At 53.3% G+C, this 141,357-nt stretch overlaps 1 protein-coding gene across 12 annotated transcripts; it reads left to right on the top strand.

Moving 5' to 3' along the window:
- Positions 1-30,335: 30,335 nt before the first annotated feature.
- On the top strand, positions 30,336-79,197 carry TLE3 (TLE family member 3, transcriptional corepressor). 12 transcript variants are annotated; one of them, XM_028100105.2, is made up of 20 exons: positions 30,336-31,410; positions 31,983-32,083; positions 32,579-32,642; positions 33,699-33,743; positions 51,572-51,634; positions 53,193-53,267; positions 61,226-61,430; positions 62,935-62,951; positions 66,498-66,617; positions 67,425-67,475; positions 68,123-68,275; positions 68,670-68,802; positions 69,363-69,547; positions 70,322-70,398; positions 72,486-72,735; positions 73,069-73,316; positions 74,072-74,219; positions 75,021-75,171; positions 76,083-76,159; positions 77,145-79,197. In XM_028100105.2, the coding sequence occupies exons 1-20, from the start codon at positions 31,387-31,389 to the stop codon at positions 77,250-77,252; spliced, it is 2,295 nt and encodes a 764-aa protein (XP_027955906.1). In that variant the 5' UTR covers positions 30,336-31,386; the 3' UTR covers positions 77,253-79,197. The 12 variants fall into 12 exon arrangements, with proteins under 12 accessions (XP_027955906.1, XP_027955904.1, XP_027955905.1 ...); XM_028100103.2 differs by having other exon boundaries at positions 69,363-69,562; XM_028100104.2 differs by having other exon boundaries at positions 68,670-68,811.
- Positions 79,198-141,357: the final 62,160 nt, after the last annotated feature.

The raw sequence follows: 141,357 nt of genomic DNA, 5'->3' as shown, positions 1-141,357 counted from the left end.
CTCCTCTGATGTTAGGCCCTGGCCACACCGGGACACAGGTATCTGTGAAGCTCATCTCAGAAAACACCTGTTGAAATGGAAATGACCAATGGCAGGGAGACCCTCTCAGGGCTGGGAGGGGTGTCCACCTGGACCACTTCCTTAAGCTAAAGGGAAAGACTACCCAGATGTAATAAGAGGGGATACCAGCTATGGGAACTGGCGTTTGGGAGCAAGTACTACAGACCTGAGCGACGAGCCTATGCTGGGGGCCAGACTTTTGCCCTCTTGTCCAATAGCCCTTCTCAGAAGGTCACTGAATATTCCAGCTCTGGCGGCAGAGTCGGGCCTGGTGTGGAGAGGGGAAGATGAAACTTTTAAAATATCCATTTCTGTACTCTCCCCTCCACCGAACAGCATTTTGCATTATTAAACAGAACACCACACCAGAGCAGATCTTGCAGGCAGATGAAGTAGCGGGGAACCTCGGCCCCGCCACGCCAGGATCCCTCGGGTGGCAGAAATAGCGAGAGCCTCCGTAGGTAGCATTTTCTCCAGTGTTTGTTTTCAGATCATTAAATACTTAACAGAGGGAGAGATGAAAAGCTGAAGAGTTCCAAGCCACTGCTGATTAAGTATCAATCAGAAATTAAGACAGAACAAGTCTGAAATTGTAATGATCTTTTTTAAGAACAGGTCCGTGTCCGCTTGATTTTTTTTTTCTCTTTTTATTTGCCTGGCAGGAAGCTGGATGACTAAAATATGTGGTTAAACACAGGACACCTAGCATCCTTGCCTTTCCGGATGGGTACCGCTCTCCTCGGGTTACAGGCAAGGAGCCCGGGGCTTTCAGAGAATGCGTGGGTACCCCAAAGTCACACAGCTCAGGAGTGTGCACACATGGGGGGCCAGGATTCCATCCAGTGAAACTGACTCCATGTAGTAAGCACCACGCTCCCCCCCTACCAGTGCACCTCATGGGCAGGCAAAGGAATCTGGGGAGACCTGACCTGCAATCACACTTGACCTCATGTTCAAATCCCATTCCCCTGTGTAGCTGGCAAAGACCCGTGCTCTGGGGCAAGGCCAATGTCACTCATACTTAACTGAGCTTCTGCTGAGTTCTGGGTCTATGCTGTTCTGACCGTCAGCACCACCGAGTCAAGTAGATACTACTATGAACCCCGTGACTGATGAGAAAAAAACTGAGGCCTAGAGAGGGTGAGTAATCTGCCCAAGACATGTGGATGGTAAGGGCTGGGCCCAATTCACAAACCTAGGCAGTGTGATTCCAGAATCCCCATGCTTAGCCTTTGCCCCCACGACCCCAGCTACTGGGGAGGACAGCCAGCCCCTCCTGGCTGCAGACTGGGTGACCAGCCTTCCCTTTGGGTTCCCAGATAACACTCTGAAGATGAGGAGATGACCCTGGGCACCAGCCCTCTCTAACTGGCTTCTAGGGGAATCAGTGTTCCCTGTGGCTCAGGAATCAAAGGGTTAACTTGAACTCAGTTCCCTTTCAAAGGAAATCTAGCAGAGGCCCTATTTGGGGGCAGGTCCTATGCCCAAGTCACTTTGGCACTTAATTGCTTATTATTTAATTGCTGTATTGGGGAGCACAAAGTGATCTACTGCAAAGTTATTAGCAAATTCCAGTTTTAAGGAAATAATTACTGAATTCTCCCTCCCTGGGTTGAGTAATTCCTTCCAAGATGCTCAACGACATTAAGCATTTTCACCAGGGCTGCTAGCAGCTCTGTAATATGCAAATAAAGTGACTCTGTAATTACCAATAAAATGCTTACTGAAGTGACAAATTTTTACTCAGCAGCGAGTTAGGGGAAAAATGGTATCATTTGTTTTTTAAGGATCCTTTAACCTTGTTAGTTGGCATTCATTTCCATGCTGTTTCATGGTCATTTAAAAAGACAATGGAGCCAACAGGCCTTCCTGGACAGGGAGAAGGCCCTCCTGGGAGTCCCCTCTTCCAACTGGCCTCCCTCATTCTGTGGACACGTGGACGGTCTGCTCCGGGTACTGGGAGATCACAGGCACTCCGCAGACTTGCCCTGGGCCCCTCTTTATGTATGCTGGGAGTCTGGCTTTCGGTGGGGCTCCTGGCTGATCTTTCCACGTGGGCACATAGAGAGCTGCCAGAATGATCCTCCTGAAGTCCAGGTGTGACTGTGTTACTCCTCTGTTTTCAAGCCCTTTCTTATACTCCAGACATAACTGCATAAAATTCAGTGGTTTGCTTGGACCTCAAGGCCTTTCACCATCGGCCAGGCAGGCAAGGCCCTGGGCGCAATGATTTCTCCAACTACCTCTCTCCAGGCCCATCCACGCCTCTGGTGCAGCCTTGATTTCTTTATCTGTCAAATGGCGTCATGGTCAGCATGGGCTAGGTTATGCGGCAGTAACAAGCAAGTCCACGATCTCAGTGGCTTAAAACCATCCAAATTTATTTATGCTCCCTGTCCATCATGGGTCAGCCTGAGTATCTGCTCATTGTGTTCACTCAAGAAAGACCAGGCTGATAAAGCGGTCACCTTCTCCAACACTGTTGGCCTGTCACCATATTGGAGGGAAAATGAAACATTCAATGAAACCCCAAACATGGAGTGACGTGCTACTTCCTCTCACAGGTGACTGGCCGGAACTGTTCATGTGGCCCCACGCAACCACAAAAGGCTCAGCAAGTGAAATTCTGCTTTGCACTCAATAACAGAAATATGTGACAATGATTCTAATGACTACCACCAATGCAGATCTTACAAACCTGTAGGGCTGATGTGAGTGCTAAGAGTGATCATGCTTGTAGAGAGCTCTGCACCGTACCCAGCACATGGCAAGTACTACGTGGGGTACTAATAGGTGCTCAGTGTGTGCTTGCTGGATGAACATTCCAGCATAACCCCCAGGAGTCACTGAGAAAACCAGTCCCCTCACCCTCACTGCCCCTCCCTGCCCCACCGATGGGATCCTTACAAATTATGGTGATCAGAGAAAGCCTTCAGAGGAAAAGAAACAATCAGACCCAGCTTGGGGGATGCTGCAATGTCAGGGGCCGAGATTCTGGGAGGAGGAAAGGCATGAGCAAAGGCTGTGAGTCTGGAAAGTAAGCTTGTGTACATGGAGAACACGGAGATGAACTTCACTGGGGTAGAGTTTTTCGGGGAGGGTCCTACACTTGGTAGAGGTGTCACGTCAAAGAATAAGAAAAGGGACTTCATTCTGAAGCCTCAGTTCACAGAAGCAATTCACAAATCAGAAAAATTCCTTTGCCATGCCCTGCATCTAATTCTTGGCTTAGAAGTTGTCACTGGCAAATGAAGTTGGGGTTAAATGGTCAGAAACCTTGATCTGAAACCCAGATCCCAACAGGGAGCCGAGGCCCCCTGGCCCCAAGTCCAGCAGCCTCTCCACAGCCCCATGTAGTGGCTGACCTGGTTTCTTCTCCTTCTACTTATTGCCAAAGGCTCCATCTCTGGGTGACCACGTTTGCCCCCAGGGAGAAGGTTTTCTCTTATATTTGCATTGGTAACTGCTCAAAGTCCCACTAAGGCCTTGGAAATGTGCCACCCACATCCCTGCACACTGGCCCAATTGTGTGGCAAATGCCTCCTTTTTGAACTCTGGACCTTCTGGAGGAAACAGTTTCAATAGGAATAACTCGGAATTCTCCCAGGCCTTGCCATCTGGGCGTCTGGAATGAAGCTTCCAGGATATATGGCCCTTTGAAGGAAACAAATTCAATCGGCAATTGTGCTCCCATTTAATATGCCGAAGGAGTGGTCTTGGACTCTTGCCAGGGCTTTTGGTTTTTCACTCAACAACACTTACTGATCTTTTACTGTGCCTCTGGCACTGTGCTGGGTGCAGGGGCAGGAAGGTGGGGAGAGTGGACACTTTCAAAAAATGACTTTGGCCAAATATAATAAGGACCCTAATCAAGACAAGCATGAGGGATTATAGGGTACAGTAAAGGGATGGGTGATTGCTCCTGGGCAAGTCCAGAAGGCTTGGAAGGGGGAACCAGGGCCACTAACCACTGAGGAAAAGGGGCCTGCAGAAACTTAGGGGGAGCCCTATGCTTACTCCACAGTATTTCTGGACAAGTCTAGAATGCATGCAGCAAAACATGATCCCACCCAACAGACATTTTAATGTGGACCTGCAGCTTGCTGGGCACAGAGCTAAGTGACTGAAGGACCCAAGAGGGATGAGGCATAGTCCCTTCCCTCACATTGCTTGTTGTCTAGTAGCAGAGACAGGCTTGGCACAGGTGGATCTACTACATGGCACAACAGGAGGATGCACACTGCCTTAGAAAGCCCTGCTAACAGTCCTCCAACTGGAAAGATCAAAATAGTCCCAAGAACTGGCAGATGCCTGGGCAGGCTTCCTACAAGAGGTGGCAGGACTGGGGTTTTAGAGAGACGGAGTGGTGGGGGGCAGGAAGGTGGGGCCTGAGGCACAAATGGGTGGGGTGGCCACAGAGCCAGGTCAAAGGCACAACCAGACCTAAGTGTCCCAACTAGAGCCAGGGTCTATCCGAAACAGTGGGGGCAAATTCGGGGTGGTGGACTAAGGTGAGACTTGACCTTGCAGGCCTGAGGTCACCAACACTGTCCCCACCAAATACTTTGTGTCCAGTTGCCTCTAAGGATTCCATCTTTCAGCAGCCTTCCTCTCTTGCATACACTCCATCTACTAAACCATAATCCATGTGTGTTTCCCACAGTATAGCCAGTGTTGGCTCATCTGAGATTATTCTAACCAAATGGAAAAAGAGTCACTCTGGTGCTCCAGACTCCAGTGGTTCCCCATTGTCCTCAGGATAAAGTCCAGCATTCCACGTTATTGGCCTCTGGGCCCCTCCCCGCCCTACTGGCCTCGCCAAACTCCTTGTGATTGTTTAGACCCCCGTATTTCCCTCTTTAGACCTCTGAGCACACTGCTCCCGTGCATGCAAGCCTCTCACTCTCCCCACCTGCTTATCACCTGGCTTCTTGGGCTGGAACCTTCATTGTCTGACCCCAGAACTTGGCCTGGTGCTGAGCTCTGATCACACCAGGTGGGCAGGCTCCGTCGGCTCGTCTGCATCCCCCAGGAGGCTGTGAACACCTGGGGCAGGGACTCCGCATCTAATCCCCCAGTGGCCCGCAACGGAGGTCGAGGAATGAACGAGCCAGTGAGTGAGTGAATGTGAGGTGTCATCTCAGGGTGACCCCTGGAACCCCATCACAGCAAAATGAATCATTTGTGCCCACTTTTTTGAAGGAATGGAAAGAACCTACAGCTTGCCAAGCAACCATCTTCACAGCTACCAGACCAGGGACTCCCGGCATAGACATTAGGGAGCCGGTAAGGATTTGGACCCAGGGTGGGGCATGCTTTTCCGCACCCTCCCCTCTGTCCAGAGTGCTGAGCCAATGCTGGAAGCCTCAGGTGGTACCAACTTCTCCCGTGAATGTCTTTTCTGGTCTTTTCTCTTTCAGCATGTCTTGACCTTCCGACCCCAGACAGGAAGCAAGATTAGTGCTTGTGATTCCTCCTGAGATGATGTCCCCCACATTTCAAACCCCATCCCTTACACTGTCAACAACAGCAGGTTCCTGCTTCGGACAGGCTTGAAAAAAGGGCACAAAGAATAACACTGTCTGTCATTAAGTTGCAGTTGCTTCCGTAGGAGCCCTAAGTAAGGTGAACGATGGGTTTGAAGGGGTCCCTGGGGCTGAGATGTTACGGAATGGTCTTTAAAGACTGCATACAGGGGTTCCCGGGTGGTGCAGTCGGTTGAGTGGCCAACTCTCAGTTTCGGCTCAGGTCTGATCTCAGGGTCATGAGATTGAGTCCCAGGTGGGTTGATCTTCAGGTTCTCTCTCCCTCTGCTCCTCTTGCTCATGCTCTCTCGCTCGCTCTCTCTCTCAAATACATAAAATACATACATACAAATACATACTCACACTCAGCCCAGAGGAGCTCACTAAATCATCCTAAGAGGTGAGGGGGCTTTCCCCACTTTAGCTCTCAAGCTTGTCCAGCTGAGTAGAGCAGCCATTTGAGCCCAGGCTGGGAGAGCCTGAGTGGGGGCTGTGGCACTGGTCATCTGGTTTGGCCCTCTCAGTGGCACAGAGGCCAAGCAGATGGGAGTGTCCACACCCAGGAACTCCAACATGCTGCTTTCCATTGCTGAAAGTTAGACTTGCCCCTGAATGTCAATGGCTCACAAAGGTAAACAACATCAACTCCCTCTATGGCCAGCCACGCAACGCCATGGATAGTGGTTGGCCTCTGGGCAGAGCCCCCAGCCACGGGGGTAAGGTTAGAAGGGGTAATGAAAGAAAAGGAGGCCCTCCCTCCCGCCGAGGGCTCCAACTTGCTCCTCTGTACCTCTAATCCTCCCCCACCCCAACCTACGGGTATCCACACTCATTCGTTCACTCCTAGTGAGCACTGCTCTGTGCCAGGTACCTAAGTCTGACAACTTGAGAAAGGCTTTATTATTATTCCCATTTTACAGAGAAGAAAACCGAAGCAGAGGGGCCCCGAATGATCCAAGCTTGTGCTATTGGTGGTGCTGTGTGCCTCTGAAGCCTCTTGGAACCTCATCCCTACAGGGCGGCTCTGACCCCTCCAGCCCTCAGTTATGCTGCTGCCCTAACAGGGGAGGAGGCGCTCAAGAGCTTGGAGTCCGTTAGAAGATTCCAGAATTCAGGGCTCCCCCTGTTCCTCCTCAAACTTTCGCTCAGCCCCACACCCCTCAGAGGCGTCCCCCAGCCTCCGTGGAGTTCCCCTCCCAGGCCCAAAAACACTTACCTCCAGCCCGGGGTGGAACAAGGGCAGGCATGAGGACTAATTAACAGTCTGCTGAGGGCTTTGAAGATGAAAAGCAGCCTGCAAGTGACAGCCTATTATCTGAAAGCTTCACACACAGAATAATGAAATTCCGGGTTCCAAATGGAGAGTAAAAATCCTTTAACAAGGTGATAAAGGGAGGCAGGCGGGGAGCAGGGCGGAGGGCAAGGGCGTCCACTCTCACCTCCAAGTGCACAGCCCTCCGCGGACCCCAGCAGTCTGAGGCGAAAAGCGTGTGGCCAGGGTCACCCTCAGGCCCGGAAGGCTCTTCCCTTGCCAACTGCTGCCCCTGCCAGCTACTCAAGACTCTGGAAAAAGAGGGAGCCAGGCCTCCCCTGAGGGGCCTCAGGCCTGGGGGAGCCAGGATCCCCGGACCCTGAGGCCAATGGTAGCGTTGAAAGGGGCCAGGTCGGGAGTGAGAAGCCCAGGTTTCTGGTCCTGGCTTTACACACTCGGACTCAGTTCCTGACCGTAGGTGGGTCTTGCCCTCTCTGCACTGTGTGCCTTAGCAGGTGACCTGCATGGTCCCCACCCTGCCCCCACACCAGGATGCCCCTTGAGTTGGGGCCCCGTGTGCCCAGCATTGTGGAGCCCTGAGCAGGCACGGGGTTAATAATCAACAGCTGCTGTTTAACTGAATAGTTCATTCGAGGGGCCCTTCTCATGCTGATTTTGTGGGGTTCTCGGACTTTAGTCAGTCCAGGTTCCCACAGCTAGGAAGGAACAACCCCCCGACCCCCCATGCCTTCCTGAAGTTCCATGACTGGCAATGCCCTGGGCACCTCTGGAGACTGGAAGGAAGCCCCCACCCCAACCCCACCCCCACCCCCACCCCCACCCCCACCCCAACCTCAGAAGCACATGCCTAGCTATCTCCTTCACAGGCAGTTGGTTCCCTGAAGACAGCGATCAGTCCCACTCAACTCTGGACACCCCATGTCTGCCACAGGGGCAGAGTCACCTGCAAACATAAACTCTTGCTATGAGCAATCCAATCACCCACCAGTCATGCAATTGAACTGGCAAGGTTATTAGATTGAAGGGGTTTGGCGAAAGCCTCGACAAAAATTGAAACTTGATTGCAAGTGCATTATCTGGCGTATTACTTAACCTCTCTGAACCTCGGTTTTCCTTACCTATAAAATAGGGATGGTGATAGGACCTGCCTCATGAGGTTGTTCTAAGGTTACTGGAGTTAATTCCTGAGAATTAGAGTGTTTTGTTATTATTACTCTTATTATTAATCCTTGGTTATCATCAGTTAGATAATTATGAATCTTTGCCTCTTTACTGCTACCTGGAATTCCTTTAACCCCTTCACTACACAAGGGAGGGGACAGGGGGAGAGTAGATGCCATTTGGACAGCCATTGTAACTTAAGCCCTAGTGCCCCAACAAGCTTAAAATCCAGAAAGATAGGTACTGTTCTCCCTGTCTACAGATGAGAACACTAAGGCCCAAAAAGCAAAGGGGGTGTCTATGGTGACGCAGTTGGGCAGGGCAGAGCCCAGATCTGAGCTTGGGTTAGAAATCATTTGTGCAGTTGAGAAATTTGCATTGAGCACCAATGGGCCAGGCCCAAGGGGTGGGAGAGTGAAGAAGACAGACACATCCCTTGTCCTCCTAGAGCTAATGTTCTGGTAGACAGACGACAAGCCAGAAAAAGGTGCGGCAGAAATGAGTGTCACAGCCTATGAGCAGGGCTCTAAAGAAAATAAAATCTTATGATCAAAACGAAAGAGGAGGTTATTCAGAAAAGACTTCTCTGAGGAGGTCTGGACTGAGCCCCGGGAGACGAAAGGGGAAAGTAAGCTAGTGCTCCTGACTGCCTCACCGCCAATTCTCGCTAAGGTGTGAATGATTAACCGCAGGTCCAAGCCAGGAAGCAAGATTTGTAAGCAGAAGGGCAGAGGGAATCTGAGGGCAGTGTGGAGGCCCAGACAGAGGACAGGAAGGATGAAAGCAGAGAGGGCTTGGAGCCTTGCAGAGGTAAGGACGTGAGTTGTAACTTTCAAGGGCTTTGCTAAAAACAGAAAGCTGGGCTTGGGGGGCTCGGGGAGAAACCCACTGGTAAGAAGAAAGGATGTGTGCCTGAGTCCTCTCTGTCCAAGAGACAGGTGGCAATTTGAGGCTATCAAGGCAGAAAAGTGAACATCATCTGTTCCTGTGAGGGGGGATGCAGGAAGACATCATTCCTAACCACAGCAGACGGAAGGAGCACTACACATAAGTCCCCCAAGAAGGATGACAGCACGCCTTCGCTTCTCACAGCTGTCACAAGGGAGCTGGCCCCATGCACCTCCCCACATCCTTAAAGACACCCGACTAGGTGCCCCACACTCTTCTCAGCTCTGAGGAGAGACAAGAGAAATAAGCCTGTAACAGCAGATGTGGCCAGGCCCCAGGGAAGCAGAGAAGGCCTCGCTGAGGAAGCCCCATTTGCACTGAGATCTGAGGTATTAAAAGGGAGGGAAGGATGTTCCTGGCAAAAGGAACAGTATGCGTGCTGGTGTGCCGCTAAATTTCTAATAACTGGCGATGGTGGGGGGAGGGGGCAGCCCTTTGCCAGTGTTTGCCCATCTCCGTGGTATAAATAGTCTTGCCATGCATGATGTCGCTGAACATGGGCAATCAAGAGAGAGGGAGCTGGCTCTAGCCCATCACTGGTGTGTGAGGCCTGAGACAAGTGGGCAGCCACTTGGCTGGTTGAAGGAACAGGAGCCAGCCAGGGGCACCCGAGCAGGTTGCTGGCCTTGGAGGGGGTGTGGGCTTTAGCTAGCAAGTGGCCTGTGTAGACTGTGACCACAGGTTTCTGTTCCATCTTCCTGCCCCCCTCAAACCTCTGTCAGGTTACATGGTAGGCCCAGAGTTCCTGGTGTTAAGTAACGAGGAAAGAATGAATTAATGAGACCTTCAAAGAAATAGTTTTGGGCTTTTTAACTGGTCAAAGGGAAACAAGTGCAGGGTACTGAAGGGGCTTAGTCGGTAAGGCACCTGACTCTTGATTTCAGCACGGGTCCCAATCTCAGGGATCTGGGATCGAGCCCCATGTCAGGCTCCACGCTCAGCATGGAGTTGGCTTGGGATTCTCTCTCCACCCCTCCATCTGCTCTCTTCCTCTCTCTCTCTCAAAATAAATAAAATCTTTTAAAAAAGAAAAGAAAAGGAGGAGCAGGTACTCTGTGACCATGGATGGGATGCCCCCCGGAAGCACCTGTCTCCCTTTCGATGGCAAGCCTGAGATCACATACAAGCTGTTGGTTCACTAGCCGGGCAGCCAAGCTAGGAGTGTGTGTGTGTGTGTGCGTGTGTGTGCATGCGTGTGCGTGTGCGTGTCGGGAAGCAGGGGTAGTTGAAAGGTAAGGTACAGGGCGCCTGGGTGGCTCAGTTGGTTGGGTGACTGCCTTCAGCTCAGGTCATGATCCTGGAGTCCCGGGATCGAGTCCCGCATGGTGCTCCCTGCTCAGTGGAGGTCTGCTTCTCCCTCTGACCCTCTTCCCTCTCGTGCTGTCTCTCGTTCTCTCTCTCTCAAGTAAATAAATAAAATCTTAAAAAAAAAAAAAGAAAGAAAGGTAAGGTACAGACGCCACCTGTGCTCCTCCGAAGTCTTGGTCCCAAGGGCTCTTGAACTATGGGGCCTCTCTCCATCCCATTTAAGAGCAAGCTAGAGCAAGACAGAGGAGGACCAGGGGATAACAGGTAGGTAGAGAGCCACTCCAGCCCCAGCACCCTGGAGGATCAACCACTCACGGGAAGGAGGAGGGGGAGGCTTGGAAAGGGCAGAAATGAGCAGAGGGGCCTTGAGCAGGAGAGAGGACGGGGGGGGGAACCTCACTTCCCGCCCCACCCCTCATTCCACACCTGACACCCTCATCTAGGCCACCCTAATCTTCTCAGTCTGAACCTAGCCTAAAATTCCTCTGTGCTCTGCCTATTCATCCCTTCCTCCCCCTGGCAAGCGCTGATCTTGTTACTGTCTCCATAGTTCTGCCTTTTCCAGAATGTCTTATAGTTAGAATCATACAGTATGTAGCCTTTTCAGATTGGCTTCTTCACTTACTAATATGCATTTAAGGTTTTTCCATGTCTTTTCCTGTCTTGATAGCTCATTTCTTTTTAGCACTGAAAAATATTCCATTGTCTGGATGTACCACAGCTTCTTTAGCCATTTACCTACTAAAGGATATCTTGCCAAGTTTTGGCAATTATGAATAAAGCTGCTATAAACATCCGTGTGCAGGTTTTGTGTGGACATAAGTTTCCAGCTACTTTGGGTAAATACCAAGGAGTACAATTGCTAAATTATATGGTGAGAGTATGTTTAGTTTTCCAAACTAAACTGTTTTCCAAAGTGACTGTATCATTTTGCATTCCCCACCGGCAACGAATGAAGTTTCCCCTGGCCCCACATCCTTGCCAGCATCTGTTATTGTCAGTGTTCTGGATTTTGGCCACTCTAGGTGTGTGGTGCTATCTCGTCGTTTTAATTTGCATCGCCTTGATGACATAGGATGTAGAACAACTCTTTATATGCTTACTTGCCATCTGTAAGTGGTGAGATGTCTGTTCAAATCTTTTGCCCGTTTTAATGGGGTTGTTTGTTTTCTTATTGTTGTATACTCTTTGTATATTTTGGATAGCAATCCTTTATCAGACAGGTCTTTGGCAAATATGTTTTTCCAGTCGCTGGCTTGTCTTCTCATTCTCTTGAGGAGTTAATTTCTTCACTGTTAGAGCAATGACTTACTGTATATCCGGGGTATTGCTAATGAAGATCAAAACGGGAGACCACGATTCTTAATTCTAGTCCTTTAAGGAGGGTAGCAGCCATTCCCACCTTTGGAACACTTGCTGTGTTCTGGGTGCTCGGCAATGGTTTCAGGTCACCGGACCACAGAACTGTGAGAGGTAGATACCATTGTCCCCAGTTTGCAGATGCTAACGGGGAGGCTCAGAGAAGCAAAGTGGCTAGGCGTAGATGGCACACTCTCAAGTCGTGGGGCCAGTATTCAAGCGGAGCGCATTCAGCCCCACAGTTCTTGTTCCAAAACCGGCACTCGTAGACTGTGCTGGTTTTGTCTTCAGCCTCCCCACGTTGGAGGTTTAAATATGGTCCACGTCTCTCCTCTTAATTTTTAGCACCTTTTTTTTTTTTTTTCAACTTCGGGATCTCTCTGGGTATCAGGCATCCTTACAGAAGAACAAACTGAGACTCTGAGCAGTTAAGTGACTTGCCCAAAGTCACACAGCCAACTAATGTGTCTACAGCCACTTTCCAAGGATCCACCTTCTAGGCCCCCAGACCACACAGCCAACTAATTTGTCTACAGCCACTTTCCAAGGATCCACCTTCTAGGCTCCCAGACCTCACAGTCAAACTGTTTTTGTTACCTCGACCAGCCCCAGAAAAATCAGCCCAGCTGGATTGTTTTTCTCTCAGGGCTGTGGCTATACTGCCAATCCATTCATAGCCCTCCCCAATGACAGTCACTCTGTGGCTTCCATCTGTCCTTGGGAGGACCCCTGAACTCCCTGGCATGGACCCCCAGGCCGCCAGCATTCTACCTCTTCTGCTTCTGTAGCATCACCTCTCCCCCCCACCCCACCCCACGCCCTTCTCAGCCTAGTCAAACCACCTGCATCTGCTCCTTTTGGAGCCTCCTGGACTCCGCCTTTCTCCACCTCCTTCACCCACGACTCCACCTGAGGCTGAGGCCGGAAGAGGTAGAGAGACGACTCCTCTCCTCCAGCAGCAGGAGGAAGAGCTGACCTTTACCCAACACTGACTCTCAGCAAGAGCGGTGCCAAGGGCTTTGTTCAACTTTTACGTAAATCTCGTAACAATTCTGTGGTGGGCATCACTAGCCACATTTTATGCAGTCCCATTTTACAGAGGTGTAAGCTGAGGCTTAAGAGAGCTTAAATACTTGGCTAAGGCCACGTGGTGGGTAAATGGCAGAGGCAGGATTTGAAACACTATCGAACCTCACATGCAAGGTCTTGACTCCATCACTGACTCCCACCCTCCCAAACCCTCCCCACCCCTACCCAAAATTGCTCTCATAGCACCCATGCATTTCTCCATGATCGTACATCATGGTGCTCTTTTGAAAAATAGACTTTTTTTTTTTTCAGCACTTTTAGGTTTGCAGAAAAGTTGAGCGGAAATACCCCCTCATCCCCGCCCCACGCAGTTTCTCCTATTGTTAATATCTTGCCTTAGCGTGATACATTTGTTACAACTGATGAGCCAATACTGAGACTTTATTAACTAAAGTCTGTAAATTGACATTAGGCTCACTCTTGGTGACATACATTCTGCAGGTTTGGACAAATGTATAATGACATGTATCCCCCCATTATAGTATCATTCAGAAGAGTGTCACTGCCCAGGGGCGCCTGGGTGGCTCAGTCAGTTAAGTGTCTGCCTTCGGCTCAAGTCATGATCCCAGGGTCCTGGGATCGAGCCCCGCATCGGGCTCCCTGCTCTGCAGGGAGTCGGCTTCTCCCTCTCCCTCTGCCTGCCACTCTGCTTACTTGTGCTCTCTCTCTCTCTCTCTCTCTGTCAAATAAATAAATAAAATCTTAAATAAAAAAAAAGTGTCACTGCCCTAAAAATCCCCTGTGCTCCAGCAATTCATCCTTCCCTGCCCCCTAACTTCTGGCAAGCGCTGATCTTGTTACAGTCTCCATAGTTTTGCCTTTTCCAGAATGTCATATAGTTGGAATCATACAATATGTATGTAGCCTTTTCAGCCTTCCTTTCACTAGGTAATAGGCATTTAAGCTTCCTCCATGTCTTTTCATGGCTTCATAGCTCATGTCTTTTTATCCCTGAATACTATTCCATTGTATGGCTATATCACAGTTTGTTTATCCACTCACCCACTGAAGGACAGCTTAGTTCCAAGTTTTGGCAATTATGAATAATGCTGTGATAAACATCCGGGCACAGGTTTTTGTGCGGATGTAGGTTTTCAGCTCATTTGGATCCTTGCCAGGGAGAATGGCTGCTAGATCCTCATGGTGCTCTTTTGCATGAGGTCCCTGACCCTCTTGCAACCCCCGACTGAAGAACTTAGGGGAAGCAAAGAATGTACCTGGTATTTCTCTGTCTCGCATCATAGGTCCTCAATAAATATCCGTTGAAACAAAAAACACAAGTAGACAATCATGTATCTCAGATTTTCCAGGACACTTTAAGTCCCATATCATTTTATTCTTTGTAACCAAGATAAAGTATTATAAACACAACCAAATGGAGATTGGAAAGGCCTGCTTAAGGCTTTCCACGCTAAAACATTTCACAAGTCAGTCTTTTTAAAAGTCCTTTGCCAGACGCTGACTCCAGCTTCGGGACTCCTGTCGGCAGCTGCCAGAGGTATGGTGGGAGGGACACCCACTGGGCACCGGATGTGTCCTCTCTGACCTTGGCCTCGCCTCTTTCCCACACGGGCCTTGGTGTTCCCTTATGAAACAGACCCAGGGCAGGAACTACCTGACCTCTGGGTTGCTTCAAGCTGGGCTGTTCTAGGATTCCCCATCATATAAGCCACCCACCCCCACCCTCTGGGCGGGACTGAAGCTGAGAAGGCAGTTGTGGGGGTGAAGGCCACGTCTCTGTCACCCATCCACAGAAAGGATCCTCAGGCCCCAGCAACAGATATAGGAGGAGGGTAGGAGCACCTTCCTCTCTTTCACTGGGTATGTCTCTTTGTACCTTTTATCATTCTAAACCATTTTAACATATCAAACACAAGAGCTTCACTGAACACTTACCACCTGCCAGGCAGTAGGCTAGTGTTCTCACCGGATTGATTTAAATCTGACATAGCCCAATGATAGAAGGATTGTTATCCACATTTCTAGATTCAGTCCAATCCACAAATATTTACTGAGTGCATTCCACAGGCAGACACGCAAGGCACTGCTTCGGGGCTATGGTGGTAAGCGAGGGAACCAGAGTCCCTGGCCTCATGGAGTTGACCCTCTAGAGCAGGAGACAGACAGTAAGCAGCAGCACAAGTGAGCTTTACGATTTGTTAGAAGGTGACGGAGCCACGTAGAAAAAGCAGAACAGGGAACGGGGTCAGGAGCGGTAGGGCACAGAGCGGGAAGGACTATGCTCTTAGATAGGAAAGTCAGGGTGGGCCCCGTTGAGAAGGTGGGGTTCTTAGCAACAATTTGACGGAGGAGAGAGGGGTAGCCCAGTGGATTTCTGGGAACAGCAGGAGGGAGTGTGTCTGGCAGAGGAGTGGGTGAGTAGAGTGAGCGGGGCAGAGAGGCAAGGGGACTGACTGCTCATGGAAGGTCTGGGGGGTTGGGGGCGGGTGGCCTGTAAGGACTCGGGCCTTTCACAGGGAGAAATGAGCAGCAGAGTGACACGAAGAGTTCATTATGGAAAGGGGAAAGACAGAGGTCCACTGCTGGGGCTGCTACAGGCATCCAGCAGAGACATGAATAGAGGCTGGGACCTGCTGATGACAGCAGAGGGGGTGACAAGAGGTGGGATTTGGGATCTATTTGCAAGGGGGAGCCATCATGAATCCCTGAGCAAACCATGGTTCCCATGAAAGATCGGGGGTGAAAGCCCTTCCCCGGCCCCATGCTCAGGGACAGCCCTGAGGGTGGCCCACGAGCAGTGGGAGATTCCAGGTCTGCTCCTTCCCCAGGTAGGATGGTGATACTGGGGCCACCCCAGAAGCGGAAAGTACCCCCTACACCTCCCCTTCCCCTGCCTGCTTGGGCGCCAATCCAAGTTCCGCTCCCTATTACCACGGATGGCACAACGATGGCACTTCCTACTGCCCGCCCCAGAAGCTGACCTCCCAGTCACCTTGGCCCAGCATTCCAGTTAAAGAGGAAGTGGGCAGAACTGGAGCTCTTACCCTCTCAACCTCATACTCTACCAGGAGCCGACGCAGGCATCGGGGTGGGGACAGAGAGCCGCAGAAACGGGGTCCTCTCAGCCTCACTGAAAGCCATTAGACATCTCCGCATTTGTGCAAAATCTCTGCTTCGCTGCAATTAGTCCAGCATTTAATGAGCTCCTCCTGTGTGCCCATCCACTGAGCTAGATGTTGTTCGCATATAGGATTATGAGGCCAGCCTCTGGTGGGAAAAGCCCTGGCGTGAAGAGCCCTGGCGTTTGACTAGGAAGATCAGGGTAGCTGAGTCCTGTTCCGCACTTCTTAGCTACCTGACCACTGGCACCCCAGGAAACATTCCAGGCCTCCCCGCATCAACTCTAAAATGGGGTCAGTGGAAGGTACCCAAGAGAGCTGTAAGGGAGCACGAACGCAAAAAGGCCTTGATAAACACCGCACAAAGGTCAGGGCTGAGAGGGATAGACCCACACATGCCCAGCTAATCATAGGGCAGGACACTCTGGGGTGAGGGCATCAGACACCATAAGGATGTGACGGGAGCAGGGGTGGGGGCGGGGGGCTGCTGAGTCATTCTGACCTAGCTGGGGGACAGTGAGGGCTTCCCAGAAGAAAGGGCCTTGGAAAGTGGGTGGGATTCCATTAGCTCAAACGGAGAAGAAAGGGCATGCCAGGTAATGCGACCGCGTGGGCAAAGGCCAGGGGTGCGGAAGTGGGCTGCAAGGAGCTATGGCAGGGTATTGAGCAGGGCAGTGGCAGAACCTGATTTGTCTTCGAGGTCACCCTGACTGGAGTAAAATTGCCATGGCCAGCTGAGCAATACCGAGACTTGAGCCAGCTGCACTCTCCAGAAGAGAGGGGAAGACGCTGGTCCCCCCACTCCCCCCCCACCCCCGCCCCCGCAGTCCAGTTTGGATCTGGCGGGAAAGGCAGATGCAGTGGGATGTGTGTGGGGGGGTGCCGCGGGGAGCCTGCGCCAGGCCGAGCCAGCTGGCTGCCCTTGCCCCTCCCCCCAGCCCTGCTCCTCCGCAGCCCACCCCACCCCCACCCCCACCCCCTGGGAGCCCAGAGACCTGTTTGTTTTCCTTGTAAAGAGGGGAGCCCTGCCCTTTGTGAGATTTCTGCTGGGGAAGGAGCGAAATGTCTGCTTGTACTGCTGCCTGGATTTCCAGCTATTGACATAGACTCTGACAATGAAAGCAAAGGCCAAGAGAGGCCTAGACAAGGTGGCTGATGAAAATGTTCTTCCCGGGGTGGCTCAGCCCTGCCCGGCGAAGGCTGGCTGGAAAACCCGGGAAGGAGTCCTCTCTGCCACCGGAGCTGCAGGCCCAGATAGAGGAAGTGCTTTGAAAAAGGTTGGGGAGTTCTGCACCCCTTCCCCCTCCAGGTCATCCCCCACCTAAACCCACTGCTGCTGTTGTTCAATCCTCCCTTAATAACCAGGGCCACTTATGTGACTGTGACTTCTTGGAGGCTCAGTTTTACTTCTAAAACAGGACAATGGTAGTACTCCCTTCATGGGGTCAGACTCCCCGAAGAAGAGACTCTGAGATGGAGCCTGGTTACAAGATAAGATACAGGACACCCAGTTAAATTTGAATTTTAGATAAACATTCAAGGTTTGTTTTTTTTTTTTTTTTTTTTTTTTTAGTAAAAGTATGTCCCATATAATATTTGGGACATACTCCTACTGAAAAAATTATTTATTGTTTAACCAAAATTCAAATTTAAATGGGTATTCTACATGTTTACTTGCTAAATCCGACAAGTCTAAAGGGGAGAATGTTTCAGGGCCAGGGTGATGCTGTCACACAAAGGTCTCAGCTGACCGGGGGGGGGGGGGTGGGGGGAGCGGGGGGCACTCTGGAGCTGGCCTGGCCTTTCAGAGCGGCCCCAAACTGAGGCCAGGTAGGGCTGTGGGCCTTTATACTCCCAGTTCCCACCTGTCACTGGATTCCGGCTTTCCTGGAGGGGCTGTGACTCTTTGCGGGCCAGGTGGCTCTGCTCTGCTGAGGGCAGTTCCAGAGGGGGACTCAGCTCAGTGCAGGACATCCCAATACGCCCTGCAGTGGGAGCCCCTGAGCTCTAGTCCTGAGGGGGCATCCGGGCAACAGCCCACAACAGCAACCATGACCTGGTTGTTACCCAGTTCCACGAGACAATGGTGTAAACAGCTTAGCCTGAGCCTGACACCCGGTAGTCAGTGACTTCCGCATCCTCTGAATGGAGGCCAGGTCCCCGAGCTTGGCCTTCAAGCCCATTAACCAGCCATTCCTGTCCAAATTCTCTGCGCCATCCATCTCCTTCCGCTCCTTTTAGGGAGCATCTTCCCAAATCAGGTCTATTGATTTAGCATCAGGGTGGGAGTGGGGGGCACGTTCGTAGTTCCCCTCGTGTGTCACGGCCAAATCCACTCCTGCCCTGAATTCTGCAGATGCCAACCCATGGCATTAGCCTCCAATCTCCCTTTCCAAGGATTCCAAGGGCTGTAATCAGACCGCTGACCTCCAGCATTCAGGCCCCTGGGGCTCCAGCCACCCTTCTTTCCGTGCCTCCCACTGATGTGAGACATATTTCAGTTCCAGGAGCAGAGAATCTGGCTCTAGGAAGAAAAGCGTCTAAGCTTAGATGTCGATAAAGAGGTTGGGGGGTCTGAACACATGGAGACAGAGCAGTGCACGTACCCTCATTCATAGAGAATCACTAGCAGTCCGGGAAAGCGTGCTGCCAACCCGTGTGATCCCGCTTGATTTCCACAACCACCGTGCAGGGAGGCACGACTCATAGCCCCATTTTACAGATGAGGAAACGGAAGCTTAACAAAGACAAGCGTCTGGCCCAAGATCCCACAGCAAAAAAAACACAAAAGACAAAAAAAAAAAAAAAAAAACACCACCAAAAAAACCCAGGAGAATCAGGATACGAACCCAGCTCTGTCTACCACCAACAGCACTTGAGTTCTGAATAGTAGTTCGAGTATGCTCTAGAGAGTAGGTTGCACAGATTCACCCGTCTGTGGTCAGGCTGGATGGCCACAAGTCATTGGATTTTCAGTCCCCATTCTCATGCGACAGGTCAACAGCAAGGGAAGGCAAAACAATCCCAAAAGCCCAAGCCAGTCTGAGATTGGCACCGCTGGGGAAGTTTGCAGGAAGAAGCAGGAGCCCCTCAAGCTCTGTGACACAGACAACATTCATTGGAAGGAATTAGCATGAGAGACACGGTTGGAAGGGCCACGGGAGAGGGGTGGGGGCTGACCCATAGGAACCATGCCTACAAGTCCCCAGAACTCACTTGCCAGAAGGGCTGCCTCTATTTTTATTTTTTATTTGTGGTAAAAATCATATAACGTAAAATTTACTGTCAACCATTTTTAAGTGTACAGTTCGGTAGCATTAACTCTATCCACATTGTTGCGCAACAGGCCTCTAGAACTTTTTCATCTTACAAAACCGAAACTCTATACCCATTGAACAACTCCTCATTCCCTCCCCACCCCCCCCCCTCCAGCCTCTGGCAACCACCACTCTACTTTCTGTTTCTATGATTTTGACTACTTCACATAACTCACATAAGTGGAATCATACGGTATTGTCTTTTTGTGACGGACTTATTTCACTTCGCATAATGTCCTCCAGTTTCCTCCATATCGTATAGCGTGTGACAGGATTTCCTTCTTAAACCTGAGTAGTATTCCATTGTATGTATAGTCCCCCTTTTCTTTTTTTTTTTAAGATTTATTTATTTATTTTAGAGAGAGGGCTCATGTGTGTGTGTGGTGGGGAGGAGCAGAGGGAGAGGGAGAGAGAAACTCAAGCCGACTCCATGCCCAGCATGGAGCCCGACCTGGGGCTCGATCCCACAATCCCGAGATCGTGGCCTGAACCGAAACCAAGATTTGGATGCCTAACCGACTGAGCCACCGAGGTTTCCCAAGACCACATTTTCTTTATCCATTTATCCACAAATAGATATTTGGGTTGCCTCTACCTCTTGGCTATTGTGAATAATGCTGCCGTGAACATGGGTGTGCGAATATCCCTTTGAGATCCTGCTTTCAATGTTTTTTGGCATATATCCAGAAATGGAATTGCTGGATCATATGGTATTCTATTTTTAATTTCTGTTTTTAATTTTTCGAGCAACCGCTATACCGTTTTTCAGAGTGGCTTCACCATTTTGCACTCTCACCAACAGTGCATAAGGGTTCAACTTTTTCCACATCATCACCAACGCTTCCTTCCTTCCTTTTTTTTTTTTTTATAGTGGCCATCCTAATGGGGTTGAGGTGATATTTTATTATGGTTTTGATTTCCATTTCTTTAATGATTAATGATATTGAGCATCTTTTTATATGCTTGTTAGCCATTTGTATATCTTCTTTCGAGAAGTTATCTATTCAAGTCCTTTGCCCACTTTTTAATCCAGTTATTTGGTTTTTTTTGTTGTTGAGTTGCAGTAGTTCTTTATATAGCCTGGATATTATCCATTTATCAAATGTGTGGTTTTTTAAAAAGATTTTATTTATTTATGAGAGAGAGAGAGAGAGAGAGAGAGAGAGCAGGGGGAAGAAGAGAGGGAGAGGGACAAGCAGACTCTGTGCTGAGCGCCGAACCGGACATGGGGCTTGATCCCAGGAGCCTGAGACCATGACCTGAGCCAAAACCAAGAGTTAGACGCTTAACCGACTGCACCACCCAGGTGCCCCCAGACTCAGGATTTGCAAATTTTTCTACCATTCCATAGGTTGCCTTTTTCACTCTGTTGATTGTTTCCTTTGAAGCACAGGAGATTTTAGGTTTGATATGATCCCATTTGTCTATTTTTGTTTTTATTGCCCGTACTTTTGGTGTCGTATCCAATAAATCATCGCCAGATCCAATGTCATGAAGCTTTTTCCCCTCCGTTTTCTTCTAGGAGTCTTGGGGAGAGGGCTGCCTCTCTGGCACAGTTAGGAAGATGGGCAGATGACTAATATCAAGAATACCTGCTGTCATCAAGATTCAGAGCTTAGAAAGTGCACCACCTCCCCTCCCTGCCCCGACCACCACAATTTACCCTTGACATTTATGAAGCTAGTGACTAGACATTGGAACTTGGGTGCAGAGAAACCCACCATCTCTGTAGACATGTCACCAGTGAGAAATAACTGGGGTAGCCGGAGACGGTCTCTGCCATACGTCTGCTCACCAGCCTTGCTTGGAAGCCTCTAATCATGGAACCCTATTTTTGTTCAGGGTCCCAGCAGCAAAGGAGTCTAAAAGGGTGATGTTGAGCTGTCGGCCTCTGCACTGAAGACAGATGCCCAGTAAGGAGATTGGAATGGATGATGAGGGCTGGGGGTGGGGAGGAGAAGGGGGGCAAGGTAATAAATTAGATGATGTATCAGGAAGAGCCAGGCTCCCGCTTAGCAGAGAGCAGAGATTTATCATATACCGCGACCTCCCAGGCATGAAGACATGGTGGGCTGATGAAGCAGGCTGGTGTTGGGTAGGGTGGTGGCATGCTGTGAGTGCCGACTCTGCAGCTGGACAGGCTGGTGTGGAATCCCATTTCTACCACGCATGAGCTGTGTGACTTGAGCAGGTCACTGCATTTTTCTGGATCTCCTTTTTTTTTTCTTTCCCCCTCCTCTGTAAAAGAAGTGGGAGGGAGGTGGCCCAGAATAATCTGCAGCTCTCTCCTGGGCTGCTGGGCCATTTCTCACTCAGGTTAGCAAGACCTGAGTTTAAGTCTTCCTCCTCCGCTCCGCCCCCCCACCCCCCCAACCCCGGGCAACATTTCACAAGAGCCAATGGGATGCTGGCTCAAAGCTGCAGGGCTCCCTGAGTGTGAAGATGGCACAAGGCCTTCTGCTCTCCGGCATCATCAGGCCCCTCCAGGTCTCCCCTCTGAGCAGGAAAACATTTTGTAATCATAGCTGGGAATGGATGGATGGATGTTATGTAGTTCAGTAATTCTGAGGCTTCTTTTTTGGCTCAAGAAACTCCCCCTGTTGTTCCCCCAAACAAAATGTTTTGTAGAACCTAACCCATAAAACAGATAAAAAAATTGGAGCCGCTCTGAGTAAAGTTTCAGAGGGGATTCCTGTGGCCCTATGGAAACAGCGAATTCCAATGCCAAAAGGCCTAATTCTGTCCCAAACTCAGCATTATCAGCTTGCTAGTGGTGGTGGGCAAAAGCACTTAACTCTCTCTGGTCCTCAGTTCTTTCATCTATCGAATGGGGATAGTTTCCCTGCTCTCTATACTGTCTCTTGCCTATGAATCCACAGACAGGAAGATACTTCAAGCTGAAAACACAGAAGTAAGGGTGTGTTGGTTTTGTTTATAACTTACTTCGTTCTTTGAATTTTTTGCAGTGGGGGCTAGTAGTGACAGAGTTAAGTTGGACACTCAGGCTTTCAAAATGAGTCTTTCTTGTAATCTTACTCCAACCTCAAAATCTGAAATGGTCTATCTTCTTGATTTCATCCTCTCTTACTACGGAAGCCGCCTCCCTCTTCCCCTACCCACCCCCTACCCCATCTGTCTATGTTCCCAGAATTCCAGGGTCTACCTGCAGCCTGGACCTCCAGAGTTTCCAATTCCCCCTTCTCCCAGCCCCCTCTTCCCTGCCCCAGACCACACTCCTCTCTTTGCCTCAGTCTCCCTCCGGCAGAACCCCCTTCCAGAAAGGGCACTCCCAAAGAAGCCAAAACATAAGCCATTTCTGAGCCACTGCTCCCCGCCCCCCATAACCTAATGCAGCTTCTCCTTCCACCTTGATGTCTTGCAGAGCTGGGACTGTTTTCTTTCTTTCTTTCTCTTGGTAAAGATTTTATTTATTTATCTGTCAGAGAGAGAGAGAGCACAAGCAGGGGGAGTGGCAGGCAGAGGGAGAAGCCGGCTCCCCGCTGAGCAGGGAGCCTGAGGCGGGACTCGATCCCAGGACCCCGGGATCATGACCTGAGCTGAAGGCAGACGCTTGACCGACTGAGCCACTCAGGCATCCCAGGGACTGTTTTCCAGCGTAACACAGACACTCAGCGGGCCCAGGCTTGTTGTCCTCGCTTGTAGAAGCTACCAGGGGATGCCAGGACCTTGTCTAGAGCCAGCCCCTCATAGAGAAACTCTATTTGAGTGACCACATAATTACAAATGCGTAGGGCTACCTTTAAAATGGCTTAAACCCGACACACAGTAGGATCCCAGAGCTGCTTGGTTTCAATGACTTTCATGTAGAGAGAGCACTGAGAACAGAGAAAAGAGGAGAGAGTCTGAAGACCCTGCTAAAAGGGTTGGAAAGGGAGGGGCCGAGCTCCACAGCCTCCCCCTCCCTTCCTGCACACTTGAGATTTTCCTTCTTGCATCTTAGTTTGTTCATTTGCAAATGGGGACATAGGGACCCATCGTACTTGTTCAGATTACAGGATGTAGACAGTGTTGTCCGCGATCCTCAGCCTCAGCACCAGGGACATCTGGGACCAGATAATTCTTTGCTGTAAGAGCTGTTGTGTGTATACTGAAGGATGTTTAGGGGCGTCCCTGGCCTATACCCACTAGATGTCAGGAGCACCCTTACCCTGAGTTGTGACAGCCAAAAAATGTCTCCAGATAGTATCCAATGTCCCCTTGGGGGCAAAAATGCTCCCAGTTGAGAACCACTGGTATGAGTGAACACAACAGATAAACAAACTCTTCACGATTACCGCACGTATGTGACCAACACACATTTATAAATTCATCCACTGAAAGGACGTAAAGCTGAGAGCAGATTTGGAAGTGAAAATCAAGGCTGTCAGGCAAAATGCCTCTCTCCTCTCCACTCCCCCCCTCCCCCCACCCCCACCCCCACCAGCAAAGACCAGGTGTGCTTGGTGAGAGTCCTACCTTAATCATCCTGGCTGACCCTGAGCACTCCCCTCCACTGGCCTGGGTCATTCTTGCAGCGTGGGCCTCACCCCTGTGAAGTCGGAGGCATTAATACCAGCAAAATATTTCTTAATCTCCTAAGCCTCAGCTTTGAATCCTTAAAAAGGAAAGAAAGAAACAGCACAAATCTCTTAATTAGGACGCCCAATCACTTTGATAAATATTTACCCCATTCCAGCACGAGGTTGGAAACCCCGTGCCGTTAGTCAATAGAGGTCAGCAAAGTGCACCCTGGGAGCTGCGTGATGCAGTCCAGCCTGGCTTTGGATGGAGGCTTGGAGGATGCCTCTTTTAGCGACAGGTGAACAAGCACGTTCCCTGCCTACTCTGCACACCTGCCCCGACAAAGTCCCGGGTTGAGATGGAGGGCTCATCATAAATAACTGCCTGGCTTCCTCAGCTTTCTGGAGAGAGGTGGCGGTCTCCTCTGCCAGTTGGGCCACCAAGCCAACCAAAGCATCCCCCACATTCTCTAGAGCGTCAGCTAAGCACCTTTGCCCCTATCTGGAACTCTCTCCTTTCTCCACTTAGCCACACTAGGGGCCCATACTCTACAGGTAGCTTCCCTGATTGTCAACTCTGTCCTTGTGCCCAATACTGCTTCCCTACGTAGACTCTATTTAGCTCTTAGGGCCTACACACAGCCTTGAAGTAAGTAGAAGCTGTCTGGCCTTGAGTAGGTCCCAAAGGTGAGGGCTCCCCTTAGATTTTGGTACCTCCGAAGGGGTCTTGCATAGAGTAGGCTTTCTGTCAATTCTTGCCAGGTAAGCAATCAGATGCCACTATTCCATTCCCATTTTACAGATGTGGAAACTGAGACCCCGAGCGTTTCAGGGTCTTGCCCAGGATCATGCAGATCCTCAAGGCCTCCTGATACACAGGCTAGAGCCTTTAGGGACAGATGCCATTGGAGCCTGAGATGGAAATAGGGACGAGGGCAAAGGTGTTCGGGAAGCAAGCTCTTAGCTCCCTTCGCAGGGAGCAAAGACACCTTGTCAGATGGCAAAATACAGAAAGGATCCATGGAAGCAGAAAGCACCCTGGTGCAGGCTGAGGCGGAGGGGAGGGTTTCTTTTAGGACTCTTTCCTCATCCTGTTCCCTTCTACCCACTGGAACTTCTGTCCATCCTTCTGGACTGAGTTCAAGCTCCACCCTTCCCGGGAGTCCTCTGAGAACTCCCCCCCGCCCCACAACAACTCCTGTTCTCCCACGGAACCACACTGCACAGTTCTACGCGGACACTTCATTGCCGTGGCTTGTCTTCTCAGAAATGCTAAGGACTCCACTGCTGTTGTGGTCAGATCTCTCTGCCTGCATTCCCACCACTCCACACACATCCGCCCTCAAGGCGTGGCTTTGAATCACTCCCCTGTCCTCTCCCCCCACAGACACACCCCTCAGGGGGCCTTGGACAGTAGGGATCTCCAAAGTCAACTGAGGGCCAAGAGAAAGAGTGAGAGTTCCAGAGAGGGAGCGGACCCCCTGATGATGTCAGGAGGGCACTGGGGGAGCTCAGGAGAAGGGAGGTGGGTGTTCTCACTTGGGCGTGGTTACTGCTTGGTTTACTCTCCCCAAGAGCCCTGACACTAGACCCTCCTATCTCTGCAGGCACCCAGAAAATGCACAAGGACTCGAATCCGTCCGTGGTTCTACATCATCATCGCCGCCACCATAGCTGTTATTGATCACTTCATGCGCCAGGTTCTGTACTAAGTACATCGCATGCATTATCTCCATCGATTCTCAAAACCATCCTCTGCGGTAGACAGGATTGTAATCTCCACTTTACAGATGAGGAAATGGAGGCTTAGCAAGACTAAATAAGTCCCCACAGTCACATAACTTGGACCAGCCAGAGAATTGGAAGAGGGGTTGGGAGACCCTGGGAAGTCTCCCGACCTCTCAGAGCTCAGTCTCCTTCCCTGAAATGAAGTGGCTCCCAGATGTGCTCTATAGGGGCTCCCTCTGGGACTTCCTGGGGCCCTCTAGTTTCCTGTGGTGTGTCCTGAAGCCTGATCTGCATTCCCAGGAAAGCTAAGCTCCTAGAGCCAGTGGCGGGTGGTGGGTGAAGACTCTGGAGCTGAATTGCCTAGGTTCAAGTCTGGCAGCCTCTGAAGTGACCTTGGGCAAGTCACTGTACCACAGTATGTCAATTGCCCCCCCTGTAAGATAGGAGTAACCCTGATAGCACCCACTTCATTCACTAGGAAAGGATTAAGTGTGTTAATATTTGTCAAGTGCTTAGAACAGTGTCTGGCACCGAGTAAGCACTATGTAAGAGTTTGTTAAATAAATAAAAATTCTCTTTCCTCTTGCTCTACGGCCAGGTGCTTGCTTGCGGGAGAAGGCCTGGGATGACTAGTTGGGGGGCTCTCAGGGCGGAGGACCTAAGTGGGGGACGGGCAGGATTGCCTTAGCAAAAGGCCAACAATCAGAGGAGCCTTACAGAATCAACCAAAGGGAGACGGGTGACGGAGATTTCCCTCCGGGCAGTCCAAAGGAGAGGTCTTAAAAAAAAAAAAAAATCAAAGTCAGTGGAGGCAGCAGAAGGGATGGCAGGGAGAGGTTCAAAACTCCACCCAAGGCACTGGGATCAGTTCCTCAAATAGGAGGCCACAGCCTGGTGGCTGACCTGAGCCAGACCCTTTAATTTCTGAGAAAGGGAGAAAACATATATTAAAACCGTCTCTGAAGCATTTGACAATTTTTTGAAAGAACCAGAGCAGAAGCTCCTGGGGCTGGTAAACAGCTGCCCACCAACCACCCTGCACCCCAAATGAGGGGCTGGGGAGACTCGGTTCGGCAAATCCACGCCGGACTTTCTGTCTCACCCGGGTGATTTTTTTTTTTTTTTTTTTTTAATGTGCCAGGAATTCCTCTCCCACGTGGGGTGGACTCCGAGGTACTCAATTAAGCAGCCAATGAAAAGTCAGCTCTCCGGTAGCAAATGACCCTGACACTTCTTGTAACATAAACAGTTGAAACGTTTCCAATTAGAACTGGAGACAGAGACGTTTGAACTCTTTCTCTCCACTCCCCTCCTTCTTGAAAAATAATTGTGAAGCGCTTTGGACATGGTGTTGTATACATGTTTTTTTGTTTTCTTTTCCCTTTCTTCAGCATAAAAGAAATGTATATTTCTCCTTGTGGCTTTTTTTTCCTAATTTGTGGGGTGTCGTGCGGGTGGGGGTAGAGCGGTGGCAAGCCTAAGGGGGTGCTGGCCTGGTTACTTACCTCCCGCCCCTCTTCCTGTTCTGGGCTCCGGAGAGCTGGGGGTGATGCTGGGTGCGCAGCGAGTAGGATTCCAGAGGCGGGCGAGCTGGGCCTGTGACCCTACAGCCTGACCCTCAGAAAGGGCTGCTAATCAATGAAAGAATGAATGAATAGGAATGAATCAAGGCCTTTCCTTCAGCAAATGCTTGCACGGATCCTCCTCCCGCAACCAAAGGAGGCGCTGAGGTTGGCTCTTGAGCTGGCTGCCCTGGATTCGAATCTTGAGACTTTTGCCCAGCTTGGGGCAAATTCGGAGGTTTCTCAGCCTCTCCTTTTTACTCTATAAAATGGGGGGCCACCATGCAGGCCGCTTCCCTAGGGCGTGAGGTGAGGACGAAGAGAGTGCTCGCTTGGGTAACAGCGTCCTGCCTCGTGCATAGTAAGCGCTCTAGTGCGCTAATCGTTCTTCACTGCGTGGCGGGCCCTCCAGCTGCGCCCAGCAGAGGAGGCGGCGCTCGGCAAAACCAAGTCCATCTCTGCAGCGCCTCACTTCTCCAAGGTGCCGCGCCCCGCGCACGCGCTGGGGCTCACAGGTGAACTGGACCGGAGTCCGCCCTGTGGGAGTGTCCAGGCTCGTGCGGTCCCCCGGATCGCGGGGGGCAAGAGCCATGCCTGAATCGGGGACAGAGCTGCTGGGCTCTTCTGTCCGCAATCCGAGTAGACCTGACCTGGGGGCCAGGACTAGTCGGCCGACTGCGGGCGGACGCCGTCGGAGCCAGTTCGGAATGAGATCGAGAAAGGGAGGCCGGACGAGGCGCATCTTGAAGGCATTGTGTTTAATAAATCCAGGCGAGACGCACACCCGCTACTCCCCCACCCCGGCTCCCAAATCGAGACCTGCTGTGGGATCCCCAGTTTACGGGGTCTTAAAACCCCCTCCACTTTGATTAGCAGCTTCAAAGGGCTCCCTTTAAAGTTTGCCCCCTCCCTGCCCCCACCTTCCCTTTTACAGGCCACCCCTCCCCCATCTCTCCTTCTAGACTTCTGGACGGCAACAACAAAACGCGACGCAAGTTTGGGGAGGGAAGGGGTGGGGAGGGAGAAATCTTCAGGTTTCCTACTAAACGTGGGCCGTAGAAATTACCTGTTTCAGGCGTGCGCAGGAGTCAGAGAACCGTGGAGTTTAGGGGTTTTTTTCTTTCTTTTTCCTTTTTTTCTTTCTTTTTTTTTTCTTTTTTGGTTTGTGTGTGTGTTTTTTACCTTTTATTATTTAAATTGATACGTTTCATTACTAGGGAGAAAAATAAAATATTCCTTTGATACACAAAATCAAATTGATATTTAGCCTCTGCTTACTTTTTTATGCATGGCTCCTTTATACCACATGGTAGTGACAGATTGTTTGAGCTGGAAGGAAAAGCCATTCAAAGCTAATTAAGCAGCCATTCCAAGCACTATTTGCAAGCGGGAGGCTCAGAAGCCTCGGCATTTGTCAGCGCTCCCCCACCCCTCGTGGTTTTGACTGACAGCTCTGGCTGCGGACTGACAGCTCCCTGCAGTTTCACCAATCAGAAACGGAGAGCCCCCTCAGCGGTCTCTGATTGGTCTTCCGGGCCTTGCTCGGGGGCGGGGTCGACGGCTCCCACGTGGGGGGCAGGAGCGAGAAAGGGGCGGGGCGGGTAGGAAGCGGGTGCGCCCACCCGTGACGTAAGGGGGAGGGCAGAGAAGGGGGAGGGGAAAAGGAAGCTCCAGAGAGGAGCCATTTTGTGTGTAATGAATGCTGCGGCCAGATGCTCGCATCTGTCGAGCTGGGCTTCTCCCTACCCCCCCCTTCGGTGCGCGCCGCACACGATTTATGTTTTTATTTAGGAAAATAAATAAATGAAGAGAGGAGCGCGGTTCAGGGCTGGCGGCCCGAGCGGGCGCTGGGAGGTTCAACTCCGAGGCGGGCGCTCACGTGTAACTCCCTGCGCACCGGCCTCCGAGCGCCCGCTCGCTCTCAGCTCCTCATTAAGATGCAAGAACGAACTCCAGATCCTAATGAGGGGAAAATATAGAACCGGGGGCGCGCGGCCCGCTCGCTCGCGCCCGCCACCGGCCCTCGGGTGCGTGCGCTCTCTCGGAGATGCCGGGGAGGGACTCGCGCCCCCCGGCCCCCGCCGTGCGACCAGTCCACCCCGCGGTGCCCGCGGGGGTCCGGGGCATGGCTGCTTCCCCACACCTCCCCCCACCCAGGCCCGTCTGCCCTGACGTAAGCCCGAGCGGCAGATCGAGGCTACCGGTTTGCGAACAAACTGGCCCGCTGAGTCGAGTGGCCCGTGCGATCGCGCGGGGAGTCCCGGGGGCGCGGCGGTGGGGGTGCAGGGGGCGCAGGGGGGCGCGCGAATGTCTGCGCCTCCCGGGGCGTCGAGGCTGGCGGCCGAGACACCCACGGGCCGGCACGCGCGCCCCTCCGCAGGCTTCCGCCGACGCGGTGTCACTGCCGCGAGCAGGCCCGGTAAACCTGGTGGGAACCGGGAGCTCCCGGGCCGGGGCAGGGCAGGGCCGCCTCCCCATCCCCTCCTCCGCTCCCCTGACCCGGGTGCGCGGTGGGGAGCCGCGGGAAGGAGCCCCGAGTGGGGAAAGCGCGAACTGGGCCGGTTGTCCGCTGGCAGCCGGTCCTTCCATCTGCGCTGCCCAAGCAAGAGTTCCTCAGACTTCTCGCAGGCAGCCGCCGCACATCAAAGACGCTGTTTATTTGGCTTTCTGAAAAGAAGGACGAATGAACAAAGAAGAAAAGCTGGGGGCCAGTGGGGGGCGGGGGGGCGTGGGCAGGAGAAGGGGAAAGAAAGGGGCACCCTCAGTTTCCAGCAAATTTTTTCAGGTGGGAGGCAACTTCGGGATCCACCATTTTATCAGTCTTAAATCTTGCGAAGTGAAAACATTAAAGTGACAAAGTGATTCTGTTTGTTTTATAGTATCTAATTGGGCTGCTTTGCAGACCTAATGAGATTCGAGGGAGGAATCGTTCGCCGCCACTGCAGAATAAACTGATACGTTACTACCAGCCACAGGTTTTGAGGACCGTACAGCTTGTCTTTTTTTCTTTTGTTGTTATTCCTGTTCCCTCTCTTTCCCCCTCCCGCCAAATAATTATTTGCTAGTTGATCGTGGCGGGGGGGTGGGGAGGAAAGAAAGAGGCGGGGGGAAAAAAAGTCTAGCAGCTCAGGACTATAATATATATCTATTTATTATATGTCTTTCGGTTAATTCCTGATCTGAGGAGCGCTGTTTTTCACTCCCATGCGAAAGTCACCAGCGGGTAGGGCCTGATTGCTACTTTTCATGCATAGTTTTAGACACAAGAGGGCATTGTGACGTCGCGCCCGGCGGCGCCCAGTCGCAGGCCGAGTCCGGTAGCCCCACGTGGGGGCCGCGCGCTCCCATTGGCCAGCGCCGGGCGAAGCTGCCACATTATTTTGTTACTTTTCAGTCCCTATTTGGAACTGCTCTCGCGGCAGTTCAGACCTCGTGCTCGTCCCCCTCGCCTGTCTGTGTGTGGTATCCGCAGGTCCGGGGCACTTTTTTGGGTGTGTGTGTGTGTTTGGGGTGTGTGTTTGGGGGGTTTGTCGGGGCGCGGAGAGGAGAGCCGGGCCGAGGGGAAGGAAGAGAGCTCCCCGGTCTCGGGCTGCGCTCTCCAGCCTGTGCGCTCCGAGGCGGCGGCGGCGGCGGCGGCGGCGCCGAGCGCTCCTCGCTGAGGACGCGGCGCTGGAGCTGGGAACAGCGAGGACCCCTTTGCGGAGGCTTCCTGTGCCCGCTGGAGTTAAGATGCCAAGGCGGCTGATTTGCACCTACTGAGCCTGGAGTTTCCTCCTCTGCTCTGGGAAGGGCTTGCGGCGGCGGCGGCGGCGGCGGCGGCAGTAGCAGACGGAACAGCAGGCTCTCCTCTCCGAGGGGGGGCGTCGAAGCGCCCGCGCCCGGCTCCCGCCCTCACCCTCCGGCGCTCTTGCGGCCCCCAGCCGCCACCTCGGTGCTTGGCTCCTTCCTCTTCTCCCGGAGCGCCGCCCTTGGGATCGGACTCGCGCGCTCCGGATGCTGGGGCTGCCTCGACGCGCCCCCCTCCCGGCGCGAGGCGCTGAGTGATCCGGAGGGGGCCCGCAGTCGCCCCAGGAGGGGACCCCGGCCTCGGGACCCCGCGCCGGAGCCACCGGGGAGACGACGATGTCCGCGCAGCCCCGGGCTCTGACGCGCTCCCCGCAGTGGGGGGAAGGCGGCCGGCCGCAGCCCGCCGAGCCCTAGGCGCACAAAGCCCGCGCCCGCCGCCCGGCCTCGGCGCCGGCCGACGACTTTGCCGCCTGCTCCGCAGCTCTTTGTCTCCACTTGGGGCGGGCGCCCGACTCTGGGATTTCGCTGCGAGAGCGGGCTGGGGGGGCCGGGGGCGAGCTCTCGGTTTCCCGGCCGCCCCCCGCTGGGGCTTGGCTCCCCCCTCCCCCGCACCTCCCCGGCCCGAGCTCTCCGCGCTTCCACGCTCTCGGAATCACGACCCCTCCCTGCCATGTATCCGCAAGGCAGACATCCGGTGAGTAATTGCAACTCGGTTTATTTAAGCATCTATCATGGCAGGGTAAACGAGGCAGTTTATCTGGCACCTCCATTTTGCTTGTTGCTACCTTTATGGTGAGTGTGTGTGCGTGTGCGTGTGTGTGTGTGTGTGTGTGTGTGTGTGCGCGCGCGCGCGTTCACACAAAGGGGATGGGGATGGGGGGGCGCCGTTGAGAGAGGAGGTTAATTCCGCCCGAGTGGCGTGGGGGGCTGCCAGTGTTCCAGCCGAACTGTTTGTTTTCACGCTGCCCCCCTCCCTCTCTCCCAAATCTCCCCAACTCACCCGGCTGTCTCCCAGTTCCTGTCTTACTTGGGAATGGGAGCCCACTCGTGCAAGGGATGCAAGCCCCGGCCGCCTGTAGGGAGGGATTTGGGGCGCCCCCCCCCCGACGGGCAGCTGAGAAACTTGCTGGGAACGTTCTGGGCTGTGAGGGTGGCCTCCCGGGTTGGGGAGGGGGGAGCCGGCCGAAGCCGCCGGGGGACTGGAGCAGCCTGGAGCCCCGTCTGACGCCCCCGCCCCCTCCCCTGTCTCGTCTTCGCCGGCTCTAGGCTCCCCATCAACCCGGGCAGCCGGGATTTAAATTCACGGTGGCTGAGTCTTGTGACAGGATCAAAGACGAATTCCAGTTCCTGCAAGCTCAATATCACAGGTAAGGCCGGTGGGGGCTGCCCCGGGGCCGGCGGGGAGCGGCGTCCCCGCCGCTGCTCCTGCCACCCCCCGCGGGGACGGTGGGGGCTCCCGACCCGGGGCGGCGGGGCAGCCGGGGCCTCCGCCTTTTGTTTCCCCTTTCCGAGCGCGGCGCCTTAACCCTTTGCTGCCCGCAGCCTCCCGGCTCCGCGTGCCGTACGCGGGGTGAGGGTCGGGGTCGCGGCGGGCTCGCTCCGGGTTCCGGGGGTCGCGAGCCGTCCCCCCCACCCTCCGCGGCCCCGAGAAGTCCACGCGCTCGGCCGCGGGAAGTTTCAAGTTGTTTCACTCCCCTCCCCGCGGCGGGGACCCGAGCCCCCTCCGCGCCGAGGCTGCGGGATGACCGGGGTACCCCCGGGGGAGGTCAGGAAGTGAAGTGGCTCGCGGAGGCCCTGACGCTGGAGCCTCGGAGGAGGCTGCGCGGGCTCCAGGCCTGAGCCGGCTCCTCCTGCCCTCGCAGCCTCAAAGTGGAGTACGACAAGCTGGCGAACGAGAAGACGGAGATGCAGCGCCATTACGTGATGGTGAGAGGCGGCCCCGGGCCGGGGCGGGGGCGGCCCGGGGGCGGGGGTCCGAGGACCCTGCAGCCGGGTTCCCAGCGCGTCGCGGCCAGCCAGCCGCAGGGCAGCCCTGGGAGCCGGTGTCATCCGAGTGTGCCCCGACCCTCCACCGGCACCCCCCCCCCCCCCCGCCCTTAGCCCGGGCCACTTGCGTGAGGGTGGGCGAGAGAAGGGGAAAAAGAGAAACAGAGAAACCTAAGTCCAGGCGGGGCGCTTTGGCGCTACCTCTGTGCCCCTTTCATTTGTGTTTTCAAGGTTTCCCAGAGGGCTGGGTGCCCTGTCTTGGCCAGTAAGATAGGATTGGATCAGCACACGTCAGGGTTGGATAAAATCTCTCTTAGAGACCTCCTGGGAGTGTTTGGAAACTTTGCGGCTTTGCAGCCCTGGGATCTAGCCCGAGTGGGACAGAAGCCCTCTCTGCCTCCCCCATTGGTTACCCCTGGGTTTTGTGAGCATGGAGGAGCCTTTTAAAGCCCTCTGCCTCCATTCCCCTCCCTCCTCAGGGATACCCCAACTGAAGAATCTTGTCAGCCTTGGGGCAGTAGGTAGACTCTCACCCCTTTCCCAGCGGCTGGCTGTTCAGTGAGTTTCAATCTTCTGTTTGTGAGAGGACAGGGAAGGCACTTAAGCGCCCTCCCTGCACTGCTTTCCACATAAGAGGCCTTCGACACATTGCTAAATAACTCTCAGAGGACAAGAGGGTCCCAGTGTACACACGATTCCCTGTTGAACCCGAACCTTGTATAAACAGGATATATGGCACATGGGATGCTTGTGGGAGGGAGGGCTTGGCTCCTCGTACTATTGCATATATAATGTTAGAGATGAGACGAGGACAGCACTCGCCCCTTGTCAGCTCTTAAACCCCTCTCTGTAGCTGGCTTCGGGGTTTGGGTTGAACTTTTTTAGCGGATTTATCATAAGAGTATGACTTGGCCAGAAACCTGCCCCAAAAGCCTGATTTTGGAAAGTGGACAGATCAATGTATTGCCCGTTAATGGCGATTCTTTTTACTTTTAGTACTATGAGATGTCCTATGGCCTGAACATTGAAATGCACAAGCAGGTAAGTGCTTTTTTTTTTTCTAAAAAATCTGATGGTTAAAAACATGTAACACATGAGTTTCTGATAGCCCCTCCTCTTTGAAAATGAGCCTAGCCCTTCTGTTCTCCTCCTTCTCCTTGAAGAGTGAATGGATCCAGTCTTTGAAATGCAGGGTCTGAGGTGTTGCTTATTTCTTGGACATGTTGAGTTTTTAGCAATAGAGCTTGTGGAATTAGTCCTGGTCTTGGATCTTGGTGGAAGATAAAGGAGCAAAGGGAAAGTTGTACCTTAAGGATCTGCTTTACAAACTCCTAAAACCCAGAGAGGGCTGGCTGGCTGCTTTTAAATGTTTTAATGTAAAATTCTCGAGAGGAAATGCAGGAGGTGTGTGTGTGTGTGTGTGTGTGTACACACACGTACGTATGCCGGCCCTCGCAAAAATTTGGTGTTCTGCCTTGATAAGATTAAACTCCAGGAGTCTTAAAAGCCAGGCCGAGCTGTCAGAATTTAAGGGAACAAGCGACTAACTGCTGAAAAATACGAATCCAGGATGAACTACAGCAGTATAATGCCTTGCAGTTCCAAGGCCGCTTTCTCCTCTCTATCTTAATTTGAAGGCAGCCGGGTTCCCATTTTACAGAGAAGGAAGCTGAAGCAGAGAGGTGAAGTAACTTGCCCAGCGGCAGCCTCGCCAGGACTTTTGAGATGGCTGGTAGTTGAGCTCAGCTTTGAAATCCTGAAGTCAAACCAGTTTAGCTAGTGTGCTGTTGTTTGATGGATATGTAAACTACCTCGTATTGTCGCTCTTCTAATAACAGTATACCTCAAACGGAGCAAATACAAACAGGCTTTATCTCGGTGCATATCAGTAACTAGTGCTAGGCTGGGCTGTGGGAGAGGCCTGTTTGTGTATTTGTGTTCCAAGGAGAGGCTGCCTGTAATTTGGCTTGGCCAGCGATTAGAAGTGACTTGGCACGAATAAATGGCGGAGACCGGTTGTTCTTTTTAACAATTGGTGTTCTTGAAATCTCAGAAGGCTGTTGACTCATTCTAGCCTTTGGTGACCGTGACTTGAATGGATTTTCTGCCTTAAATGAACAGTCGTTTACAAGGTCTAAATTTTGTTCTTTCAGGGGGCAGGGACCCGGGCAGGTGAGAGGGGCAGGTGAGAAGGGCAAGGGACCCAGGCATGCTTGTAGATTGCTGCCTGCTCCAGCGGCTTCCTCTAGAGCCTTTTGGATCTGTACTTTCCTTTCTTTATTGGAGGAGCCCCAGTGTTAGGTGGAGGGCAGCCCGAAAGGGGCCTGAGTTCATGGAGCAGTGTGGGAAGCCAGTCTTTGGCTTCCTGAGGGGTTATGAGCTCCTTAGGAAGGCACAGGAAAGCTACCAGCTTTTTACTTTTTGACCCACAGGAATCATAAGCAAACACGGCTGTGTACATAGAGACGTTTCTTTTCAGAAGAATGAACTGGAGACAGGTTCTGCCCAACTTTAGGTGGGACCGGCCGGGTCTGACTTATCCAGTCCGAATGCATGCCACGGACCTGGGGTCTCAGGTGTTCAAGGACCTTGGGGTGTTATGCAAGGTGCCCCTTCCTTCCTTTCTCAACCCCCTCTTTTTTTGTCCCCCCCCCTCGGTGCTTGGTTTCTGGGGTGTGTTTAAAGAGGGTAATTGCACCCAGGTTTAAAATTTATAGCAGCAGTTATTCTAAGAGCTTCGTAATTAAGGTGTAATACGTCGTTGCATGTTGAGGTCTGCATGGGTGGTGTTCCCCACGTCTGTGAGTGGATGGTTCTTTGGCACAAAGAATCCACCTTGGCTGGTGGAGCAAAGGTGTTCCCGGAGTCCTGGGGAGACTCTGAACTCTGGAAGAGTTAACTGTCCTAATGCCTTTGGTGGTGGTGTTTGCCTCAAGAGCAGCTGTGTGCATCTGGGACCTCTGGCTATTCCCCAGACGCGGGGCTCTTAAGGGGAGAATGCCTGAGGTTTGGCGACATGGTCTCATTGTAATCCTCCCAGCTGCTAGAGGCAGACAGATGGGATTCTTTGCACCCTTTGTATAGGCCCGGAAACTGAGGCTTCAGGGAAGCCAGTGGGCCAGAGCTGGGACTCCAGTCCAGGCCTCTGGATTCCCCCACTGGGCGCTCTGACCCCACTTGCCACTCACCTTTGCCTTCCAGCCAGTTCCCCTTGGCTTCCCAGCATGAATGAGTGTGCTCTGAGCGCCAGGGCCTTTGCAGGGTTCAGGGCACTGTCTTGAGTGGGGTGAAATCGCCCCATGGCTGTGGAGGAACAAAGAGGCAAGGAGGTGAAGAAACCGGGGCTAAGAAATGCAACCCTGACCTAATGGGGCCGGCCACTCCCTAGGCTTGCGAGGGTTCTGTAGAAGAAAACCCAGCCACTAATTGTAGTGTGGGTCTTGGGTGCATTTGGCGGATGGTGGTTAGGCCTGAGCAAACAAGTTTATCAGCTGACCTGTTTAGCGGTTGACTGGTGTTTTATCTGCACACACAATCAAGTGACTGGAGTGCTTGAATTATTCATGCAGTGTCCTGCCCTCTAGACTTGACTGTTCGTGTGATTACATCTGCCTGGAACAAACAGGCTGGATTCTTCATCTTTAAGCTCAGGGGTGGGGGTGGGGACTGGCTGTACCTTATATGTTAGGTGGGCTCCAGAGCCAGTACCTTGGGAAGTGTGGGGGTCTTCAGCCTGCTCACGTGCATCACACCCCAGCTTTTCCACCAACTGCCACATTTTTTTTTTTTTTTTAAGCTCTTCTTTGCTGTCTCTATGGGAAATGCTTATTAGTTGGGAACCTCAGGTTCTGCCAGATGGGCCCCGATTATTGACAGAGGGCAGCTGATGAGGTGCGTCCAGCCCATTTCTTCTTTTACCTAGAGGTTAAACTCACTGTGGCTGGCTCCTTTCCTGGCTGTTTCTGTCTCCTTCTCATTCTTTCTCCAAGCTGTCAAATCCCAGAGAAGTAATAAATGGGTTTTCCTCCTACTCCTCTGCCTACCTCCCTAATTATGGCAAAGCAAGATTACAGAATCACGGGCCAGGCCTCAGCCTTCCAGGGGTCACCCACCTCCTCCAAGCTCCTGCTTCCAGGCAGAATGTCAAGGGTGATTCGGTGAGGCCAGGGAGGCGATGGGGGCTGCCCAGCTCATCCTCATCGGTTCCCATCCTGTTCCTGCTGGGGCTCTCCAGTGTCGGCCACCAGTCACAAAGCCGGCTTAGAAAGGAGCGCCCCAAAGCACCTTTTGGGCATTGGGTTGGAGGCAGGAGAAGCTGGGTCAGGCCATCTTCACCCTCCCCTGGTCAGCGCTGAGGTTTCAAAAGAGGACTTGAGGCATTTGGTACTCTGGGGCAGCGCCGTGCCAACGCCAAATGGTCACACTTTTTCTGCAAACCCAGAGGAGCAATGCTTCCTCCAGGTTTCTTTTGGCATCCCGGAACTGGGAGAGCCCTTTGGCTTCTCATCCAAACCTTCCATGTTACAGAGGAGGAAACTGAGGCCCGGGAGGGGAGCTGAGCTAACCCAGTCACCCAGTCCCATGTTAGTGCTCGGGCTGCTCCTGGGGCCTTTCATCCTATCCCCAGGGCTCTGTTTAGCAAGATTCAAGAAGTGATGCATATTTGTTTACTAACCAGTCGCACTCTGTGGCTTTAAGTATTATTGCTTCTTTCTGTTTATTATCTCCAGAAGCTGAGGCTACAAACCTGGCTATGCCAAAGTACAAAGTACCCTATTTCGGGTTGTATAACCATATCAGCTGAACACTTTTTTGCCAACAGTCCCCTTCCGAATTGCCAGCTATTTGCACAACCAGTGATGTGATATGCGTAATAATAAACCGAATGCATAACTAGCAACCCCAGAGGTAAGGTTCACTGGCGAGGTAAAGTGGTAAAACCTGTGAACTTTTTACCCGAGGATACAGAAAGCCGTGAACACAGGGCTGAAGAAGGAGATGGCAAATCTCCGTCCCCTCCCCTCTCATCGCCTGAGTAATTAGGGGCTTGGCTGGAAGATCTCTAGGTACTAGTTGAAGTTCTGTGACGATCACTTTTGCAGGTGTGGGTGGCCAGAGGGAACCAGCAGGTGGCAAGGTTACGAAGACCCGGCCCGGGAGTGCCTGTTTGGGTGGCCTCTGGGTTGAGCTAAGAGGAGATCCGGAGTAGTGTTTTTTCCTGGCTTCCAAGCACCCCTCTTAGGCCCTGGTTTCCACCTAACCTTTCCTGGCTGGTCACTCTTGCCTAGGACAGTCTTTCTGCAGTCACACAGTTCCTCTCACTGCCCTGGGGGCCTGCCATGGTCAGCTTTGGGGTGTACCGAGCTCAAAGTCCCTTTCCCCCAGCCCCAGACTGCCTTCCACCCCAGCCTTCTCTGGGCCCTTATTCTTCACTGCCCAATGAGCTGTACAGAGCAGAGTTGGTGTGGTTCTCTGGCTCTTTCCCTTCTCGTACGTTTGGTCATTGGGATGACCTAGGAGATGGGCACAGAAATGGCTCCTGTCCTTACTCAAGGACACGGAGCCTGGGTGGGAAACCTGGCTTCTTAGTAAGACTCCTTCCATGAACTCTCCTGGACCAGGGGCCCCCAGAGGGCACAGAACTGAATCTCCCTTGGGATTCCTCCTCCTCCACTTAGTACAGGAAGGGTCTGGTCTATGTCAGAGGCCCTTCATTTCCATTTTGTCCTAGGAGTGAGTCGGTCAAGGAATGAGCTCCCTTTTCCCTCCTGCATGGGAGAGTGTTTTTTTATCCAGATCTGTTTGCACAAAATACAGGGACACGTGGGGCGAGAAGGTAGTCAAGGCGAAATCTCAGTGGGGTTTCCCCCTGTGATCTGGCGCGTGCGTGCTGTCCTTTCTCACACTTCAGCATCTCCTGTTTGTAGCCGAGGAAGCCCCTTGGCTCGGGTCTGTTACGTGCCCTTAGCACGAAATAGGTGCTCAGTAAACACGCCGGTTTTCCTTTACTCTGAATTACTTGGGTTGTCAGAGGGTGGGATTCCGATTCCCTGAGCTCTGGCGGTAGGAAGTGAGGGTTTTAATTGTGGGTTGGCCACCAGCTCTGCAGGCTTCCTCCTACTGTTCAGCATCCAGTTTCTTCATCAGGAAAATGAGGGGGTTGGATTCCTGCCAGAACGGTTATTAGGGGCCTGGGATGTGCTGGGTGTGGGCTGGGGCTGGTTACACAGCCGAGTAAGACACCATTCCCTCCGCTGGGGAGTTGGCATCTAAATAAGTCATGGCAGTGCAGTGAGGTAAGTGCTAATATGGCCCAGTGTCACTGGAGGAAGACCCAGGACAACAGCTTATTCTTCCCCGGAAAGGGGGGGAAAGGGGGGCAAAGGGGGGGGAAGGGGGGGAAGGGGAGGGAAAGGGGAGTTGAGTCAGAGAAGACTACACCGAAGGGCTGTTACCTGAGCCCTAAAGGGAGGGCAGGGGCTGCTGAGGCAGAAGCCAGCAGAGAGGAGGAGGCTTCTCTCTCTCTCTCTCTCTCTCTCTCTCTCTCTCTCTCTCTCTCTCTCTCTGTGGCAGCCGCTCTTGGAAATTGGAAAGGCCAGCGGAAGCACAGTCCACAAGTTGGAATGCCTGGGGTGGGGGGGGTGGGGCTCCACTTGGGGAGTGAGGCGAGGTGGTGACATTTTGCAGCAAGTGATCTCCAAGGCCTCTCTGCTCTCACACTCCCGACTCTGCGGCTCCCTCTGTCCCCGTATGGCTCTGCAGGGCTGGCCCTCGGCCATCTGCCCTAGGCCGCGCTTGGTGGGGGGGGGGGGGGGGGAGGGGAGGGGAACGCCCCGGGCTGGCCGAGGCCTCCCGCGCCTGCACACCGCAGCGTGCCACCTTGAACTTTCTTCCCCAAAGTGGCATTGCCTCCTTTCCCCTGTGGGTAATTCTGTAATGACTGGGTCTGGCCCGCCCCTCCCCCATATTTAATTCTCATCAGCCAGCTCTCTCCACTTTGCTATTAATGATAGCAGCCAGCAAAATAGCTTTCAACATGCCATTGACAGTCTGGTTTAAGAGAGCACTTGAAGTAGTGCTAGACAGCTGAAAGCTCCTATAATTGTGTACCAGAGTGAGAACTGCGTGCTCGAGGGCCTTGTTTTTATATGCTTAAAGGGACAATATCTTGTTTTCAACAAATGCTCCCTGAGACTCACGGCCAAGATGCTGGCTCCTCTCGCACGCCTCTCCTCTCCCCTGGCTTTTTCTTGCCTCTCTCCTGCCTTTCACAGGACATGTTCCCCTCTCAGGTCAGGGCTGAGGAGACTTGGGGAAGGGGGAGATTTCCTGCCTGCACCTAAGTAAGGACTGTGGGGTGGGCTGGTTTGCTGTGAGGCCTTGGCCACTGCTCACACCCCCTGGCCCCGTGTTCCTGGGGGAGGGACTGGGAGTGCTGTTCTCCCCTGCGTACTGATTTTGAGTTCTTTTGTTGGCTAAGGATGTCACAGCCTGGGGGGGGGGGGTGGGTGTGGCAGGCTTCCAGGGAGTCCTCTGAATGTTTCCGGGAAGGCCACCTCTGAGGGAGGCTACAGGGGAAGGCTGTACTTACTGGAGAGGCGATCAGGGACCTCGGAGCCCTTGGCCCCTTTCAAATCAGATTCTGGGAGGCCGTTCATTGTGCAGAGGCTCCTCTAGAAAGCACGAGGGTCCGTAGGGCAGGGACTTACTCTTAAGTGGAGGTTCATGCAGGGCTTATAGGCTTAACCAGGGGTCGCACCTACTCAGCCCTGGAGATTGAGCCTGAGAACAAAACCTCCCTCCCCTTCACCCCAGCCGACTTCATTACTCTGAAGATGCAACACAGCCCTTTGGGCAGAGGTTTCCTTCACCCTGCTGTCACCAAAGCTCCCCTTCACCAATGGCATCCTTTGAAGGGTGAAGAAAGAACTAGAAAGCAGGGCTGGGGCCTCGAGTCTGGCTGTGGCAAAGGCTAGGATGTGGATGGGCTCGGTTTGTGTGTCCAGAGGGGCCTCCTCCTTCCACCCACCATGTGAGTGACACCGACGGGGACCTGGGGGCCTGGGGTAGCTGCCACCACCACCACCACCAAATCATTCCAGCAGAAGGCCTTTATTGAGTGCAGAGAGTTTGAAAGTTTTCGTCTTCCAAATATTGTAATAATATCAACCTTTGATGATTCTGTAGCAATTGATTGTTTGCAAAGCAGAGTAGGCCTTTTCATCTTAAGAACCCCAAATGACAGGGCGCCTGGGTGGCTCGGTTGGTTGGGCGGCTGCCTTCGGCTCAGGTCATGATCCTGGAGTCCCGGGGTCAAGTCCTCAATCGGGCTCCCTGCTCATTGGGGAGCCTGCTTCTCCCTCTGACCCTCCCCCCACCTCATGTGCTCTCTCTCTCTTTCTCTCAAATAAATAAATAAATAAATAAATCTTTTAAAAAAAAAAAAAAAAGAACCCCAAATGACAGGCATTTGGGTGCAGGACAAACACAGCCTAGGAGGAAAGCATCAGAGCGTGGGGTGTGGGGATGACTTGGATATATCTGGGGCACTAGAGGGCTGTGTTCTTACACTGGGCGGGGCAGCGGGGGCTGGGGGGGGGTGTGGAATGCCAACTCTGTGAGTTCCTGAGGGACGGGACCATTTTATATTCACTGAGGCCCCTGAGCCCTGCATGGTGCTGGGCCCATACTGGGTGCACAGTGTACGTTTTGGGGGGGACTCGTGGAGGGCGACGTTCTAGTTTGGGGGTTCTCTCTGACCCTGTAGAGCCTTATGGACTTTCTGGGAAGGGTACAGGTTTTCTCCGGCTTCTGAGAGAGATCTGTTGGCCGCAGAGTTGTGATCGGAGAGAGAAAGGTAGAAGTGTCATGAGCTTTTATGTTGAAGCGTCTTTAACATAGTTTGAGGTTTTTGTTTTGTTTTTGTGTTTCGTCTTGGTCTGCGGACAGTTGAGATGTACAAAGGGAAGATAGGAGGGGTGAGGAAAGAGATAGCGGGGCGGAAGATGATAAAGCAGAGATGGGGCAGGAAGGAATGAGGAAGAGAAGACATGCTGAATTGGCATTCCGAGAAGAAACCAAGTAGCAGGAAGGCAAGACTCAGTGGCTTGGAGGTAAATCGGTAAACCGTGCTTGGCATGCCTTGGCCGTCTCTTTGGGCGTGGGGTTCCACGTGCTGTGGCCTTACCCTGCTGCCCTTTGAAATCCCTGGTGACCACTGTTCACACTACACTCTTCAACTGTTTTTTTGTTGTCATTTTTTAAACACGCAATGAAACCTAGTCTAGCCCAGTGGTAGAAGTTCCTTTTTTTTTGTTTGCCCCAAAAAGCGACATCTTCCCTCACAAGGAGACTCAAATGAGCAAGAGTCCTTCCCGCAGTCCTGCAGCACTAGGGAGACCAGGAGCACCTTGGGGACAGGGGAGGGGACTCTTCCTGGTTGGGTGTGAAGGCTTTGGTTCTGGACTCCTGACACCACCAGCCAGTCTGGGACCAGAATGTTTGGAGGAGGAGGCCTTCTACCCAGTTCCCAAATACTTGCCTAGGGAGGGCCCCCAACAGGTCCGTCCTGATCCTGAGTGAGAAACTGATTGTCCTGTCAAAGGCATGCTTTGTGAACCAGTGGTGAATTCTGCTGGGAAGAGCCAGGCCGTCTTGGGGAGACCAGTGGGTGAGGAATGGGAGTCAGTCCTTGGTCTTGGGAGACAGGAACTATCCGACTTCGTGTCTAGGAAGAGGCAGGGCAGACTCAGCGAGACCGGGAGCAGCCACACGTGATCCCAAATGGCCTAGAGCGAGGGGCTCAGTGGCCCGGTGGGAGCACAGTGAGCATGAGACCCAGCAGGTGGAGGCCGTGAGTCGGCCCCAGGACTGATGGGTCCAGACGAGCTTTAGCTTCTCCTTAAACCCTTCCCCATTGCTTTTCCTGGAAGGGGCCCCTTCCTCCAAGCCCCCTCACCACTGGAGAGGGCAGCAGTCCAGTTCTTACCTGGCTTTGCCTCAGGGCAGAAATCCTAAGGGAAAGACCGGAGCAGTTGAGGTTGGCTATTGGATATTGCCCTGTGTCCTGTGTCCCACCCTCCTCAAACCCTCAAGCCCTCCCGCTTCACCCTGAGGCCAGCCTGAGGTGGAGAGAGCAGCTACTGCCCCTGCCAGAGTCCTGTGGCTGCTGGCTTGATGCTGGCCTTCAAGTCGCCCGCCACTTGTACGGGGTATGCGGCCTGTAGAAGTTCTTAAAGGGGGCGGGTATGGGTGCTGTCTGGATACTTCTCTCACTTAGCCTGTTTGAGTTTCTCAGTTCTCTCGCCTGGGTCAGACCCCACTTCTGCAGGGACCTCTACCTGGCCCTCCCTCACTTTCCCCCTGCCCAGGCCCCCGGTGGGGAGCCAGGCCCGTCCCTGAGAAGAATTTTTCCTGGCACCTTTGTGCTGGTGGTGGATTCAGAGTTTCTCCGTCAAAAGTCACTGGTTTTCAGAGGGGCGTCCCGGCAGTCACGTGCCGAATACCAGGTGCCGGGAGGTGGTAAGTCCCGATGGCTACGCCACGGGCTTGGGAGTCGGACAGCCTTGGGTTTTGAGTCCTCCATCAGGACGTCCTGGCCGTGTGACGTGGGGCTGACCGGGGAACCTCTTGTGAAATTCAGTTTGTATGGGGTTGGGGCAGGGGAGAATCGGAACCCCTACCCACCAGAGCAGTGCCGTCCGAGACGTGGCTACTGTGACCGAGGAACTGAATTTGACATTGAGTTGTAATTTAACGTGCACTAGCCCCACGTGGCTCGTGGCCTCCTCCGTTGGACCCCCCGTGGTTACAGGCAGCGTTAGGAGGAGTGTGTAAGGTGATGGATGCACAGTGACTGTTTAGCACGATCCCCTGCGTGTAGGAAGAGGCCTCAGCAGTGTCTTCTCCCAGCGAGACGGAGTCCCACAAGTAGCCAAGGCATCAAAGAGTGAGGCCAAGATGCTTGGGGCTGTGGATGTTGTAGGGCTTTCCAGAGCCCTTCCCACGTGCTGCTGCTTGGCCCCGCATGCCAGCCATGAGCACTGCCTACTGGGAGCACTGACATCTGGAGAGGGTGAGTGACTGGCTCGTGGGCTCCGGTGGACCAGGGGCAGGTTCAGAAGGAGAAACTCTGTTTCACTCATGGGCCAACCACTTGTCCCCCAGGCCATATCAAGGCGTGGTCTCCCCACATGCCCGCCCCCAGGACCCACCTGTACTTCAGGACTTCCATTGCAGGGCTGGGAAGGCCCCACCCAGACAAGGCCTTTAAGAATTCAGGAGAATGTGTGGCCGCCCTGTGCAGATCAGGGCGTCTCAGTCTGGGCATTATTGACATTTGAGGCTGGATAATTCTTTGGGGTGAGGCTGTCCTGTGTTCCCCAAGATTTGCAGCATCCCTGGCCTCTACCCACTAGTTGTCAAGAGCACCGCTCCAGTTGTGACACCCCTGTCTTCTAGACATTGCCAAGGGTCCCCTGGGGAGCAAAAATGCCCCCCCCCCGGGGGGGGTGTGAACCCTTGGTGTAGGGGGACGAATTCTGGCTCGAGAGCTGGGAGAGTTGGTTGCCACTCTCTGGCTTTGGGAGGTAGGGCAGTTCCTTGCCTTCTCTGGGCCCTGTTTTCTTTATCTGTAAACAGGTGTTGAGTATGTTGGTGGTTTGGGAGGTGGTCCCCTCCCAGCCCATTAAACAAGTTTCTCTAAGTAACCGATCTTGATTTTTTATGGCCTATGAAATGCCGCTACTCCTGCCATCCTTGTCTGGGGAGACAGGACCCTCCACCCTTTCAGTCTAAGAGGGACAGACGTGCTTTTCGGTTGTGAACTCGGTGGTGGGCGGCTAGAATGTGTCTGCCCACGGTCAGCCTGTCCCCTCCCTGACACCTTGTTTTCCCTTCCTGCCACCCGGATTTCCCAGCGAGCCTCTGTTCTTAAAAAGTCATAGCCAGGGTTTCATTTGTAGTGCTGACCTATTAATAGGGAGACCCCCAAAATTTAACGAGCTGCCTCTGCAAGGGTAATGTGACTTTTACAGCCTGTTGAGGGGCAAAGGGAGATTTGCATAATGTTCCAAGGGGGATTAGGTGGCTGGGGGTTGCCATGGCAACCCCACAGGGATGAATTGAGAATTTTTCCTCCTGGCGGGAGTTGGCCAATGGAGTCTGGGAAGGTGGGGGAGGGAGGCAGAGGGTTATCTGAGGGGAGGGAGGGGAGGGAGGGGACGGAGGGCGTCAGGGGTTGGGGGGGTGCTGGTGGCGCCTGGGATGAATGGGCAGTGTTGGGGGAAGGTCTAATCTGCAAAGGCTTTCCCTGTTCTTTCTACACAAGCAGGCTCTTTGAGGGCCATCCCCTGGAGTGGGGGTGGGAGGCAGGCAGAGTTTAATGTGTTTGGGAACCAAGAAATTAAAGTGAACAAATATTTAAAGATTATTGGATCTTGTTAACAGGAAGCCCGGTGGATGGAAATTGAGAGTCTGAAAAATGAAAGTCGCAGAGTCTGAAAGCCAGGGAGGGACTTGGCTGCCTCCTAGGCCCAGGTCCCTCCCCTGGAGTGGTGTCTAACCCTGTGTCCTTGTTGGGTGGACATTGAACGCTCCTCAGGACGGGGTGCTCGCTCTCACACAGCACCTAATTCATTGTTGAGAGGTCCGGTGGTTATACTGCACTCGAATCTGCCTCCTTCACGCAGTGGGAGCTGAGGCCCGAGTGCAGGACTGACCTGGGACTTTGCCTTGCCAGCGCTCTCCCGGGTCGGGGTCGGGGTCGGTGGCCTAGATGCTCCCTCTCCCACCCCTACCCCCACAGGAGCTTCCCCCTTCCTTGGGAGCCTTCACCATTCCCAGTTCCCTTACTCCCTAGACTCTTGGGGAGAAAGTGCCTGAGATTTCTGGTAGGCAGAGGAAGGGAAGGTGGAATTCCTGCCAGGGTGGCATGCGGAGGGTCACGCCCCGAGCCCAGCACCCCAGACTCTCGGCTTCCATCTGTCTTAGCTGGGTGGGGAGCGAGCGTGTCGTATGTTCACCGCCATTCTTGCTTGCGTGAAGGGCATGGGGGCTAGCGCAGGATGCCCGGCCCAGGCTGGCCCCAGCCAGCGTCCCATTGCCTCCCTCCGGAGCCAGAACCTCAGGGTCACACCGGGCTGGGCCTTTTCTTGTATCCAGTCCTCGCGGCATAAAGAATTCAGCAGGCTTCCTCAGAAGGCATAAATATTTAATGGCATTGTAGTTATATATAATTTGATCAATATGTCAGTGCTAAAAGGGCCTTTATGGAGGCTCACCTATCATTGAGTGGTCTGTGATGTAAACCCTCCCAGCCCCTCCAGAAGCGGGGGCCATTATCTCCCTGGGCTGCTAAATGGATCATTTATTTGCCCCCTTCTTTAAGACACTGGGGCTCTTTTCCCGTAGAGCCCGTGGCAGGGCTGGAGCGGGGCTGGGGAACCCCATCCCGGCTTTTACTGGAGGTCTCACCCCCTTTGTCCCTGGACTTCCTTCCCGCCGCTGATAAAACACCCACCTGCTTTATTTCAGAGCTGTCCAAGCTCGGTCTGAGGAGAAACTGCCTGGCAAGGAATTTCATGGTATAGTCCAATAATTGAGGGCCTATCAATTTAGAATTGCCTGGGACATGCAGTGGGATATTTTAAGTTAAAATTACTCAGGCACATTGTTCCAGAATCTTCCAGCATTTGATTGCTTCGTGGTTATGGCACCCGGCTGCTGGAGCCGCTTCCTCCTGCGCAGCCCTCGGCTTCCCGCCCTCACTTGGAACACACCCCAAGACTTCAGTCAGAGAAACCAGGTAAAACCTGATGAAAATTCAAGAGCCCCAGAGCGGACCGAGTCCCCACCCCAAACACGCATGTTTCTCAAGGAGTAAGCTGTGGTTCCGGCGAGCAGGATGAGCCCTTCCTACTGTGGCTGCTCGGCACTGACAGATGGGATGTCCCTGCGCTCTCCAACCGTTTGTGCTATGAAGCCTGGTCCTGGGACCGAGCCCCAGCCAGCGGGGCTCGTCCTCTTCCTCATCACCCTTTAAACTCTTGCCATGCTCTCTTTCCCTGAGCTGTAGGGAGGAAGGACATGTAACAGCGCCATTCAGGAGTGGTTAGCAGGCTAAGGCGAAATGACAGCTCCCGGATCTTACAAGTTACCACTTGGCCACTCTGTGTTGCAGACAACAAAATTGGAACCCGGAGAAGGGAAGCAATTTGCCCAAAGCCACACAGCTAGATGGAGGCAGAGCTGGGGGTGGAAGCCAGGTTGGTTCTGCGTGGCTTTGGGTCTCCCTCTGGCAGGGTTCTCCCTCTCGTTGTTTTTATTGGGCTGGGGTTGAAATGAAGTGTGCGTTCCCGAAAGCCGGCAGGGACAGACAACGGGGCAGTTTAAAATAAGTAGCAGGGGGACTGTGGGGTGGAGGTGGCTGTGGACTGGGTTGAGCAGTCAGCTACATTTTCAAGAAGAAAAGGGAGGCCAAAGACTGGCTGACTGCTGAAGGCCAGGAGCAGATTGCGGCTCCCCTCCTTCGGCGTCCTGGGTCCGGGGCCCCCGGCTGGTGAGCCGGACGGTGCATGCTGGAGTGTGATGGGAGAAGCAGAGTTGGAAGATGCTCAAGGACCCTCGGTTTACAGCAAGATGGTCGCAGGTCCTGCTTTCCTGAGATGCTCATCGCGAGAACGGGAGCTCCAAAGGCACACTGAGCAGATTGCTTCTTGGGAAATTACACTTGCCCCCCACTATGTTGTTTTCCGTCATTTATTAGCCTAACAATCTCGCCGGAGACGTGGGGCAGATGTTACTCCCTGCACCCAGTTGGGAGCACAGATTCTGAATTGCACAGGGTCTCTGGGCACGTTTCTCTGAACTGCTTCTGTCTGCGTCTGCTAGATTAGCTCCTTCTGAGGAACAATGTTTTCCCACCAGCCAAGCTGCCTTCTTTGAACCACACTTGAAAAGAAACTTTCAAAGGCCGCACCCGCCTCCCCAAACACCTCTTTCCAAAGGCAGCCGTCTCCCCGTCGGGAGCACCTACCTTCTCCCAGGTCCACATCTGAAGATCTGGCTCAAAGGCAGTGGCTTTGCGTGACCCACTCGGAGGGAAGGACAGAGGCCAGGATGGAGGCCAGCCTCACTCGGACCACGACTGCCTTATTGATAACACGGTGCCCTGGATTGCCAGGAGGAGTTTGCCAGCATGTGATTCAGTTCCATTTTGTGATTTGTGACCTGTCCCAATTGTGGAAGTCACATATCTTGATTCCCGCCCCCCCCCCCCTTCTTGGAACTGAACATTTCGGGCTTGTTTGAGTTGGACCAAATGCTGTTTTAACAGCTGTTCTAATCGGAAATGCTGTCCATGATTAACCCTGATGGGAGTTTTTCTTTCAAAAATACTTCTCTAAGCTCTCTCAAAAATGTCGAAATTGGGCTTCTTGGTAGGAAGTTGTTTAGCGGGGTTGCTACATTGCTGGGCGAGCATCAGTTTCCCCATCTGAATCGTGGAGATGGTCATGGTAAGGGCCTTCCCGGAAGGTTACTGTGAGCTCACACATGGGAAATGCTTGGGAACAACTGGGGTGGTGCGTGGTAGCCATCATTATTATTATTGTTGTTGTTAAGAGTGGCTCTGTCCTGCCGGCTTGTATTTCCAGGAGCTTCCCCTCTGGGATCACCACCCTCCAAAGAATCAATGTTAAGGAACAGTCCTTGAGGGGGATAGTCTTCCTGTCCATTCTTTGACTCACCAGTGAGCGGAGCCCATTCCCGGGCGGGGGCGGGGGGCGGCCCACGGAGAGATGGGTAAGGCTCATTCCCTGCTTCTACTATTTGGAGAGACCAGCAGGGAGGGCAGTGCCACTCCACGGCAGGCAGGCAGGCAATCACCGTGCAGTGATAGCTGGGAGGGACATTGTGGGCATGCTCTCCACCCACCCACCCCAGACCCAGGGACAGGGAAGCCCTGATTTACTATAAGCGCTCACCAAGTGCGCAGCCCCCCTCCCTCCCCTCTGCCTCACCTCCCAACCCTGTGTCATTCTGTCTTAAGCACCCAGGCCGGCCTTGAGTTCGGGCCCAGAACGGGGCCTGAATGCCCATAGCCCCGGCCTCCAGAAGGTTCCCTGTCCGTGTGGAGTGGTTCTGATGGCCCTCGGTGGATGTTTGTGGTTTTGGGAGGTGGGCGAAGGAGGCAGGAACTGCTTCCAGTAGGGTGGAAGGGTGAGTCTGGGCACTTGCTCGGGGCCACCCGCAGGGCTTCTTTGGGGGGCCAGCGGTGGTCACCTGGTGGCCTGGATGCCAAGCCTGGAGCTGGGCACAGCTACGGGAAATCTTAGCAGGACCCTTTTCCTCATAGCCAGAGGATGCTGGGCTCCCGACCAAACCCTGCAGGAGGATCCCACCTGTGGGAAGCCTTTGGCCACATGTTTGCTAAACGGTATGGGGAAGGGGAAGGCCAGCTACTTTTCATTTTTTGCTTCGAACCATCAAGACCCTGACACTTGACCTCTTTGCTAGAGGAAGGAAGCAACAGATGGGAACCCTTTTATAACCACCCACCCCAGAGGTTATGAGAGCTGTAGTTGCTGCGTGGGAAGGTTCCAAGCCTGCCCGCCCCCTGCCTTCCTGGCTCAGGGGTGGGGGCAGCAGCCGGAGACCCAGCAAGACCCACCGAGACAGCTTGTGGCTGGTCTGGCTCCATGGCCCTGCCTCACCCTGTTGGCGAAAGGCCGCTGCCCGCCCCACCCCCCAGTTGTTGTGTCAACATTCCATCCACCGCGGCCCTTCCCACAGATGTCGCCCACCCTGGGCCAGGCCCAGATCTGCAGTCAGGGGGGCCTTGGAAAATCAATGCACAGAGGCCAGTGAGACTCTTGGCTAAATATTTATTGAGTACCTACTGTGTGCCAGGCACTGCTGTGCTGGTCATTGGTGGTAAGAGGCTTTGGACCAGTGAGCCTGGTTGGTTTAGTTTATGTCTGTTCTCTGTTTTTAATATATCCTTCTATTCTAATGTGGCACATGAACATCCGTCAGTTGAATGACCGTGTTGTCCTGTGCAGGTTTGGACTGAGATGCAGACTGGCGGAGTGTCCTAGAACTCCTGCCCTGTACACCGCTGATCCTATTTCCTTCTCCTTCCCCACTATCAATCGAGGGAAAGATGAACAGAAATGAGAAAGGATCCTCTTTGGGAGAAGAACTCTTCCCACTTACTTAGATTAATAATTTATACAGTAATTACTTAGTCATCTTCCTAGATTCCTCACAATATAAATGATGGGTATCTAGTGGGTCAAGTCCAGGGATGGTGCTAAAAACCCTACAAGGCACAGAACAGCTCCATTCCACAAAGAAGTGTCTGGCCTCAATGTCCGCAGCACTGAGGCTGAGAAGCCCTGGTGTCCATTGTCCTTACTGGAGCGTACCCAAATGGCAAATGGGGCAGTAAGGCCCAGAGGTCTCAGCTAGGGGAACACTCCCTCTCTCCCCTGGAATTTGGAAGTGGGACCCATTATTGGCATTCAGTGGGTCATTCGGTTCTTTGCAACGAAGAATTGTTCCACCCCGGATGCCCACAGGGGCAACTCTGGCCCTGTCCTGAGGATTGGAGTGTTCCAGGAGAGAGGAGCAATTCCTGGTCCCCACTCAGTATGCCCCCAGTAGACAGACTGTCCGTGTTGGAGCCTGCCACCATGGCCGGCAGCCCCTGGATGTAGGGCCACACAAGCCTGTCAGGTTCCCAGTTGATGGCCTGTCTTGTCTCTTCACCAACCAGAGGCGTCCTCATTAGTGGCTGGGGGTTAGAGGGAGGTGGGGTGCTAGCCCCAGGAATTCTCCCAAGGTCTGGGCTCTGTTTTCTAAGCCTTCAAACATCATTGTTTTTAAGTGCACCAGGATTTCTCATCAAGAGCCATTTGACAATGATCAGAGATTTTTAAAGGCTGTTGTCATGGTTTTGTCTCTGGAAGATTGCTGGGGGCTGATGAGCACTTTGAAGCCCGCACTGGGACCTCAGTCTTAGCGGCCTCGGGATTCAGCAGGAGATAAGGAAGGCAATCCTGAGCCCTGTCTGTCAGGGGGCCTACGCCTTCCTGTCTGGACACAGTTAACCATTTGGCACTATTTTTTTTTTCAGACTGCCCTTGATCCAAGATCGGAGGATTAACATAGGACAGGGGTGGCAGAAGTTGTTGATATTTATCTAAATGTGATCTTGGCTGGCATGTTGGGGATGGAGTGGAGAAGTGGTCAGCTCATGATCAACTTCTGGGAAGGATTGGGGTTCCAATGAGTTACCTCCTGAGCAGCTTCTTCAAGAAGGCACTGCTTTAACCCTAAAATGGGAAGCATTGGTGGTGGGATTTCAGGCTGGGTGGGGGAGGGATCCGTCTGGTGGGGCAGAGGCAAAGTGAAAAGTGGAGAGGGGTGAAGGAGGCCCTGGAAGGGGTCACCTGCTTTGAGAGCCAGAGAACCTGTCCTGCTGTTGCCATTGGGCAACACTTTGCTCAGATAATGGGTTTTACTGGGGTATGCAGTGGGGGGTGGGGGTGGGGTTGTTCTTGTTTCGTTTTGCTTTGTTTTTAATTAGGGCTTCCGTCCAGAGCGGGCGGACTCTCTATAGTCTGAACCACACATGTAGACCCCGCTTTGATAGGAAATTGGAGCTCCCCACAGCCAAGGCAGCCTGGCTAGGGGAGAGCCTCGGATTTAGCAAGGCCTCCTGGCAGGGGGCCAGCTGAGGTGGGGGGGGAAGCATGGAGCCCGCCTGGGGGGGTCTGTGGTTTTGGGGGAGTGCACTGACACCTGTGGGACATTTTGGCAACTTGATACATCTGCCTGTGCTTCACGCTGTCTCTCTTCTTCTGCAGACAGAGATTGCGAAGAGATTGAACACGATTCTAGCACAGATCATGCCTTTTCTGTCACAAGAGGTAAGACCTTCTTTAACTGTGTCCTCCATGTCTTTCCAGTGCAATGCAGCATGGTGCTGCCTGGGTTCCCCTGGAGTCCCAGCCCCTGTTCTTTCATAGGGACTGAAGTTAGCAACCTGAGGATTTAGAGAAAATGCTTTGGCACATCAGAGGGAGCATTTGCTCGTTCTTCTGGTAGAACTGGTTCTCTGCTACTTCCTGAGACCGAAGAGAGGAGGACCCTGGCCTGTGGTGGGGCTAGCGATGGGCGGTGGGAGCCCTCTTTGCCTCCACCCCCGTCCAGACGGCCGTTCCTAGCCTCTGTTCGTCTGTGCCCCATCTCCCGCACCTGGAAATGTCTAGGAGCAAGAAGCCTGGCCAGATAGTGCTAAGGGGCAGGCCTTATAAAGGGAATGAGTACCCAAGGGGGGCCCTAGTCCCTAGGACAGAGTGTCCTCCCTAGAGGCATGACCAATCATACTACCTTCTAAGCACACCTCCCAAGGGACCACCACCTGAGGCCTGGACTGGTCTAGTGGGGAAGACGAGGGAAGTGTCTCCAAGGAGGCCCCTTGGTGGTCAGACAGGTGACTGCCTGAGAGGGGCCTGTTTCTGTCCAGCAGAGCTCCCTCCAGCTGGGGTAGGCCCTGGCCTCCGTGCCCCCTGAGGGGCTGGGACCACCTCAGCTCCCTCCCGGACTCCTAGGTCTCTGAGTCAGAGTGGCGACCCGTAAACGATTTGAGTCCGTGTGAAAATACCATATAGTGACGTCCTCAAGCTTACAGCCCAGTAGGGGAGACAGCTACCTACAAAGCAGATGCTATCCCAAGGCCGAAGGGAATGAACGCACCAAAAACATACCTTTGTTAAAATGGACTTTATTTTTTTAGGGTGGTTTTAGGTTCACAGCAACCTATGAGTGGAAGGTGCAGAGATCTCCCCTGTTACTAACATCCCGCACCAGAGTGTTGGCATTTGTTACAGTTGATGAGCCTGCGTTGACACATCATTATCATATGCCAAGTCCCTGGTTTATATTAGGGTTCATCATGCCACTTTCTCTGTCTTTCCAGACATATTTTCGTTTTTCTCTTCACTTAGCTAGGGATTGAATACTTCTAGATTCACATACTTTTCTTCTGAACTCCTTGAATGTAAGTTGCAGATACCCTGACTCAGCACTCACTCCTAGCTGCGTCTCCTGAAAATGGGAACCCCCTTTCTGTGACGAATGCCATTACTGCATTTAGAAAATTAATAATGAGAACTGTCCTCTCCTCTCCAGCTCATATTCAAAGGCACAGAAGGACTTTTTTTTTTTATGTGTGGTAGAGGGAGGAGGGTCTTTGGGCTCATTGCTGTTTTAACTGAAAACAATGTGTGGGAAGTCGTGCTCGCAAAAGTAATACATGCACATGGAAAGCATTTAAAGCAGAAGATAGGAAGGCCTGGGCCACCTGTCTCATGGACCTCCTCTGCCTCGTGCGGGGGCTGCGTCCCGGCCTGTCCCCCGCGGCCCTCACTGTGCCCCCTGTGGCCGGGGAGGCAGTGCATCTCACCCGCTCCCTGTGTCCTCCAGCACCAGCAGCAGGTGGCGCAGGCCGTGGAGCGGGCCAAGCAGGTCACCATGACGGAGCTAAACGCCATCATCGGGGTACGTGGACTCCCCAATCTGCCTCTCACCGTGTGTATAGCCCTTTTATTCCTCTCATTTACCATAACCAGAGATCGACCCTGACCTCAGCTGGCCTCAAAGAATGGCGGCCCCAGGGCTCTGGTTTCCCATGGCTTGGACCCATTCGGGGCTCTCTCCCCACAAGCCCCCCAGTTACCTCCTGCTCCCCAAATTGACGGGTTGTCTGAGATGCCTCAATTCCACCTCTAAACTCACCAGCCCCAACCTCCTCCAGCTTTTGGTGCCCCACCATGGAGGGGGCAGGCTCTGAGATAACGCTCATGCCCAGCTCCTCCTCAGGCCTCCCCCAGGGGGGGCCTCTCTGCCCTGTGTCCCTCCCTGGCAAAGGTCTGCCCTTCTTTGGCCAGCTGGGATCAGAACTGTCTCTGTTGTACTATTGATCTAAAATGTGCTGTGGAATTGGGGTTTGGGCCTAATTGTGCCATGCACTGAGCTGCCTGCCTGAGTGTGGATTGTGCGCCCTTGTGAATTCCAGCTGGGATATTCTGGGAGTCCTGTCTTACCGGGACTGGGAAAAATACCCAAGAGTGCTTTGTGAGGTCCACTTTTGGTCGGACCCCTCCATGAAAGGAGGAAGCCAGATCTCTCCTCTTTTGCATCCCTGTCTGGCTTGCATCTTTAATGCATTGCTTGGATTCACAGAGCATCTGTTCTCCTGCTCCGGTGTGAGGCCAGGGATATTTAAGATAAGCAGCTGAGGAAAAACAGTTTTTTCATGTGACTCTGGGGAAAGCTCTTAGCCTCAGGTGTTCCTGTCCAGCTTTTGTCCCTAAAATGAACGGGGTCGGTGTGATCACTGCTTCCCATCCCCAGACAGCTGGGTCAGGGGGGCTTCTGAGCAACATAGACGCCAGGGCACTCACCCCAGAGTTCTTTTCCATAGGTCTGGGGGTGGGGCTGGGAATGTTTGTTTCTGAAGTTTTCCAGATCATTCCGAATGAAGGGTAGTCAGGTTTGGGAAGCAGCGGCCCAAATGGCTGAGGTCCCGTCAGCCCTAACGTTCTGGGACCCTGCTTGGTCCTCATTTCTCTTTTGTTCTTATGTGATGTCATTATTTCATGGTGGAATTGAAGGCCCCAGAATGTTCTGCTTGGTGGGATAAATGATAACTCTTGCGTTTGCGGTCTGGGTCAGAAACCCTGAGATGTGCATTCTGGTTATAGTTCTTTCCTGTGTGACCTTGGCAGGTCCTGCCTCTTCCCGGGCCTCAGTTTCTGCATCTGTTAAAGGAGGGGAGGGAGTGGACCATCTCCCCGGGCCAGATGTGCTGGGGTAGGCTAGGGGCAGAGAGGCAGAGGGATGCTGGCCCACTGCTCCGTCGTCCCGCTGTCGGGACCCGTGACAGTGACCCGGTTCTGTCCTGGTGTCGGCCCTGTGGCAGCTGCCGAATGCTGCGGCGGGAGGGCATGGAAGCCTTCGCCTGGTCTGAAGCCTGGGGATGCTGGGGAGGAGCAGACCCCACCTACTGTGTGGGAGGAGCAGAGCAGAGTCTGGAAAGGGGACTATGAGTAAGCGGTCAGTGTTTTTAGCCGTTGAGCTGGGAGGCAGCACCCCAACAGGGAAGCCATAGTACCGTAAAGCTTATTGTCGTCCCTGAGATCAGCCAACCCCGGGGTTCTTCGGCCTCGACACTCTGAAGTTTGGGGCCAGATACTCGGTTGTGGGGCCAGTCCTGTGCATTGTAGGATGTCCAGCAGCAACCCTTTCTTCTACCCACTGGATGCCGGTGGTACCCAAAAATGTCACCAGACATTGCCAGATGTCCCTAGGGGTTGGTGGGATGGCCGCTGGTAGAGAACCACTGATCTTGCCAGTGCTCTCATTTCACAGAGGGGGCAGTGATTCAAGGATGGGCACAGTCAGCCAGAGGCCTGGGGTCCTAAGTCCCCCAGCTCTTCCCTGGGCAGCCCGCCTGGGTGACCAGTTCACATCTCCGATCGCGGCAGAAAGGGACCCCGGGGGCGGGAAGTGTGCCGTGGGCTCTGCCCTCTGAAATTTCTCCTCCTCCAGCTCCCCGTCCCGTTCCCTCTCCAGGCCAGGCCCTCCCACCCGCGCAGTGGCCCCAGTGGGCCCCCCTCTCCCGCTCCTGCCACCCTCTTTGGAATTCAAAATCCTCTTAGGAAAATAACTTTTTTCTAAATTCTAAGAAAAAGGGTGAGATTGGGGAGGAAGTGCCGCTTGGCTTAGCTCCCCTTCCTTTAAGTAGTATTTAGGAAGCTACAGGTGAGGTCATGGCAGCTCAAGGCAGATATTGGAATTCAATTAAAGCCAGCGAGTGGGGCCTGTGACCCCCATTTCCAAGGTAATTGCTTCTCGGGCTCCGAGTGAATGCAGCCGGCGCCCTGTCATTAAGCAGGCGGCCGTCTCATCGCTGCACCTGACAGAGCCTCACCAGGCAGGAATTGCGGACAGCTGAGGCCTGCTCGCGCTGGGGAGCCAGGCCTGACTGCGCTCCGCTGGGGAGGAGTGGGCTGAGCAGGCTGGCCGCCTGAGCTGACTGGGGAAGCTGGGGTGGAGGCGGAGGGGGGTGGTCCTGGCCCCCGCCGGTAAAGGGTGGTGAAGGGAAGGCTGCCCCCCCGCCCCCCATGGTGTGTTGGATTTGCCCGTCTGGAGGGAGAAGTAGCCCAGCCTCCTGGTCCGGGAATTAGGAGGGCTTTGGTCAAGGCCCTCCATGCCTCCGAGCTTCAGTGTCTCCAGTTGTGAAAAGATGGAAGGAGGGCTAGGTAAGTTTCGTATGGTGTGCCTGCTTCAGTCTGGTGTTCATGGCTGTCTGGGGCATAGGGTTGAAGGACTCTGAGGTCGTGTCTTGACTCGACAGTTCAGTGTATCTGCTGTGGGCATTTGTCATGGTGTATTTCCTACATGGAGTAGAGTATTTCTAGGGTCTCCTGGAAAGGAAGACTCGGAACCACCATCATGTTGGTGTGAAGGGGCAGATGGGGGGAGCCCAGGCTTGCTGGACCAGCACAACCCCTTTCTGGGGCACTCAAGTATTCCCCCGAGGGAACACGGGCCCAAAGATCTCTCTGTGCCAGCCAGGGCCTGGCAGGGCCCAGTTATTATAGACCCCGTACTGTGCTAGGCCCTATTTCTTGGAGCCACATTACTAGGAGAGGGATCCTCAGAGAGTCAAGATCCCTGTGCCTGAGGGCCAGGTTTGTCCCTGGAGCAGCATCCAGCGGAAGGCATCCCTAGGCAGATTATAGACCCTGTGAGCTGACCTAGCAACCATTTCCAGAATCCTTTTCCATTGCTCTGTGCTGGCCCAAGGTCATTGAACCTGATGGATGGACGGGCTCTTACCCCATTTGTCCGCTGACAGTTTGGTGTGCATTCTTAGTGGAAGACATGTTATAAAGTGTTGACTTGATTTTTGGTGGGGGGGGGGCGGTGAGGAGGAGGAAGAGGGAGATTGTAGCTTTTCACAGACGACACGGTATTTTGAAGCCGTACCTGAGGGTTTTGCATTCACTCCAGGATGTAGATGCACAGGATTCACTCGACTGAGTTTTCCACGAGGAAGAAGGTGAAGAGGGCGTGCTTCAGAATACATGAGTTTCAGCCCGGCAGCGTGGTGGGGCGTGGGTGTGCCGGCTCTGCTTGCCTCCCCGAGCCTGTCCTCACCTCCGAAATAGGATGGCAGGGGTTGTTGGGGACTCTTAAAAGCTATGACAGAGCGTGCGCCAGGCTGCGGGGCCTACCAGCCATGTGAGGAGGCAGGCCCAGGAAGGGTCCAGGGCTGTTGTCCCCCTCGCGGGAGGGCAGGAAGTATCCATTTTATGCAGTCAGAACTCTGGGCTTCCTGTGGTGGGTGTCCTCAGTGGGTTTGGGCTCTGGAAATGTTTAGACAACGTCACTAAGTTTAACCGAAGTCATGCACCTGAGAAGTGAAGCATTAAGTCAGCCAGCAAAGGCCTTACAGCGTGGTGTGTATAATCCAGGTACTCTGTGAGGGAGATCTTCCCCAGCAGCCTCTCCTGTAAGTGGCCCTACCCTCTGAGCCCAGGCCACGGGCACTTGACACAACGCGTGGAGGACAGGCACACACTTAGGGGCCCCTGGGCCACTTGCTTTGACATGCTTGTGTTCTGGCATGAAATATTATAGGAGGAATGAGTACTCCTGAGTGGGCTCGGTTCTAGGCACTTAGCCCCTTTGGGGGTTGGCGGTGGAGGGGGTGGGTTGCTGACTCCCTTGTACATCCCAGTATTGGAAGGAGTAGAAACTGGAGACGGGCTGCAGCAAAGTGGTGAGCTCCGTCCCTTCTTGGACGGTGGCCTTGATTCCATGTCTCCCCACTTGTCACCCCCCACTCACGTGGCGCCGTATTTCAGTCCATCGTCCTCTGCAGTCAGGGACGGGCCACAGGGGCTAGAAGTGCAGCCCGAGGCCAGCCGGCTTGCACCCTGCCTGCTTGCGGAGGACAGCAAGGCAGGTGCATCGTTGCCCTCCAGCTCCCCCTGCCCCGCTGGGGGGAAGCAAGTCTGTGATGAGCAGACCCCACGCCCAGTAAGCGCCAGCAACTGCCCTCGCCCTGCACTTACGTCCTTGCTTCCTGGAGCCCACCGGGCCACTCCTGACTGTGCCTTCGAACCATGCAGAGGACCTCTCAGACCACCTCACGGGTGCTTTTGTACTGGAAGATGAGAAGTATATGGAAATTTCATTTCCTTTGTTGCAAAGAAGACACTGAGGTTGGACATGCTCTGGCAGAAAATCACCCTCCCAGGCTTGGAAGCTCAGCAGCTTTGAAAAGCCGCTGTTCTCCAAACGGCCACCATAGCCTTTGTTCCAAGTTCCTGATGCTGGTTCATGGGTTCACGTGTCCAGGAAGCAGGACACACTCCACGGATGCTCCTTGTCCCCATGAACTGTTGTAGCAGTATCTCAGTGGGCCTTGGAGAGGAGAGGAGGCGCGGATCTGGGAGGTGGGTGGTCCCTTTTGGACAGAGCCCCTGTGCTGACTTACTTCCCGACCTCTCCATGTCTACCTTTTGCAACATTATCCCTGATTTACCCAGCAAATGCACACTGAGCAGACAAGCCAGGCACCATTAGAGGTGCTGGGTTGGATAACACAAGCTCCCCGTCTTCCTGGAACTCACAAGTTGGCAAGCATCTCATAAAGATGAACGAAATCGTCGTATTCGTGATCCATTCGTGATTTTTGCTACCGTGAACTGAGCACCTGCTATGCCTTGACATGTAGTATCACGGGTGTGGGCCTTACCCAGGGAGAAAACGGAAGCCCAGAGAGGTCCACTGACTGCTCTAAGGTCTCATGGCTGATAAAGGGTAGAGCTAGACGTCCATCTTAGCCTGTCTGTCCCCAGTGTCAGAAGGGAGACCTCCGTGCTGACCAGGCTGATGGGGAGGGCTTCCGGAGGAGGAAGCATTTCACTTGGGCAGGGAGCCGAGAAGGTTGGGTAAAGAGGGCAGGGCTTACCTGGTAAGGTGAGAATCGGGGTGTTTGGAGTTATTCAACTGCATCTCTGCCTAGGCAAAAATCTGTAGGAAAGCTCTTTCTTTAGCGACAGAATTGTTCATGGAGGGAGCCAGCCTTGGACCCAGGCAGCTGCTTCCCAGAAGCCCTTCTCCCCTTCTCGCCGCTCCTTCCAGGAATCTCACCTGGCTGTGCCCTGTAAAAAAGTGGATTAAATACCTCACTCATTGCTCTCTGGGATTTTACTAAATAGTTAACACTGGCAAAATGAAAAGGGCCTGCCAGCAACTGGTCTAAAACCACGGGGCTGCTGATGGAGACCCATTTTAAGACCGGGAGTGTAGATACAGTTGGATGGTTGGCCCACCCCGAGGAATGATGGGCAGGCGTTGGAAAGGATGTGATGATTGGTACAGAACAGTCTTCAGTTAAAATCCAGTTGTGTCGTTGTAGTAGTAGTGAGGTTGGCAAGAGACTGTTGATTTAGGAATACAGTTACAGTGTGTAGCTTTTTATAAAGGAAAATTCTAGAGAGAGGAATAGTGGAATCTTCTAGGGAGTGGGATTGAAGGGTAATTTTTAAAGAACAACTTTTTAATCCATACTTATTTTTCATATCTTCTGACCACATATATTTTTTTTCTTGTAATAAGACCTAAGAATTATAATTCCTTTGAAAAGAAAGGATAGGGGAGGTCAGATGTAAGCTTCTGTGTCCCAAGAAGCGCCTGAGTCTCTGGGGCGGGCTGGGGTGGGTCTCTGCATGGGGTCCCCTGCCCTGGCTTTGTTTCTGCTCTGGTACCTCCGGGCAGATCTGGAGTCAGGCTGCACTAGCAGCTTCCATAAATCATCCAACAGTGGATGTCCCAGCTCTGAGTGATGGACACTGGTCCCAGCCTTTGACCCAGAGCTGAGAAAAAAGCCCTTGGGGACCAGGAGTGTGGTGGTGTCTGTGGTTACCCGTAACTTCCATATGAGCCAGGTTTGCCATTTGCAGGTCGTTGGGGGAGAGCAAGGCCCTCACCCCCTGATGGCAAACACTTCCTGCCTCTTAGAGCCTCACCTCCAACCAGAACTTCCCCCTGTGTTCTGTTGTCTGCCAGTGTGGCCCGAAAGCCAAGTCTATATCGACAGGCAAGCTTGTCAGATTTTTACTCTTTGTCACCCCCGCAGCTCTTCTTGCTTTTGCGGGGGGCGGGGGGAAGTCTCCTTAGGAAGACTCTTTGGATAAGATTGGTGGTTGACAGATTTGAGTCCAGGTCTCACCCGCTAGTGGTTGGACCTGCTAGTAACTGGCTGCCCATTCCAGCCCCCTAAGTGTCAGTTTGCCATCTGTAAAGTGGGCACAAGCCCTCCTTTCCCCCTCCCAGGCCGGAAGTGTCAGAATATTTGGAAAGTGCTGCGCATTCACTCAGGCATTCAGTGAATTTTGGTCCCCTTCTCCTGTGCTCGTGGAGAAAATATTGGCATGTGTGGCAATCAGCATATCCAAGGCCCCAGCCATTCCTCAGGGGTGTTTGGCCGCGGTGTAGCCCGCCCCACAATTCCTGTGGTTCTTGGTGCAAAGTTAGGAATGATGAGATAAAGGGCATTTTGTAGCAGCTGCTGGGCAGAGGACCAGGCTGCCCGCACCAGCCCCTGGGGTGTGGGATGTGGAGGGGGAGAGAATACCCTGGGGCTAGTCTGGGTGGGGGTCCCTGGGGCCTCAGGGAGCCACGGAAGTTTGGAGCAGAAACCTCGACTGGGGATTGTTCATACTGTTACCTTAATGTGGGTGTAGATTTTAGAACAACGGGGTGGGGGGAGGGCACGTTGTAAGCCCTCTGGTAAATGTGAGCGATTGTTGTGAGGTCACTTAATGAGTGACCTGCCTGAGGTCACACAGCTAGGAAGTACCAGAGTCGGGATTTGAATCCCGGTCCGTCAAGTGCCAAACCTCCACTCTTGTCACTCTGATCTCCGCTCTGATGTCCACCGACGTCAGCTCTCGTTTCACTGGCCCCCAAGCTCCCCTTGATCTCAGGGATTTTCTTCTGTGGCCTGGCCCTGGCTCAGCCAGCCAGCCTGGAGTTCCTGAGAATTCGGGAGGCTTCCCAGGATACGGGCGCAGGGTGGGAGCCCCTGGCTGCGAATGTTGGAAGGCATGCAAGCATGAGCAAGTGTGACTGCTCGCTTAAAAATGGATCCCCCTTAACAGAGAGGGAGCCCTGATGATTCTTTGGTTCTTAAATGCATGCTTTATTTATCTCGGGCTTGGAAGTGTACACTGAAGAATTCTGTCCTGAAACCGGGGTGGGGGAAAGGGTGGAGAGTTTGAAGACAAAAGGCTTGTGCCTAAATTGCCGTCGGTTAACAGACTTGCTTCAGCCAGACAGCATGTGGACTGAGCTGGGGGTACAGGGTTTGGGGGCATCCCCCAGCGGCCTCCCCCGCCATCCCCGCTCAGCTGTGCTCACCACCCACTTCATTGCAGCAACAGCAGCTCCAGGCCCAGCACCTCTCCCACGCCACGCACGGCCCCCCGGTCCAGTTGCCACCCCACCCGTCAGGCCTGCAGCCCCCAGGGATCCCCCCGGTGACGGGGAGCAGCGCCGGGCTCTTGGCACTTGGCGCCCTGGGCAGCCAGGCCCACCTGACGGTGAAGGACGAGAAGAACCACCATGAGCTGGACCACAGAGGTGCGGCCCAGAGCTGGGGCAGAGGGCAGGGCTGGGCTGGGGGTGGAGGCCTGGGGGCGTGTCCTGTAGGTCCTACCGTAAGGAGACACAGCAAATGTTGTCACCCTGGGGCCAGGAGTTAGCAAAAGATGTGGTGCTATCTGTCGAATTCCTGGTACATGGAAATCGGAGCCCCACTCCCCCCGTTTCATGACTACCCCTCAGTCCCTGCTATGTACCGGGTGTTCTCTGGCCCAGAAGACCTCGTGCGTCCTCCCATCCTCCCAGCTACGTGCTGCCCATCCTTAAAGGGGGCCAGCCCAGGCCCATTCCTTCAAGATGCCTTCCAGTCCGTGCTGGGGACCTTTTTCCAATTCCCAGGAGAGTTGAAGAGCCGGGGTCCCAAGAATGAGCCCTAGGTTGCTGTCCTCTTGTAGCCTGCCCCTCAAGAATGTCTTGTCCTCACCAAGATCATTAGTCCTTCAAGAACAGGGGCCATGTTCCTGGCTTTAAACTTAGCAGATGTGTCTCACCAGTGCAGGTGCCTTGGAAAAGGTACACAGTTGACGCTCAAGTAAAGACTTGCGAGTCGACTGTCTTCTTTAAGCAGAGGTAGCGATCACACTACTGCACAGAAATGATCAGGAATACTTGGAATGAGAACCCCCCCCCGCCTCCACCGGGCCCTTACCGTGAGGACCCTGGAAGCTGCACTCACTAGGGCCCAAGAGGGCGTGGTTTGTCGGGGAAGGAAAATTCATGGCTCCCGGGCAGGCCCTTTCCAAAAGTTGCCACCTCGTGTGGTGTCTGCCCTTAGACATTGTTTTCCCCATTTTATTGAGATAGAATTGACGTACAAAATTGTGGAAGTTGAAGGTGTACACCATGATTTGTCTGGCCTTTGGCTGTTGACCAGGGTATCCGGCCCAGGCCAGGGCGCTGGGGCGGTAGTGGAGTGTGGGAAGCAGAGACTGAGTTGCTTGTCCCTGCAGAGGGCTGGTGCACTTGGCAGAGGAGAGGTATCCTCACAGCCGAGAGGAGAATCAGGGAGCTAGTGCTCAGCTGCTGTGCAGAATGACCGGGCTTCTCCGCAAAGACGCACAGAATGGTGTTAGTTAAAAAAACAACAAAACCCACTCCCTCAGTTCCTTTTAAAAACAACATGCTCAATACCCAGATCCTTTGCAAGCTGGTGGCTTTAAAAAGTGTTGACCAGGGATCTGGGTGCCCGGCAGAGCAGGGCCACAGCCGCCCCCCCACCACATGCGGGTCTGGTGGCCAGGGGGAGTGTGGGGGACTGGGGCGGTTAATTTGCAGGAGTGAGAAATGTCACCTAATGGCCCTGCCTTGGCTGACCCCCAGTGACTCAGAGAGCTAGGCCTGCTGCCCGTGTTAAAACCCGTCCACTAGCAAAGCATAAAAGCCAGCTGTGTGAGACTGACCTTTTTCCTTTTTTTTTTTTTTTTTTGTCTTTTTCTCTTGGGGGGCCTGACCCTCCTCCTCTCCGGGCCTTCCGTCCCCAAAGAAAGAGAATCCAGCGCGGTAAGTGTCAGCACTCTGGAGCATGTGGAGTGTGTTTGGGGTGCTGGGGGGGGAGCAGGTGGGATCCTGGGGTGGAGGGGAATCTCTCCAGGCTTTCTGTCCATCATTTGGCAAATGAGTAGCTTTAAGTGAGCTCTAACTCTCTTTTTTATGAGTGGTGATTAACCAGAGAGGTCAGCTGGCCAGTCTGGAGTCGCCGAGCCTCCACGAGCAGCCTGGGGGTCCTGTGTCCTGGGCGGGTTCACTTCCCTCCTCCCAAGTTGGCTGCCCCGTGTCTGATCCTGTACGCTCCTCCCTTCCTCCGAACGCCCAAGGTTTCTCCGTGTTCTGGGCTTAAGCTCGGTTTAAGAAAGTGCTAGCGAGCAAGCATTAAGGCCAGGCATTCTGCATGTCTGCCAGCTCTGAGATTTGTTGTAAATCTTTCTGATCACACTGAAGCTCAGAGGTTCTGTTTCAAGTGAATAAGCCTTCTGAATAAGTGCAGTGGAGTCTGGATAAAAACAATCCTCCAGTGATTACCAAAGCTATTTTATTCCTCATCGCTGTCCTTGTATCTGGGGCCATCTCATCTGTGAGGATGGCTTTGGTTATTACCTCGTGTTAAGTAGGACTTGGAAGGTCAGGCAGTTAACTAACCATCTAGACAGCAGGCTTCCTCGGGCAGCTCCATCCCGACCCCCTTCCCTCCCAGCCCTCCACCAGGCTGATCCCAATTAGCAATAGTGCTCTCGTCCCCTCTTGACTTGCCGACGTGCTCAGAAATCCAGGTGCACGTTTGGGTCCAGCAATGGCTTGGTATATCAGAAAGGAAAGACTGAAGCTGAAAATCCATTTTGATTGCTTGAGCGTTGATCCTCAGAAGGTGGCGTTTTTGGAGAGGTGGTATGCCTAGATAGGAGTGGGGGGTGGACTGGACCCCTCCAGGCCTGGGTCTGGTCCTGGCTTCATGGGACGCCAGGTGGCTCTCTTGGCCTCTTTAAGCCTCAGTTTCTGTATCTGTGCCACGGGCATATTCCTGCCCAGCCAAGCCTCCCCGCTTAGTCAGGAAGCCCCCTCACAAGAGCACCCAGCATCCGGGAGGTGACCCGGTTAACAAGGACCCGTTGCCGAGTGACACGAGGGTTTGACGCCCGACGCCCTCTGTCTTCACATCGTCCCCCTCCCCATTGCTGTTCGCATTTGGCTTTGTGCCCCAGTCTGTGAAAGCTTTCTGCTAAAAGAATCCCCCGGAGAATGCCCCAAGAGCTGAGCTCCTCACTCCACAGTGCTGGTCCACACCCGTGCACGGCAGACTCTGGGGAGTCCGGTGGGAAGGGGTCAAGCCGCCATCCGTCCTGGGCCGGTGTGGGCAAGGCAGCAGGGCTTGTCCGCCTGTGGCCGTGGCGGCCGAGGCCGTGCAACCTGCAACGAGCAGCCCTTTGCAAACCAGGTTGTCAGCAGATGAGGCCCCCGCAGGAAGGACAGGGCCGTGGACGAGCGGGAGGGGGACGGCTGCACGGGCTGGAAGCTGTCCCAGAGGGGTTAGTCTGGAGTCCAATTAGAGGTAGCTTCATTCATATTTCCTTGCCTCGCCGAAGCAATAAAAAATACTTAGTTTTTTGGCTGCCTGCCAGCCAGAGGCGGGCTGGATCGATGCCGCTAAATGCCTGACATGACTCTCTCCAGTAGCAGCGAGGGTTTTCAGCCTGACTGCAGGAGAAGAAAGAGCTCGCTGTTCTCCGAGCCACGTACCGGGTCGCAAGGAGAAACCTGAGCAGCCGCGCACCCCCTCCCCCCTGCCCCGCTCCCCACCCGCCCACCCGGGAGGAGAGGGCCTGGGAGCCTCACTGCTTAGCGCGGGGTGGCCGCCATCGGAGGAAATGAAATGCCACTGATTTTTCTGTGGGCGCTCGCAGCGGCTAATTGAATTGCGGCTGTGTGCGCCTTGCCGCCACTCCCGCACGGCTGTGGGCAAGGCTGAGCTGCACTTCCATTAGAACCTCCATTTTTTCTTCAAGGCTTGATAACTCTGCCATTTTAATTTGCTTCAGGCAGAAACTTGGCAGGGAAGGGCTGCCCAGAAACCAGCTTAGGAAAGGAAATGAAGTTCTGTGGTTTCCACACTGTCCTCCCCTCCCGCCCCCCCAAATGCCAGGGACTGGTCTCCAAGAAAGTGGGGGAGACGTGAAGTGGAGGCTCATTCCTCCCTCCCACCTCCCCGCCTTTCGATGTCCTTCTCTGCCCACGGCCCTCCGTGTCCCCGCGTGGCTGCGTCCTGCACGTCCACACTGCCTGGGGATGTGGCTGGACTGGACTTCCCCTGCCCTGCAGTCCGACTGCGCCCTGGGAGAGCAGGGGCTGTGTCTGGCTCCTTCCCCTATCCCTGGCACCCAGCCCCGGGCCTGATCTAGGGTGGGTGCTCAGGAAAGGCGGGGGGTGAGTGGTGAGTGATGAAGGAAGGTGTAGTTTGGTCCCTTAGAAAGGAGTAGACCTCAGCAGCCCCTTAGAGGGGCGCGCCGGTTCTGGTACTCTCCCGGCCCTAGCCTGGAGGGCACAGGTTTGCTGGCAGGTGCCACTGTAGGTAGCTCCTCCCTCCCTGCTCCCTAGCCCGGTGCTGCCAGCCACACCGCGGGGGCCGTTCCTGGCCACTGCTAGCGCCCCGCGTCAGCCGGACCCCTTCCTCTGTGGGATGCTCTCCGCCTGCCCATGCTGTTCCAGCTTGGTCTACTGGCCCGGCCCCGCTCTTCCCAGGCCTTGCATTTCAAACTGTTGCTGGGCTTGCTTGCTTTGGAGTTTGAAGGGAGAATTCATTAGGCCCTTCCAGGCCTGAGCAGCTCGGGTTTCCTTCACGTTGCCTCCAGTGGGGTGCCTTGGGCACGTCTCCCAACCTCTCGGGGCCCCTGCATTCCCATCGTTACAAAGAGAACAATTTCACCTGCCCTTGTGCCTTTTCCCACCTTGCCGAGGGAAAGGCTTCATGAAGTTGCAGTTCTTGTTTCTTTCTAACACTGCTGTTTCTCTGAAGTGCTTGAGACCTGGCGATGGAGTAGTAGGACGTTCACACAAAATGCCAAGTTGCCCACCTCCACGTAGAAGGCCTATTGGCAACGCGACGTCCTTCCTCCCTGTCAGTCTCTCCATTCCAGTCGGGGTCAGCAGATGAAGTATTGGACGTGGCCCCTTGTGTCCTCTGAGACCCATCTTTCAAGACTCAGTGCAAATTTTGCGTATCCCTTCTTTGAGCAAATGTACATGGCTGGCCCAAGGTGGGTGATGAAGGAGGGGTGGCCCTCCTAGAACATAAGGTCCCACAGGCCAGAAAGCAGAGAGCTCAGCACAAGCCTATTTACTTAATAGCAGCGTCGTGGCTACAAAAGAGAATTGTGCTCCCAGGGCTCCCCCGCAGGGAGTCTGGATTGCTGCGAAGGCTTCCCTGGTAAGGCTCTGATGGAGTGGAGGGTTGCAGGACACACACAACACCTCTACTGACTTCTTGAGACCCCTGCGTTTAGCTTACGTCTCGGTGTGCAGGGAATGTTCACACTGGATCTCCCTTCTGGTTTCCAGAATAACTCCGTGTCGCCCTCTGAAAGCCTCCGGGCCAGTGAGAAGCACCGGGGCTCTGCAGACTATAGCATGGAAGCCAAGAAGCGGAAGGCAGAGGAGAAAGATAGTCTGAGCCGATATGTACGTGTGCTGGGCAGCACGGGGTCGGTGGTGGGGTCTGGGGTGTGGGAGAACCCACAGGCCTGACTCGTGGGTGAGTCAGAGGCACGGGCGGGGGCGGGCTGGGGTTCCTGGCCGGGGTTCCTGGCCGGGGTTCCTGGCCGGGGCGGCAGGGGCAGCGCAGGTTCATACACACACGCTGTGAGCACATGGGCCCCAGCCAGGACGGGGAGTGGCTGAGAACTGTGGGTGCCCCCCGCCCACAGGCCAGGGGGCCCCATGCTGCCATCACAGCCCTCCCAGAATCCCCGATCTGCTCCAGGGGGCCGACCCCCACGCCCCCACACTTTGAGCCTACCGTGTGGTCACGGTATTGCTGTGGGCCAGGCTGTTCGGATGAGAGCTGAGAGCCAGGGAAGGGGGCCATGCTTTGCTGCTTGCAGTTCTGTACGTGTCACCCAAGTGCCTCAGCTGCATTTCTGGGAGACGAGGCGATCACCCCTCCCACACAGAGTGGCGGAAGAGATGACGTGAGGCTAGCACTCTTCCTCGACTGTGATGGTGGCTATGAAGCCGCTGGAAGGAGCCAAGTGTGATGGGGCAGGTGTGGGTGAGGCTGCCGGTGGGCATGGAGCGCAGTGACCCGGAACAGGGCTAGGGGGCTGGGCGAGTGGACAGCCAACGTCGGTGGGCCAGAGGGGAGAGCGCGTGGACTGTGGGGTTTGGCCCTGGGTTCAGATTCCAGCTGGTGGAAGCAGGGGCTGCTTCAGGCTTGGTCTGGGGGTGTGGTGGGGGTGGCCCCCTGACTGGCTTCTCTCTCGGTTGCAGGACAGTGACGGGGACAAGAGTGACGATCTGGTGGTGGATGTTTCCAATGAGGTGAGCAAGGACAGGCCCAGGTTGCAGCGTGCTCGGTTTGGGGGGGTTTGAGGCGGCTCCTCCCTTGGCTGGGAGCTGTTGTGTCCCAGCTACTGCTCCATCCAACGTGGCTGGCAGCCAGAGCAGGGCAGCGAGGCATTCGGCTGGTCAGGAGGAGGAGAACAGGGCTTGGCTGCATGGTGGTTGGGGTTGCTAGGGCGGGAGCCCATGGGAGAGAACGCAGGCGTACCCCAGAGATCCCAGGCAAGGGCCAGCTCCTGCTCCCTCTGGTCCTCCGGGTCAGCTCTGTTCTCCCCGCCACCTCGCAGCATCTTGAGGGTAGGGGTCGTGAGCCCTTGGGATCCGCCTCAGCAGGGAAGGAGGACCTGGAGCTGCATGAAGCCAAGAGGCCCCACTGCCCAGATTTGAGTCTTGAACTTGTGTCTGATCCTGGGCTGGTCACCATCCCCCACCCCTGCCAGGCCCCAGTCTCCCCATCTGTGGGATGAAGGGGTGAGACGAGATCATTGGGAACTAGTCGCCCCTGACTTTGTGGCCCCAGGTCCTCTCCCCGTCAGCTGTGTGCGCTCCCGGCCTGTTCCCAGCGCAGGGAAGACTCCAGGCTGGTTGTTGCTGTCAGTGCATCTCTGCATCCGTTGTGTTTTTAGGACCCAGCGACACCCCGGGTCAGCCCTGCACACTCCCCTCCTGAAAATGGGCTGGACAAGGCCCGCGGCCTGAAAAAGGATGCCCCCACCAGCCCCGCCTCAGTAGCCTCCTCCAGCAGCACACCTTCCTCCAAGACCAAAGACCTTGGTCATGTATGTGGGGTCTGCCACTGATGCCACAGAAGTGGAGGTCTGGGGCAGGGGGGGGTGGAGGGAGAAGGTTCTGGAAAAGGTACAAGCTGGAGTGGTCATAACTGGAGGGTAGAGGGGTGGTTTACAAAGAACATGGATTGGGGTTTGGCCCCAGTTCAAATACTGGCTTTCCCACTTACTGGCTGGCTGGGCCCTGTGCTACCAGTTAATGTTTCCGAGCCTTGGTTACTGCATCCATAAAATGGGAACGATCACCACTGTCCCTGACAAATAAGGTTGGCAAGAATTGAGGGGCCGTGGGGCAGGAGATTCAGAACAGGAGCCGGTACTGGGTGTTGTGGCCCCAAGTGCCCAGCTCTCGAAAGAAAGGAATCTTCATGTCTTCCCTGTTCAGAATGACAAATCCTCCACCCCTGGGCTCAAGTCCAACACACCTACTCCGAGGAACGATGCCCCGACTCCAGGCACCAGCACGACCCCAGGGCTCCGGTCGCTGCCGGGCAAACCCCCCGGCATGGACCCAATAGGTATAATGGGTAGGCATGGCGCTGGGGCGATGGCGCTGGCGGGGTGGGGTCTGCCCCGGGCCCGGGCAGAGGTTGCACAGCTAGGCCAGAGCACTAGGAAGTATGTGGGGGTTGGGGCTGTCCCAGGGCCTGCCTCCGGGGGCACTCCATGGTCAGGTTTGAGGAGGACGTGGACACCTGATGTGTCAGAACTGATGGCAAGGGCTTACTGGGGCCGCTGTTGGGACTCGGTGTGTGGAAGGAGCTCCAGACAGGTTGTCCCCATGTGTGTCATCAGTTCCTTGAGACTCCCAACAACCCCCTTCTGGGCCTCCGTGTCCTGCTGCGTAAAAAGAGGTGGGCATATCTCTCAGCTTGAACCTTCTTGGACCGCGAAGACCAGGATCCCAGTTAGATGGGTTCAGTCCAAGAGGGCTGCCTGGCCCAGGCAGCTTTCGAGTGCAGGAAAGATTGCTGCTGGGCTGGGAGGCATCCTGGTGGGGCCTGAGCTTTGTCCTGGAAGGAGGGGTGGGCCCACTCCCCCTGAGGGTCTCCCCTGGCTGACACCCGCCTCCTTGCAGCCTCGGCCTTGCGCACGCCCATCTCCATCACCAGCTCCTACGCGGCCCCCTTCGCCATGATGAGCCACCACGAGATGAACGGCTCGCTCACCAGCCCGAGCGCCTACGCCGGCCTGCACAACATCCCACCACAGATGAGTGCGGCCGCCGCTGCGGCCGCCGCCGCCTACGGCCGATCGCCAATGGTGAGCTTTGGAGCTGTACGTAGACCTTTTGGCTCCTTTTGGGGGAATTGGGCAAGCAGTGGGGAGTTGGTGGGGGTTGTCAGGCAGCTGCCTCTGGGGCAGAGTGTTTATTAGAAAAAGAATGGGACAGAGGCTTTGGGGTCAGCCGACCTGGGCCCTACCCCCACTTGACCTGTTAGTCATGTGACCTCATACAACTCAGCAGCCCCCGCCCCCGCCACCACCCAGGCCGTCTTTTTCCATCTGGAAAGTGGGGCTGCTCTCTCTCTTTCTGGGCTGTGTGGGGATGGGAATCCCAAAAGCTGTCCAGTGACTTCCACGTAGCCTGCGTTTGGTAAATGAGGCTGCTTGCTATACCGAGAATGAGTTCAGATTTGGGTCGGCAGAGAGGGGTTCTTTCTCGGGAGACGGTTTCTCTCCTGGGTGGCTTCCTCTCTCTGAGATGACGGGCCCACTGGACACCAGGGGAGAGAATGAAGTGGGGCCGGGTCAGCTCTGCCTGGTGGAGCCGGGGGAGCCGGGGGGGTGGGGCTCGAGAATACTGGCTCAGAGTTGGTGGGTCTGGACTGTCACGCTGTCCCTCCCACTGTCCCGGGCAAGACACCCGGCCTGCTGGGCCTGTTCTTCCTCTGAGACAGCTGGCTCTGCTCTGTCTTCTGGGTTTTGAAGAGGCAGCGCTGTGGGCAGGACCTAGGAAGTGGGGAAGGAAGAGGCTGGGGCGGGGGCTGCGTGGTGGCCTCCCTCACTAAGGGCTGGCCTGGTCTTGCCTTACAGGTTGGGTTTGACCCTCACCCTCCCATGCGGGCCACCGGCCTGCCCTCAAGCCTCGCCTCCATTCCTGGTGGGAAACCGTAAGTTCTGGCTGTGCTTACTGCATGCTAGCTGGGGAAAGCGTACAACCCCCTAACCCCTCTGCCCAGCCCTGGTCGACCTCCCCTTGAGAAGATGTCCGCCCTCTAGAGGTACTCACAGACCAGGTTGTAGCTGCGGGAGACGGCTGCCTGGCCACACTTCTGACCGGCCCTGGGGCTCCCGCCGAGTGGGGAACTGGGGATGGGGAACACCGCAGTTGATGGGGCCTCCATTTCCAAATGACGTGAGCGGCCCTGGCCGCAGGAGCTCCGCTGGGTTGGAGCTGCTGGAAGCACCCCCAGCCTAGAAAGCAGGTAGGTGGCAGGTAGATGGTGCTGGCTCACCCCCGGCTCCGATGTGCACTCCATGATTCCTCCTGGGCGGGACACACACACACACACACACACACCTCTTTCCCTCCCTCTTACCCCAGGCGACACACACACACACACACACACACACACACACACACCTCTTTCCCTCCCTCTTACGCCAGGCGGGACACACACACACACACACACACACACACCTCTTTCCCTCCCTCTTACCCCAGGCGGGACACACACACACACACACACACACACACACACACACACACACACCTCTTTCCCTCCCTCTTACCCCAGGCGGGACACACACACACACACACACACACACACCTCTTTCCCTCCCTCTTACCCCAGGCGGGACACACACACACACACACACACACACACACACACACACACACACACCTCTTTCCCTCCCTCTTACCCCAGGCGGGACACACACACACACACACACACGCACACACACACACACACCTCTTTCCCTCCCTCTTACCCCAGGCGGGACACACACACACACACACGCACACACACACACACACCTCTTTCCCTCCCTCTTACCCCAGGCGGGACACACACACACACACACGCACACACACACACACACCTCTTTCCCTCCCTCTTACCCCAGGCGGGACACACACACACACACACACACACACACACACACACACACCTCTTTCCCTCCCTCTTACCCCAGGCGGGACACACACACACACACACACACGCACACACACACACACACCTCTTTCCCTCCCTCTTACCCCAGGCGGGACACACACACACACACACGCACACACACCTCTTTCCCTCCCTCTTACCCCAGGCGGGACACACACACACCTCTTTCCCTCCCTCTTACCCCAGGCGGGACACACACACACACACACGCACACACACACACACACCTCTTTCCCTCCCTCTTACCCCAGGCGGGACACACACACACACACACACACACACACACACCTCTTTCCCTCCCTCTTACCCCAGGCGGGACACACACACACCTCTTTCCCTCCCTCTTACCCCAGGCGGGACACACACACACACACACGCACACACACACACACACCTCTTTCCCTCCCTCTTACCCCAGGCGGGACACACACACACACACACGCACACACACACACACACCTCTTTCCCTCCCTCTTACCCCAGGCGGGACACACACACACACACACGCACACACACACACACACCTCTTTCCCTCCCTCTTACCCCAGGCGGGACACACACACACACACACACACACACACCTCTTTCCCTCCCTCTTACCCCAGGCGGGACACACACACACACACACACACACACACACACACCTCTTTCCCTCCCTCTTACCCCAGGCGGGACACACACACACACACACACACACACACATACACACACACACACACACACACCTCTTTCCCTCTCTCTTACCCCGGGGCTTATAAAGGAGGAGGTAACATTCGAGCTGAACCCTTTCCACGGGGATTTATAGATGGTAGGAAAGGGCATTCCAAGGCACATGTGGGGCTAGTGACACGATCTGGAGCCAAGGGTGTATGGGAGCAGGAGCAGAAGTCAAGGCTGGGATGTTAAGCAGTCCCCGACCCTGGTAGAACCAGGCCAGGGAGGTTGGCGTGACTGGGTTCCCTAAGATTTGGGGTGCGGGGCCCAGACGTGGGCCAGTCGGAGTGGTGCCGTCTGGCCTGGGAGGACTCGTGGGGACTGAAAGGATTGGGGATGACGGAGGGGTTGGTTCTCCCTTTCAGAGCGTACTCTTTCCACGTGAGTGCTGATGGGCAGATGCAGCCCGTGCCCTTCCCCCACGACGCCCTGGCAGGCCCCGGCATCCCACGCCATGCCCGGCAGATCAACACGCTGAGCCACGGGGAGGTGGTGTGCGCCGTGACCATCAGCAACCCCACGCGGCACGTCTATACAGGTGGCAAGGGCTGCGTGAAGATCTGGGACATCAGCCAGCCGGGCAGCAAGAGCCCCATCTCCCAGCTGGACTGCCTGGTGAGGCCCCAGGACCTCAGGCATCTCCTCTAGCCAGCGGAGGGGCAGCCTGGCTGGGCCTCCGAGCAGGCTGGCTGGCCCCTGGGCCCTGGGTTTACTTACCATCCTTAAGTGGAGGTAGCGAGCTTCCCGGGGTTTGTGAAGAGATGCCCGAAAGATTGAAGGGTTGTGGATGAGGGAGGGGATGGCCTGGCAGCCACCGGGAGCGAGGGCGGGATGTGAGCAAGCAGGGGTGGCGAGGGTGGCAAGGGCACTTGGTGTCGCCGGATGTGATTCTTCTGGTCCCTGGGAGGAGGGGCGGGCAGAGCTCCATGTTGCCCCTTCTCCCTCCAGAACAGGGACAATTACATCCGCTCCTGCAAGCTGCTCCCTGACGGGCGCACGCTCATCGTGGGCGGCGAGGCCAGCACGCTCACCATCTGGGACCTGGCCTCGCCCACACCCCGCATCAAGGCCGAGCTGACGTCCTCGGCTCCTGCCTGCTACGCCCTGGCCATCAGCCCCGACGCCAAAGTCTGCTTCTCCTGCTGCAGCGACGGTAACATTGCCGTGTGGGACCTGCACAACCAGACCCTGGTCAGGTGAGGCTGTGTGAGGGAACAGGGGAGCCTCGTTCTCGGCAAGGTCACGCTGGTTGTAACGGGGACCCATCCGGGGTGCTTCTGGCCGTGGGGTGGCTGCATCAGAGTGGGCGAGGACCCCCGGGTGAGGAGACAGCCAGGCCTGACCTGTGCGAGGGGGCAGCCGTGGGTCAGGTGCTCGGCGTGGGCAGGGGATGGAGGGCTCCCCTGCAGAAGGCTCCAGGGGGAGGGGGGCGTGGAATTCAGAGCATCGGAGACAGCAGAGGGGGAGAACTGAGGAAGGAGGGCGTCGGGACCGGAAGGTCGGGGGCAGTGTCACTTGGTGGTTGTCGTGGGGACTCGGGAGCCGTGGCCCCATGGGAATCCTACCCCCATTATGACCCTGTGCTGGTCACTCAGCTCCCATGTCTCCGTGACCCCGGTGTGAAGTGGGCATGGTGAAGGTGGTGCAGGGTGGCGTGCCCGCCCCAGAATCGGCTGTCGGGTGCACAGCGGCTGTCCTCACTGGTCATAGGGGCCTCCAGCTGCATATGGCCTCAGCCCCATAGCCCAGCAGGGGGAGGAGACCTGCCCGCGGCGGAGATTCTGGAGTGGGCCGGGAGGAGGCCCGGCTCTGCTGCGAGCTCACCAGGGGACTGCGGGTGCATGGGCCACCCCCTTCTGGGCCTCTGTTTCCTCTTCTGCTCAGACACAGCTGGCCTCGGCACTCGGTGGTTCTGGAGGGCTCACCCCCTTTCCCTGCTTGGCCTTCGTAGGCAGTTCCAGGGCCACACGGATGGGGCCAGCTGCATAGACATCTCCCACGATGGCACCAAGCTGTGGACTGGAGGCCTGGACAACACCGTGCGTTCCTGGGATCTGCGAGAGGGTCGGCAGCTGCAGCAGCATGATTTCACTTCCCAGGTGTGTGCGCTCCTCCCGTCCCCCAGGCCAACGTGTGCCCTTCCCTTCTGGGGTCCCACTGGCTGGTCAGGGGACAAGGGGGCCCTCACAGGTGGTCATTGCAAGTGGACCTCTGACCAACCTGAGCCCCCTTGGAAGGCTTCCTGGAGGAGGCAGCAATAGAATAGAATCGACAAGGCCCTGGAGTTGGGTGTACTTGACCCAGCTGTTCAGAACTGATTCTCAGCTCCTCTACTGTTGAACGCTTTGGCCCCGGTGTTTTTCCTCCCTCATGGGATGGGCACAGTAGTAGCTACCTCGCAGGTCTGGTGTGAGCACCTGAAAGGGTCCCGTTAAAGCCCTAGCGATAGCCTGGTTCATAGAAGATACTCCGTTAATGTTAGGTAGCCTTATCTTCCATTGTTGTTTGTGTTATTTAAATATTTTAACTATATATTTAATATTTCAGTTTTATTCACTTTTTTTCTTAAGGAAAGGAAAAAGTCACAGGGAAACTTGTGTAACTTGGAAAGTGAAATGCCTCTTTCATCTCGGAGTTGGGATGCTGGCTCTATACCACTTACTTTCTAGAGTCAGCAACCTCTCTGAGCCTCTACTTCCTCACCCCTATAAGGCATTCCAGGGCTGAGGGAGAGGAGAGGGGCTTTGCCTTGCAGATGGCATGTGGGGACGTGATGGGAGCGGGAGCGGTGGGCCCCTGCCCTCGGGGTCCCTGAGCAGGGCCTTTGAGGAGCCCCTGGGGCCCTGGGGGGAAGGATCGGGGGGACAGAGGAGCTGAGCCCGGTCTGCCGCCCCCTGCAGATCTTCTCGCTGGGCTACTGCCCCACCGGGGAGTGGCTGGCTGTGGGCATGGAGAGCAGCAACGTGGAGGTCCTACACCACACCAAGCCGGACAAGTACCAGCTGCACCTGCATGAGAGCTGCGTGCTCTCCCTCAAGTTCGCCTACTGCGGTGAGCCTCGGGGGGGCCGGGAGCCGGGGCAGCCCCGCCTGCCCTCTGCACGGATGAGGGGCCCAAAGCTTGAGAGCAAGGCAGAGCCCGCACGCCAGCCACATCTTGGAATCCGGCCTCCCGATCCCGACCGCTGTCTCCCCCTGCTCCCCCCCATCCTTATTCCTGGGATGCGGCTACGGCCACAGGGTACCAAGCATGCACAGCAGCAGGCCAGAGCCAGCCCTCGTGGGCCTGGGGCAGGGAAACAGCACTCTCAGCCTTGGGGCCGTTCCTCTGCTGGCTGAGACCGCGGGCTGTGATGGCTGACAGCCCCGGGTTGGATCTGCTTCTCCCCGGACTGGCTGCGCAGCCTTGGCCACCCCTCATCCTCTCTGCACGCCGGGGGGGTCTTTCTCTGGGAGTGGCCCAGGGCCCCCCCACGCGGCTTTGGAGAGCAATAGCACGTGAGCTCGGGCAGAGCGGCCTGCGAGTCAGAGCACACGCCGGTCACCGGCTGCGGCTGGCTGTGTCTCCAGACCTCAGGGCTCTGCCATTTCTAGCACTTTCTGCCACCTTCTAGTCATAAAACTGAGAAGGGTCACTCCACTGATAAGCTTTAAAAAGAATCTTTTGCGGAAGTGTCACGTCTGTGATGTATTGCAAATCCCACCGTTCTCCATCCCGTCGGCACCCACCCCTCCATGATTGCAGAGAGGCGTTCTGGGCGAGGGGGCCCGGGGCGGGGGGGGCGGTCTGTGAGTCGGATACGGGTCTCGCTTATGAAATGCCCCTCACCAGCCGAGCCTCTTAACTAAGCGCTGGCTGGCAGTTCACACCACGTCTCCATGGCAGCCGGCCATGTCTGGGGTGGGTCTCGCTTTCCAGGGCAGCCAGCCACGAGCTGACGCTCCTTTGCCTCCCGCCTGCAGGCAAGTGGTTCGTGAGCACTGGGAAAGACAATCTCCTCAACGCCTGGAGGACGCCGTATGGAGCCAGCATATTCCAGGTACTGCCCACCACCCGGCTGCTGCTCCGGGTTGGGGCCTGCCCCTGGGGATGGGGATGGGGGTGGGGATGGCCCCTTCCAGCCCCTACGTGCTGGGGCTCCAGGGTGGGTTCCCCAGAGCAAAGGCCTGGGACACATCAGCGGGACACACATTGCAGCTGGTGGCGTCTGACCCATAGGGTGAGGGCTTTTAAGTGGGGGTTCTTGTGGTATTTCTAGAACAAGGGGGAGTTAAGTCATGCTCTTGGCTCTGGCCTGTGGCCTGAGCACTTCCAGGAGGTGCCCTGGGCAGCTCTTTTCAGAGCATTGTTCCCTGATGTTCAAGTAAGTTTGTGTTTCATCTCGACACCTCGGTGTAAGGAGTGAGAGAGGGCAGGAGAGAAAGGGTCTGGAAAGAGATGGGAGAGCGGGAAGAGGCTTTTCGTGATTTTTCAAGATCTGGGTTCCGACATACAGCTCTCACTTATGCATGGTCTTGACTGCACGCACGCATGCACAGTATGCTCCTGTGCTCCGAGCTGACAAGCCGCTTTTGGGATCCGTGCTGGGAGTGTGTGGCGTCCAGCATGTCACACGTGTAACCCTCGTTACACTGGACGCTTTGGGCCAGGCGGAGGTCCCCTTCCTGGCTCCGGCCCGCTGACGCCCACGCCCGCTCAGAGGTGCTCCTTCCTGTCGGTAGACCGAGGAGAAGCTCAACCTCCAGTGCTCTCTTTCGAGCCATACAACTCCACGATCACCCTGGGCCCTGGTCATGAGCCTTTCCCGGTGGAAAAGCCGAAGGACGGGGCATCTGTTCCCGAAAGTGCCTCTCTAGGCTGCTTTGGGGGAGGCAGTGCTGCGGGCGCCTGGGGTTGGAGCTCCGGGGCTGGCAGACGGGGTGTGACGCAGACAGCGCGAAAATCGCGCTGAGTACCAAGAAAGTGAATTTCTGCCTTTTTGTCTCCCCACACCCTCCTGCCTTGTGCTCGCCTCCCCCCTGCAGTCCAAGGAATCCTCGTCTGTCTTGAGTTGTGACATTTCGGCGGATGACAAATATATTGTAACAGGCTCTGGTGACAAGAAGGCCACAGTTTATGAGGTCATCTACTAAACAAGGACTCTGACTGGGCTGTCAGACTCTGGGAGAAAAAGACTCGGCGGTGACAGGGCGACCCCGCGAGGGGCCCCGAGGCTGGCGGAGGCCAGCGGTGGGCAGCCGAGCGGTCCAGGGCTGCGCTCCGGCAGGCCAAGAGGGCGCGCCCGCCACGGTCTGGACCCCTGGGCATGGACTCCTGTGTCTCATGGACTCTGACGGATGTCTCTCCTCCTCCCTGTCCACAACCCTGGCAGATGCTACAAGTAGATTTCTTTGGAGGCTTGGGGTTCCAGCCCCCCGACAGACGCCATCATGAATCTCCATCTTTCCTTCCCCTCTCTTTTGCTCTGTCCCCCTGCCCCGGGTCGGGGGGGGACACTGGAGTGGACCAGGTGTTTGTGCTGGGGGAGGGGGGGGATCTCATTTTCCCGATGTGCAGCGCACAACATTTGTGAAAAATGTAAATAACAGACTCCTCTATCTCGGACTGGTCAGTGGGGGAGGAGGCCCCTTCCCACCGAAAATGCTAGCCGCGTACTAGCCGTGTACTTCGCCTGCTGTATTTGTAACCCACTCGTGGTGGTGGCTTTTTTTTTTTTTTTTTTTGTTTTAAGGGACATCCCCATCTGGGAAGGGGAGGCAGGGAGGGGGAGCCAAATGGAGAGGGAGTGGAGGGGCAGAGGAAGGGAGCTGCAGCTGGTGACCAGCCTGACCAGGAGGAGGGGGGGTCCCTGGGACGAATGCACCCCCCTGTGGACTTGGGGGCAGCCCAAGGCCTGTCGGGACCCGTGCAGGCTGCGCGGGCGGCCGGGCAAGGCTTGCGTGGTAGCCAGCCAGGCTGACGAAGGTCGGATTCTCTGTGGCCGCCTGCGCTCTCCTCCCTCTCTCTCAGGGGTCCGACTCTTGCTCTCTCTTTCCTTCTCGCCTCGCTCGCTCGCTCGCTCTCTTTGGTGCGCACTTGGTTATGGTGATGGGAGGTGGAGGCGCGAAGGAACTCCATCTCTGGCCCTTCTTGATCTCCGGACACAACCTTCAAAGGACAAAAAGTTAGAGGAAAGCATAGCAACTCAGCTCAGGGAGCTACCAGAGAAAAATAGCAACTGATGTGGGTGCTTTTTTTTTTTTTTTTTTTTAAATAAAAAGAATTAGAACTGATGTCCTTTATAAAAATGCCTTCTCCCCCTTTCCTGCCTCTGACCCCCTCCTCTCTCCCTAGAGGGGGAAAAGTGTAATCAACCTGCAAGGGTTGTGAGTCTGAAGGGACAGTCTCCCCCCCGCCCACCCCGGGCAGCACAACAGGGCTGAGGGGACCAGGGGTTGGTTGGGGACACCGGTCCTGGCACTGTGGTGACTTCTTGCGGCTTTCAGTCTCTTTGGAGCCCAAACAGGTTACAGGTAGAAAAATCGTCTCCTGCAGGTACCACTCTTTGGTACCAAAATGTTCTGAGGTATTAGGACTTGGGTTTATTATTTTTTTCTTCTTCTTCTTCTTCTTGGTCTTTTTTTTCTTCTTTTAAGGAAAAGCTAAAGGCCGATGTGAGTCCTGGTGGTGGGCTCTCCATGGATGTAGCATATGGAAGATAATTTTGATACTGCATTTTTATGGATTATTTTATAATGTGTGATTCCGTCTGGTGAGAAGGGAGGAAGGGGCCCCAGTGGAAACTGCTGGTCTTCAGTGATCTTGCTCCAGTCTAGCAGCTCCCCTGATGCGACCCAGAGGCTGTGGAGAGGCCATGGAGACCGGCCGGGTGCCCTGTACCTTTCTGAGGTGGGGGAGGGACCATCTGGAGGATTTCTCTCTTTCTCTGGGTCTTGGATGTGCATCTGCCATGTCTTGTTAAAGGCTCTAGCCACAAGGGAGGGTGAGGGTAGAAGAAAGATGATTCCTGAAGAAAAAAAGAAAATGAAAAGTCATTGTTATGAGCTGTTTTTATATTTTTAAAAGTTGCTATTTAAAGGTTGGCTTGATTGTTGTGTTTTATTGCCTCTACCCTCCCCCCCCCCCCGTTTGTCAGACCTCCCCCAAAAGAGAGGGCGACCACCGTCACCCTCATGGCCTGGATTCTGGGTGATTTCCCTCGTCATCCCTAAACAGGAGCTCTTGTCATTTCAGAGCACTTCCCACACTGCCCCCAACCCCCCAAAGTCTGATCTCGCAGGACAGTGAGGGGGAGTGTTCTCCCTGCCTTCCCCAGGCTGCCTTCCGGTCTCCACACTGGGGGGTGGGGGGTGGGAGCCCACCACTGGGCTCCTCTGCATGCACACACAGGATAAAGTTCCCCAAGGGGAGGACCGAGGATTTACACCAGAGTCTTACTAGACAGTCGTCCACGCAAAACGTTTTGGTAAAAAATGAAATGCGAAGAACTTCCAAGTGTAAAGTGTCTATGAACATCATCTGGACTCCGAAAGCCTTCACCATCTTACGTCTCAAGTTAGATGTCACATGGGGGACCTCAGTCTCCAGTTCACAAAGCTGTGGGTGAAGGCTTTTGGAGGGGGGATTTTGCAGAAGGGGTAGGGTAGGAAGTGCAGGCCAGTACCCTCGGAGGCAGGGCTGGGCTAGGGGGCTTCCTAGGCTCTGGGGTTTCCTGCACCCAGTAGAGAGACCTCTCCTAAAGCTGGGGACTGACGTGGTTTCCAACTCCATCTCTGGTCAAAGTCCTACTAAATCCACTGTCGTTTTACACAAAAAGGGGAATAACAACGTTTTTCAAAAGGAGTTAGAATAAAGCACAGTCTTTATTAGCCTAGAAAGGACAGATGGACTGCATGCACAGAGGGGTTGTCCAGCCGGAGAGGGATGTCCGCTCAGGCTTCTAGAGGAGAAGCTTCCGGCAGGTAGAGCAGGTAAGAGGAATGCTGATCTGGGGCTGCCGCGTGGCCAACAGCTCTGTATTGGTTGCGTGGATTTTAGTAGAACATCACACTCCTCTGTCCACGCTGATGCATTGAAGCAGAGAGATAGAGGGCCAGCTGATGGGCTGTGGCCAGAAGATTCTGCATGTGCCCGGGACCCACCTGGGGATTGCCCACCGGTGCTAAGATAGGAGTTGGGCTGGTAGGCCTCAAGGAGAGGACAAGCCGCATATCTATCAGAGAAGGCTCACCTCAAGTCTTGCCCTGGCAGAGGTGGCTACAACCATTTCCGAGGAGGGGGAAGCAACCTCTGGAAGGCTGTTGTACCCAGATGTCCTGGGCACAGGCAAGGGTGTAGAGCCGACCGAAATCTGGTCCTAACCCCGGAGGCTCCCAGTTGAGGGTAGGGAGACCATAGAGCTCCAAATTTGACTCTGTCCATGCTGCTGGCGACACATCCCGGGCCCCAGCTGCAAGCGCCTTGCCTCCCACCTGTTGTCACCACCATTGTCCCTTACACCGGCTTGCCAAGCCTCTCCACGCAGATGGTCCCATTGTGTGCTCCCTCCGCCTCTCACCCACCACTCTGCTCTGCTTCCCAGCCAGCTTGTTAGAAACCTCGAATCTCAGTCCTGCTGCAGCTGAATCTGCATTTTAACAGCTCCTCCGCTGACTCCTTGGCACCTGTACGTTTGTGAGGGGCTCTTCTAGTCCAAGGTGAGGGGCCCACTCACAGCCAACAGGAAGGGAGGCCTTGATACTATTTTCAAAGTCACCCCTACCCTTACCCTGCAGAAACGCAGGCCCAGTCAGTCCTGGCATTGGCCACATGTCACCACACCTGTCTGCCTGCCAAGCTAGACCAGCTTCCCTGGAGGGCAGCTCCCAGGACTTAAGTGGCCCCGGGGTGGTCCTGGCTTGAGATTATTCTATTTCTCTGGGAGCAGGGCATCTGGATGCTTGAAGTTGAAGCCAAGAAGTGGGCTGACTTCTGGAGTTCTGTCAACTCTGCCATTGCTCAAAGCAAGGAGATCTGTTTTTAAAAATGGGGAGGGTATGATTGTGAGAAGGCAGCTTTCGTGCTTTTAGTCCACATCAGATTATGGACAAGTGTCCAGGTCATCCCAAGCCACAGCTGACCAGGCCGCGAGCCTCCTGGCCTTTCTCTATCCCCTTTCCCCACCCGTAAGCTGCTCAACCCCAGCATAGGTGGTGATCTCCTAATTTTAACATCTATGAGAAGGTACAGAGATACAGATCTCTGGATACTGCAGCTGGACAGATCCTTAGCAAGAATGCTAAATGGTATAACCTGGCCATCAAATATTTCATCATGACGGAGTGTATACTTTTTTTTTCAGGAATGCAGTGCTTGAAAATGAACATTTTTAATGTAAAGTATAGCAAACAAACAATATTTTAAAAATTTGCATGGTTATGCATCATTTTCTTTTTCTTACGATAACAATATAAAATGCACTCTATTCCAGTACCTGTGCAACATATTTAAACATTACACTAAAATTGGACCTTTTGTATTTGAAGAGGTCTCTCTCCTGAGCTCTTAATTTTACGAATGGGACAGTTAGGCCCAGAAAGGGCAAGAGACTCACCATGAGTCACCCAAATCACATCTTGCTCTCCCTAGCATACTTTCAGGGAAGGCAGGACCGATATTTGGAAGGTTAGAGTCCAGAGGATGAGGGCTCCTGCCCCTTCAACGGTACGGGTGAAAAAATTCCTCATGGAAAGAAGTAGCCAAGAAAGGCCATGGAAACCAGCCTTCTCCCTTGAGAACCTAGAACTCACCCATCCATCCGTCCATCCGTCCATCCCCTACTCGCTCATCTATCCGTCCATCCGTCCATCCATCCACCCATCTGTCGAACTGTCCTTGTATCCACCCGTCCATCCAACCAACATTTATGTAGTGAGAATTAATATGAGAGGCTTGGTTTTAGATGCTGGAATGCAAAGATCAATAAGACAATGCTTACCCAAATAGAACTTTCTCAGCCAGAGGTGGGAAAGAGCTGATCCCAGGGCAGAGGAGGAGATCAGTGATCTCAAAGTGAAGAGTGTAAGAGGGAAAGTGAAAGATAAGAAGCGCCCCCCCCGCCCCCAACTCCATCCCTGCCCAGCTCAGGCCTTCCTCATGTCCATTAGGTCACCATTAGTCAGGGCCCAGAAAACTCCATGGTGCACTTGCCCTGACCCTGACTCAGCCCTCTCCCAGACAAATCAGATAGGGCAGGGTTGATGTCTCAGAAGTGGGCTCTTGGGACCCCCCAGACTGTGGAGGTCGGATGAAAGTCAGATGGGGCTGGAGCCTTTGTCTCTCCTTGATATCACAGCTGCCTGATGCAACCGTGTGCTGACAATAGGTTACACGGTTTGAAAAAAGCAGGTCTGGAATCTTCAGTGCTGGCAAATGAAACAGCAGGCTAATAAGGATTCCCTTTAACCATGTGGACACTGAGACATCATGGATAAGATTAAACTAAAACAATTTTACTAGCTTACGTAGAAAGAAAAAGAAGAAAGGAAGAGAGGGAGGGAGGGAGGAGAGAAGGAAGGAAGGTTGGAAAAATGGAATGAAGGAAGGGAAGGAGGGGAATCCTTTAATGTCATAAATTTAAAAACTTTAAAGGCAGAGTAGGAAGGTCCCAAGCTCAGAACAAAAGCCCAAAACTACACAGAGCAAAAATTGACAAAATTACAAGGAGGAACAGGAGTCTTTGACATGCCACTAACAGAAACTGGTAGATCAAGCCAAGAGTAATTTATAAGGATGTAGAAGATTTGAATAGCATAATTTGGAAGCTTGAGCCATCGAACCCTATAACCAACTATTGAAGAGTACAGATTATTTTCCAGCACACCCGGAAGACTTAGTTTTACCAATCTAAGGAGCAGAGGAGGCATTTTACAAAATTCAATCCCCAGTCGTGACTCTTCCTAAAGTACCAAACTGGGAATAAAAGAAAATGGCTTTAATATGACAATGGATAGCTAAACCAGACCAGCGGCCCAATAATAGGTAGTGGTTAAGTTTTAGGAGCATTGGTTTAAAGTCAGCAAGAAAACAAGAATAATCATTACTACCGCTTCTATTCAACGTAGTTCTGGGGGCTCTAGCCAATGTAATAAGACAAAATAAAAGAATAAACAAGGTACAATGAGTGAAAAGAAAAAAAAGTTGTAATTATTTGTTGCAGATAATATGACTGTATACGTAGAAAATATATAAGCAATTAAAACAAATAAGAGAGTTTAGTCAAGTTGCTGTATCCAAGATCAACATTCATTTATCAATAGCTTTCCTATTCATAAGCAATAACCAATTAGAAAAATGTAGTATAAAGAAAGTACATTTACAGTAGCAAGAAAACTTACCCACGAATCGATCTTAGCAAAGCTACACAAGACCTTTATGAAGAAAAATATAAAATGTTATTGAAGGAAATATTTTTGAAAAGACCTACATGGATCCTACATTATACCATATTCATTGATGAGAAAATCCAATTTTATTTCAAATGCTGTCTTTTCCAGAAACCTGTAATGGAATGTTACACAAATCCAACTAGAATGTTTTCTATATAATTTCACGCTGACACTAAAATTTATCTCAACAGTAAAGGACCAAAAAATAGCAAGTATAATTTTGAAGAGGAATAAGAAAGGAGGACTTGCCCTCCAGAAATCAGGACTTACTGTAAAGCTACAGTCAAACAGACCAGTAGAACAGAATTAAGTCCATAAATAGACCCCCGTATAAATAAGAATCCAACTATTTATGATCCATGTGGCATTATGTGTCAGTGGAGAAAAGCATCAGCAGATAGTTCTAGGACAATAGGCCACCTTTATGGAGGGAAAGTTGATCTCTACCTCACACACTACACAAAAATAAACTCTAGTGGGATTAAAGTCTTTAAACTTGTAGGATAAAATATTGGAGAACAGCCTTAGTGGTGTGAGGAGGGAAAGGATTATTGGACAGGACACAGGAAGCGAAAGCTATATAATGAAGAAAAAGAAAGGTCAACTTGATTGCATTAAAATTTTAAACACCTGCATAGCAAGAGATGAAAACCTTACAAGACATGAAAAAATATACATGCAGGATGCTTAATTGACAAAGAAGTGGTATCTGGAATACGTAAGAAATTCTCCCAAATCAGTACATGAGAGCCAACAACCCAGAGAAATGCGTAGAGGACAGAAACAAGCAATTCTCAGGAGAGGGAAAATGAATGGCTGGTAAACATGTGAAAATGCCCCATTTCGCTAGTTATCAGGGAGATGCAAATTAAAAAAACAAAACAAAACAAAAAAACAAAGTGAAACAGGACAATTCATTCCCATCGGATTGGCAAGTCTTTGATGAGTTTAGTAATACAAAGCTTCCACCAGGATGGGGAATGAGGAACATTGTCAAACACCGCTTGTGGGAGGAGACTTGCGTCACCCACTTTGCAGAGCATTTGGCAATAGTTGGCAAAGTAGAAGCAACACAACCCTATGACCTGGTAATTCAGCTTCCAGGTATATACCCAAGAGAAGGCTCTTAAACACAAATACAAAGAGATGTACATGGAGGTTTTCATTGCCTCATTGTTTGAAGTAGCAGAAATAACTAGAAATAACCTGTCCATTATTGGGGGAATGAATAAGGAAAAATAATCTATGCATTTTCCTACAATGAAATTATATGTGGGCATTAAAATACATGAGCTAGATCTTTATGTATCAACTTGGATAAATCTCAAAAACACAATGTGTGAACAGAGCAAGTTACAAAAGGAAATATATGATATGACGCTGCTTATGTCAAATATAAAACAAGTCTAAATTCGAGCATATATATCAAAATATAAAAACATGAGTGGAAAGAACACACCATGCCACCAGGACAATGGTTATCTGTGGGGAGGGAAGGAAGGAAGGAAGGAAGGATAGAAGGGAGGGAGGGAGGGAAATGAGGGTCAGGTGGGAGTCCAGCTATACTCATTACATTTTATTACCTTTAAAAAAATCTGAAGAAAATGTTAAACTGTTCACATTTTAAAAATCTGTGTAGTGACTTTAGTAATGTCCTATTATTTTCTGATCTTTTCTACGTGTTTGGAATATTTCATAATTAAAGATCAAATGAGGAAAGCCAGACCACTCAGGACCTGATAAGAAACCACCTTTCATTGGGCAAGGCGGGGGATGGGCCTGGGTTGGGGGTGCACATGCCCAGTGGTGGAGGAGCAAAGCCTTCAGGTCACCATGTCATCTTAGCCGTATCACCGGGCTTCTCCAGAACTTGGTCTTCTCATCTATGGACTGATGCTTGAAGGCTGGATAAGCAATCCTTGGCTCCTCTCCAGCCTGGATGTTTGTGATTCTAATGATTTTGTAGGGGTACAAGGGCAACTATCTCATGCAGAGACAACATGAATTAAATTAGTTTAGCTTTTCATTGTGAGACATGCCAAACAGATACAAAGTAGAGAGAACAGTATAGTGCATCTCCCTGTGCCCATTAATCAAGCTTCAACAGTTACCAACTCAGGGCTAATCTTGTTTTATCTTACCCCACCCATTTCTACTGGCCACCACCACCAGTGGGGTATTATGCAGCAAATCCCAGATATCGCAACATTTAATTAGTAAATATTTAAATATCTCCACAAGGTAAGATCTATTTAAAAATATAACCAATACTACGATCCCACCTAAAAAATGAACAATAATTTCCAATGTCATCAAAAACCCAATCTGTACTCAACTTTCCTCAATTGCCTCATAATTTTTTTTAAAGATTTTATTTATTTGACAGAGAGAGACACAGAGAGAGAAGAAACACAAGCAGGGGGAGTGGGAGAGGGAGAAGCAGGCTTCCCGCTAGCAGGGAGCCCGATGCGGGGCTCGATCCCAGGACCCTGGGATCATGACCCGAATCGAAGGCAGACGCTTAACTACTGAGCCACCCAGGTGCCCTGTCTCATAATTTTTTAAAAAATTGTTTGTTAGGATCCAAATAGGGTCCATACAAAGCAACTATAATTGATATGTCTTTTAGGTTCCTCTTTCACGTGTTATGCTCTCTCTCTCTCTCTCACACACACACACCCTTATTCATTAAGAAACAAAATTATTTGTCCTTAGAGCTTCTCACAGTCTGAATTTGGCCGATTGCTAAACTGTTAGAGCTTGACTAACTCAAGGCTTGATTTTTTGCGGGGGGTTCTGTCAAGAATACTTCATTGATCCACGAGGAAGCACACATTATCTAGATGTTTCTCTAGATGTTTATATATTAGCTGTCACTGATGATCATTGTTTAGATTCATGAATTCATTAGGGGCTACAAAATGGTGACATTTTAATTCTGTCACTCCTCCATCTATTTGCTTGAATGCTTCTGTAAAGAGAAACTGCCCCTCATCAACCATATGATTATCTTAAAGTATAGTTTAAATGCAGGATAAATGTTTGATTCATTTCCTTGACTTGCCAGTTTTTAAAGTAGTATGTTAGTATTCTCAACAGCTGACCAATAAGGGTTTTCTTTTTTAAAAATAACATTGTGAACTTGTGGATTTAAACATATTTTATATGCTTCAGTCAAGTGCAGTTATCCTTATTGTTTCTCAAATCATCCTCTTCAACATACCTCCTGAGTTTTTTTGTTATGACTTTGGTAGTCTTTGATAACTTCACTGCTTTCTGATATAAGATAATGTTCCTAACTCATCTTGTACATTTTCTGTCCTAAATCTGGAGTCAGCCATGTCTGCAGGGAGCCCTCATTCCTTTTAGTGGGAAGTGGTATTTAGAGACCATAATCTGGGGGCTAAGGGTGCTTGGTGCTAATGGATTGGTCATTGTTTTTAGATCCCTTTAGTAACAGAGCTAAGAAGTTGTGTGTGTGTGTGTTTACATTTGTTAAAGATAAAACACATCATGAAATCTATTGATACTTCTAATTCAAATTCAGGGTTGCATGTTTTTACTTCACCTCATTGATCTTCTATCTGAATTTTCTTACAAAGTGGATTAAATTCTGAGTGGTTTACATCTAAGTGACAATGACGTTCAAAACCTTCTCTTGTTACCCATTTGCTGTTTGCCTCATTCTCCAACCTGACAGTGAAATTCCTGAGGGCAGAGATCAAGTTTGATTCATTCTGTATTCCTGGCTCCTAACAGAGTAACTGTCACATGTTAGGTACTTAATAAATATCTACTGAATACCTAAAAGAATGATGCTTTCCAGGAAAACAAGGAATCTGAAAACTAGCCTCCGAAATTTAAGCCAAGGCTATTCACCCATCCATGAATTCAATAGAAACAGACAGAGCATACCCAGTGTTGGAGGCTAGGGACAAGGGTTATAGAGATAAATGGTCCATGCCCTCAAGCAAAGCACCCAAGTGGGGAAAACAAACTCAAATGATCATAACAATGATAAAACAATGTTATTAATAAATAGTGGCCTGGAGAGCATGTTGTGAGGGTTGTGAGAAGGGAGGATAGGGCAACTTTTACAAAGGTCAGAAAAGGAGGTATCCATGAAGGCTTCCAGAGATCAGGTTGTTTAAGGATCCTGGCTGTTTAAGGATGCATAGGGGTTGGAGGCTGAGAGAAGGAAAGGCATTTTAGACACACTAGTCCCTGAGTTGCCTGCCTCTCTGTACTGCTGAGCTGGTTTGTTCCTGGATGGCTGAAGATTTTGCAAATCTTTGTGCTGGGGCCAGAGTCTACTCCTTGGAGAACCCCCAAGTGTCTCCCCTGAGGGATGTGCAGGAGAGCAGGCACCGAGTGTGAGAGGGGAAAGGAGGAGCCTGGGAGCTGGTGGGCCTGAGTCACTTTTCAGAACACAGAGAGGCTGCCCCTCAAGGCAGAGTTCGAAACAGATGTCAACTGTTGTGCATGCACTCCGGAGATCAGCTTGTTTGTCAACGAAAGTAATTTGCATTCAGGCTTGTTTGGGGACACACTCCCTAGTCCCTGGGAAACCCCAAGCACCCATGTTACCCAAGATTCTACCAGTTAACTGGCCATCATATTTTTATCGGGAGGGGGGTCCCTCCCCTGGCCCTGCTGGCCCAGTTCGAGGAGCCACAGCTGTCAGGCCAGAGTCCTGCCCCCCAACATGAGCAGGGCTACCCTTGCAAGGGCAGCCCCTGGACCCAAGGATCGAAGAAAGTCAGTTATTTGTAAATTATTGTCTGGGGAGATTTGCCCCGGTTTACTAAACCCACCAGCCTGTTGAGTGACTTTGTACTTTCTCTTTAAATAAATTCACTTTTGGGGCACCTGGGTGGCTCAGTCGGTTGAGCATCTGCCTTTGGCTCAGGTCATGGTCCCAGGGTCGTGGGATCGAGTCCTACATTGGGCTCCCTGCTCAGCGGGGAGCCTGCTTCTCCCTCTGCCTGCCACTCTGCCTACTTGTGCTCTCTATCTCTGTCAAATAAATAAATAAAATCTTTAAAAATAAATAAATAAATTCACTTTTTAAGCCTAAATATAAGTATTTTCAAAGGAAACTTTATATCATCATCCTAAATGGATATCGCCCACCTTTAAAAACATCTCCATGCTACTAAATACAATAACAAAGCCGGCTAGCTATGCCTCAAGTCCTTCTTACTCCCTCTTTGTTACCAAAAGGGAGGTGAGGCAGTATTTGAGAGGTGTGAGGACCCCTCAGCTCCCGGATCTCATCAGAATGTTTGACAGAGAAGAGGAAAAGAAATAACTTCCCTGCTGTGAGTCAATGATCGTTAATGCCTCCCTATCTCATGTAAAATATCCTCCCCCATACCCCACTTTGGGAACCCTGAGTTAGTCTCATACCCCCAATGCAGATGGGGAAACTGAGGCCCAGCCAGCACAAGTGACTTGTAATGGAAGTCCCTCGGAGGCGGGACCACTGTTGGCCTTGGCCCCCCCGCCCCCGCCCCCCTGTCCTTAGCTCTGTTCGCTGAATGAATAACCTCACACAGGCCCGAGTTTGGATTGAAACTAAAACCAGGTTGTGGACTTTGAGCATCTTTTGCATATGGCAGACTCCCCCACCCGGTCCCGGCTTCCGACCCCTCTCCTCAGCTTCCTCTTTCAGTTCTTCACAGGGGAATTCCAGGGACTGTGCTTCTAGGGCAGGGGGGCGTGGCCAGGCCTGGACCATGCTCTTGGACTGTGCCCCCCAGTGATCTGGGGTGGGTCGCAGCCCACGCTCTAGGTGGCCTGGCAAGTGATGTGCAGGAGAGGGAAGGTAGCAACCCCATCTCCGCTCTCTCTGGTCTCCGTGGTCAGCATCACCAAGGTCGACTCTGGGCCATCAGCCTTGCCACATCTGACCCGCCTGGGAGCCAGGGCTGGGGAGTGGATAGTGGGCTGGCCAGGCCTGGACATGGGGGTCGAGGGGACCCCAGGGGATATGAGAAAGGCCTTGCTGGGGGTGTAGCTTGTGTCCCTTCTCCTTCCCTCCCTGGCTCTCCACTCTGAGGACACTGATCTCTGGCCCCACTGTGGGCTTGGCTCTGTGCTCTCCTGAGCCAGTCCTCGCGAGGCAGTCATTTTATCAGCTCATGCCTGGGCCATGCACCCGCCACCCACATCCAGCACCTATCCAGTCAGTCCCAAGATTTCAGAGAGGAATTGGGCCCATGCCTTGCCCCCAAGTTGCTGTCAGGGTTGTTGGTAGGGAATGGACCTGTCCCTAGATGACCCCAATATTCCATGTTCAGTGCTCCAAAGGCACTGGCATGGAGCTGTTGGAGCCCAGAGGAAGGGTGCCCTCCTGGCCTTGAGGTCGGGATGGCTTTCTGGAGGAGGGGATGTTTCAGCTAGGCTCTGAAGGACAAGTGGAATGAGGGGGCTAGAAGAGGAGGGGCAGCACATCTGTGGACAAGCAGGTGCAAAGGCCCTGGGGTGCATGTGACAGAGGCTCAAGGGAAAGCCCCTGAGGGGTCAAGAAGTGTCCCGGGGAAGCCAAGGAGCCGCTGGCAATTTGGCAAAGGGCACTTACGGTGGGATTTGAGCAATGGGAAATGAGCTCTAGTTGCAGCACTGGGCAGGGCTTGGGGGAGGGAGAGTCAGGCAGGGAGCAGTGCAGATGCTACCATGGTGACTGCAGCCTCAGAGACGGGCAACCCCAGAAAAATGTGTTGGTGAGAGAGTAAGGAATAACCAGGGGAAGAGAAACCTAAGCCTCTCTTCACCTCCTACATCCCTCATTCCCCTCACCCCACCACCAGTCCACAGGGGCTCCAAAGGGAGACACTTCCAGATCAGGGACCAACAAACGTGCTGGGCCAATACACAGGTGTTCTGTTTCCTCTGGCTGACAAAGCTGGGGGCCTGGTGTTCTGGGATGCCTGGTGTCATTGCCACCTGTTGAAAGGTGGCTCTGTCCTCTGACCCCTCTGCCTCATGGTGGCACAGACCACAGTCATGGACTTCTGCCTCCCCCTTCCCTCCTGTCCCTCTTGGTACCCTCACCCAGAGCTCACCACGGGTCTGCTACCTGCTGATCCTGCCCCCCCCCACTCCCGCCAGGCCCTGCCCTGTTCCCCTGCATCGCCTCCATGCGCCCTCCTGTCACCATCCTTGCCTTCTTCTGGGCCCTCCCGGGTCTCGGTCCTCAGCGGGGCCCCTCCCATCTGCCTGCAGTCCCCAGTGACCCCCAACTTCCCAGCCTCCCTCTGTGCATCGTCCCCAGGAGAGCTAGGGCAGGCCTGAGTTTGGGTTCTGTTCCAGGCTTACTTGCCGGATTCCCCCGCCCCCCCCCGCCCCCCCCCCCCGGCCCGGCGTCTGTGCCTCAGTTTCTCATCTGGAACACGGGGGCAAAACCCAGACAGCCCCAGAGCAGTCAGCACCATTGCCGCCCCCCACCCCTTCCAGATTGAGGGGGGATGTCCCCTCTGGGCCGCCGCGTGGCCGGGTCGCGCGGGTCACGCTCCGCCGGGGGGAGGGTGGACTGGGGTCAGCGTGGCGGCGGCTCAGTGGCGTGAGGTGGCCGTTCGCGCGTGGCCCTCGGCCCTCGGCGGCCCCGCGCTGAGCAGATGGCCGGGGAGGCGAGCGGCCGCGTCAGCTGCTGTTATCTCTCGCTGATGACACGGAGTGTAAATTTTGTTGGCAACACTCCCTCCTGCCTCTGCATGCCACCAGCTTTAATCACTGTAATTGAGTTATAATGAATGATTGTGTGCTCGCATTGTGTGCACCGGGCGTGAGCCGAGTGAGCGAGCGCCGGCCCGCCCCACCGGGGTGGGGGGTCCGCGCGGCCGCTGGGGAGGGGGTTGTCGCCCCCCTCCGCGCCCCCGGGGCTGGGGTGGGGGGGGCGGCTCACTGGCTGCCCGGCTCCCGGCTGCCCCACACCGCTCCCGGCGGCCCATTTGCTTTGCACTTTATTACCATTTTACAAAGGACAACGAATTCGGGAACGTCGTGGGATATTTGGAAAACGCAGATAAGCAGAAAGAAAAGGCAAAGAACAGGGCTTGAGGGTCTGAAATCCTGCCCCTCAGTGATAAGCACCACCCCCTTCCATTTTGGCGAATATTCTTTCAGACTTTACCGGGCAAATGGTTACAGCGGCTGCCCCACCCCCACTCCCCAGCCATCGCTGTGCGTGGAAGTCTGTGCTAAGTGCATGTAGAAGCCTCAGCTCACATAGGCATCTCCATGCCTAGCGCCCAATCACCCCATTGTACAGAGGAGGCAGCTGAGGCTCTCAGGGAGCTTGCAGGGCCTCTCAAGCTCAAGCAGCTAGTAGGTGGGTCCCCCTGTTTCAAACCCAGTGGTGTTTGTTGGCCCTCTGTTCAGGATACAGATAAAATAGATTTTAAACACCCCTCTGTCTACACTTTTCCCAGCCCCCTCCTGCCCAACAGAAAAAAGCAGAACTGGCTCCAGAACTTGAATATTCTTTCTCATTTCAACACGATAGTGCTCGTCCAGAGAAAGTGAGTGCTGGGACCAGGCCTCCTCTGGGAACACAGCCACCAAGCCCCTGTGGGGGTGCCTTGGGACCAGAGACCCTGCCTGATTCACATGGCCCTGCAGGCTGCTGCCCCTTCTGAGGTGGAGGCCTTAAGAAAGTCGCTGCTCCCCAGGGGCATGAGGGGAGAATGGAGGTGGCCCCTGGGAATGTTCTGGTGGCCTCAGGGTCCCTCCCAGCGAGGCAGGCCCGGGTCTCTCAGTGGAGCTGATGCAGGTAGACCTCCCTGATCAAGGGCAGAGGGAGGCGCTGGTGTGACTGACGAGAGTCACCCCCTCCCCAGAGACACTGAGGCCAGGATGGGGTGCAGTCATGGCTCCTGGGGCTGGGGGAGCGGTGCAGGGCTAGCTCCGTCCCTGACTTTCTGCATAACTTGGGCAAGTCTCATTTTGTTACATTTCCCCTCTGAGGCCCTGGTCTTGCCTCCAAGATGACCAACGTGGGGGTCACCTGATCGTTCCTTGTACTCTTCCAGGGTGCATCATTCATTTTTATGGCATGATAATATTATTGTAAATAAATAGTCCTTGTATTTATAGATTTATAACTAAATAATACTTATAATACATACATAATTATTTTTTTTAAAAGATTTTATTTATTTATTTGAGAGAGAGAGAGAACACATGATCTGGGGGGAGGGCAGAGGCAGAGGGAGAAGCAGACTCCCTGCTGAGCAGGGAGCCCAATGCGGGACTCGATCCCAGGACTCTGGGATCATGACCTGAGTCGAAAGCAGCTGCTTAACCTACTGAGCCACCCAGGCGCCCCATAAATAATTATTATTATTATAGCTAACATCTCTTGAGACTTAGTATATGCTAAGCACTATGTGTCTATGCTGTCTCTTTTCTTCTGTGATGGAATATTGTACTTTTTTACACCAACGTATTAAAATCCATTCACAAATAGGAGCTTTAGTGCCTTAAAGCCAAGCTCTATGGGAAGAGTTGGCCCAGTGCTTGGCCTTGGACCCCCCTTCGCCTCTCCAGATCCAGATGGAGCGAGGTTTGTGAGTCCTCTTGTCGGAGGCAGTCCGCAGAGCAAGTCACCGTGATTGTTCTTGGAGGATTTCGTGGTAAGGTATTTTAAGTGCCCTTTAGAGAGCCGCTTCTCTCAGAAAACAATGATTACTTTCGTGAAGTGTTCTTGGTAAAGAGCATTCCCCAGGTTTCAGGGTTTCCAGTGCCTTTAACCTTCTCTTTTGATGATGGTTCTGGTTTCTAGGATCCAAAGTCCCATCTGCTGCTGGCGGGGAGCCAGGAGGACCCCAGGTGCCAATCTCTGTGTCTCTGGATGCTCCGCAGGCACAACGGATGCCAGCACAGACTGCTTACCAGTTCTTTTACTGTGTCATTGGATCCTCCCATGGCGCCAGACCTGGCTCCATTTCACAAAAGACGACTAGGAAGCACAGAGAGGTTAAGTAACTTGCCCAGGGCCACACAGCTAGGTGTCCTGTGATAGGCGTCAGGGGATGAGCAAGACACACACAGCTTTTGTCCTCCAGAAACAGTCACAGGGCCAGATCCTTGACCTACTTTAGGGCTCCCACTGATAGCTGAGCATCACACCTCCAAGCACACCCACCCACCCACACGTGCAAGCGTGTGTACCTCCACCACGCTGTCCCCTGCAAGTTGGCGGCTTCCCTCTTTATGCCCATGGCCCAGTGCTCGACTGGTCCATCTGGACCTCACAGCTGGCCTCTGAGCAGAAGGGACGGGCCTCTTTTTCCTCTCATTAGGAAGGTCATGTGGCCCCCAGAGACTCAGACATTGCCCCACTTTGGGCAGCAGAGGAGAGTGGTTCTGAGCACAGACGGACGTGATAGCCCGACTGCCTGGGTTCAAATGGCAGTTGTCCCAGTGATCACCTGGGAGACCTTGGGTAACATGCTTGGCCTCTCTGTGCTTCAGCTTCCTCACCCACAGAACAGAGATAAACAATAACACTCACCCCATAGGGTCACCGGGAGGATTAAGTGAATTAATACATGGAAAGCACTTAGCAGAACGTCGGTACCTATTAAATGCTCAATAAATGATGACAAAGAGGAGCAAACACGGAGGAGGTTGCTTCTCTGAGTCCTGGTCTCCAAGCAGCCTCTGAGCAGCCTTGCAGGGCCTAAAAGGACCTTCTGGCTATGAGTAAAGAGCCCTGAGTCCTTCAGGGACTGGAGGAAGAGAGAGAGAGAAAGAGAGAGAAAGAGAGAGAAAGAGAGAGAACCTCCCTCTGTCATGGTTCCTTCCACCATGAGAGAGTCCCATTCTCAAAAAGTTAAAAATAGAACTACCTTATGATCCAGCAATTGCACTACTAGGTATTTACCCAAATATTACAAAAATATTAATTCAAAGGGATACATGTATCCTGATATTTATAGCAGCATTTTCTACAATAGCCAGATTATAGCCTACAGCCCCCAGAACCTAGACGGCCCGTTTTCAGAGCAGGACAGAACAGTGACTTTCTCAGAGGCAAGGACCGTGTCTCCATCTTGTGTCCCCAGTGCCCAGAGCAGGACACAGACTGGATGGGAAGTGAGGACCGCCGAGTCCTCATCAGGGACCCCGCCCTGGCTGGGGATGTGACAGTTCAGCCTGACTTCTCTGAGCAGCCCTGCCAGGGTGGTGGTTTCTGCTCTCCTTGCAGACGAGGCCCAGAGAGGGGCTGATTAGCACTGCTCCGTCTTCCCCGGACCCTGGCTGCACCCGCCCGCAGGTGAACAGGAACGGGAACGGAAGGGAGAAGGCACCGGCTGAGCTCGGGTGGGCCCCGGTGGAGGCCAGAGGAGGCCCCGTAGCAGGTGGAGGCCCTCAGGGGGCAGCAGCCCCCTTCTGAAGCAAAGGCCTACTCTGTGGGCCCAGCCCTGGGTCCCCACGTGTGACTGTCCCCACACCCTGACTCACCAGCGGGTCTTTTTGTCTTATTGGAGAGAAATAAATTTTAGGTCCTTAGAATTCCTTGATGATCAGTTCTTCCATCAGCCATTTCCTTCATGTTTGCTTGTAATTTATTCTTTTACCTAAAGATATGCAGCCTTAGGATCTGAAAATGAGGGGAGTTAGCAACATCAATTCTAAAAATCATTTAGCTTTTTTAAAAAGTAATTCATGAATGCAGAGGGGAAGATGGACCAAAGCTGAAATCGGGGTATGAGGGGGGAAGGGAGGCTGCTGGGGGGACAGGAAGAGGTCTGCGGGGGTCCTGTCAGCCTGGCCTGTGTTCCTGGGATCCCTTCCAGGTGCCACTCAGAGAGCACAATGGGTTTGCTCTTCGGCTGCGGCTTGTACTCTTGTAACCTGGAGAGAGCCAGATGCACAAGCCCAGGCAGAAATCCGGGGTGAGCAATTGGACACCAGTGCGCTGGGCCTTGGAGTTTAGGTGATGCCTCCTAGTTGTTCAGGATGAAGGATCCTGGACGAGGCCTGATCAGAGCTTGGGGAGAATGGGGAGGTAGGGACAGGGAGGGAGGCCCAAGCCCCTTCCAGAGAAGCCTTCTCCGTTCCCTGCATGTCAGCCCCCGACACGGTAGAAACAATTTTAAGTAAAAATTTGCAGAGGTGCAGAATTCTTACATATTACGATGCACTTTGACTCCTGGTGCTTATTTGACCCCCGTGGCTCTGTGGTAGACGTCTCTCTATTTGACGCAAGAGTAAGCTGGGGGGCTCAGAGAGGGCCAGCGATTCACTCAAGGCCACACAGTTGGGCAGGGAAAGCCATGGGACTCCATCCCAAGTCTTGCTCTTGCCCTTGATCCAGCTGGGTCCTCAGCCCTGGATGGCACACCGCAGTGTCGGAAGAGTTTTCTGGCAGCTTCTGCAAGCCCCTTTCCTCGTGTTTCCTCATGGGGACAGAGAAGGAGGGCTTCGTCTCTAAGCCAGGGAACCGAAAGTTCTGGCCACAGAAACTCTAGATTTGAAGAGCACCAGCAGCTGAAGAGCGGCCTGATTCTCTGCAGGATGCAGTTGACTTCCTGCCCGGTGGCCCCTGGTGCTTACAGATGAAGGCTGACATGGAGGAGCCCCAGTCTCTGGTGGGCCCCCCCCAACTCTTCTCTGTTCGCTCAGCTGTGCCACACCCCCTTCCTAAAGCCACCAAGCCTGCTTCTGTGTCAGGCTTCCATTCACCCCGATGGCTGGGCCTGGGCTCATCCTTCCCAGACAACTGCTGGGCTCACCACTCACAGCCCTCCTGTCTCTGCACTCCTGGTCCCTTCCAGCCCTCCCTGCATGACGGCCGCCCTCTGCCCACTTCCCATTACCCCACGGGCTTTGTGTGTCTTCTTCCTTACCTTCCTCATTGCTGGACATCACTGTTGCACTCACTGTTGTCTGACTCCCAAGCAAGCACGGGAAGGCAGGAGCTCTGCTTTGTTCTCTGCTCTATCCCCAGGGCCTGGAACAGGGTGGGCAGCTAATAAAAATTTACGGAGTGAATTCATGGCCCAAAGGCCAATTTCCCCTGAAGATGTTGGCTATGCCTTTTCTCTAAGGAGATAATTTGGTGGGGAGGGTTTTCTTTTGGGGGGGGTGGTGCACAGGCAGGCAGGGACAGCAAAAGAGCAACATTTCTATTTATTTTTATTTTTTTTAAGGTTTTATTTATTTGAGAGAGAGAGAGAGCATAAGCAGGGAGGAGGGTCAGAGGGAGAGGGAGAAGCAGACTCCCACTGAGCAGGGAGCCCAATGCTGGGGCTCTCTCCCAGGACCCTGAGATCATGACCTGAACCGAAGGCAGATGTCTAACTGACTGAGACACCCAGGCACCCCACAAAAGAGCAACACTACCACGGATTCTCTTTGCAGTGGTAGGGGTTCCTGTCTGGTACGCTTTGTGTCAGAGCTGTGTAGACAGACAGCCAACTTGCCAACCAAATGCCACTCTGCCTTCCCTCTGACCCCCGTGGGAGCAGCATCCCTAGGTCAGGCTCTCAGCCTAGGCCACCCTACAACCCAAAGGGTCTGCCCCCTCACCTTGCCACCTATCTCACGCCCTGACCGTGCCACGTTTTTTCCCAGGGCGGTGGTTCCTAGACACCTGCCAACAAACTGGCTTTGGAGCCAATCCTGAGCTCAGATTGTGCCCCCTCAGTAAGAGCTGTGTGACCTTGGGCAAGTTTCTGAATGTTTCTGGGCCTCGCATCCATCCATCAGATGCAGGAGAGAGAGAAAGCAACTATTCTTGGGCCCACGCTGAGTGCTATTATGGTTACTTTTACTATCTGCAAAATGGGGAGAAAGACATAGACCTCGCATGATCGAGTTTGGGACTGAAGCATTTGAAATGCCAGGCACAGGGCCTGGCACATGATAGATGTTCAGAGAATATTAACGTTGGCTCTTTCCCAGAATTGTCTAGCTATAAACCCACTCAGTGCAGACAGATGACTAAGGAGGAAGGGGCTGCTGCAGAGGGAGGGTAGGAGGGGCAGTGTCTCTGTCCTTTAATAGCTCAGAGAGCCAACTCTGAGGATCCGTCCCAGGGCCAAAGCCAAACAGTGCATCTGCCCAGCGTCCTCTAGAACCTCCTTCCCCGCGCGCCCCCATGCTGCCTCAGGCTGCGTGCTGGCTCCTCTCGCTGCTTCAGGGGTCTCCCCGATCACCTGAGCGACTCCTACCTAACGGTCTGCTGGCCTCAGGCTTCTATGGGCTTCCTCCGCCTCCTTGGTTAGGAGATCTCAGCCCAGGGAGGAGAAAGGCCGAGATGGAAGAGCTGCAGGCCCGGGTTTGGGGCTCAAGAGCATCAGTCAGGGCTTCCTTGGGGCGGAGGGCATTTGAGCCAGGCCCCCCGGATAACTGACACGGTGCGGAGGCAGCACTGACCACCTCTTTTGCTGACGCAGGTGGGTCTCTGCGGCCCGGCCCACCTGCTGACGCCGGCAGGTGTGCGGGGAGGGCTGCTCCAGCCTTCCCCATCAGGAGGGGGCTGAGCGGGGTCTGGGGGTGCCTTTGCATCTCTGTCCTCCCGCGTGCCCCTGGGTCAGCTTGTTCATGTGAGGCGTCTGCCCCTGGTCCGTCTGTGCATCTATGAAGATGCACTGCTGTGTGCCCAGCAGTGTGATGTGTCTGGGTGTGGGCTTTCTTTCACGTTGGCGATTCCAAAATCCGCATCACCAACACCCCTCCCCACCCCCCCCCCGCCCCGCCTGGCTCTGCCGCGCAGGCGGAGCACGTGAACCCAGCCATGCATTCAGAGGAGAAGCTGCTGGAAAGCGAAGGCAGGTCTTTACTCTTGAAAGGTAAATTCCAGGGGGAAGAACACTACAGAGGAATTGTCCCGGAGATAGCTGGCTGGTGGCCAATTCGTCTTGTAAAAAAGATCCCCGGTGCCTGTGGAGCCAAGATGAAACAATTCTTTGGAATTAACCAAGCTAATTTTGACGAGCAAACATTTTGCTACAATGAAAGTTTTTATTGTAGCACATAAAAGTCAAAACAACACCCAGTCCCCTTGGGGGAGACAGAAGAATGCATGGCGGGCGGGAAGAAGAAAAACAGCGCACACACAAGCTCTAACTAATCATGTGAAATCAAAAGTGCTCCGTGTTGCCAAATTAAAGTGTGACTAAAAATACCCACAGAGAGGAACCGCTTAAGGGCAGCCCCCAGAAACTCTTGATTCCTTGGCTTTATTAAACGCGTTCGAAACCCCAAGCTCTCCAAGCACCAGCCATTATGTTCCTGGGAAGAGTAAGGCCAGAGGGAAAGGGAATCACTAGCTTCTAGAATATTCCTCAGGCCTGGGTTGTGGAGTCACCTGGCTGGAGCAGGGGAGAAAGCAGACCTTTCTACGGTGCCTGGTGGCCCTCTGAAGCCAGCCCCTACTGTCCTTTACACCCTCATTCTTGGGGCCACCTCTGTGCCTTTGTTCATGTGGGGCTCCCCACTTACCCTCGCCTATATTTCCAGGCTAGGTCAAGTCCTAACTCCTCCCGGCGTGACTGATGTTCTGGGTTCCTCCTCTGGTTCACATGACTACTTGGCTTCTCCACCTGTCTCATAACGAATACCCCGCATTTTGGTGGATAAAGCTCCCTTTGGTGGACAAGGACCTATGTTGAGCTCTTGGGGGGGTGGTATGGCAATGGGGGAAGATCCCGACAAGGGCGAGCCGTCCTTATGTAGTGTGTGGTTAGCACTGAATGTCATGTCAAACTAGCAAGCATTTCCTCAACGCCTTCTTGGCCCTCAGAACTGTGCTGGGCACCGGGGCGCACAGCATCTAAGACACAGTCTGGCCCTCCAGGCGCTCAGAGTTGCACGGAGGGGTGTGTATGCACACAAGTAGCTCAAAATATTGTCCCTGATAAGAAGTGGGAAAGCGTATAGTCTGGGGGCCCAGCTCCGCTGGGGACAATCAGAACAGGCCTCCCGGAAGAAGGGACACTTGAACCGGCCCAGAAGCCTCCAGACAGAGCAGAGGAAGCAGAAGGTGTGTTCTTTCTGGTGACATTCTGTGCCACTTCCTGGATGACCATCCTGGATCCTTAATGACAAGCACACAGCTGTGAAGAGAAGGACTGGTTTCATCCCACACAGGCCTGGTCCTGTTGTCTCTGTCTTTCAGCTCTAAAACACATCATCTGTCTGACAGGACACATGTCAACACAGGTGCTCACTGACTAGTTAGAAATGGGGTAATTTGGAGACAGATCGAAGACAGAAGTAGAAATCACTTTTTTTCTCTGATGTCCTTCCAGTTGAACCCAGCTCTCCCTGAGGGCAGGACTCTATGAGGGTTGGGTGGACAGATGTGGGAGTCACCTGCGTGTAAATTTTATTCCCGATACTTGCCAGGGGCAGCTATACAAAGTGGACAAATTCAGTATCCTTTCTAAACTTCAGCTTCCTTTACATATAAAACAGATATCAGAACACCTACTTCATAAAATACATCCTATTGCCATTTTTATTATTATCCCTTTTATCGGTTAGAACGATCCTAGCTGCTCGTAACACAATCCCAGATAATAGCATCACCAGCACATAGATGTGTTACTTGATCAGATGGTCAGTTCCAAGGAAGGAACAGCAACTCAACAGCATCGGTGAAGGCCCAGGTTCTCTCTACCCTCCTGCTCTGCCCTCCTGAGCAGATGTTGCCTCATGGACACAAGGCAGTTGCCATGGTTCCAGGCATCATATCTTTACCCAAGAACATCATCAACAGGAAGGAAGGTGGAGGTGCGAGAGAGAGAGAGAGAGCCAAAGGACTCTTTTCTCTCAAGTCTCTTTATTCAAGGAGGGAAATTTCCCCCTGCCCCTTGTTGGTTGGAACTGGGTCATCTGGCCACAGTCCCGCTAATCACTGGCAGAGAAGAAAAGGATTACCATGACTGAAATCACATCTCATCACTTGGGCTGGGCATCTGAACGCAAATCTGAAGGAATATTAAGCGGGCAACCAGCAGTTCGTGCCACCCCTATGCCACCCTGCCGTCAGACGTGGGGCTCTGAGGAGCAAGGGGACTTGTCCACGGTCCTTCAGGCAGTAAGTGCGAAGGCAGGATTAGAATCTAGGTCCCGGACCCTGATCCCGTGTCCTGTCTACTGCACCCCATTCCGGCCTGGGGGAGATGATGCAGCGAAGAGGGAGTGAATACTCAAATATGGGGGAAAACATACATAGTGTGCCCATGCCAAGGCCTCAGCTGAATTGAAAATAATAACTGATCTGCTTCTATATATATTATTTTAATCATGAAATGACTTCAAAAGAGAATTGTTCTTTATCTCCATCTTATAAATGGCAGCATGATATTCAGAGAGGGTAAGAAATGTGCCACTTAAATGTGCACTCAAGCCCTAATCTGCCAGGCTCCAGATCCTGGTCCTTCCCATTGGGCAGGGCTGTATAGTAGCTCAGGATGGCCAGGAACTCATTGGGTCCCTGCTGGCCCCCAAGACCCCTTTGCCCCAGGGGTTACTCCCAGGTCCCCAGGACACTCAAGCCAGCATGCCCACTCCTGCTGTCCACAGAACCACAGGGCAACCATCTGCTTCCCCCCTTGGCCTTTGTTCTGGAAGTCTCTATAGGTCCCTGCTCCAGCAGGATCCTCCTTCATCCAAGCTTGTGGCCCCTCCTGCCATGGAGCTGACCGCAGGTCACAGCGGTACGCAGGCGACCTGTGGGGTACACCACCACCTCTGTACCCCGTCCTGGCGGGAACCGGGGTGGTAAGTCCGCTAGGGTTTTCTGAGTAACCCAGAAGGCTAGATCTAATGGTGGGGACAGCAGGCATTAGTAAGCAAGTGGGGAGGACATCTGGGGACAGAGAGTGGTTTGGGCATTCCTCATATCGTGCCGGGAATAGTCTCGGGCCTGTGTGGAGATGCCATCCATAGTTCGTGGAGGACGCGCCCCTGCATCTGGTCCCGTGCAAGCCTCGCCCAGCTGCAGGTGAGGAAGGTAGGGCTTGGCTGTGCCCGAATTACGTGGCTGGCAAGAGGCAGACCCCCAGGTCCCCTCCCGGACCACTCTCAGCTCCTTGGCGTGTCTCTCGAGGTAACCATGAGGCGAGCTCAGGATCCAAACCTTGGCCCTAAGATGTGGCAGAGTCACTCGTAGAGGTCGTGAGGGGGCCGTGTGTGGCTCCTCCTCACTCTAGAACTCTCCCGGTGAGAGAATGGGCAGAGCGGAGGAGCGCCTGGCTGGCCCCGGAGTCCTGCCCGGCAGAGGCAGTGGCAGGCAGGGTCCGCTGGTTGCTGCGGGAGCCTGTGGTTCTCAGAAGGGCGGGCCCGCCTTCTCAGGCCAGCGAAACAAGCTGCCTGGGGTTGGGCCCAGCATTTGCAGCAGGGAAAGAAGCAGAGCAAAAGTTTGCTTCAGCCAGAACCCCCGGAGCCACAAACCAGCTCCAGTCTGGCGCCTCCACCCCTAAGTCTGGGGTTGTGTGTGTGGTTTGTGGAGGCCTGGGACGTGGGACCCGCACAAGCCAGTTGCTCTTTCTGGGTCCAAGCAGCAAAGCAAGGGAAATAATCTCCCCAGGGCCTGTCCCCGCTTCTACAACCCCTCCCATCCCACTGGGAGCCGCCCTCAGGGTCTTCCTCCACACACACACATACACACACACACACACACACACGACACACAACACACACGACACACACGACACACAAGACACACAGACACGCACAGACTCACACACACACACACACACACACAAGACACACAGACACGCACAGACTCACACACACACACACACACAAGACACACAGACACGCACAGACTCACACACACACACACGACACACAAGACACACAGACACGCACAGACTCACACACACACACACACACAAGACACACAGACACGCACAGACTCACACACACACACACACACACAAGACACACAGACACGCACAGACTCACACACACACACACAGACACACACAAGACACACAGACACGCACAGACTCACACACACACACACGACACACAAGACACACAGACACGCACAGACTCACACACACACACACACACAAGACACACAGACATGCACAGACTCACACACCCCTACGCGCAGTCCTCCTTGGGTCACATCTGCTCTACAGCCCTTAGTCAGAGACTCTGAACTCACAGGACCGACCCCAGTGGCCTGCTTCAGCGGCTCTCAAACTTGACTGCACATTCGAGTCCTCTGGGGACCTTTAAAACACACCAGCTGGCCCGACCACACCCCAGAAGCACGGCTTCGCAGTCTCTGCGGCCCAGCCGCGGCTACCGGGTTTTCCAGAGCCTCCCAGGTGACTCCAACGTGCAGCCAGGGCTGAGACCCAGTGACCCTCACTCAATTCATTTCCTCACCCAGCGAGGAAGCCCAGAGGGTGAATTTCAGGGGGCACCCCCAGCATCAAATGCAGCACCCCCATTTCCAGGCCTAGTTGTCTCCCTCCAGCTTGTCAAAAAAAAAAAAAAACCCTTGACCCGAAATTGCTCCCAGTAAGGGGCACGGGGCGTGACCATGAGCCAAGCTCCTCCTGCCATTCGGGGGAGAGAGCCGAGCAAGACTCACCGCCTTCCACGCAGAGGTTGGGGAGGGATGTCTCTCAGGCTGGGGGCCACCGCCCACACCAGATTCCCCAAAGCTTGCTGCCATGCAGATTCCCAGGCTGCCAGGGCTGTGCTCCGCACCTCCCGATGGACACACAGCGGCTGGTCTGGGTGTCGGGAGACTAGGGTAGTCCCAGCTCTGGCCCTGACCTGCTAGGTCACCTGAACCGGTGTGGCCTCTCATCGGTGACCTTCCTCCCTCCGGAGGAGGCTCCTGAGAAGCAAACCTGTGTCTGGGGAATGACTTTGCAGACCCCGAGGCAGGAGAGGAGTTGACAGCATTATTATTGGCTGTCAAATATTGGTTATTTCTGCTCTGCTTGTCCTGCCTTTGGCCTGATGCCTCCGTGAATAAACCTGGAGTGCTGAGAGCCCCGGAGACGCCGAGAGCACAGTCCTGTGGCCATCATGCCGCGGGCAGGGTGTGGGGACGGGAGCTGCGTGTCCGTGAAGGGCTCTGTGCCACGTTCGGCTCATCTATTCCACAGGGTAGTGAGGGGGGCTCTGTCACTGTGACAGGGATGTCCCGTGGCTCCAGTGAGCCCAGCGACTGACAAAAACAGGGTGTGGGAGAGGTAGCTGAACGTTTTTGAGCATTTGCTATGCACCAAGTAATCCACTGGGCATTTGAAATACATTCATGCCCAACATTCTCATGCCCAGGATTATCCCCAAGAGAACGGTGTAGGAACATTCCGGAAGAGGAAACAGAAGCTCAGAGTTGTGACCTGTCCAAAGGCACGCAGGCAGCCCCGGCAGAGCTGGGGTCGGAGCTCGGGAAGGCCTGTCTCCCGGACCCGCGCTGTCCCCATCTGTCGCCCGTGGCCTTCCTGTGTGCCTGACGGCAGGGCTCGAGAGGAACCTCACACTCAGCCTGGGGACGGCATCAGCGGCAACCCTAGCTCTTGGAGGATCGTTGCCCTTGTGATTTCCAGGGGATAACCCAGCCCGAACCCCTGGCCCCGGGCCGCCTTGGCTGTCCGGGGGGGAAAAGGATGAAAACATCTGAAGTCAGTAGGTTTCTAACAACCCAGGGTTTCAAAGAAAGATAAAGATCAAAGGCAGAGGAGGTCAAAGAAGCCAAAGTCTGATCCCCCCAGATTAAAGCAGGAGGGGCCAGCTCCCTGCAGGCTGAGGTCTGTAGGGGGCCTGCTCACCCCTCAACAGCCTCCCTGGCCTGGAATTCCCACAGCTGTCAGGGAGGGCCCTGCCCCAGCGGGCTGGCCAGAGACAGACAGACAGATGGACAGAGATACCTAGAGCAGGACAAGGGGGCCTGGAAGAGAGTGGGAGAGAGGGGGCAGAGAGATGGACAGAGAGAGAAAGAACACAGAGAGACAGAGCAGGGCAGAGAAGCACAGAGAGAGAGGGAGGGAGAGAGGGAGAGACCACGAGACAGATAGGGACAGAGACAGAGAGAAACAGCGAAAAAATCCAACAGAAAGCAAAACGAAGACAGAGCCACAGGGCTAGAGAGGCAGTGAGGCCATAGAAGAGGGTGTCAGAGGGGAGGGGAGGCGAGAGTCTGAGGGGGCCCTGCGGGCCACTGCCGGCAAGGCGTCAGCGTGTGGCGCTCGGCAGAATTCCCCCATGCAGCCGCACACCTCGGCCTGGCAGCTCAGCCTCTTGGCCGACCCTCCTTTCCCCACTCGTGGAGGCTGGCCCCCCTTCTAGATGAAAGGCAGAACCTGCCAGCCCTGCTGCTCCCTTTTCCACAGATGCAGTCTTCAGGGGGAAATGATACCCCCTGCAGAGGCTGTGACCCCAGGCTGGAGGGGCTGGAGGGGCTGATGGGGGGCTGGGGGGGGCTGGGGGGGGCTGGCGGGGGGGCTGGAGGGGCTGATGGGGCTGGCGGAGGTGCTGGAGGGGCTGGAGGGGCTGGCGGGGGGGCTGGAGGGGCTGGAGGGGCTGGAGGGGCCTGGAGGGGCCTGGAGGGGCTGGCGGAGGTGCTGGAGGGGCTGGAGGGGCTAGAGGGGCCTGGAGAGGCCTGGAGGGGCTGGCGGAGGTGCTGGAGGGGCTGGAGGGGCTGGAGGGGTCTGCATCCTCCCCCTCTATATTCCTTGGCCCCTTAGAGGCTGGAGGCCCATCCCTACTGCAGGGCCCCACTCCGGCCTGCAGTGGCCACGGCCCTCGTTCGCCCACGTCTCCTGCCACCTGGGCCTTCTCTTCTCCCCTCCGCCTGTGCATACCTTGCCTTCAAAGCCCAGGCTAGACTCCAACTCCTCCAAGAAGCCCATGGAGACCACAGCCCCCAAGAATTTTGCCTGCCACGCTAGGCCATGTTCAGTGACATGGCATTTGTCTTCTAAATGTTACTCATGTAAATTCTCTGTTCCCATTTCTTCATCTGGATTTAGATCCTCTTCTCCCTGCTCCCCACGCGGGTCTTACTGCACATGCAGGGAGAGGCTTCCAGGAGGTTCTGAAATGTGCTACTTTGATTCGTGTAGTGCTTGCTACTTTTCCCGAATTCGGGCCTGTGCATGCCGGCACTTGGTCCTCAGTGTGGAGAGCGAGCAACAGACGTCACATGACCCACTGTGGAACTGGACCGGGGGTGGGGGCTGGGGGAGGCCCAGGCAGGCAGCCTGCCAAGCTCCCTGAGCTGGCCTGCAGCACACGCAGACCTGGACCCTGGCTCTTGCCACACACCACCCTTGCCCCGGCCCTTCTTCCTGAACCTCCCTGGGGACAAGAGCTGAGCGCCTGTGTTAGTGGGGACCTGGAACAAGAACTGGGTTATTGCACAAACCTGGGAACCCATCCCCAGGGGCCCAGCCTGCAACCTGGCCCCCGACCTGCTCTCTCACTTCCTTTTCTCAGTGGGTCAGCACCTGCTGAGCACCCCACACTCTCGCTCTCACCCTCTGCCAGACACACCCTCTGCCTTGTCCCAGAGGCCTCCTTCTGGGCTGGTCCTGCTTGGCCAAAGCAAGACACATGCCACTTCACTTCCGCTGGGTGGGGTAATGCAAGCCTTCCACCTGTCCAGAGGAGCAAGGGGTGGGACGTCTGTGAGCGGCCCCGGCGGGTTCCACATTCAGAACAGTGCTCTCCCTTCCCAGGCTGAAATATCTCGCGGGGGGGGGGGGGGGCTGGAGCTATGCTTATTTTAGTCTGTATCTCCTCCCTCCCAATCCTCACATGGGCCTGGGTGTGCTGTGGACTCTGGGTAATTGCTGAGCTGGTGATCCGGGCCCAAACAAAAGGCAGGTTTTTGGACTGCACCGCCCTCCCTCCCATCAAGATGTTGACTATGAACATGATGATGAATAACAACATCACTGAGCAAAGCACTTATGTTACCACGGCTGATACCTACAACTCAGACAGGTGCCTGGCACATGGGGTGCGGGTGGGGGTGGTCAGTGACTTGTTCAAGATCACACAGCTAGCCAGGGGAGAGGAGCCACGACTGGACTCAGGGGAGCTATATCCAGAGTCTGAGCTCCTGAGCAGACTGCTGGACTCCTGAGCTGGTTGCTTGAGACATGGGTTCCGGTGGCGCCGCTGCGTGACCTTGGGTGAGCCCGTCTCCCCTCTGAGCCTCAGGCTCCCAGTGTGTATAATGAGGGCTTGACTGCCCTGGCTGCCCTGTCCCCCTTCTCAGTTGGCATGTCATAATTTTAAGGGAATGAGATCACACCTCTCCCTCGCCACCCCAAGGGGACATCATGAGAATTCAGAATCGAGCAACAGTCAGAGACAGGCCTCCTGCCTTCAAAAACCTTTCAGTCCAGTGGGGCGAGCCACAGCACCTTCCACACAGGTTTGGGTTCTAGTTCAAGTTCAGACAGTGGGGCTGTGGGAGCCCGGGTTGTGGGGGGTGGGGAAGGTGGAGGCAGGGGAGGTCGGGCCAGGCCTGGAGGGAGGGAGGGTCCGGCCGTGCTGCTGAGCTAGGAGGGCTGGTGTAGGTGGGGATGAAGAGACTGCAGAGTGTGCGACCACCTGGGAGGACCTGCCGGCCGGCATGGAGTAAGTGATGACCTTCTAGCAATTTCCCTCTCCAAGCCCCCTCTTGTAAGCAAACGTCTTTAATTTATTAAGGGACTGATGTTAAATCATCTTCCCTCTCTCCCTGCCCACCCGCCCTCCTCTACTGCCTATATTTCCCCTGACCATAAATTTTTTTTAATGACAGTTTAGAAAATGAGCAAATCTTTGGTGACACTTTTATCACCGCCAGAATACTTTTAATAAGAGGTTTCGGTAGATTGCATTCTGGGAGAGGGGGAGGAGAGGGCTCCATCTACTCAGGCGAAACTGCCCCCCTTGTCCCAGCCTGCACCCTGTTGCCCCCACCAGGACCCCTCTCCTGGGCTTCCAGCCCCAGCCTCCCAGCCCACCCACCCTGTGGCCTTGGGCAGAGCCCTTCACTCCTCCCTTCTCTGCTGGTCTCCTCGTCTGTAAAATGTTGCCTAGTGCAAGGGATAATTAGTGCGAACCTATTAATAATGGTTAAAAGTAATTAGCTGCTGACATTTTGTACCACACCTAGTTACTCAGACTGGCAGATCAGGTCCAAAAATTTTTTCTCAAACTAAAAACAGAGCCTGTTGAACTGGATTTGAAAGCCTGGATCCAATCACTCCATTGATCAACCAGCCGCGCGTGTGGTACAAGCCTCTTTTTTGTGCTCCCTGTGCTAGATGTTAGGGCAGCAGGAAGGTTCACATAGGACCGGAAACACAGGGCCACTGCCAAGAGTTTTCAGCTGGGCTGGAAAAGCGGGAAAAACTGCCCAGGATGAGATTGTGTCAGAAAGAAGGCCTTGGAGGGCCCAGAATGGGGGGTGGGGTGGCGGAGTTTCTGCACAGAGACCTGATCCCAGAGAAGGGGAGACTGGCGGAGTCGGTTTGGTTGGGATGGGGAAGGCCTGGAGGGACTGGTCACAGTCCAAGGGTGAGGGGAGGCTGGGAACCGAGAACGGGGCTAGGGAAGGAGGGACCCTGAGAGGGAAAACCACAGGATTGGGGGCTGACTGGACGCAGGACGGGTGAGCAGCAGGGTTTAGGAGATCAGGGACACCCAGAGAAAGGCAAAAGCCCAGGAAATCGCTGGGTGAGCCGATCATTTCATTGGGTGACTTTGTAAATTAAAAATATGTGAAGGAAAAAACAAGTTTTGTTTTCTTCAAGAAACAACATGGTTGAGGGCAATCCCAATGTCATTTGCTTCTCATTGAATGATGGTTAAAGCAAAGGTGGGGGTAAAGGGTCATAAGTTAGCAGAGTGACAAAGTGACTTAGGTCCTCAGAGGCCCTGACATTGACCCAATGCCTGTGGCGGGCCTGTCACGTTTCGGAGCTGAGTGCTGGGCCTCCCCTGTAAAAGGGAGCTTGCTGCCTCTCATCTTTAGTATTGGAAGGAAGTTGGCCTGGCGACTGGTGAAAAATGAACATTCAGGGCACAGAAAAGAATTGTTGCTGAGCACCTCCTAGGTGCCAAGCACTGTTCTATGTGCTTTACATTGTTTGATCTCACATAAATCCTGGAAGGCAGGCGCTCTTATTATCAGTCGCATTTTAGAGACGAGAAAGCAGAAGCACAGATAGGTTGAGTAACTCTCCCGAGGCCACACAGTAATTTGTACCAAGTCAGAGATTGAACCTGATAACCTGGCTCCAGCACCCATGAATTCAGCTGCCCCGTAGACTGTCACGTCTCGTCTGTTTCTGACCCTGAAGAGGAGTCATGAAAACAATAGGAGGCTGCAGAACGTTCCACAGAGTTCCCTGAGAGCAGGTCTCTTCTCCCAGGACGGGGAAGATCTTAAGGGGAACAGGTGCGAAGGCCAGGCTATTGATTTCTGACTACGCAGAGATGCAGGAGAAATGGCGGGGGGAGGCTCTCACTGACCTCCGGGGGCTGCAGGGAGGGGCCCGAGGATATGCGTGGCCCTCGAGGCTTGCCTGGAGTGGGAGCAGAACCGTGAGGAAACAGAGGTCTGGAGAGGCAAGACTAAATTCTATTTCAGTGGGAACTGGAGACAGTTAAACTTAACGAGAGCTGGGTCTTGTGCTTGGGCTGGTTTTTCTTTACATTTTGTCCTGAGTGTTTTTGAAAATGCCCAGACGTTGGAGGGAGAAGGACACACAGGAAAGAGAAGCTGTAGATTTTGCCACGTCACCGTGACATTTTCCCTGGTGTCTGTGGGATGACGGGCAAACCACTGACCTCCCCGAAGCCTGGCCTCCCCACCTGCGAAGGCATTCAGAGTGCCTACGTCGGAAGGGGCAAGGTGGGCGCCGTGAGCCTGTAGCTCCTGGCCCAGATGTGTCCTTCCGTATTCCGTAATTGGTAGCTATTATTATTATTATGGCTGTAACTATAGATCATTAATTTACAGTTTAAGAATTCTTCACCTGTTTCATGGTGCACTATTTTATTGAAGAATTAAATTTTTATAGGAAATCCTCCTAATTGGCTGGATTCTATTGTCATCCCTGCTCCTTTCAAGTATCACCGTGGACAGTCAATGGCTGACACTGCTCCTCTCTGGTGGCACCGCCGTGTCCCCCAGGCCACTTTTCTTTGGCTCCTACCATGTGCCTAGTGTGGACTCTGGGCCAGGCACCACCGTTGAGCACCTTCATTATTTTATTCCTAACAACAGCCTTGCAGACAGGACCTCTCCCGCACTTGACAGATGAGGAAGCCAAGGCTCAGAGGTTAGAGGACTTGCCTGAGGTCAAGTCACCCAGCTGGGAGACACGGAGTGGGGATTCAGAGCCAGATGTGTCTGTCACTAAAGCTTACGCCTCCGCCCAGAGGGTAGATCCAGGGCTTAGGGGAATCTCTGGGGTGGAGCTAGCTTTGCAACAATGGAGGGAGTGACCAGCCAAAGGCTGTTCGGGGGACAATCTGAGCTCTCCAGGGAGGGTTCCCTTCTGGGGCTGAGCGGATGCTGCTTCTATACATCTTGTGCCCCCCACCTGTCAAGGGAAGCTAATTCTTCCCCTGGAACGCCCCGGGTGGCTTGTGTCTCTGGCTCCCACCCTGGACTCAACTGCCTGGTGTCCAGGGGACCAGATGTGAAGTAGGAAACAGAGCTTTAATAACCCCTTACATTTGTCCAGAGTTTTGTAATTTGCAGGGAGCCCTTTAGCATAAAACATGCCTGGCATCTAGGTTAAGACGAGGCAGTGTTCTTTCAGATAAGAACACAGGTTCTGGGACACACTGACTTGGGCTGGAGTTCCCGTGCCACCCTTTATGTGACCTTGGGCAAGTCACTTTACCTCTCTAAGCCTTCATTACCTTGCCTGAGAAATGGGGAAATGACCTATTGCCTCCGGTCTTTATGAGGCTTAATTGAGGTGAAACACACACACACACACATATATATATGTATGTATTATGTATTATAGATCATATTATGTATTTATATATAAAATCTCATTTAACTCTCATAATAACCCTTAAGTAAATCATAAATACGATGCATAGCAATGCTTTAATAAATTCATGTTGACACAGCCCCATCCGAAGGTGGATATTAAGAACTCTTTCCTGTTAAGCCAAGTTCTTTTCATCATATTTTGTTTTCTATTACACCTGACTGGCCACTCACCCACCATACTACAAGCTCTGGGAGGCCAGAGCCAGTCCCTCCGCTCAGTGTCCCCCCAAGGCTTTCAGCAACACGCTGACCCAGAGCAGGGGCTCCATAAATCTCTGCTGTAGAATCTGTGATCTTGTTTAATCCCTACAACAGCTCTTTGAAGTAAGAGAAATTATCATCCCCATTTCACAGATGAAGAAACAAAAGTTCAGAGAGGTGAACAAGCTTGCAGGGCTAGGCTAATAAGTAAGTGGTGGAACTGGATTGATACTCAGGTTCCTGACTCACACATCTGTACTCGGTGCTGTGTAAATCATCCTGCCAGAGAGGACTCTTCCCCTCACAGCAGAGGCTGGGACCAGGGGCTCCAGCCGGCCGCCTGAGCCCTCCCATGCTCATCGGACAGGCTACTGGGAGGTCCCCAGGCCCAGCCTCACCACTTTCTGAGCAGGGCCCGTTGGCCATCTGCCCAAGAGACCCAGGGGTACCAGCTCTCAGACTAGGGGAGCTGCTACACCGTGAGTGCATGTCCCAGGTGGTGAGACTTAGAGCGGACTGGGGACAGCATACGCCGAATGACACGCATCGTCCCCCAGGGAAAGCCCCTCCTGGAGGGAGTTCCTCCCAGGAGGGAGCCCTGCCTTACCAGATGCTCTTGCCTTCACGGGACAGGCAGCTGGGGCCACAGCCCGGGTTTGAGGCCAGCCAGGGTCCTCTGCCTGCAGCCTAGTGGCAAGGTGGGGGACACTTGGATGCTCTGCAGAAGGGAGCCCTCCACCATGGCTGAGAAGGCCCGTTCTGGGAGCTGGGAGCTCCTCCTAGATGGCTGCAGGAACCCGCCTCCCAAGGGCTCAGAGAGGCTTGCTTTGGGAGCAAAGCTGGTCAGTTGGGCTCCAGCTAACCTCATCAGCTTGCAAATGCTCCCCAACCCCTAGCTGAGTACCTGGTATTCTTTCTGCGCCTTAGGGGGTTGGAATCACTTGCTGGGCTTGGAGTGAAGGAGCTGGAATTTAAATCCAGACCAGTATTTCACCTCTCTGGAGCCTTCCTTAACTCAGTCTGTACACTTATGGCCAAGGGGAAGGTACACTGCGTGGGTCCGTGGGTCCAAAACTCAGGAGGGCTCTGCTGCCCAGGGACGTTCCCTCCCGGCCACTGCCCCTAGAAGGCCCCTTTGTTCCCTCAGGGAAGAGCAGGTGGGTGACGGGGTCTTGGGAGATGGGGGCGGAGGTCACACGGGAAAAGAAGAGGCAGAAAGGAGGCCAGGTGCTGTGACTGTCCTGCCTTCCTAACTCCTCAGTCTGGGTGAGCACGTTTCGGGCAGGTGGTAGGGAGGTGGTAGAGGTGGGATCAGAGAAAGAGTGTGTTGGAAGCACACTGGATCAGGAATCTGGAAACGCGGCCCTGGTGGAAAGAGGACAGGAGAGCCTGGATGTCACTTTTCTTCTCTGTGCCTGCGCGTCGTATCAGGACGACTGGCTAGGTGCTGGGACTCTGCCAGCACAGCCTTGCTCAGTTTCTACCCCCAGCAAAGATACAGATGCTGAAGGCTGGCTGCCCAGGACTGACCTTGGCTCTGCCGTTTAGCAACTGTGTGCTTGTGGGCAAATGAAACAACCTCTCTGGTCTCCCAGTTTCGACTATAAGACAGAGATAATAATGGTCTCTGTTCTCATGGAGTTGCTGTTGGATGAGTTAATGCATATACATCAGTAAGTGCTCAGTAAATAGTAACTCTCAGTACTACCTAGGTCTTTTATCCACAATCCTGAGATCCCAAACACCCTGAATACCAAAAGCTTTTTAAAAATTCACTTGGCTACTATTTTTAGTCTTTATTTACCTCATGGACTGTGAATATTCATTAGTTTTCCTGCAGAAATGTTAATGCATTTGATTACAGGGCCCTGTCCCAGATCATGCTGGAGAGACGGATACAAAGTAAGTGGGTTTTCCACCAGATTCTATTTTCAATATCCCCAAAATATTCTGAATCCTGAAACTTGAAGAACTTGAATAAGGGATTGTGGACCTGAGTTCTCTTTTAATTCTTCCAGTAATCCCCAAAAGTAGATGAATTTTATTCCCATTGTACAGCTAGAGAAACTGAGTCTTGGAGGAGTCCTAGACACCGTGGTTGGCACGTGGCAGAGCGGACTCTGATCCGATGCTGGTCCTCTCGGGGGTGCAGCCCTCTGACGCTGTCAGACGCTGGGGGTTCCTGCGGGCTTGTGTCTGGTTCAACTTCAAGTGCACACCGCCAGGCTCTTCGGGCTCAGCTAGTTAGGGCCTATCGAATGAACACATGCATGCCGGAGCAGAAGATATGGCACTCTTCTCTTGGCTGGACTAGTAGCTCCCACAGGGCCTGGAAGGAAAAGCGAACTCAGCGAGAACCGGCCCCCTAGGAGCTAAGTTGCCTTGCCGTTCGTGTTCAAGTCCTGGCTGAGCCAGCTGGGGGGGTGCTTCTGGCTCTGCCCAAGCTCTCTTCCAGAGGGACCCTGAGCAAGTCCCTTGACCTGTCTGAGCCTTGGGTTCATCTTCTGTGCAGTGAGGATAAAAATTCTACCTCGGATGCCACCGTGCTAGGCAGGGAATTGGAGCACATTCAGTGGGGTGACACAGGGCCTGCTTGGTGCTCAGGAACAGCTGGAACTAACCAGCTTTGCTCCCTACAAGACATCCTGCAAACCTCTCTGAGCCCTTGGGAGGCGGGCTCCTGCAGCCATCTAGGAGGAGCTGCCAGTGCCCAGAACGGGTCTTCTCAGCCAAGGCAGAGGGCTCTCCTCTGCAGAGCATCCAAGTGTCCCCCTCCCTTGCCACCAGGCTGCAGGCAGAGGACCCTGGCTGACCCCAGACCAGGGCCGTAGCCCCAGCTGCCTGTCCTTTGCAAGCAAGTGCACCCCAGTAAAGGAGGGCTAAATCATTCCACGAGGGGCTTTCCCTGGGGGACGATGCATGTCATTCAGCATGTGCTGTCCCCAGTCCGCTTTAAGTCTCACACCTGGGACACATCTAGGGGAGCATAGGTATCCTTGTGGCTCACTGGAGGAAAGCCTACTGCTGTGGACTGGGCCCCCAGTTCCTGCTGTGTACGCCTCCCTTACTCTGCTCTCCTCGGTGCTGGGGACCCTGGCCCTCCCCTGGCCCGGATCCCAGAAGCCTCATCCAGCAGTTGCTTCAGGACGCTCCCTGCCTCCCCCCTCTTCCTCCTGATTCCATTGTTGAAATAGAACATCCATCATGCTTCATTTGTCTAATAAAGCTTCAGTCTCCATTCTGCAGAGTGATTAACCAGCTCGAATCCCAGGAGCCGCCATCATGGGCTCTTGGCCCCGCCCCGGGAGGGAGGCCCTGAGCGGGTAGAGGTGGAGGGTGGAGGGTTCTCTTCCCTTCCTTCCCCTGCCCACCCCCGCTCCCATTTTTTTTTTTTTTTCCAAATGAGAAATGACTGTGTGATTCCATTAAGTTCCCTGTGCAGTAGCAATCCTTCTGGAGAAATTGATTGTGACTCTGTTAATGACTGCTTGGTCGTATGTTAATGTACCGGGGGACAGTTTACACTGCCCTGCTTGCTGCAGCCGGAGCAGAGAAGGGTTCCCAGGGAGGGCGGGCAGGGCGAGGAGCCAAGGGGAGAGGAGCCTGGATGCCAGGGCGTGGGGTGTGGGTGCGAAGTGGGGAGGCAGAGGGGCGTTAAAACGGGAGTCGTTTCCTGTACTCCTTGGAAATAATTTCCCAGTTGCCAGGGGTGTCTGGGGGGAGGGTGTTCATGTCTGGTATAACCCGCTCTGCTTCCGGGAGCCCCCCAGGCACCCCCCGACCTGCTCTTAAGTAAGATAACACGTTGTCCTATTTGATTTAGTCAGTTTGGGTGGGGACTGCTGTTACATGCCGCCAAAAGTATTGCTGTGGATCCTCTGTGGGCAGGGCTTGTACGTGGGAAAGTTCTGGCCCATCTAAGAATTGGTGTCATTCTTTCAAGGAGCCTAATTTGAACTTACCTTGTATCAGCGATTAGTGTCTGCTCCTTGTCCCTGGGAGGTGGAGTGGGGGGCTCTGCTTCCCGCCCAGCTCCTTCCTTTTATATCAGCAAGGAGGGCTGGGTGCAGTCAAGACAGAGAGGGCAGGAGGTCCAGTCAGAGAGAAGAGTTGACCCTAGGCTGCCCGTGGCTGTGACCTAGGGCTTCTCTGAGCAACTTTTGGCTCCCTGGGTACTTTGAGAACAGAGGCTAATCCCATCGCTTGCCTATCCATGACCCGTCCCTTCTGCTCCATCCTTCCTGGCAGAGCCCAAATGGGGGCATCAGGTGGCACGGGGCAGTGTGGGCTCCTCTCCAGCCCAGGGAGTAGAGAGTACTTTCCACAAGCCAACCTGCCAGTTGGGGGTAAAGGAGAGGCCACAGGAGGCAGTTCTGGCTTCTGGAAAAGCCATCCTTTGCTCATGAAAAGCTACACCAAGAAGGAACTTCTTCTTTCCTATGAGAATGCTCTGAGGCCTCTGAGCAGTACACAGGCCGCCTCTTGCAGTCTGGAGCTGTAGCAGTCATCTCAAAAGCACGAAGGGACATGCCTGAGGACCAGAGACCACCCTCTAAGGACAGCAGAGAGGAGAACCAAGGGAGATCTGGGTCCTTGTTGGCATCAAGGAGCATCTGAGTTAACCAAAACTGGCCTGCTCACCCCCACTCTTCCCCGACCTGTTCTTTTTTTTTTTTTTAATTTATTTGAGAGAAAGAGAGAGCACGAGTGGGGTGCGGGGGGCAGGGGGAGAAGGAGAAGCAGGCTCCTCTCTGAGCAGGGAGCCCAACATGGGGCTCGATCCCAGGACCCCGAGATCATGACCTGAGCCAAAGGCAGATGCTTAGCTGACTGAGCCACCTAGGTGCCCCCCGACCTGCTAAGTAAGACAACATGTTGTCCTTATTGATTTAGTCAGTTTGGGTGGGGACTGCTCTTACATGCCACCAAAAATATTGCTATGGATCCTCTGTAGGCAGGGCTTCTTGTATGTGGGAAAGTTCTGGCCCATCTAAGAATTGGTGTCATTCTTTCAAGGAGCATAATTTGAATTTAACTTGTGTCAGCGATTAGAGTCCAGTCATGCCAGTGATGGATAAACAAGAAATGCATTTGTAAGTGGACAGGTTCTCCTGGAACAGCCTCATTCTAAGGAAATAGGAGCCTGACCCAATGGCCAAGCCTTTCTTTTTGGAAGGAAGTAGATATTCTGAATGTTTTCTCTGAGCCCAGTTTACATGGACTCAAGTGTGGGTCCCTTGGGCTAAAACCTGAGCGACCACGGTGCCCCAGCAGTTCTGTTTGGGAGCCCTGGGTCAGAACGGACCCCCTCCCTCTGCACACACAGCTCAACAGTGCTACTCTGAGACCTGGGGCCGGGGGCAGTGCCTGTGAGAAGGGGGGGGTCCTGCACAGAGAATGCAGGTGCTTCTCGGAATCGGGGGGATATGGCAGTACCTGTGAGATGTCATGGCAACAGTGAAAGGGCCAGATCAACAGAGCAGTGGTCTCTATTCTGGGTTTCTAGGGAGCAGAGCCCAGGACCTGGAGTTGAGTGCAGGTGGCTTATTTGGGAGATGACCCCAGAAGCAAGAGTGAGAGGAGGCTGGAAGGAGAAAGCCGCCTTGCACGGCAGTGTCATGGAGGACCCCGCGGGGAGGGCTGGAGCTCAGTGCTGCTGAGATGTCTGAGCGGCATTAAGGAGCCTCTCAGAATCTTCTGCGCTGACAGAGAGGGCCGGACTATTCATCCACTAGCTCCCGCCGCCCACTGGAAGGAGGTTGGCCTTAGAGGCCTTCGTTGCCATCACTTCCCAGGCTTACAGGTGGTGTGAGCTGTATGCCCACAGGCCCTGCCCACAGGGAGAGCCCCACCAGTTAGGTGACCCCAGCGGCTCGGAGGGGGGCGTGGTGGGGGCTCACGATGGCACTCAAGGGCTTGTTCATGGCACATGTGACACACCCCTTGAGGATGCCCAGAAACACTCAGAGACTTCCTCAAGGGCTGGGGTCTTATTTTGGCAGATGAGAGGCAGAGCTAATGAGGACCCAGCGGAGTCCTTCACGGGGGACCCTGCGCCTTCCCTGGCCCTGTCTCCAGCCACCAGCCACCAGCCTCGGGGGTCTCTGAGTACAATGGCTGCGGAGGGAGACAGGGCAGTTCTGAAGCCCAGGGCAGACCCCGACCACTCCGAACCTTGCAAGTGGAGTGATTTTTTTATGGCCGGGATTAGAAAGGGTTGTAATATTTTTCGTAATTGATTCCTGTAATTGCGAATCAGTAGAACCAATTGGCACCCTGGCTGGGTTTGTTTTGTGGTGAAGTGATTGGGGCCCAAGAGGAGGTGAAATCCAGCACATTTTCAGCTTTGCTGGGGGCGGGGGTGGTGGCAGGAGGAGCGGAGACCAGGGGCAGACAGGGAGTTGCTTCCCCTCTTCTCCTCACCCCTGCGCTCGCACAAGCAAGGGGAGGGGGCATCCAGCAGGCGGAGAGGGCTGGGGGCCAGGCTGTCCCCTCTAGACTCTGGGGGCTGTCTCCTGCTAGAAAGTTTGGCCCAGAGGAGAAACAGCTACCTTCTTGGGCTTTCTCTCCTTTATTCATTTGGTGTTTTATTTATCCCGTCAGTACCTTGCGGACATGTCCTGTGCACCGCCTACATTCCAGGCTCCAGCTGGAGAACGGGGATGCAGTGGTAGACAGGAGAGCTTTGGTCTCTGTCCTCATGGGGACACTGGCATCGCACAACGAAGCAGTCAGAATTCAGCAGCCAAGAAGGGAATCCCCTCTCCTGTGCTCGAGAACGCCGATGCCTCTACAACAAAGTGGAGCCTCGTGCTTGCTTCTCTCCCCTCTTAACTCTGTTCTGAATTCGAGTTTCAGATGAGCCCATCGATCAGCAGAACCTAAATCAGCATGGGACCCTCATGGCCAGGGAGTCTGTGCATCTGGGCTTTCGCTTTCCAGGAGCACCCCTTCGAGGAGGACATGGGAATGGATTGTGAGTGAGGAAACATGGGACTTGCAAACCAGCAACTGAGTGCACAAGTGAATTAAATTCCTCTGTGGTAAGTGCTTTGCAGAAAAAGCAGAGGGATTTGTCAAAAGGAACTTCCCTAAACTCTTGGCAAGAACCGAGAGGAAGTAATGAGTGGGAAAGTGGACAGTCGGAACGTCCATGGACACTCTGATGACAGTGGCTTCTGGAATCAAAGGCACAGACACCACGTCCACTGGAACTTGGCTGTGTTCCTTCCCCTTTCCAGTTCCCAGCCCAGAAGGTGGTCACTGCTTATTCCCAACACAACGGAATGAGATCCTGAGTCTCTATCTCCCCTCATCAGGTCTAAGACCCTCATTCAAATGGCCTACGTGTCCCGTTACCCTGAGCTCCATGGACCCGCAGTGTGGTGGGCACAGTGATTGACCCAGCCTCTTGGCTCAGGTCATCAGAACTGCCTGCCTCTGGAGGGCTCCCCAATGACCCTTGCTGGCGTGAGGCCACCCCTGTGCTTGGGGGGAGTGACCCAGCCGACTCTAGAACTACGTGATCCCCACACCTCTCAGTGTTTCTTCAAGTTTGGTCTCGGGGCCAATCTACATTAAATCTTCCCCCCAGCTTTATTGCAGTCTGATTGACAAATAAAAATCATACATATTTAAGGTGTACAATGTGATGTTTTGATATATGCATCCATTGTGAAACCATTACCACAATCCAGCTAATTAACATATCCATTACCTCACATTAGTTATATTATTTGTGTGTGTGTGTGTTTTGAAAACACTTGAGATCTACTCTCTTAGCAAATTTCAAGTATACATCATTATTAACTGTAGTCACCATTCTGTATACCAGGTCTTCAGAACTTACTCATTTTGTAACTGAAAGTTTGTACCTTTTGATTAATATCTCCCCTTTCCCCCATCTCCCAGCCTCTGGTAACTGCCATCCTACTCTCTGTTAGGATGAGCTCAACTTGTTTTGTTTTGTTTTGTTTTTTAAGATTCCAAATGTAAGTGAGATCATTTGATATTTGTCTTTCTGTGTCTGGTTTATTTCACTTAATGTAATGTCTGCTGGGTCCACCCGTGGAGTTGCAAATGGCAAGCTTCCCTTCTTCTTTAAGGCTGAGTGATATTCCATTGTCTATATATGCCACATCTTTCTTTATCCACTCATCTGTCGATGGACACTTACACTGTTTCCATTTCTTGGCTACTGAATAAAGCTGCAATGAACATGGGACTGCAGATGCCTTTTGTAGATAGTGATTTTTTTTAAAGATTTTATTTATTTGAGAGAGAGAGAATGAGAGATAGAGAGCACGAGAGGGAAGAGGGTCAGAGGGAGAAGCAGACTCCCCGCTGAGCAGGGAGCCCGATGTGGGACTCGATCCCGGGACTCCAGGATCATGACCTGAGCCGAAGGCAGTCGCTTAACCAACTGAGCCACCCAGGCGCCCTGTAGATAGTGATTTTATTTCCTTCGGATATACACCCTGAAGTGGGATTGCTAGATCCTATGACAATTCTGGGGTTTTCTTTGTTATTTTGAGGGACCTCCATACTGTTTTCCATATGGTTGCATCAATTTATGTTCCTACCAACAGGGTACAAGGGTTCCCTTTCCTCCACATCCTTGTCAACACTTATCTTTTGACTTTAATAATGGCCATTGTGACACATATGAGGTGATACCTCATTGTGGTTTTGATTTGCATTTCCCTGATGATGAGTGATATGGAGCACCTTTTCATGTACTTGTTGGCCACAGGTATGTTTTCTTTAGAAACATGTCTGTTCAGATCCTTTGCCCATTTTATTTTTTGTTTTTTAATTTTTAAGAGTTATTTGTTTATTTTAGCAAGAGAGACAGAGAGAGAGAGAGAGAGAGAGGGCTGGGGAAGAGGCAGAAGGAGAGGGAGAGAGAGAATCTCAAACAGACTCCCTGTTGAGCACGGAGCTCAAGGTGGGGCTTGATCTCACAACCCTGAGAGCGTGACCTGAGATGAAATCAAAAGTTGGATACTTAACCGACTGAGCCACCCAGGCGCCCCTCCTTCGCCCATTTTAAAATTGAATTGTTTGTTTTTCTGCTCTTGGGTTGTATGAATTCCTTATATATTTTGCATATTAACCCCTTAGCAGATATTTGGTTCATCAATATTCTCTCCCAATAAGTAGGTCACTTTTTCCTTTGGAAACTTTTTAGTCTGTTGTAGTTTGTTTTTGTTTTTGTTTTTTTTTTGTTTTGTTTTTGTTTGTTTGTTTTTGTTTTTGTTTGTTTTTGTTTTTGCCTGTGCTTCTGGTGGGAAATCCAAAAAATCATCACCGAGACCAATGTCAGGGAGTTTTTCTCATGGTTTCAGATCTTATGTTTAAATCTTTAATCCACGTTGAATTGATTTTTGTGTATGATGTAAAATAAGGGCCCCACTTCATTCTTTTGTATATGGGTAGCCAGTGTTCCCAACACCTACTGAAGAGACTATTCTTTCCCCATTGAGTATTCTTGGTGCCTTTGTTGAAAATTCGTTGATCATATATGCATGGTTTTCTTTCTGGGCTCTCTACTCCTTTCCGTTGAACTACGTGTTTATATGCCAGTACCTACCACTTTGCTTACCATAGCTTGTAATACAGCACGATGCTTCCAGCTTTGTTCCTTTTGCTCAAGATTGCTTTTACTTAGCATGAGATTTTCACTTGATCAAAATCCTCTTGCCCAGGCCCTGCCCCACACCTACTGAATCCAAATCTCTTAGCGGGGGAGGGAGAAACCAGGGAATGTGCCTTTTCTGCAAACTTTCCAGGTGACTCTGCTGTGCCCACGACCAGGGACCACTGCTCCGAGCTCACAGGTCAGAGGGAGGCAGTGTGTGCCGTGGGAGGCACACGGGACTTGGGGGGCACAGCCCGGCTCCACTTCTCCCTTGCTCAGTCTTCTGATTCTGGTTGTCCTGCTCTGAGGCTGAGCTTCCTGACCTGAAAATTGGAGGTAATGACATTGTTTGCTTCCTGGGTTTGTTGTGGCTGTGAGCTAATACGTGCAAAGCCTCCGTCAACCCGAAGGAAGGCGAAGGCGCTATTTAAATACTTGTGTCGTCCTTAGGAGCCTCGGGGAGTGTGACCTTTAGGAAGAAGAGTTCAACAATTCTCAGTAATTAAAAAAAAAAAAATCATTCTTTACTCAAGTTTCTCAAAGGATATTAAGAGAGCTTCCCAAATGCATAGTCCACAGCAACACTTAGTAAGCCTCCTTTGCTCTCCTACCCGCTCCCCTGGTGCAGCACTCCCCCGCCCCCCCGAGTCCCCCGGGCCCCTGTCCCCCCAGCCCAGGGCCTTCTCTCTGCCTCTTCCCTCACCCTCGCCCTCAGCTGTGCTGCTTGTGCGTCAAGCGAGCCGCCTCCCTCCCCAGAAGAAGCCACCTGTCCTGGAGGAGGGAGAATGGGTAGCTGAGTGGAGGATGGGAGGTGTGGGGGGAGGCCTGGCCGGCAGGAGGGAGCTCAGTGAACACGTGGCCGTAATACACGTTTTCTGTCTACCCCATCAGTGAGCGTGAACAGAGCAGCATCAGCAGAAGGAGCCCTTTCCAGCGTCTACGTGTGGTCAGTGTTGGGGATGGGGGCACCCACTGTCTCGCATGGGACCGGGAGCTAGCCCCCCCCTTCCTGTCCTTCGGTCCTTTCTCTGTCTCTCTCCTTCTACTTAAAAAAAATCAACTTCTTTTCTCTCACAATCATTTGTTTTATCTAATATTTAACTAGTTTCCTTTTTAATTATAAAAGCAAGTAAATGCTGGTGTAAACATTTTCAAATAGGGCATATGAGCTTAAGGTCAAAAAGCAAAGGAGTCCTTCTGGGTGTTTCCTTGCCTAGAACATGCCGGAGAGTCACCCTCCGGAGAGGGCTGAGAGCATGCGGTGTCCTGCTCTGGCTCCTCATGCCCCACTTGGGGCTGGGTGGCCGGCACCCTGAGCCACTTCTCAGTCTATGAAAGGCGTGGGAGACACTGGAGAGAGAAGGAGGGACTGACGCTGGGGATGTGTGTGTGTGTGTGTGTGTGTGTGTGTGTGTGTGCACGCGCGCGCATGTGTGTGTTTGCACCTGTAACATGTGGCTGAGGATGTGGGTGTCAGGACCAGCCCCCACTTTGGCCAAATTGTGATGTGTCCTTCTGCCCCCCACCTTTGCTCTGTAAAATCATCCCCTCCAGCCTGGTTCCTCCCCTCTCCTCCCTGCCCAGTACCAGGTGCCTCAGAGTTCCCTAGATGGAACCCCCGTGTGGCCTGTCATCTCAGGGCTGGTAGAACTGGACAGACATCACAGCCAGGCCTGCTAGGCTCCTAGCAGAGGGCAGGGGAGAGTCTGGGGGGCATGGGGGGGCAGGGAAGGAGGAAAAGGGAGCTGGAGCCTGGAAGGCCTGGCTGGGGTGGGGGCAAGAGACCTGAGGCTGAAATGAGGTCCTCCAGGTCACCCAGACACCATGCCCAAGGGGGCCTAAAAAACTCAGGCTGGTTCCAGATCCTGTAGGCATTCTATCCTGCAGGGATTTATTTATTCATTTAATCAATCAATTAATCAATCAATCACTTATTAAGCAAATTTGTATTGAGCCCCGTCTATGTGCCCAGCACTGTTTTAGGAACTGGGGATACAGCAGTGAATGAAGAAACCAAATCCCTGCCCTTGTGGAGCTCCATTGGGAGGCAGACAACAAACATAAAATAGGATGGATCATATGTCAGAATATGGCAAGTGCTATGGACAGAATACAGCTGAGGAAGGAAATGTGAGTGACACTTTTGAAAGAAGGACCAGAGGAAGCTCCTCTGAAATGTTGACTTTGAGAAAACACCAGAGGATATGAAGAGGGAACCTGTGAATATGTGGAGGAAGAGCATGGTAGACAAAAGGGCGAGTGCAAAGGCCCTGGGGCAGGAGTGTGTCTGAAGAACAGCAAGGAAAATGTGGCCAAAGCAGAGTGAGCCAGGTGAAGGGAGGTAAGAGGTCAAGTCAAGGAGCAATAAGGGCCAGGTCCTTCAGGGCCTTCTACGCTGTACACAGTGAAGACTTGGGTTTCATCTCCGAGAACAGAGGAACCCTTAGAGATTTGAACAGGAATGTGCCGTGGGCACACTTATGTTCTAACAGGACCAGATAGCTGCTGGATGGAACCCAGAAGGTAGTAGCAAGGGCCAGGGACTAGGAAGCCCAGAGGGAAGACTCTGTAGTTGAGGCACGCAGAGCCCGGTAACAAGTGGTAGCCGTGGGAGCAGGGTGAGTGCGTCCTTTGAAGGTGGAGTTGGCCGCAACTGCTGGATGATCAGCTGTGCGGACCTCAGGCAGCGATGCCACTCGTGGGCAGGTTGGCAGCAGGTCTGTGATTCCAGGGCTCCATCCACTTAGGATGGGCCCCAGCCCACCTGGGGAGAGGGCCGGCAGGAGCTTGGCGACAGTGACGGCCAGCCCCTCCAGCTGGACTCCCCTGGCCTTACCAAGTGAGCTGGTGGGGCAGGGGGCAGCTCAATGAGAGGCTCTTGGTGAGCACACAGGGGGCAAGAACACAGCCAGGGTCAGACCCACTGCACAGGGCTCCTTCCCCTGCCACAGGCTGGCGGGACTGAGACAGCGCCTCCTGGCATTGACCTGGGCATGAGTGTCTGTGCTGAGCAGCGCGGGCAAAGATGGGGGCTGCCTTTCCAAATTGCACCTCTTGCTTCCCACCCCACGTCCCCTCTCTATTGACTGGTCAGCTCTGAGGACAGCACGTCCTAGGCCCCAGGGGGACCCCCTGAGAGGGGCTGAGTGAATTGCTTCTCTGGCGCCCTCGGTTTAGAGCGGTGGTCCTCAAACAGGGACAGTGCCCCCAAGCAGATATCAGGCAAGGCCTGCAGATGGTTTTGGTTGTCACTGCTGGGTGCAGGGTGGAAGGGATGGTCTTGGCGTCTAGTGGGCAAGGCCAGAGACACTGCTGTATTCCCTACTGTGCACAGAACGGCCCCCAGAGGGAAGAATCGTCTGAATTTTCTGTCCCAACACGTTGGTAGTAGTGAGGTTGAGAAAACCCCCTTTAGAGGCACTAACCTTCTTGTGAGTGGCAGGTTGCAAAACCAAAGTCCTCCCATCTCTGTATGTAAGGCTCCTTCACACCACTGAGAAGGGGAGTCTATTTCTCCACTCCCACGGCTCACTCTGACTGACCACATTTCCAACCAAATGGAAGAGGTACCATGGGATTTCTGAGCTTAGGCCTCCAGAGGTCTTGCCACTTCCATTGTCACTGGTTAGAGCCCCAGGTGACAATGAGAACCAACCACCACATCACGGTCATCTTAAATCATTCAGCCCTGGACAGCCGGCTGGTGAGTATAGCTGCGTGAGTGATCCCAGGAGAAACCAGCAGAAGAACCACCCAGAAAAGCCCAGCCCAAATTGCTGAGCCACAGAATGGTGCTTGTTTGACTCCATCCACTAAGCTTTGGGACTGTTTGTTTGGCAGTGATAGATAACTGATACATGGAGAATCTGTACATTTCGAAGGGGATGTCAAGGGACCATACGCCTTCGCCCAAAGGATTGATGGGCACATTTCAGTCAATGGAAGCAACTGAAGCTCAGATTGCGGGCGGCAACAGACTCTGTGTTCCTGTGGATCACATCCCTCTAGGGGAGTGGCCACGGGTAGGGTCCGCATTTAAGGCTGGATCCTGTGCGTACAGAATAGCTATGATCCTGCCCCGTGGGCCACAGGTCAGGTGGGGGAGCAGCTGAAAATCGAAACCAGATTGATGGCAAACCACTGGGGAGCGCATGTGGCCTTAATGTGGGGGCAGGAGGGCCAGTGTTTCCACCTGCCAGAGGCATGACCTTGAACAGGGCACTCTGCTTCCCTCTCCGAACCTCGGTTTTCTCCTCTGGAAAGTGCTGATCATACCTCTCTCAGGTTTATTGGGAGGATTAGGTCAGATGAGAGGAGGCGATGGATGTGAAGGATTGAGCACTGAGCCCAGCGCGGAGATGGCACCATGGTGGCTTGCTGATGACGAGGCAGACACACTGTTGGAATAGGGTTGGCTAAGAGTAAGGGATACAGGGGTGCCTGGGTGGCTCAGTCGTTAAGCGTCTGCCTTCGGCTCAGGTCATGGTCCCGGGGTCCTGGGATCGAGCCCCGCATCGGGCTCCCTGCTCAGTAGGGAGCTTGCTTCCCCCTCTCCTGCTCCCCCTGCTTGTGTTCCCTCTCTCGCTGTCTCTCTCTGTCCAATAAATAAATAAAATCTAAAAAAAGAAAAAGTAAAGGATACAAAGGGACCATCCAATCTCTGTCCTCTTGAGCTGAGGAGAGGCTCCCAAACTTGGGAGCTGTAGGAACTAGGTTATTGCTCAAAGTTTCCAGAATGGGTGTCCCCAGATGAGAAAGAAAAGCAGGTTTAAATCAGACTGGCATTAATAGTAGAAGGCAGGCAAACAGTCGGTCTTAATATTATTCCTGTGTGAGCCAGCATGTGGTGTGGGTTTAACTTAAAGCAGGCATTTAGTGAGTTGATAAACAGGAGTGCACACCTCCTGCCCTCCCACGCCCTGAGCCCCAGAAGAACAATTATCCTGGAGAGAAGACGAAAGGAACATATGGAAATGAATTCTAATAATGTGGAGCGAGCACGTAGCACCTGCTTTCCTGGGGCGGGCTTTGATGGGCTCGGGTTGAGACTGGGTTCACGCCAGCAGGTAACAGAAGTCAGCCGAGGCCTCCCTTCCTGGTTCACTCCATGGGTTCAATCACCGTGGGATGGAGACGGGCTGGGAGCTTTCTGATCTTCTCTTAACCTTGTGATCTGAGGCACGCCTCCACTGGTGTGGTCTCTATGGTGTCGTACACAGATCATCAGCATAGGTGGGCTGGTTATGTGTTTCTTTGCCTTCCGCCAAAGGCTGACATGGAGTGGATGGAGGAGGCCAGTTGGCCTGTCTCAAGTCCCCAGACCCACCTGGGTCCTTCAGATCCTAAGTTGCAATTCATGGTGATCCATTTCTAACCAATCTGGCAAAAGAGGGGCTTCACTGACTTACGGGATTGACCTTGGGAAAGCATAGGGCATTGGCCCCCCAGGCATCTGACCACCGTCACCAACAGAACCCTTGCATTCTCTCATCTCACCTCAGCATTAACCTCCCAGGTTGGTTTTCTTGACAGGATTGAGCACCCTGACCACCGTAACTCCCATCCAGACTTTCCGTCCTTGTCTCAAATCCAGTGGTGCCTGGAAAGGCCTCTGTCAGCTCAGGATGAGTCACGCGCCCACCCCGGCACTGTGGCCAGGTCTGGGTACTCTGGTTGGCTGTCTCCTCCACAACCTCACCAGTTAGATGAGCTGGAGGGACTCTCCCCAGAGCAGTGAGGATGCTGTTGCCAAAAAGACGGGAATCAGGGCAGACAGCACTGTCATTCTGCTATGGGGGCCAACAGAGTCATAATGTGCTTTCTTGAGTTATTTCTACAATTCCTCACCATGAGCCGTGTATTCACCCCGGGGCAGGTATTCCACGCCGGCGGAAATGTAGCCAGACACTCTGAAGCACAGTCATATTGAGGTGGCTGTTCTGAGGTCCATCATGGTTCTTCTAGGTCTTTGATGATTAAACGGGGAGGAAAAGATGAGTCTTTCCATAATGAATGCAGTCGTTGCTTTATTGTAGGCTTGTTAAAGACAAATGTGCTGGTTTTGAGGGCGCAGCTTGGGGTAGGGTGTTTTCCTCTAGGGCTCCCTTGCGCAGAGAACACACAGATACAAGCTTTAAAAGAACACAGAACAAGCTTTCTTGTTGTATCATTTACAGTCTGGTTCAGCTGCACAGAACAGCTGAATGATGGCGGCTTCAACACAGGAGTTGTCGCTCTCCCGAGAGACCTCTGCAGGTACAGGGGCAGACTGTGCTCCGTGGGCCTCCTACGGTTTGTCACACCTTACAAGCAGAGCCCCGGGCAGCTTCTGTTCCAGACCATGTTTTCAAGCATGTTTTATAGCGAAGAGACTTGGAAGATAGATAGAACACCGTTCTGAGAGCCAAAGGGTAGATTTCTTGGCTCTCCAGGAAGGATAATGTGTCAAAGGGGCAAAGGTTGGGCAGGTTTGCTAGTAGCCCCATTATAAAGCTCGAGGTTCTGCAGCTGGGACACAAATCCACTGCATCTGCAGCATCTGCATGGACGGCTCCACATGGCCCCAAGGGGATCAGGGACAAGCGGACCTAATGGGAACAGACGTGAACATGCAGTTCATGCTGCCTGCTGTGTCATGGATGATAAAGTCCCTTTTTTTCTGACCTGGGAAGCTAGTGTCTTCTGCTAGCATCCACAAAACTGGGACAGGCTAACCTGTTAGCTTGCAAGTAGAGTAAAATTTCACAGGCCCCAGTGGTATAGGAGAAAGGGCTGGAATGCTGACTCCATAAAGTAATCCAGGCCCGGCTCCTTTTATCTTTCTGTTTCACAATCCTCAAGTTCACCTCATAGTCCAAGATGGTTGTTGGAGTTCCAGCCAGCACATCTGCATTCCAAGCAACAGGAAATATGGAAGGGGAAGGACAAAGCCACCACCTCTCAGCCCTCCTGGAATTCCTACACAACACTCATTGACTGTCACTTAATTACATGGCCTTGCCTAGTTGCGAGGGAGGCTGGGAAATGTCTTTAAGCTGGGTGCCATGCTGTCCTAGACAGAGCTTTGTGACTAAGGAAGAAGGAGAATGGACATGTTGGTTGGCAAACTAATCTCCGCCCTGGCCCCATCTCCTGGTTGCCATCCCTGGACGGGTGGTGGGGACAGAAAGGAGCTCCCTGTCCACATACAGAGCACACTGAATATGGGAAACAGAGGCGAACAGGTTTGGAGAAGGGTGTACTAGATGAATTCCTTCCGCACCACCCCAAGGGGCTCAAAAGATAGCAGGAGGGATGGACATGTGAATTACTGATTACAAAGCATTGTGAACAGTGGTGATCAGAGCTGGGTAGGGGTCATCCAGCTCAGGGAACCGTGAGAGCACGAACAAGGGGAACCTGCATCAACAGGCCATCAGGGAAGTCTTCCTGGAGGAGGTGTTGCTTGATTTGAGTGTGGAAGGATGAGTGGAAGTTCACCAGACATGGGTTGGGCGTAGGGCTGCCAGATAAAATACAGATGCCCCACTACATTTTAATTCTAGATAAGTACATAATTTCAGGATAAGTATAACCCATCTTGTATTTGGAGCATACTTATATAAAAAAATTTTCCATTGTTTATCTGAAATTCAAATTTAACTCGCATCTTATCTTCGTATTTGCTAAATCTGGTAACTCCATGTGGGGGTGAGGGTCCAATGAGCTGACACAGAACAGCCCAGGGGATGGGAGCTGGCTACAGCTTGGCAGGTTGGAGTGAGGGAGGAGTGAAGGAGTGTGTGTGTGTTGGGGGTGGCGGTGCGTGTAAGGCTGAAAAAGGAAGCGAGGCAGGTCATTGTCTGGTTACTAAGAATTAGGAGTATCTATTAGCTAACATTTATTAGAGCAATTACTACATGCCAGGAATTCTGCCAAGCACTTGGGTACTGACTAATTTAATCCTCATCCCATCACGAGGAGGGAGGTACTTCTCTTATCCCCACTTTACAGATGAGGAAACCTGGAGGTTAAGTAACAGCTAGGAAGTGGTGGTGTGGGGAACTCAAGCTCTGGGTGCCCATCCAGCTGTACCTCGCTGGAATTTTCCGTGGTGCTGGCCGTGCCTTATCTCGTTCACTCCCACTTCCCATGACCCTGCCTTCCTCTCAGCAGGGCAGTGTTGGCAACCACTTCGCTGCCTTAACATAGGGGAAACTGAGTGGGGGTCCAGGCCCTTGAAGCTCCTTGAGAACCCGGCCCTGGGACCCCCAGAGAATGGCTAGCTAGTCCAGAGGCTTCCACGCTAGGAGCCCTGCAGCGTACTCAGGAGAATCCCCGAACGCCCCTCTATGGAGGGGAGGGGATGGGGAGGAGGGGGAGCGCCTTGCAAAGGGGAGACCAAAAGAGGGGGACTCCAACTAGAGCAGCTCAGCTTTTAGCTACTGTATACATGGGGCATCTGTGTGAGCCTGCAATCGATTAAAAAATGGCTCAGCGGTTTGGAAATAAACATTCTGCTGGTAGTTCAACGCCCTCTGCTCCGAGGAGGAAACTGAGCCCCAGAGGGGCTGGGGGTGATCTCGCTCAGCCCACGCAGGGACTCTGGCGGATGGCTTGATGCAACCTCAGGACCACCCACCCTTCCACCCCACCTGCTTCTGTGCCCCAGACTCCAGGGCATAAGGCTGGCATCTCCAGCAGACAAAAGCTGCAGGCTCAGCGCCGCTGAGGGCTGTCACTGCAGCCAGGGGAGGGGGGCGCACACACCTGCCCATCGCCTGCTCCAGGGGCTCCCAGGGAGCCAAGGGGATGTTCCCTGCTGGGTACCTCACCCTTGTCCTTTGCCTGCTTTGCCCCGACCCTCCCAGGCGACGGTCCAGAGCCTGGATTTGGGGCCTGGCCGTGGCTGGCAGGCCCCGAGTGTTTACAAAGCTCGGCCGGGGTGGCTGGCTGTGCCGGGGACGGGAACCAGAAGAGCCCCCCATCCGTACCTGCTCCGCGCCACCCTCGCGGTGGCGGCTCTGCTCGGGAGGCCCATTGTTGTCCGAGAAATGTTTAGGAATCAGCCATTTAATGAGAACAAAAGGAATTAATTGGTGGTTTAGGCCTAATGAGACCGCTGTGCAAATTAACAGTCCTCATCAGCAGAAACAAACAGAGCCCTTAAATGAATTGCCGAAGAGCATTAAACTGAATAAGCTTTTGCCGGGATGATAAATAGCAGGTCAGAGGAGACCATCTGGCCCCTTCCCTGCAGCTTCCTTCCAGAGAGGAGGGAGAGGGCGGGAGGGGCCCAGCTGTGTGCACTCACACTCAGCCGGCACAGGCACACACACATCCGCACGCAGTCACACTCAGACACACCCAGCCACGGTTATTCACACACACGCACACACACTCCTAGTCACACTCGCACATGTATATCTGCACACGCATTCACACTCACACACAAGCCTGCAGCCCAACTGGGCAGGAGGTGCAGATGGCTAAGGCAGCATTTGTCTCTGAAGGGCCCAGACAAGGCCCTCACGCACCTTTCCCAGCTCTCTGCCTGATCCTCTCGGGGCCCAAGGGCAGGGGCGCGGCGGGGGGTGTACCCCCACAATACTTGGCTAGCTGGGAGGACAGAGATAAGCCTTGACTCCCGAGGTAGTAACCCTTACTCAAAGAGTGCTCTTCCCTCAGTGGAGCATGTGGGCTCCTCCCACCTGCCCCTCACCCCTGCACGGGCACCTCCTCTCTCCACACCTGCCCTCCAGTCAGGTGGTCGGGTCTGGTGGAAAGGCCCAGGCCAGGAACTCCGAGGAGGGTCACGGGCACTCCAGGCCATTCTGACACATACTAGTCAGTCGTAAGTCTAAGAATCCTTCTAGATCTTATATTCTGGTTGTGTCTTGCCCCACTTACTTTTTTTCCGATTGATCTGCCGTCTATATTCTTTATTCACCACAAACAGAAAGTAGCTGCTTTTGTTCAACACTGAACAGTCCCCCTAAGCACAGTGTCTGGCACATTGGCGGAGCTTAATAGATACTTGTTGGTTGAATGGGCGAAATCAAATTCTTTCAGACAAGGATATGATAATCAGCCAGGCTAAGGGTCTAGTGAAGTTTGGTAAGAATCCCAGCATTGCATTCCGTGCATGGAGGGCCCATATTGGACCCTCAAAATGTCTTGTTTCCCCTAGTGGGGGATCAGCCCCTTAAGCGAGGGGTCAGGGTCTGGGAGTCCCCCTAGCCCTGACAGGGTCCCGGCCCTCCCCCACATACCTGGGCACCCAAGCCCAGTGCTCAGGCTGCAGGGGTCACCTTGCTAAGGCACAGGGGGGCCTGGGCCCAGGAACCTCTCATGGTGCCTCAGCACCTGCTCAGAATAGAGTAAAAGATATTCTTCTTTTCTCTCCCTCTCTTTTTTTTTTTGAGTAATAAGATATTCCTAATAAGACAAAGGATTTATTCATCCATTTATTCATTTGACAAATATTTTTCAGAGTTTGTCCCTGTGTTAGGTTATGTAAAATAGTAGTGATTTAAATTGGCCAAGTTTCTGCTCTCAAGGAACTTTCATGTGTTGAGAGAGAGAGACAGTAAACTTGTGTTGAGTACCATGAAGACATGGTCAGGTTCAGAGCTAAAAGAAATAATGGAAGGATCCATTTTGGGGAGGCCCCTCTGTGGAGGTGATGTCTAGATGACACCTGAGGAATGAGGTGCCATGCAGACTGTGGGCAGAAGGGCATTCCTGGAGGTGCAGAGAGCATGTGCAAAGGTCCTGAGGCTTGCATGTGGCCAGAGCCTGGAGGAGGGAGATTGGTTGTAAGGCAGGCTCAGGAAGTTGGGCAAGCCCAAGTGTGCAGCCATGAGGAGTTTTAAGCATGACAGAAAACCACAAGGACCCTCAACACTAAATTTTAGAGATTCCTTGACCAACTAATGGTCACAGAACCCCTCCTGTGTACAGCTCTGTGCCTGATGCTGCAGAAACAGAATGTGTAAGATGTGGTTCCTGCTCTCAGGGGGGTGACAGCTGCTGTGACCCGGACAGCCTCCCCAGACCCAGCACCTGCTGGTCTGGATCCAGCCCAGCTGAGAACCACGGAGATAGGCTGAGGCTCCTGGAGCCTCTTTGCCACCAACAGCCCCAGACATTCAGGAGCAGACAACATGGAGGCTTAGCGCGGCCAGGACAACTTCCCAGAGAAGATGGAACTTGAGCAAGTGGGCACGAATTGGAGGTACGGGTGCCTTTCTGTTGGACACTGTGCACAGCTCCAGCTTCCTCAGGCCACCTGTGAGGTGCAGCTCATTAGCCCATTTCAGAGAGGAGGAAAGCGAGGTGCAGGGAGGGAATTAGAGCCACCAAGGGATGTACGTGGGATTTGAGTCCAGCTCTGCTTGGCTCTTTCCATTTCCACTGAAAGAAGATTGAAACTTGGGTGCCTTGGTCTGGGCAGCAGGGTCATATTCTGATTTTCATGGGCTCTGGGCCTTTGGCCTTCATGGGCCCCATTTCTTCATTAAAAACTATTAAAAATTATATTTTTATGACATTGTTGGTCTCAAGATGAATGTGTTTGTCTTCTTCAGATTTTAAAAGGTTTTTCAACATGCTCATGGGTCTCCCCATGCATCGCGGGCCTGGTGTACTGTGCTCAGGGCGCCTAATGGAGAAGCAGCTCTTGCAGCACCTCCAGATCGCACAGCCTCCCCCCCAAACTCCAGAAGCTCAGCCGCCACCCCCTGAGATGCCCAGACTGTGTGCTGCGCCGGGAGAGATCCCACAAGGGAAGTTGCAGCTTGAGGGTCCCTGCAGCTGAGCCGGTAAGGGCAGCTGGACAAATAAATGGTCGCCTGGGAACGTATATGTCTGTGCTGATGCAGGGACAAGAGATTGCTTGTCTTTTTTCCTGGAACCAGAGCTTAAATTCACCAGGGTGATAAATGGTCTGGCCTCACGATGAAGGCCAGCTCCATAACTCAGCTCCAAAAGGCCCCAGAAGCATCCATCTCATGTTTGCTCTTTTTCTCAAGGCGGGTGAGGGCCATGCTGACAAGGTGGAGAAACACAGGGCCCAGCCATCCTGTGGTACCCTGGGGAGCGAGGCTTAGGGATGGGGGGAGTTCTACCATGGAGCGCCCCAGGGGCCCGGCCCTCCCACTCACCCCTGGGAGGCCCCACTTCCCACTGATTGCCATGCTTCCCACGGCTTCCAGAGAACTCAAAGCACAGCTCCTTCGGGGTGCTTCCCTATCTCAAAGACCTCCCATGGCTCTTGCCCACAGGAGGCAAGCCATGAGCCTCAGTTTGGTGTCCCGAGTTCGCTAGGTTCAGGCCTCAGTTTACCTTTCTATGACACTTTACCCACAAAGCTCTTTCAGCCCTGAAACCTGTTCTGTAACTCTAGGTCTTATTGACCCTGGCTGTTTTCCTCTCCTGGAATGTCCTTCCTCCTCCAGGGAGCCCTCCAGGAACCTCCACTTTTCCTTTGTCTGTCTCCCCGCGTACTGGGTTTGGACCTCTGTTGCAACCTTTGGTATAACCTGCTTGTAGTCACCTATGTGTACCTCTGTCTCCTCCCAGTGTAGAAACCTCTAAAGGGTAGACCTGATTTTATTATCCTTGTCTCTCCTATAGGCTTAACGTGGTGCTTTGCACACAGGAAATGCCCACTGTTTGTGAAGTGAACTGCGTTTCCCATGGCAAGCTGCCTTGCTCTAGTTAGATGGTCTAGGAGCACCCAGCTGTACTCTGATTCGAGACCTTTGCTTAGAGGCAGACCCAGGTCCCCCATTTCTAATTAGATAAAGCCTTGACCTTGACTCATGTCCCCCTTTGGCCTGGGAGAAACTTAGGACACCAGGTTTGGCAAATGCACCGGTCCAAGAATCCATAAATATTGATTCGTTGTTTGCAGAGTAATTTAAATGTCAGTTATAAGCCCAAGGCAGATAAAGATCTGTATCAACAATAAAACTGTATGCAAGCCACCAAGCCCTGGGGAAGCAGCTTTGGGTTAAGACGGAAATGGAATGCACAGGCCTTGGGGAGGGAGGGCATTAGAGGGTGAGACAGATCAATGGCTCAGTGAGACTTGGCTGCCAGCGATCCTTGGGCTGGGATGTGCTTGCTCATTCCCATGTCTGCTGTTTGTGGATGGAGGTAGCCCTCCCTCCCTCCCTCCCTCCATCCATCCATCCATCCATCCATCCATCCATCCATCCACCACAGAATGCTGTTTCTCAGGTATTCAGGGGGAGATAGAGACAGACAGATACACATAAACACCAGAGACACGCACACACAGAACAAAGCTAAACACTGACATACAGACAGAGAAACAGTGATAAAGAGACACAGGGAGAGGCAGTGATGGAAACGGACACTCATGGAGAAGGAAATATAGAAAGGGACTGACAAAGATGAAGGGAGAAACAGATATGCCCCACAGAGGGAGGGCAGGGGCATAACCACGCAGGGTTTGGGCACAACTGTGCATTGGGGGGCAGCAGGCTGGGCCCTGGCTTATAGCAAGGGATACCTGATTCTAACTCCAAGAGGCAGCGTAGTCCTGTGCTAAGATCCATGGCTTAGGAATTTGACTGCCGTGATCAGATGGTGTTCCAGTTCCAGTTTTCCCACATACTAGATGTTTGTGATATTGAAGGACTTAATTAAACCTCTGAGCCTCAGTTTCTTCATCTGTAAAATGGAGATCCTCATATAATATACAGGGATCCTTGGATCACAGTTTTGGGGGAGTACATATATATTAAGGGCTTTGTATACTGTAAGCACTTTATAAGTGCTGGGTTTTATCATTATAATTCAGAGTCTTCCCTAAAGGACTAAGTGACCTTGAGCAAATTGTTTCCTCTCTCTGTGCCTTGGTTTCCCCCATCTGTGAGGTGAGGAGGGGTAGCTTTGAGGGTTTCCTAGTCTCTGCCTTCCTTCACGTTTCCTCCTGTCTGTCCTTTGTGGCTGTCCCCGGTGAACGGTTCCTCTCCTTCGCAGAAGGTGCCCCCTCTGTCTTTGATTTCATTTAGCCACAACCAGACCCAGCAAATGAATTTCTTCCCTCCTCTTGGCTGACACCAGGAAGTGGCCGGCCTGATAGCTCCCCGGGAGGGATCGATTGGAGGAAGCCTGATTTTGAAATGACCTGGAGGACTGCTTTGGGATGTTGAACCTGACCTGCCATCCTTCCGGGTCGGGGCTGATGGTCAGAAGCTGCTGCCTCATGCCGTGGTCTTGCTGGGGCTGTCAGGGACAGCGGAGGGCAGGCTGCTCTGTGTGCAGTCACGTCTTTTCTCTGCATTTTTCATCTCCATATTTTTGAATACTGTGATTATACATCTATTTTCTGAGTTTTTTCCATTGTAAATATTATCTGTTGGCTTTGCATGATAGCATTTAGCTTTCTTATACATGCGCACATGCATTTTCTGCCCCCCCACCCTCCCAGTATAGTTCTACCACAAATGCTAGTAGTATATCAATATTCAGTGTTTACACTACTATGACGATTTAAATATTGTTCACAGCTGAGCCATGTACGTAGTGTACTATGAACACATTTCCTTTTTTCTATAACTTCAAGTTTTTCTGCAGATAATAATTTCCTCTTTTTTTGTTGTTCGTTTAGTTTTCTCTATTCCTATTACTAATTGACCTCCAAATTCTCTAAAAGAATTGCAAAGCTCCTCTAAGTATGGTTAAAACATCAGATAGTAGTTCAGTTTTATTTTCTTCCCATGGACACATGCTTTCTGGAGCTCTTTACCTTCTGCTCTGATCAGAACGGGGGTAGGAAGGTCTTCTGGTCCATTGTGCAGCGACCCTCCCGGACCTCCCTCCAGCTTCTTCCTGGTAGCTTTTATTTGTTTATTTTGGGGCATTTCTCCTCTGTTGGCTCCCCTATTTCGTGGACACCCTCCTCCCTCTTTCCCGGCTTACCCCTCCACTACGGTGGAGCGTGACTTCCAATCGGGTGTGTAATTTTCAGCCCCTCCCAGCACCCCTGCCTGATAGTTTCGATTCCTGAGACTGTCCTGAGTTTCAGTGCACAACCTGCTTCCCTCTTTTGGCTCAGTCCTTGGAAGTTCTTGTAGACAGAAAAGATTGAGACCTGAGTCATTCCATCAGTTTTGCCTCTTGTTTCTTATCTTCCAAACTTTTCTTCAGATCTTATTTCTGTCTTCTCTTTCATTCCCCCGCCCCTCCTTTTTTGGTATTTATCTTTTTACAACCTCTTTTCTGTGATTTTAGTAAAGTTTTTGAGAGGAAGCAGAGATGAGCTGGAAGTTCAACTGATTTAAGAATGTTTAACTAGTGCAATAATTGATTGTTTAGGTCGTATGTTGTCTCTGAATGCAGAAAAAGGGTCTTAGCCTTAATTTAAAATTTAGGAGCCAACAAACAGTTTGTGTCTTCCAAGTATTTTCTGGCTAAGTTTTCTTAGAGAGCCATACTTGTGATGGGGAGCATTAGGGACTGTAGCTCTTCATGCCCAAGTATCAGATGAAAACTAATACATTGTATCAGTCATCTATTGCTACAGTAATGCTGTATTAGAAACAACCCCCAAACCTCCTAGACACACAACACTGCTGATTGCTGTCAGGTATGGGTTCAGCCTCAGGGAGGCCAGGCTGTTCTTGGCTGGGGTTCTCTCAAGTCTGGGGTCGGCTGGCTACTGGCTGATCTAGGATGGCCTCGTCTTTGGTAACTGAAGCAACTGGATTCTGCACCTTGTGTCTCTCATTCCCCAGCAGGTAGTTGGGATCTGCTCACGCCAGTGAGGCTCCAACTTGAAAATGACAATGGATCACTTCGGCCGTATTCCACTGGCCAGGGGAAGTCATAAAACTAGCCCAGAGTTAAGGATGGGGAAATCATCTCCAGCTTTTCAGTGAAAGTCATATAGCAATGGCTGTGGATGTGGGGTGTGTGTGTGTGTGTGTGTGTGTAGTTGGGGCCATTAAAGCAGTGAATGCACTATACCAACTAACATCAGGAATTCTCCAGATGAAGTCTGCCATTACAGTGTATAGGTTCCTTGCCCTTTTAATCTTTATGAACTTTTGCCTGTATCAAGCCCCACAGAAAAAATATAATACATGTTAAAAGCCTGCTGCCTGGGTAAGCTGACAGCTTTGACCTTCACCCTGTCTCCCTAACCCTGGTCTCATAAAATGGATTCCTTGGAGTTAAAAAAAAAATCCAGACTGTTGACTGGGTTAAAAGAAAAACCACTCAGGTCCTCCCCATCGGGGAGCCTCTCAGGTTTTTCTTGAGCAGCTGCCACATCTCTTAGCCAGATCCTGCCTTTTTCAGTTAGATCTAACCCAGTTCAGGGGGGGCCCAGAACTCTGCTAGGGAAGGGCAGGCAGTGTGTCTGATCACCGCCCATCCAGGTAGAGAACAGCTCATTCTCCCTCTTCCTCTTCCCTTCTTGCATGCTCACTCAATGCTTTACCCCAAAGGCACGCGCATCTCAGGCTGGGCTCATGCAGACCTCCCTGCACTCTAAGCCCCACTCCCTTGTCCCACCCTCAACTGAGCACTTGAACGTTTTTCTTTCTTTTAGATCAAGGGGGGCTGTGTGATGTTTAAAACAGAACCTTGATCCCAGCAGTGAAGAGGGTATGAGAAGAGAGCCTCCCTCATAGGGGTGCTCTAAGGGTCACAGGAGCTGATGTTCATCATGAGCCCTTGAAGAGTCCTACCTGCTATTCTACTCCTATGGCTGCCCCTTGAGTTGTCCCCTCCCTAGCTCCTTCCCAGCTGGCTCAACTCCATCTCTCTCTCATTCTTGGTTCCTTGGTGTCTGGCTCAGGTGTCCTACCCTGCTTCTGCTCCTCAGGGCTGAACTCCAGCCCGATACACCTGTCTGATGTCTTAGCTGCCCCCAGCCCCCTCTCACCTGCAGGGCCGGCCGGACAGCTGGGAGGGGCAGCGCCTGGCTTGTTCCCACAGAGCTCACCTGTGCACTGTCCTGGGCAGGCTTGGACAGCCTGCTCCACGTTCTGTTCCAAGCCCCAGCCCACGGTGGAAAATTTCCTTGCCCCAAGGTCTCCTTCCAGCTCAGAGAAGAGAGACCTGAAAGTTATGCTTCTCTTTTATGAGTGTGTTGAAAATGATGTTGACTCAGAAAGGTCATTGTTTTTTTGAAAACAGAGGAGAAGTTCAGCAGCATTTTAGCAGCCAACTCTGTGCCAGACTAGGGGGGGAGGAAATGGCACTCTGGAAACCACAGAACACTGCCCCCACTCCACACGCCCCTCAGGGTCTGAGAGCTGCAGTTACTGAGCCCTCCGGCAAGTACCTCCTTCCCTTGGGGCCTGGGTTCCTTCCCCCAGGGAGATGAGAGCTGGGACCGGATCACTGTTTCTTAGCCCAGCTAAGACTGCAGACCCCTTAAATGCCTGTGGTGTTTACTGAAGACGCAGCAAAGGGGGAGGGTTTGGGGCAGGCCTGGGGGCTGGAATGTGAAGGAGGCACAGCCAGGCAGAGGGGCCCCTGGAGGTGGACGGGATGTCCCAGGGACCCAGAATCTGCCTTTCACTCCAAATAGCATTAACTTTGGTTATTACCCACGGCAGTAATGAGAGCTCTGACATACTAGCCGGTGCTGGGCAGTAAGTGACAGCACGCTGTACATGCCACCTCATTTCATTTTCATGACTTCCCTACAAACAAGTGATTCATGTTCCATTTTACAGATGAGTACACTGGCCCAGTGTCATACCCTAACTAGTATTGCCAGCGAGCTAGGAATCAAACCCAGGACTTGTCTGGGTCCTTTAATTCTGGTAGGATTCCTGGGAGTCCGGCAAGGAAGCCAGGAACACAGAGATAAGGGAAAACCCAGCCACAGCCCTGGAGATTGTCATTCAAGTCCTCTTCTAAATGCTGTAACAAGGTAGCAGTAGAGGGCTATGGGAGTTCCCAAAAGGGCTTGGGGATAATCCAAAGAGGCTTCCTGGAAGAAAGGGCATTTAAATTGCAACTTGAAGGAGAAGGATTTTAACGGTGGAGGGGGAATTCTAGGCAGATGGCACAGCTTTTGTGGAATGTGAGGTGGGGAGGTTGCAGAAGGTGGGTGTGGTTTGGCCACATGTTGTTCATGGTATATTTGGGCTAGAAAGTGGTGTGGATGGAAAGCTAGATTGAGGCCATATTGATGACGGCATTGAATGCCAAGATAAGGAGCTAGGAACTAGTCAATGGAGATTTGACAGCAAATTTTGCAACTTTAAAAAGGAAAAAGTAGAAAAATGGACAGGTACTGACGGTACTGAACCACAGGTAATCCGAATAGGGCTGAGAAAACGTTAAAATACTATGAAGGTTTTTGTTTCAATTTTGGGATGCAGCTGAATGTCCTTATCCCAGAAATCTGAGCAAACCTCCACACACCAGGTTGAAGGTCAACGAGCCACTCCTTTCTAACTTGCTCAGATTTCCTACTCGCGAAACTTCACCAGGTGACACTGAGAACACATTCGGCTTCTCAGCCTATGCAGAGCAGTTTAAAGTGTTTATTCATGAGTGAAGAATTGGGTGCCCCGTGGTCCCTGGGTGGAGGGAGCCAGCTCATTTTGAAATGACTCATCCTTGGCCACCCCAGGCCATGTGATACCTTCGTTTTTAGTAATAGCCATTTGCACTGCTCATTTGCCTCGTGTCACCTGCAAATGTCCCAGTTCCTGATGCTGCTGTGGCTCAGATCTGCAGCTGGGCGATTGGCTTTAAGGCGGGGGGGGGGGGTGCCCTGCTGACCTGGATGCAGCCTTGGGCTGCCTCCGCCACACTCTGTTGAGCGACCTTGGCAAGTCCCCGTCTCTCTATGCACAGCTGTGTCCTCACCACAGCTGGCTTGAGGGCCGTGCTAGATCAGCACTTCTAGGAAGAGTCATCCCATGCCCCCTTGGAGGGGATCATCATATGTGAACCCTCCCTACTATTCATCAGTGGATATTCCTTTAAGTTGACTCATTTTTAAAACACACCAATTGATGTCAATTTACCACTTCTGTAAGCGATGCATCATTTGCTATAAAAGGACATTAAAGTTAGCTATGAACATCGTAAATGTTCACCCTCGTATTACCTCTGATCGTTATGCCTGCTGCGGGCCCGAGTGTACCCTACTTGGGGAGCCCTCTCCCCCCCACACCGGAAACACCTGGGGAACTTACTAAAATGTGGACTCTGATTCAGTAGGTCTGGGGTGGGGCCTGAGACTCTGCATTTCTAACAAGCTCCCGGGAGGTGCCAATACTACTGGTCCAGACACCCCACTCTGACTAAGAAGGCTCCATGGAGTTTCCCCACCCTCATCTTCTGGGGTAGGTCAGGAACTTCAACAGAAACAAAACAGCAAATCCTCTTGCAAACATTTTTTGAAAAAGATTTTATTTATTTATTTATTTATTTATTTATTTATTTATTTATTTATAGAGCACAGGAATGGGGGGAGGGGAAAAGGGAGAAAGAGAATCTCAAGCAGACCCTGAGCTGAGCCCCGCGCGGGGCTAGATCTCGTGACCCTGAATCATGCCCGGAGCCAAAATCAAGCGACACTCAACCTACTGAGCCACCCAGGTGCCCACCCCCCACCCTGCCCTTGCAAACATTTGAAGTGAACAGCAGAGACCCCTATCCAAACTTAGAAACAAAGGCTTAATAGAAGAAGAAAACTCAAGAGAGCTGTTATCTCTCTCTTTTTTTCCTGAATATACATTTACTTTACCTTTACTTTATGCACTGAGAGCTATCGTTGTCTCTGCTTAGAGCCTCGGTGATTAAACAACTGTGGGTCTTTTCAGAGCCACCCCCTTCATGCCTTAATTTAAAGACCCGAACAGGGAAAGCCATTCCAGTTGGGACCTTGGTCATAAATCCTGCCGGCCTGGCCTGTAGCCCGGGCCAGGCTCTTGCTGAGAGACAGAACCCCGCGGCTCTGGTGAGCCCGACTGGTCAGGGCTTTCCCTGCTCTGAGTCCTGCCATCCTCGCAGTCGGAGTCACACATCTACTGACTCACCGTGGCTTTGTGTGGTCATGCCATGCGTTTTCGGTGGGGGGTCATAAGCTCTAGTAGTAGACGGTGGCTGGGGGTGGTGGTGGTGGTGACTGGAGCTGGGAGGGGAGTGAGGCTGCTCCTCGGGGACGCACACAGGACTGAGGCCACAGCTGGCCCTTGAGTCCAGGACACAGAGAGAAATTGTCTTTATGAGAGGTGTGAAGGGGGCAGCTCATGGTGGCTCTGATGGACCACTCTTGTGCTCAGGGTGAAAAACGGGCTCCAGCTGAATGCAAAGTTGTGCCTCTCCCACCCCCAGAGTCAGTCCCAGAGCTCAGATGTCTTTCTCTACCTTGCTGCTGGCAGGTCGGCGAGGGCCCGCCATGCAGCAATTCCTGATTTCCCCAATACAGTTCAGTTCAATCCGTGTTGTGCATCTAGTGTGTCTGAGGTGCCCTGAGGGAGGAGAGCCAAATCAGGGACTAAGGGGGATCAGGGAGAATTGCTAGAGGTGCACGAAGGTTATGTGCTGAGCAGAGGCCTGACCCAGGACGCCAGGGTGTTTTTCCCTGAGCACAGCAAGGGGATTGGGAAGACCTCTCCCTTGCTCCAAGCCCCTGGCCAATCCCCAAACTCAGGCCTCCCTCTGATATTGTAATATCTTGCTGCTAGGTAGGTGACCTGTCTCTCATTCTCATTTAGCCAGTCCCGGACTGGCTAGAGAAGAGACAACAGCGCAGATTCTATCCATCCTAAAATACATAGGGAAGCATTGCCTTTTTTTCATTCCTGAGGCCGTGAACAAAGACAAGTATTCATATATAGAGAAAAGAACACAATTTTCTCCCAAATCAGGTCATTCTCTTAACAGCCTGCCATGGCTCCCTCTTGTTTGCAGAATCAAGTCAAAATGTTCTTAAACCTGTAAAGGGCTGATTCAAGATGTGAATC

The sequence above is a fragment of the Eumetopias jubatus genome, unplaced genomic scaffold, assembly GCF_037043125.1.
Source record: "Eumetopias jubatus isolate StellerSeaLion01/CBP00866 unplaced genomic scaffold, mEumJub1_p1.0 scaffold_7, whole genome shotgun sequence".
NCBI lineage: Eukaryota > Metazoa > Chordata > Mammalia > Carnivora > Otariidae > Eumetopias > Eumetopias jubatus.
Note: the sequence above shows the minus strand (reverse complement) of the source record. Positions and strands in the feature narration are given on the sequence as shown.

Excerpts from the sequence above, each read along its gene's own strand:
- TLE3 (XM_028100097.2), top strand. The coding sequence starts at position 31,387 with ATGTATCCGCAAGGCAGACATCCG. Across the intron at positions 68,812-69,362 it reads GGACCCAATAGGTATAATGG|CCTCGGCCTTGCGCACGCCC; the intron begins GTAGGCATGGCG and ends GCCTCCTTGCAG. Across the intron at positions 76,160-77,144 it reads ATGGAGCCAGCATATTCCAG|TCCAAGGAATCCTCGTCTGT; the intron begins GTACTGCCCACC and ends TCCCCCCTGCAG.